Source organism: Emydura macquarii, unplaced genomic scaffold, assembly GCF_026122565.2.
Source record: "Emydura macquarii macquarii isolate MOO-44397 ecotype Brisbane River unplaced genomic scaffold, CSIRO-AGI_Emac_v2 contig_2676, whole genome shotgun sequence".
In the NCBI taxonomy this organism is placed as follows: Eukaryota; Metazoa; Chordata; order Testudines; family Chelidae; genus Emydura; species Emydura macquarii.
Window position 1 is genome coordinate 35474657 of NW_027132813.1, and position 144179 is coordinate 35618835.

Below are 144179 nucleotides of genomic sequence, written 5' to 3' on the forward strand. Positions count from 1 at the left end.
CATGAATATTTTTTGGGGAAAAAATCAAATCACAACTAAACTAGAAAGCTATGTAGACTCATCAAAAGGAAAGTTCTGGCACAACCAGCACCATTGTGCTGCTAGAGTATCACCATAGCGTGCATGAACACGTGCATGCACACACACACACACAAACACACATACACTCTCACACCTTTAAAAATCACTGCTTCATTCAGTGTGCACCATAGAAAATGCATGCATGCACTGTACACCTCATTTAGACATGCAGATATGTGCAGAGCATGCCTCATTTTGAAGGCTGGCAAAAAGGACTAACAATCAGAAGTTATGATCATTAAAAAACGTGATCCACACTATCATGTATTCTATATATGCCACATATATTATAGAAACTTACAACAATTTAACATTTAAATTTTACATCTTTAGAACATGAGTTTGCTATATAAAATTATTCTATGAATGTTTTGTGCAAACAAATATCAATTTTTGGATTGCTCAGAAAACTGTTCACTGTGAATATTCATTTGAATACTTGCTATTTACAATTTGATATGTTAGGTGTGTGACTGGTTATATAAATCACATGACATCACTTCAGTTTCCTGATTAAATTAGATGAACTTTATAAACCTTGTCTGCTTCCACATGAATGTTTTTTGTTTAGACGTGACACATTTTTCACAATTAAACAGATATCAACAACATTTGCAAAATGATAATAATATGGGCTGTGAACACAAAAAGAAATTCTATTTAGAACTCAACAAACACATATAGATAATATTTCTAACTCTTTACCTACATCTAATATATAGTGTCCACAATATTAATTTTTGTAACTGTCATTTCTTTCATCATACATTTGATTGGAAGGCATAGCACGTGGCTGGATGAATGTGTTCACTTGAAAGGTTTGTTTTCAAAAAGCACTTATAAATAAATGGTAAAATTGTTGAAAAGCTAATTCCGTGTACAATGCCAATGAGCATTGAAGAAAAAACACAGTGCTACTTCACGTGCTGTAAAAACATATTTTAAATAGAGTGAAAGCATGAGGAAAAAGTGAAGTTCTCTTAGTGTGAAAACCTGGTCAGTGTTTGCAGGCAAAATTTACAGCAGAAGAAGAATGGCTTTTTGGCTTTTGTAGTGTCAATTGTAGATATAAAGGGGAAATAAGTACCTCTCATTATAGGCTGAGAAATTCCTGCAGGCTGAGAATTAAAATTGTCACGATTTTTATTTCTGTACAAGTTCCATGTCACTTTTAACATTAATAGACAGGTTCAGGATATGTGTGATCCCCTTCTCAAGGATATGGATGTCTCAGTTCTCTCAGCAAGCCTGTAGTTGATCACCTGGCCCTCTCTATCCACAAACTGAACATTTAAAAGTTTTGAAACCTCTGTGCCTTACTTTATTTTTTCCTTCCACATCTTAAGCCAGTCACCCAGAGGCAAAAGAAATCCATCCCTCAAAACAATCTAACTTATTTGTTGCTATGTTCTAATCCATTATCTAGGCCCACTAATGTGTACTACATCATCAGAGGAGCAATGCTCTGATGATGTAGTACAGCTCGTATACATATACATCATCAAAGTTATATCCTTCTGATCTGCCTGTGGGTTTAATAAGCATTCCAGATGGCTTGCTATGCCTGAAGCAAGAATGGATAATCACACAGCTCTACCCTCAAAACAATAATAAAATAAGGACACAGTAGCATAGGGGCTCATGCCTGCCAAAAACATTCAATAGACTGTATAATACAATAGTCCAGTGTGATTGGTGAGGCACATTTATACCCTAGCTATTTACGGGTGAAAAGGACTCAGTTTTAAATAAAACACAGGTTACAAATACAGAGTGCTATTGTTATTATATATTACTCTGAAAAGGAATTTTCTCAGCCAGAGAAGGGATGCTGTTCAGTTACTGGCTGTTCAGTTGCTGGCTGGCCCACAACTGTGTGGTTGTTTCTCATGTATGCAAATCCCAACAATCTAAGTGGCAGAGGGGGAGGGTCTGATTTCAATATTGGCTCAGTGTTTTTTCTCAAGAGCCAAACAGTATGCACATATCTAATCTAGTATTTATCATATTGCTAGGGTATCCGTCAGCATAGTTTCTAGCCCTCAAATATAGTAATATTAAGTGTCACACACGATTTGGCCACGCTAGCAAAATTATTTGTTGGTGAGACCAATTGTAAGCGATGGATAATTTTGCTACACAAGGGCCATAGAACTGTCCATCGTGGACATCATTGTTCTTGACCACACCCTACTACGGCAGCCTGGCTTACTGGTATTAGTGTGTTGTTGCAATCCTGTATCATCCATTTGTTGCAGGAATGGCTTTTACAAATAGAAGAATGTTGCACCATGCTCTGAAATCTCTGCTCTGCCAAAAAGCTACTGGTGACCAGCCAGAGCCCCGTGATTTGCATGACAACTGTATGCCTATTAGAATTATTACAACTTGAGACCAAACTTTGTCTGTTTCCACATGAAAATTATTTTGTTTAGATATGCAACACATTAAACAAATATCAGCTGTATTTGCAAAATGCTAATACAATGGGCTGTGAAAATGGTCCTGGTTTTCCAGGGAATAGCCGTATCCCGGGCAAAAATATCTGTGTCTGAATATGGCATGGAGGAGTCACGGAGACTCCCAGTCAGATCTGTTGGTAATGGGCAGGAAGGAAAGGGACTAGCTGGAGGAGGGGACCAAAATGTGTGGCATGTAAAACAACATTCAGGGGTATTGCTTACTGGAAATAAGAGGCCTCATTAAAATGGTTGCTTGTTCTGTGCCTCTTAATATTGCTTCTGAGCCCATTGCAGACACTCCACTTGAGGCTCACTCCTGCCTCTTCTTGCTTCATGAGAGGTTTGACATCTAGAGTTTATTTAGCGGTTCATTCTTTTTGCAAAGGGAAGGCACAAAAGGAAGGAGGCTCAATGGGGTGGAGGAGAGAAGGCTGAGGGAGACAGGATGGGCAATGAAGAATGGAGGGAGAAAAAAGGGGAAGGAGAGAAGGAGCTGGCAGAACTTTCACTCATTGTGGAAGGCAGGGCCATGTCTTCCTAGACAGAATGGGAACTGAGCGGTATATGAGAGAAGGAGGATGAAGGGCAAGATGAATGAGAGGACTTGTGTAGAGGCAGTACCATGGGGTCTAATCTCTCAACACACTGACATTTACTCATGAATATAACGTGTGAGAACATTCTCTCTTGTATATACAGTCCTAGAGCCAGTCCTAAAGGCAAGGAATATTATTTTCACGGGAACTCAATGTTAGGCAGTGGATTTGATGCTACAGGGCAGGAAAAGTCCTGCAGGACAAGTGGGATTTTAAGATTCCAGGGGAATAATGTGAGCGCCATTGAACTCCATGAGAGTTTTGCCACTGACTTCAGTGGGGACAGTATTTCACCCCAGGACTCTAGAGGAAAGCATATACAAAGATACATGGACATGCCTATAGGTAAGTGGAAAAGGCTGATAATATCAACCTTTATCAGACTTCATTCGGGAAGCGAGTAGCTAACTGACATCAGTCATTTACTGTATTTTTTGCCCAGCCAAACAAGTGGGCTACACTTGTTAAATGAAATGAATACAGAATGTTTCCATAATATGTGATGCTGAAGTTGCTATGACAGCTAAGAAGCTGCTAGGCATGATGTGTCAAGAAAATGTACCGGACAAAAAGTACACAGAGCTATAGTCAAAAATGCAAAAAGAATTCCAACTCACATATCTTCTTAATATGATATTGAAATGGTTTTTTAATTGTGCCTATACACCCAGGCAGACCTTTAAGGGTTAACTGCACACAATGTAATGAATTCAATAATGATGAGTTAAAAAAGGTCTAATTAGCAAGTAACCACTTTATTATGAAAGGAAATGGTAATGAATTTAATAGCTCAAAATCATTAACAATATTTAGTTTGCTGGTACTTGTTCTCTATTATCCTCATTAATATGAACATTTAATATGTTTTAAAATGGATTTGTAATACTTGCTGTGCCATGAGGTTACGCTGACAGAAAGAGTATAATTATTCCGCTAATTGTTATCACTGTCTGTTTGTGCTCCAAATAGCAGCATATTTAGGTGTAAAAAAAAAAAAGTAATTAAAAGAGGGAAGTTTAAAACCTAATTAAACAAAAACTCTTAAATTACAGGCTAACCCACCAAAAAAAAAATTTTGGGGAGTGGGAGCACTGGGAAAAGCTTTTCTCTACTGGTATTCAGAGAAAGATAAAAGAAAATAGAAGCATATTTTTTTATAAACAGAAAAGAATCTAGGTAAACATTTCCCAAGGTAGAGGACACATATCAGAGCAGTGGGTCTCTTGACTAGAACGGCCTGCAATTAAAAGTGATTTCAGAGACTGCCTTATCAGAAGCAGAGACACAACTTTTCAACAAGTCACACCAGAGGTAGCTCCATGTCACATGGCACCTCCACTCCTCTTCTTCACTCTCCCGTGTAGTTCCCTCATCTGGAGAGTCCTAGGCCATTTCCTTCCCTTTGAAAATCCCAAAGTGCATCATTTCAATTTGCGCTGAGTCTATCCCTCCTACTAGCTAGATCCTCAGTTCCACTGAGGCCTCCCCCAAATGACTCCCTAATCCTTTCTGCTCTCTCTCCACACCAACCCTTTTCTCCCTGAGAGACACCCAGCTCCTGTGGAGGCTACCTTTCTCTTCCAAGATTCTCTCCTGATCCCTGTCCACTGAAAACATCCCTGAGAGACTCCCTGACCATTCCCCACACCAGCTGTGGCTATCTCTTCACTTCATCTTTTTCCACATCCACCTCAATCACTAAGGGATTGTCTTCACTATAACAGCTCTCTCAAGTGAGGACTCTCGAGTTACTCCATTTGAGCTAGCCTAGCTCGACTCTGAACAGCATACAGGTACGTCTACACGCCAGATGAAGGTGTGCTGGTCACATGGGTAGGCATATCCACAGTAGCTTTAATCTAGCGAGCATGGCTAAAAATGTCCGTGAAGATGCAGCAGCATGCACTTCAGCATGGCTAGCAATGCAAGTATGTGCCCAGAGCAGGCAGGGAGGCCGGCACGGCCTGCGCTGAAGCCTGTACTGCAATGTCTTCATTGCTCTTCTTAGTGTGCTAGCTAAATTAAAGCTAGCATGGGTATGCTTCCCCTATCACTCCTCTCTTTGCAGTGTAGACATACCCTCAGAGGGATTCCACTGCAAAACAGCACTAGAGCTACACCAAGGGATTGGATTAGCAGTTGCTGAATTGTTGTAACCCCAGCACTACATTAGCAGCTCCAGCTTCAGCGGTGCTTGAGCTTCAGTGCCCCCTCCCCACGGGCCGGCTAGCTGAAGTTTAAAGCCCCAGTTCACTTGAACTCAAGATTTTGTTGTGTGTGGACAGGAGTCAGTTTAGGGACAGAACTCAAGTAATACCTTGAGCTAACACTGCAGTGAAGCCAAGCCCTAGCAGATTTCCCCGCCGCGCCCATCTCCCCTAGCACCATCGCTCCTCTGAAAAGACTCTTGATCCTCCCACACTTTCCCCCTAACAGGCTCCTTAATTCTGCCCCACTCACCTCCATTTCCTCCCCCCACTTCCCATTGCCATTCCCATTGCCCTGCAGAGACTCCCCTCCCACCCCATTTCCCCCACTCCATGCCCTTTTCCTTCTTCTCTGGTGGCCATTCCTCCCACACAGAAACCTCTTCATTTCTCTCAGCCCTTGCAGCTGTCAAACTTCCAGGCTGGCTTTTAAATCAGACAGACTCCCTGACTGGCTTTCTATGCTTCTGCTGCAAGGCATGAACCTTTTGCCACCGAAGGCTGAGAGCCTCATGATGAATTGAACTGAAGCAAACCTTCAAAGGATGCTACCATTTGATGTGACTGATATGAAGACTTTTGTTCTGTTTTCTGTTTCCACATTTAGGTGTTAATAATATTGCAGCTACTTCTCTTCTATTTATTTATTATATTTCAGAGGAGGATGAACACATACTCATAAATCTGTCCTGAAGTTAATTATGGGGTATGCACTCTACATTCACCAGGTTGAGTACAATACTTAGAACCAGTGGAGCTGTGTGCTTGGTGCAGGATGTGACTGAGAAGGGCAAAATTTGGCTTTTCACCACCTTGCTGTTTCCTGATTCTGTGGCAGGCAGGAGGCTAGTTTGGATCCCCAGGGAAATTCAGAGCAACCTCGGCTGCTTCATGCTGCACTCAGATGTTCATGACCTCCTGAATCTGTTCTGATGTTTTGGAGAGCAGGAGCTCATCTATGCCAGGCATACATTGTTTGCCTCTACTCTAGTGGCTCAGAGTGGAGGTGGAATAGTCAGCATACCACAGTGATACTACAGTGATGAGCATGGTACAAGAAACTAGACAAAATGGAACAGAACATTCTTACGCTCAAGGACTCTTCAGCTGCAGGTTTCACCCACACAGAGGTCTGATCTGTATACTTTTCACTTTGGGCACTAGTGTTCCCAGATTTGAATGCCAGGAGAGTCTGCCAAATTTTCTTGTATCTTTAAAGTTGAGAAAGAAGACGTCTTCTTATTCACACACATGTTCTGTCCCCGGCTCAGCTGTCGTATAAGGTCTTGGCAAGTTACTTCCCTTCTGTGGCTCAGTTTCACCATCTGTAAAATGTAGGGCCATTAACACTTACCTATCTCACAAGGGTGTTGTGAAGCTACATTTGATAATGTTTGTAAAGTCCATTGCCATCCTTCCTAGTGAGCTTCTATCCTCCTGTGGGTTTTACCTTGCACTGATGTTGCGCCTTTGCTCACAGAACAGAGAAGAAGCTCCTGGTTCTGTTCTATGGCTATGTCTGTCCCAGCTCCAGCAAATGAACTGCCTACATGTTTATAGAACCCGTATTAGCTGAAATGCACCTGACACATTTTTCTTTGTGTTATATAGAATGTCAGTTTCTTCTAAATCCATGTGGAATTATTGCATGGAAAATGGCCTTTTTCTTGGTCCATTTCTTCTCAATCATTTCAGTTTTAAGTAGTTGATTATTACCCATTGAGAGCCACAAAGATAATCCTCCCAGAAAGAGAAACCATAGCCTGAGACCTTGTTTAATACTGGAGCTGTTTTGAACCATGTACTTAGTTTACAGAAATAGCTTTTCATTGAAAACAGCTTTTCCATTGATTTATCTGAACTGTAGTGTTCACTGGATCTTCCAATTGGTAAAGGCAGCTGTAATAATTTTTCAGGCCCCAGTCTTGCCATGGGTTCTATGTATGCTGAGTACGCACAATGTCCTGTTAGCTTCAGTGGTGACCCACAGAATCATAGAATCATAAAAGGTTAGGGTTGGAAGGGACCTCAGGAGGTCATCTAGTCAACCCTCTGCTCAAAGCAGGACCAACTCCAACTAAATCATCCCAACCAGGGCTTTGTCAAGCCGAGCCTTAAAAACCTCTAAGGATGGAGATTCCAACACCTCCCTAGGTAACCCATTCCAGTGCTTCACCACCCTCCTAGTGAAAATGTATTTCCTAATATCCACCCTAGACCTCCCCCACTGCAACTTGAGACCATTGCTCCTTGTTCTGTCATCTGCCACCACTGAGAACAGCCTAGCTCCATCATTTTTGGAACCCCTCTTCAGGTAGTTGAAGCCTGCTATCAAATCCCCCCTCACTCTTCTCTTCTGCAGACTAAATGTGAGCAAATGCGTGAATCCTGTACTGGTGCCTTATGAGTCATATAAATTGTCTTCATGGGATCATGTAACAAAATGTGACCACTGATAATTTCCATCTGAAAAATCAGTCTTTGATCTTTCCTTTTACTTTATTTTGATTGGGAAGGCAGTACGGTCTAATGGACAAGACACCAGACTCAGAACTGGGAGAGCAGGATTACACTCTCAGCAATGCTGTTATTCTGCTCTACACAACTAGGGCAATTCACTGTCATCCCCTCCAACCACCTCCTTTTGTCTATTGTCTTTTTAGGTATTTGAACAGTACCCACCACACTGGGGTCCTAGTCTCAGATGAGGCATCTAGACTGTCTTGTAAACCAATAAAATAATAATAATAATAATAATAATAATAATTAATACATGACTCTACTTCTGAAAGCAAAAGCTGAAAAGTTTATAACAAGATCTTACCTACACTGATCAACGGCACATGTTGCCTCGCTTCAGAGTGTTGCTAGCCTCCACACAAGTGCAGCGAGTAAAGCAAACCATTGCTTCATCCATGCTCTGTAATTTATTGACTCTGTGTTAACCAGAATTTTTAATAATTAATTATTATAATTTGGTACATGATTTTAAAAAAATTAGGTAATATTTCATATTTACCATCATATTGGTGCCAATAAGGTTTCATTAACAGTCCACCAAGAAGAAACCTATAATTCAAACTACAACGAACGGGCACAATATCAAACATTATTTATAATTATAGCCAGTAATTATGAGGGAGGTCACACATGCGCTTTGTACCTTGTATAGGCCAATTTATTCCACGTCAGGTGATTCTTGCATCCCTCCAATTCCCTTCCCGCCACAAGTTCCCTATGTGCCACCCTCCCATCCCCTTCCTATACAGGAATCCCCTGTAACTCCCCCAGTGTGCCCACTGCCAACTATTAAGTGTTTTACCAGGGCTGGACTCTAATATCCTCAAATGGCCAGTTGAACTAGTTTAAATAGCTGCTGCTTAGCAAGGAAGGCCTCTTCTTTCCATAATTTCTGAAAATGCTACCATTATCAATGGATATTTTCAAGAATGATGTCACATCCTTCCATAGTAAGAATTGCCTGACACTATAATGTCAGTAATGGAAGTACCATTTGGAGAGCTACATAAAGAAAATATAACATATTAAGAACAAGAAAGGATAACTGGTCTAGAGCTGGGCAAATAATGCCAGGGAGCATTTTTTTGTGCTCACTTCCTGCACATATTTCAGTGATCCAGTTTAATGGAGGAAATATTCCTTGAAAGCAAATTTCAAAGGGCACGTCAATATTTGCACTAGAAGTGCTTGTACTGTCTTGCACTCAGGATGTAGCTTTAGTGGCCAGTTGCAACAAAGTATGGCAGCTCAAATTTGCAATATTTGCCATCAATCCATGGAGTAAAAGTCTGTCCTATAAATTCAAATAATGAATATTTGAGGAGCAAAATTTAAAAAAGGATAAATTCATCCAATCTGCCATTTGTTCCTCTCTAGCCTAGTCTAATAAAGCTGCCCTTTTTGGTGTATTTTAATTGCACTTTGCATTTTCTCAGTCATACCTCTCCATTCATTTTACTGTAGGAAGGCATCTACAGTTGGTATCTCTGGAGCTCATTTATACTCTTTGCTTCAAGCATCTTCCTCAATGGCTTATTTTGTTTATGTCTTGCATTTTGCATAAAATAAGTCTGATTGTCTTTCCTGCCCACTTCTTGTTTCCTAAAATGCTAGAAGTTAATTACCCTTGTTAAGGGACAGATCCTAGATCCCTTGCTAACCTAAGGACATGTCTACACTTACAAGCTTACTGTGGCACAGCTGTACAATACAGTTGTGCCGCTGTAAGAGTGCTCATGTAACTGCTCTCCCATCAACATCATAAAACCAGCTCAGTGAGTGGCAGTAGCTATGTCAGTGGGAGAGCATCTCCCGCTGACATAGTGCTGTGCACATACTAGTGCTTATGCTGGAAAAACTTATTTGCCCTGAGTGACAAAAGTTTAGTTGACATAAGTGCTAGTACTAGTGTAGACATGGGCTCATGACTCTCAGTGGAGTAATCTTTGTCTGAGAAGCACCATCCACGAGTGGTGCTGTATAAACTGGCATTAATAAATCAGTGAGAGTTTTAGGTAAGCAAAGAGAAGGCAGGTTTAGGTCCCAAGGGATTTAAATGTGACCGTTGGACCACAAACTGCTACCGCAAAGGCAGCTGGCTAACTGGTTTGAAAGCAGTTAAAAATCCCTCCTTTTTTCTTCAGAGCCCCTCCTGTCCCCTTCCTCCCCTTCCATTGCTTTTCTCTCCTTCTTTCATTTGTTACCAGGAAAGCTGGACTGGGACCCCATAAAGTTAAACAATTGTTTACTTCCCTTTCTTATGTGAAATTTAGTTCCAGAGGTTGCTGGCCACTTCTTTAAGTCTGCTGCATGTCAGGGTGAGGGTGGGAAGGGATGCAGCGGTTTCCCTCAGAGTGTTGCTAGAGGAGAGCTAGCCACAATGTATTGAGAGGGAAACCACCACTTCCCTTCCCAGACTGGCAGCAGCACTCAGCAGTGCCAGAGAAGAAGCCACGCACATGTCAGATTATCTGTTATTTACTAAATTGAAGAAGAAGCCTTTTCAGGGGTCCCAAGACAACAACTAAGATAGCAGTAAAAACGTAAAGTTTGGGAGAAGGGAAAAGGGGAGGTAGCAACTGGAGAGGGGAAAAGATGTGGAGATCAGAGAGGACTGAGGGAAAAGAGAGAAGGGAGAGGGAAAGCATATGTAGAAAAAAGGAAAGGAAAAGGTTTACATTATATTTCCCTACAGTAACTTTTTCTTCTTGAGCTCAACCAAATTCAACCTCAGTGCAACTCCACTGAAGCCAACAGAATTGCACCAGGGATAAATTTCACCAATGAGCATAATTTGGGCTACAAGATCCCAGTTCTGCACCACAGAGGGAGTTGGTGCACAGATGTGACATTACCAAAGGGTCCAACTAACCAATCAAAGTATAGCTTTGGCTAATCAATACCTGAAAACCTATTCTAACGGCAGCCTCTTAAATGTTTGAAGTGTAGGTAGCACATTACATCCTGATGTTCCTCAGTTAAGTGAGAGCAAAAGCATGTCCCAAATTAATAACATTCTTGTTATTTTTATACTTCTGTAATTTTTCAAATAGTGAACTTTTTTATGTTTTAACAGAGCTCCTACTGAAAGAAGGTAAATGCATTACACATAAGCTCATTTGTTGGAAAATGTCAGTCAATATTTTTCAGAAGTTTTGCCCTTGATTATTGGATGGGTCTCCCATCCTCTCCAAATTCTCTCCTTTGTGCGTGCGAATGCGACTGATCACATGGCATGATTCACCAGCCATCACAAGAAATTTAAATGGTCCTTTGACCTTCAGCTCCATCTTCAAGGTGAAAGTTTTGTTTCTGCTAATAGTGGAAGCAAACAAACCTAAAAATGACTTTTATCCCTGTTTTTAAAATGTTGGTTTCTCACGACTCCGATAAGAGTCTGTAATCTCTTCTGCAAAACAAACAAGAAAGTACCTAATATTTCTTCTCTGCGTTCAACTCTGCTGGTTTTATTGACAAAGATCTAGGTATATTTTATGCCCAACATTTGCCTTGCAAGTGTGCAGTGAAACCTCTAGTTTATATGACGAGTGCAGTGTTTCTCAATGACAGTCAATGCTGGATTCCAAAGACTGCTGAGAGAACGTTTCTTTCATAGGTTGTTTATTCTGTACATTGCTTTTCTTATGCCATCATAAAAGCATGAATCATATAAAAATATTAACCCCTTTCCTTTAAGTGGCTTCTTTGGTGTGTGCACCTCTTTTCCCATGGAGAAATTATCAATATCTCCTGGAGAAATTGTAAGACAGTTCTTGTTGCACAATGGGTGACCCATTAAGAATCCCTCATCTTTGGGGATGACAGTGAAGAACTTGTTATTTATTTCAGTTTTCGTCATGAAGGATTAATTGTTTTAGGAATGGCTCTTAGAAAAATTCCTACCTTCAGGGCCATCTTCAGAGAGGAATTTTCCTTCCGGGGGGGGGCGGGGGGGGGGAGCAGTTATATTGCGATGAGTATCCTTCAGGAGAGGGTAGTTGTGAGTGCTTCCACCTTTTAATGCACCCCCAAGAACTGACATTCTGAATGTGTTTCATAAGGAAGAAAGATGGCGATGCCTCAGACATTTCTTCTGCAAGGATGCCTGGCCTTTTACAGTGCAAAAAGAGATTGGCCTAAACCTTGAAATTCAGTTTTGGATTGGGACTTTTCCAAAATTCAGAAGAGAGAGGAGAAATGGGTTTTGGTTTAGTCCACCTTTGCTTTGACATGTCTTTAAAAGCAAATGATGATCAACTTAGGTGATAATAAGGTGGCCATCATCACCATAACATCTGAGCATCTCACAGTGATGAATGGATTTACCCTCATAATAACTCGATGAGGTAGGGAAGTATTATGCCTCTTTTACTGATGGGGAATTGAAGCACATCATAGATTAAATGATTTGCCCAGGATCTGTGGCTGTATAGGTCTTTTGAGGTCCAGTCTAAAGCCCTATTCACTAGACCAACCTACCCTCCATAAATTATAATCATCTATCTCCCCATATTTTTAGACCTTTTATCTTTTCCTCTGTGGAAACACTTAGCATGTAAAACTGTTGCCAGTGAATGATTCAGTTTGCAGACTATGATTCACCATTGTCTGTTAGAGGAAACAGACTTGTGCTTTCAGAAATCCTATGTGAGCCCATTTGCTTCCTTCCTGTCCTTGAAGTCATACCAGCCTCTTCTAAAAAACAGCAAAAGACAATGAATATTGGTAGTTTCCAGAATAATGATAAGTTGTTCCAATTGTTTCTTTTAAACCAATGAGCAAAGAAAACTCTCAAGCTTTGGTTGTTTAATATTAGACAGTGTATTCTGCTCAACTAGAGCACTAATGCAAGAGCTTTGAGTGAAGGAATAACAGAACTGTGAATTTGGCAGTCCATTGCTACAATAATATCCAGGGTAAATGGATTGGGAATATCAGACATGTGGATTACATCAGTGCCAAGATGACTAAATTTGAACTGGCTTGCAAGTGACCTGAAGAAAATCACATCACGTAGACACACACAGAGAGACATGTTCCCAGCCCAATCCTTGACATATGTTAGCCTTGATACTTTGGTCTATCAAAGCTAATAATAAAACTGTAAAATGATTGCAAGACTACAGGGTTTTTAATAAAGGGGCAGTATTTTGCTGCACAGCTTTGCTTTCTAAACAATTAGCGTATGGTTTTTTAAAATAAAAAAGCTTTAAAAATGTAAATATAGTCATAAATCTTGTGCAGGTTCCTGAAACTGGCATGGCAAAAATCCAGCCAACCCCATTACTTATACCTCATATTTCCATGCATGGTGGTTTTGTGTGTTTGCATGTGTCAGTGTTTGTGACTCTACTTGCTTTTCTCGAAAGAGAAAACTTTATAGTCCTTAGGTACTTTTATTCCAACAAGTCTCCTCTATGAAAATATCTGATTTGTCTGCAGTTTTCTCCTTGCAGTAACCAAGGTCATATTTTATAGGCACCGAAACCATGCAATCACAAACTGTCCGTGTCTTGTCCCTACATCAGCATCACTATTTCCATAGGAATCTAGGTCAAGGCAATAGTGAAATGTTAAAAACCTGGCATGTGATCCAGAAAAGCAAATAGGATGGCTGACATTCAGCTACCTACACATCTCAACTAGTGGGACATCAACCCAATGACTGGTGCATCCCACAAGATTCAGCTTTCTGCAAATGGACATTGAAGATGTTAAACAGAAGGGACTTGCTGAAGATTGGGGCCTTGGAGCAGTGAACACTGGGTGTTGCTGCAGAGGGCTGGAGGGAAAAAAAGTTATAAAACTGTCATTTGTGGCTTCTCAGTCCGGGGTCCGTTTTAATCTCCGAACTCCTGGCTCACTAGCTACGGCCTGCTGGAGCAGGTGCACCAGCCAGGGACTATAGCAGTGCATTCCACTCAGGCCACACTCCCTAGGTTATCCAGCCTCCCCCAACCTGTACAACTAGGACAGAGGTGATGTATGAGCAGGCCACCCTGGCTTTACACCATGCACAGATTCTCCGACACAAGGGGATTCCCATTGGGGAAGTCTATCAGCTTTCCAGTCCCTTCCTGCATAGTCATTGTATCATAATTGTGGAGGCTACACACAAAGGAGAGCAAAGACTGCTTCCTGGGTATGTCTCTGGGGACACACACTGCTTTAGAGGGACAGGAAGGGGTCAGGAGGAGCTGAGCCCAGGTCGCCAACCCATATTCAGGCCTGTATAGTGGGACAGCGGCATCGAGAGGCTGCCCCATGCTAACGGACAGTGCAGCTTGTGCTGTCCCCCTGCACATCAGGCTGGTCAAGTGGAATTCTTTCTCCCTGAGATCCTTGGCTAAATGCCTCAATTTGGTGCTGTCAATGTAAACAATCTTTGCAAAAACAGGTGGTGCAGAGCCAGAGTGAACACAGAGGCAATGCTTCCAAGAGCTCTGGAGCACAACTGCATTGCCACATAGGAAGATACAATGCTCATGCCTCTCTATAGCCAGCTGGCTTTGCCAACTGGTGACCAGTGTGGCAAGGCATTGGGCCTACTTACTCCTATCAGAGAAAGGTCCTATAGAGTTTTATGGGCAATAAAATCATTTTACTGGTTCCTTCAACCACCCTGTAGAATCTAAGAGTGAATCATAACCTTGCTATAGAAAGGATTGCTCCAAAAACCTATTAAATTCTGTTAATTTTCATAGGTTGGTAGAGTACATTTTATATAGCCCTATAACATTTTTTTAGTGCCTCAATGGTTTCATCCCTTTCAGTTCTATAGGACTTTTCCATAAGTGTCCGAGGAAAGCCACTGAGCATTTGGAGTCTATAATTGCTACTGGCTCATGTAAAGAGGACATGTGGGTGGGTAGGAAGAGATTTCTTCCATCTTCTATTCCCTGGCACACACACACAGGGACCAGCTGTAATCTGGCCCCATATGGAATACCTCAGATTATCCCTGACTAGTAAGGGGAAAACATGTTACTTCCCAAGTCCAGGAGTGTTGTTCTGTGGTCTGTAATTGTTCCTCCTAAAGATTAGTTATCTCCTTTCCTCATGATTTTCTCCTTCTTAACTCCAGAGAAAGAGCCTGACCTCGCAAATCTTTACTCATCTATGGAGTCCATTTTAGTTCAATCAGATTCTGTATTCGAAGCTTGTTAGGGTTACCTGGATGAAGGAAGCTTTGCAGACTCAAACCCGCTAAGAAGGAGGGAGGAGGAAAACAATTGCAATGAAAAGAGAAATAACGAAGTAATAAATAATAAGTCATCCTGAGTTCAGTGGGATTACTCAAAGCCATGGCTTTGCTACAAGGCCTAAGCAAGAGCCTCTGTGTAGCTACTCCACTCCACAAACAATAGAGTGTGAATCAGACAGTCAGAAACTGATCCTTGGTCCCCCCTTGCTCCAGGGAGGAAGTTATCTGCACCAGCCCTACATACCTGGAGCAGATTGCTTCCCTCTGTGTACTGGATCAGCAGTGCCAGCCAGCCTGTTGGAGAAGGGAACCCAAGGCTCCACATACTCCCCATTCTGGCCCACCCACTCCTTGCCCACCAGCACAGGGAGGGGAATAGTGGCCCTGCTCATGCTGCTACCTATGATACAGGTAGCCTGTGGAGAGGAATAAGGGAGTGTCCTATCCCCCTTTATTCCCCTGCATGTCTGAGCAGGAGTTACGATCTGGCTGCCTATGAACAGCCGTTTGCAGGGTCAGGCCTGCAAATTGGATCTGGCTACTAGCAATATGCACTGTTTTCCCCTGAGGAGGGCCTGAGTGTGCACACCAAACTGTAGGGTTTAATCATTTTAAAATATTTTGAAAATAAATATCAGATCTGATCCAAAACTCACTGCAGTTAATAGAAAATGGCTCTTAGGTCCCAATTCTCACAGGTATTTAGGTGCCTAACTCCCATTAAAATCAATGGAAGTGAAGTGCCTAAACCCTTTTTGGGCTCTGAGTCTTAGTGCTTCTGAAAGGTGACCCTGGAATGATAACCATGAAGACTAATGCTCTCTATTTATACATAGAGCCGACACGTAGCATCAACCACTTAACAGATACGGAACAATTTTAATGACTTTTACAGTATATTGTATTTCATTTATTGCTTTATGTACATACTAGCAAACCACAACAACAGACATCACATTGTTAAGTAGTTTCTTCATTCTTGTACACAATGCAGGAATTTCAATGCTCCCTCGCCATACAATCTACAGTAGCTTATAATAAAATTTGACCATTATTATTTGTTTTATACTAACTCAGTCTGCATGGATAAAAACAAAAATGCAGCTAGAAGTCTATGTGCTCTGTGGCTTATATATAAGGAAAACTTAGATTGTAGACAGGGAACCTTTTGCCTGGAGTTTGGGTGGTCTCAGGCTAGTGGACAGATTCACACTCTATAGAAAAACACCCCTTTATGATTGTATAAGGAGTGTGTGCATGTTGCTTTTGGAATGTGTGCAGAACTTGGATATCAAACAATGGCAATTCTTCCCTCCTGTTCACTGATGGTCTGTGCTGAGAGTGCATCAGAACAGCGTGATGATGGCATTCTGGGAGGAAGCATGACCCTCTAGTAGCTAGGCTTGTCACAATAAAAGTTTTGCTCTTTTATGACAATAGTATTGATGTTTTGCTGTTTACTTTTTTGTTCAGAAGCTTGGGGCATACAGAGTTCTTCCATAAATTGAACACCTTCTGTGCTTCAGTTTTGTCTTCTTTCCCCCTGCCCTCTTCATCTCTTGGGATTTCTCTAAAGGGCATTTTTATTGGAGCTTTACTTTTTCTACCTACAGTAGCATTACCCATTGATGAGGGACTCATGTGGTTAGTTGACATTGTTGTGCTTCAACAATTCACTGTACCCTGGATGAATGGCTTAGCCCTGTGTGAGGTGTAGTTGGTAGTACTTGATGGTACTATTATTTAGTTGAATATATTGCTTATTGTGGTCATTTGGATCCTGTAAAAGGTTCCTGATATCATTCACATTAAGAATCAGAATGGACCTTGAAACTAGTGTATTGTGTCTGTGAGTGGGGAGGGAGAAGAGAGTGTTTGCTGAAGGTGGTAGCATTACAGGATACTACTGTTTGCTCCCAGTAGAGTCTTTTGGTTATGAATGATTACAAGGGGGAGTCTGGCCACAAAGGAGAGGAGACAGAGAAGGGATCATGCATGTTGTGAAGAAAAGAGTGAAACTTGCTCCCCTACACAGAAGTGCAAAAGGATACAGCATGTCTGTATTGTCCCCAGAGAGCTCCTGCTTCAGTAACTGCAGCCATTCTTTTAGTGGCATACTCTAACCCTCAGGATAACATCTGCTCTAACCAAGATTAGCGAAAGACTTTTCGATTGAGATAGTCACAACTTGTTCCTTGCATAGCTTCATGTCAGCAAGTCCTCACTGAACATGTGATAGAATAGCCCTGAAACTGGGAATCTTGGTTCAGAAATGCTTTCGCTATCTCAGAAATTGAACGTTTCACATCCACTCCTGGCATTTCTGGGCCAGTGGCAATGAGATCTGAAGCCTAGAAAAAGCCTCTTTTTGAATTCCTTAGAGCTTTATTGCCAGGAAAACTTCTTTGCTTGTATATAAGTCCCTGCAGTAAGTGGGACGTGTCCTGCTCAGCTGGACCTGCTGTATGTGTAGCTGAAGCCTCTGTTAAAAATAGGGGGACATTTTAAATGCAGAAAGTTTAATTCCATTATTCTAAACCCAGCCAGAGACAGAATCCTATGTCACCTATCTCTGAATGGTGCAGACCTTGTTCTTCCAAACTCCTGACATCATGCCACTGTGGGAAATAAATAAATAAATAAATAATAGCCTGAATCAGTTGTGAGGTGGCCTTTACGCTTATATGTTCAGCCTGGCACTAATGTGCCCCACCAAATGGAATGAGACCACCTGCTTAGCTCGAGTCTTTACTTACTAAGCTTTTGCCTGCAGCAAAATGCTCTATTTTTTAAGCACTGTTAACTCACCACTCAGCACTGCAAGGTTGGGGCAGTGGCAAATTATGCAATGATGTAACTTGTTTATTAATGCTCATAAACATTTGTAAAACCACCACATGCCCTTGGCCTTCAAGTTGAAGCACAAGATGCTTGCTAGGGTTGTGAAATGGATGATGTAAAACTTGGGATGTTTTGGTTATAACATATCTCATTTATTTTCACTGTCATCACCCGCACTGGTATATAATACCTGCTACATGCAGAGTGACATATAGCAGATGTTTTCAAAATAATATTGGGCTGTGGAGAAACCAAAAGGTCTCTTGTGCTTAGGGTCTGGTTATTTTCAATTCAGAACCACTAGTCAACAAAAGTTTCTGCATGGATGTATTTTAAAGGAGCTGGATTCCTCTCTGATGATTCAGTCTCACACTGCCCACCTAAAAACTTACCACTGAGAACTTTACAAGAGAATCTAGGAATTTTAATACCCTCAGGATCGAAGAACAAAGAGCAAAAAGATAAAACTAGTAATAACTATTCATTAGTTTTTGGTACTTCAGATAATTTGTGCAATGGCTTCAGGGGTTTAATTGAATCACTCTTCCCACCTTCTCTTAATTTTAATTACGCAGCAATCATTTTTATCAACCTGTGCAAAGGAGCTATATGAAAATGTGACATATGACAGTATACATTTACCTAAACTCTAGAACTATTCTGACCTACAGGCAATTAGCTCCTGCCTCCAGCACTCAAACAACCAATTAAAGAGTTAACAAAGTGACCTCCAAATCACCTACATGTTCAGGTTTTTGGACTGCCATGAACATTACAATTCAACTGATATAATTTTTGACTGACTGATTTAGTAAGTCTATGTCGGCTAAAATTCTAAAGCCATGCCTGTAAAACTGAAGAATCAGATTTGATGAGCTTCTTTCATTGTCATTAAAGATGATCCCACCTTAGACTTTTGCCTAACAAGACAATCATGCAGCAGTCATTGCAGGACATGATCCCAGCTTGTCATTAGGGAAAAAAATGGCTTGGTAGGTCATTGAGGATTGTACTAAATTCATCGCAAGGATGTAAGACATCCATCCAAGTGGCAACAAGCCAGGAGCTTAAAATGAAACCAAACCAAACCAAACCAACAACAAAAATCATAGGGACAATGTTTTTAAAACTCAAGTTTTACTAGTAACCCCCTTCTGAATTTCTTAGACTAAGATAACAATCAGAAACGGAAACACTTACGATGAGGCTGCTTTACAGTATACCAGCTAGCATTTGCTTTCAGAGAAGAGCTCATTAAAAATCAGAAACACACATATTAGAAATGACCCAGAAATAAATAATTTCCAATGAAAAGTATGTTTGAATATGGTTTTGTGCAGAAATAATACATACCCCAGATACCATTAACTGCATCCATAGCAAGGTGGAAGTGAGGTCTGGTAATTTGACCAGGAAATTCTGAATTCCAGTCCCACCTCTGACAATAACTTTGTGATCTTTTAATCTCTCTTCCTTTTCCTTCTCCCCTCCCCCAAATCTGGCAAATGGGGATAACAATATTCCTTTACATACATCACAGGGAGGCTGGGATGTTCAGAAAGTGCTTTGAAGATTAATAAATTGTCTGTAATCAACTGCCAATGTCTTGAGCATTGGGTATTCCACCTTAATTTACCAATGTTCTGCTAGTCGTAAATGCTACTCAACAAGGTGATTCCAATATTTTCATCTTGCAGGCTTCGGGCATTTTGCAAATCTGTCATCAGCCTCTTGCAGGAAGGGTTTGGTCAGTAAAAGAAGTTGCTGGATCAGTATCATAAGACACAGAATCAAGATTTGTAGGACCAGATCCTCAGCTACCGTCAATTTGTGTTACCTCTTTGAAGCCAATGCAGCTATGCCACTTGACATCACTAAGGATCTGGCCCACAGTTTTAGTACTTGACAAAATCTTCCATAATGTGAATTGGGGGAAAGTTGCTATTGCTTCATTGATTTTCTTGGTCACAAAGAGGAAAATTCTGCCCTGGTTTACACCTTGTGAAATCCTATTGACTTCAGTAGGATTGCAGAGTGCGTCAGTCAGGACAACATATGGCATGCTTTGTGGTGTGAGGGGTGGTAGTGCCATCACATGAGTCTGAATGTACAGCATACATACCCGCACAAAAAAAACAATAGAAAAAAGTGGTGTGTGCAATTAGAGGCACAGGGCTGCCTGGTTCTGAATGGCATCTCTTCTTTACCCTTTTGTAGTTTCATTACTAAGACAAGGCCCATAGGGCATCTTGGCCTAACAGCTTTACTATAAAAATATGGTGCAATTTGAAGTGAGTGACATCACAGAAATAAATGAATTGGACAATCCAGAGATTTAAGGCTACTTGTCTTCCCTGCTGCCATGTGGGAGACCAGTCTCTGACAGCAGCAACCTCAGTTCTCCTGCTTTCCAGGTTAGTGGATGCAGGAGCACTATGGAGGTGACACTCTTGGCCTCAAAGGTGCTGGAGAAATCAATATTTGCAGCACTAAGGGCACTTCATAGCAGAGACAAAGGAGCAGCTTTCTCAGTAGGTGAATCAGAGGGTTAGACGGGGGAAAGAGGTAGCCAGGAATGGCCAAGTGGACAAAAATAGCCCCTTAGTCTTATTGGATTGGCTTGATACCCAATCTATAAAGGGGAGGAAGAGAAATCTATTGCTTTGCTGTCTGAGCCTTCCCTGATGCGAAAAGTGAATGTGAACACTAAAATAATAATGGAGAGCAGGGATCCCATTGGGTTTATGTATTAGCGATGGTGTGACATGAATACATGTGATGATGTAAAAGTGTGCCTGTGTGTAATGTAGCATTAACTGCAACTCATAAGTTGCATGGCTTTATGAGTTGCTATATTTAAAAATAAGAAGAAAAAAAAGGATTTCTGCCCTTATATTCTTTTCAAATACGATGCAGTTTACAGATGCCTGGTCCCTTTTTAGGGAATAATTCTAAATGCATCATTCAAATATCCTTTGAGTTGAATACATGATATACATATCATGAATACATATAATCACAGCACAGTATTTTGTGGAAGTTCTGAAAATAGCATTGGAAAGAGCTGACCATGAATTTCCATCTGAGGATTTCCATTTAGTTTGTTAACATGTGGTGAACAAACTCCGTTCACTCATCTTATAATGGAAGCTATCTTGCCATCCTCAGAGTGTTGAATCATTCCTTGTCATCACATGAGTTATGGATCAATGTAATTGTATATACTTTGACTGATGCCAAGGAAAGGTGCTTAGGCCCATCGGATTAAACCATGTATTTGAGAATCCAATTCAGTTGAAAAGTGCCCACATCTGTGCAGTGTCCAAACCCGCTCTATTCATGCTGCAATCACGTGCTGGGCCAAGAGAGGGTAAGACTCAGTGAAAGAGATATATTAATCTACCCTTTGGTCTTCCTAGCCTTCTTTCATCTGTCACCTAGGACTGACATTTATGGCTTAGCTGGTGCAGGTTTGTTTCTTTTGGGTCCTTTTCCCCCATGGGTCATGAGAGTTGTTCATGAATAACCCTCCTTTATTACCTCCAGACCAATCTTGTATTTATTTACTGTGGCCCCTATGATCTGCCCCCAATATCCAGTGCACAGGAGAAATGGAGGGAAAGGAGAAATTCACAGAGGAAAGCAGGAAAAGTCAGCTAGGTGGAGAGCTGCAACATCTATGGAAACCATCTTTTCCTACACACACTCCCCTGTGCTATACATTAAGGAGATCATGTGTGACCATGGCTGCTGTGAAATGTGAGTGTGGCCAAAAGTCTGGTGGAAAGAGAGAGCAAGGAGGGGATAGATTCCAGGGAAGAACACCCTAAAAAGCATGTTCTCCTACGAAATCAGCCAATATTGCATTAATTTTGTCTTGTGGTCCAGACTACGTTATACCAAGAGGGATTTCTCAAAACTCAGCTCAGAAGGTTTGCAAAGCTTGGTGAATATTCAGTGATTCTGGCCTGACTTTCAGGTGAGAATGAAACCAGCTAGTGGCTGTGTTTTGCCTTGTTTTTGGTTGTGTTACCAGAGATCTAATCTATTCTAAACTTTTTATATGACTGTGGGTTTCATTTGTCTTCTCACTCACGGAAGTGAACCAATTGCTATGTTCATTCATGAGGCTCTTCAGTGAGCATTCTTCTCTGTTTTTGAACAATATGGTTGCTTCAAATGAGGAGTTCAGGATAGAGAAGGGAAGACCAAGAATTCCCCATGCCAAAACTTTTGGCTCACTTTGTTTGGTACTTTTTATATCTCATGTGCTGCCCCAATGATCCAGCTCACTAAATCGCAATTTCTAGGATCATGGACCTGATACAAAATCCACTGAAGTCAATTCAGTCGTTCCATTGGACTGCACTGGCCTTTGGGTCAGGCTCCATGTGCTGAGTTTCAGACTCCAAATTTTCAGGGGTCAATCATGCGCGCCCTTTCACACACACACGGAGGAGGGGGGGGGGAATATGAGGGATAAGACACCCACTGGCTCCTATGTGTGGATTACTCCCACAGCCTGTCTTTGAATGGAGGACAGTGCAGCCATACATCCCTCTCCCACTCAGGCAGACAGAGAGCAGGAAGATAGGAACAGGAAGGGGGCAGAGCCTTGATTCCCCTTCAATCAATGCACCAACCAGCTCTGCAGAGCAGACAGGGTGGGGAACGTAAGCTGCACCATGCGGCTGGCACAGACTACTCACCCTTGAACAAGGGAGAAGCTAGGACCGTAATGTGACTCTAGGCCAGAATTCTATCCCTTGTCTACTCCAGGGGCAGCACAACTATGCCTTCTTCAGGGGTTGTAATATAACTTCACAATCCACAATCCATAGGCACTTCTGGTTTTTGCACACCAATTACAATTTTTTCACTAAGTTCTTAAAAATGTACCAGACTGGAAGAGCATCACACTTCACTGCACTGGCAATAAAAACAGAAGGCCTGATTCTCCTTTCACTTACACTAGTTGTACATCAGTGACTTCATGGAGTTATTCCTGATTTACCCTGGTATAACTGAGAAGAGTATAAGGTTCAAAGATCTTCCTGTGCTAAAAGCTAATCATACTAACCTGTACTCACGGATAGAGATAAGGCTCTTTTAAATTAGAATGTATTATGTTTAAATGGTTTAAAATAGCATCATTTATTTATTTTTTAAATCACAAGCTAATGCTGGTGAAGAGATTCTTGATTTCCTTTTGTTGATACTCATCATTAGCACTTTGAACCTCTATGCACATTTTTTTCATGGAAATTAGAGCTTAAAAAAAAAAGTACAGGTCTGTTCTAGGGACCTGAGAAACCCTTGCCTGGAAAAAGGTTCATCATTTCCTTTCATCCCATTTTAGATACAGGAGGCCTGATGGATCAGCTTTTTCTTCAGGAAAGCCAGGATTAAAGAGGTCAGGTCAGTAGTGTGAGAATGCCTTTAAGAACAGTGTGGGAACACAAGGTTTCCTTATTAGCACATTAATGTACTGAACCTGAAGCTCATTTAAACAAGCTGGGGACAGTTGACTTTTCCCCCTTCCACTCCAAGACCGCTGTGTCCTTAGAGCTGTTTGATCTGCCAAGTTACAAATCTCAGCAGCCTTGTGTTACTTGAAATCTCATAAAATAGAACACATAGGACATTAGGATTTACTGACCATTGTAAAGATTTCTCTTAAGATTCAAAAGCAATGATTTTACAGCAGAAAAGCCTTAAACCAAATTTACAGAAGGTGAAGATGTGCTGGATGTGAGTCCCCTTGACCTGTAAATGTCTTAGCTTGTAAATAGCCATTAGTCACAGATATTGTACTGAACTTGTATCATCAGCCATAGTGAATTGTCCTCCCCATGTCCCATCCATAACCCTCTCAATCCCAGTTAAGATGTACAGAGTTCTCAGTGCTCACTGCACTTTTCTTAAGAAACAGAAATGTCTATGTTAGGGGAAATATTCCTTGCCAAACAACATAATTTCTCCTGATTCACCAATTCCTTGGCCCATAATTCCAGCCACTGGTTGGATTTCCTCCCTCACCCTCCTCCTCCTACGTTTCAAAGAAAAGATTGACAAGAACTGCTATGACCTCCCTACATCCCCCCTTCTCAATTCTTTTCACCCCTTCATCCAAACCCATTCTCATTCTTAGTCACTGACCCTCAAATTCCTCATTTGCTCTGTCTCTAACTCTCATACCTTTCCCCTTATCCCCACTTCCTCCTGACTACTAACTTCCCCAGTCCCATCTCTCAGCCCCTCCACTGCCATCCTCCTTAACCTTTCACTTCCTGCTGCTTTGCTCAATTCAAAATACAAGCATATTCTCTTTATTTGTCTTCAGCAGCACCCCCATTCTTGACGTACCTGATTTTCCTGCCCCATCTCTGTTCTTCCTCTCACCTCTTAAACAATTGAATACACTATTTATAGCCATTGCCTTAAACTCCTGTCCTTCATCCCAGATTACCTGAAGTCTGGCTTCCGCCTTCTCCACCCTACCAAAAACTGTTCCTATCAAAGATTTCTAATGTGTTTTTGTAGGTCAGATTCTAAGGCACAAACTCCATCCTCATCGTTCTTGCTCTCTCTTGCTTTTGTTACTTATCTTGGCATTAGTGAGTGCCTCCATTCTCCTATTTCTTGTATGCTACCTCTCTGATGGCTTCTTCAGTATTTCTTTTGCAAGGACACCCTCTGCCCCGCTCCCACTCTTTGTGCTGGTCTCACAGGGCTCCAGCACTGTCCACTTCATCTTCCCACTTTACACCTTCTCTCTAGATGACCTCACACAGATTTAGCTACCACCTTTACACCAGTAACTCATCTTTCTGCTGTTTTTCTTCCTAAGAACATAAGAACGGACATACTGGGTCAAACCATTGGTCCGTCTAACCCAGCATCCTGTCTTCTGACAGTGGACAATGCCATATGTTTCAGAAGGAATGAATAGAACAGGTAATCATCAAGTGATCCATCCCATCAGACATTCTCAGCCTCTGACAAACAACAATCCCTGCCTATTCTAGCTAATAGCGATTGATGGACCTATCCTCCATGAACTTATCTAGTTCTTTTTTGAACTCCGGTATAGTCCTGACCTTCACAGCATCCTCTGGCAAGGAGTTCCACAGATTGACTGTGCATTGGGTAAAGAAATACTTCCTTTTGTTCATTTTAAACCTGCTGCCTATTAATTTCATTTAGTGCCCCCTAGTTTTTGTGTTATGAGGAGTAAATAACACTTCCTTTTTTACTTTCTCCATTCCAGTCATGATTTTATAGACCTTTATAGTATCATGTCCCCCCTTAGTTGTCTCTTTTCCAAGCTGAAAAGTCCCAATTTTATTAATCTCTCCTCATATGGAAGTTTTTTCATACTCCTAATCATTTTAATTGCCCTTTTGTGTATCTTTTCCAATTCTAATATATCTTTTTTGAGATGGGTTGACCAGATTTGCGAGCAATATTCAAGCCGTGGGCATACTATGGATTTATAAAGAGACCATACAATATCTTCTGTCTTATTAGCTATCCTTTTCCTAATGATTCTCAACATTCTGTTAGCTTTTTTGACTGCTGCAGTACATTGAGTGGATGTTTTCAGAGAACTATCTACAATGACTCCAAGATCTCTTTCTTGAGTGGTAACAGCTAACTTAGGCCCCATCATTTTATATGTATAGTTGGGATTATGTTTTCCAATGCACATTACTTTGCATTTATCAATTGCATCTGCCATTTTGTTGCCCACTTACCCAGGTTTGTGGGATCCCTTAGAAACTCTCCGCAGTCTGCTTTGGACATAACTCTCGAGTAGTTTTGTATCATCTGCAAATTTTGCCACCTCACTATTTACCCCTTTTCCCAGATCATTTATGAATATATTGAACAACACTTGTTCCAGTACAGAACCCTGGGTGACACCACTATTTACTTCTCTCCATTCTGAAAACTGACCATTTATTCCTACTCTTTGTTTCCTATCTTTTAACCAATTCCTGATACAGGAGAGGACCTTCTCTCTTATCCCATGACCACTTACTTTGCTTAAGAACCTTTGGTGTCAAAAAGTGTCTGAAAATCTAAGTACACTATATCCACTGGATCACTCTTGCCCACATACTTGTTGACCCGCCCAAAGAATTCTAGCAGATTGGTGAGGCATGATTTCCCTTTACAAAAACCATGTTGACTCTTCCCCAACAAATCGTGTTGATCTATGTGTCTGATAATTCTGTTCTTTACTATAGTTTCAACCATTTCCCCGGCACTGAAGTTAGGCTTACCAGCCTGTAATTGCTGGGATTGTCTCTGGAGCCTTTTTAAAAAATTGATGTCACATTAGCTATCCTCCAGTCATCTGATACAAAAGCTGATTTAAATGTTAGGTTACATACCACAATTAGTAGTTCTGCAATTTCATATTTGCGTTTCTTCAGAATTCTTGGTCCTGGTGACTTATTACTGTTTAATTTGTTCCAAACCTCCTCTAATGACACATCAATCTAGGACAGTTCCTCAGATTTGTCACCTAAAAAGAATGGCCCAGGTTTTGGAATCTCCGTCAAATCATCAGCCGTGAAGACTGATACAAAGAATTAATTTAGTTTCTTCTCAATAACCTTGTCTTCCTTGAGTGCTCCTTTAGCATCTTGATCATCCAGTGAACCCACTGATTGTTTATCAGGCCTTCTGCTTCTGATGTACTTAACATTTTTTTTGCTGTTACTTTTTGAGGCTTTGGCTAGCTGTTCTTCAAATTCTTTTTTGGCCTTCCTAATTATATTTTTACACTTCATTTGCCAGAGTTTATGCTCCTTTCTATTTTCCTCAATAGGATTTAATTTTCACTTTTTAGGATTTCTTTTTGCCTCTAACTGCTTCTTTTACTTTGTAGTTTAGCCACAGTGGCACTTCTTTTGGACCTTTTATTCTGCTTTTCTAACTTGGGGAATACATTTAGATTGAGCCTCTATTATGGTGTCTTTAAAATGTTTCCATGCAGCTTGCAGGGATTTCACTTTTGGCACTGTACCTTTTAATTTCCGTTTAACTAACTTCCTCATTTTGTGTAGTTCCCCTTTCTGAAATTAAATGCTTCTGAGGTGGGCTGCTTTGGTATCTCACTTCCCCTCCCCCGCTCACTTCCCACAGGGATGTAAAATTTTGTTATGTTATGGTCACTATTACCAAATGGTTCAGCTATATTCACCTCTTGGACTGGATCCTATGCTGCACTTAAGAATAAATCAAGAATTGCCTCTCCTCTTGTAGGTTCCAGGACTAGGTGCTCCAAGAAGCAGTCATATAAGTTTTCAAAAAACTTTATTTCTGCATGCCATCCTGAGGTGACCTATACCCAGTCAATATGGGGATAGTTGAAATTCCCCATTATTATTGAGTTTTTTATTTTTATAACCTTTCTATTCTCCCTCAACATTTCACAGTCACTATCACCATCCTGGTCAGGTGATTGGCAGTATATCCCTATTGCCATATTCTTGTTATTCAAGCATGGAATTACTAGCCATAGAGATTCTATGGCACAGTTTGATGCATTTAAGATTTTTATTTTGTTTGACTCTATGCTTTCTTTCACATATAATGCCACTCGCCCACCAGTACGACTTATTCTGTCCTTCCGATATATTTTGTATCCTGGTATTACTGTGTCCAATTGATTATCCACCAAGTTTCTGTTATATCAGTATCCTCATTTAATATGAGGTACTCAAGTTCACCTGTCTTGGTATTTAGAATTTTAGCATTTGTATATAAGCACTTTAAAAAATTGTCACTTTTTAGCTATCTGCCATTATGCGATGTAATTGAATGGGGCTGTTTTTCATTTGACTGTTTCTCATCAGATCCTATTCATTTTGTATCCTCTTCCATCCTCTCCTCCTTACAGAGATATAGAGACTCTCCATTAATAGATCCTCCCCTAAGGGATGTCTCTATCTGAACCACATGCTCCTCTGCACCTGTCGGCTTTCCCCTAGCCCTTAGTTTAAAAACTGTTCTACGACCTTTTTAATTTTACATGCCAGCACTTCGGGTCAATTTTGGTTTTGGTGGAGTCTGTCCTTCCTTTATAGGTTTCCCCTTCCCCAAAAGGTTCCCCAGTTCCTGATAAATATAAACCCCTCCTCCCTACACCTTTGTCTCATCCATGCATTGAGACCCTGCAGCTCTGCCTGTCTAACTGGCCCAGTGCATGGAACTGGAAGCATTTCAGAGAATGCGTCTATGGAGGTCCTGGACTTCAATCTCTTACCTAGCAGCCTAAATTTGGCTTCCAGGACTTCTCTCCTATCCTTCCCTATCTCACTGGTACTTACATGAACCACAACTACCGGATCCTCCCCACATGTAAGTCTGTCTTGAGAGATCCACAACCTTCGCACCTAACAGGCAAGTCACCATGTGGTTCTCCCAATCATCACAAACCCAGCTATCTATGTTTCTAAAGATCGAGTCCCCCATTACTATTACCTATCTTTTCCTAGTAACTGGAGTTCCCTGTCCTGGAAAGATAACGTCAGTGTGAGAGAATACCACACTTCTGGAAGGAGACTCTCAACTATGGGATCATTTCACTCCACTCCGGTTTGATGTTCTCCTTCCCTGACTTCCATCCTCCTCGACAGTACAGAGGCTGTCAGACTGAGGGTGGGACTGTTTTACTGTGTCCAAGAAAGTCTTATCTATGTACCTCTCTGTTTCCCTTAGCTCCTCCAGTTGAGCCACCCTGGTCTCCAAAGCCTGTGTGCGGTCCCTGAGGGCCAGCGGCTCCTTGCACTGAATGCACACATACACCACCTGCCCATAGGGCAGGTGATCATACATATTGCACTTAGGGCAATAAACTGGACAGCCCCCACTCTGTTGCTGGACTTCTGCCTGCATTTTCTTTTTGTTCCTGCAACTCTTTCTTTTACTGTTTGTTTTTTTATCGGGGGTGAGGGGGGTTATTGTCTTTAGTGTACAAAATGCTAATGAAGTGTATCTACCCCCTTGCTCTCTCACTCCCCCTTTAAAACTTCTTTGCAAAACTTCCCTGTTATCTGCCCCTGGTTACTAGCTCCTCTGGTCGCTTAGGAGAGGGCTTTTTAAACTCTGGTTCTCCCGAGTAGTCCTGCTCCCTGGTTAAAGGTTGATGGGTGCTAAAGGGCTTGGGGATCAAAGCCTCATTAGGAAGCTCTCAGCTTTGCCTCACAAGCCACTAGGAGCAGCACACGGTCCCTCAAACACTTGTTCCTTCCACTCAGCCGTGGGTCTTTGCCTGTCTGTCAGACATCTTCATCTGCATGTCTCTCTGTCTATTCAAGCATTACATGGCCGTCACTGAAATCTTGATCTTTCCTCCCCACTCCCCCCATTCTCTATCACTGTTGATACCACCACCCTTTCCCCTATCACACAAGCCTGTAACCTGGAGGTATTTTTTCAGTTGTCCCTCTCTTTGCCCCGCACTTCTAAACTGTGTCTCAATCCTGTTTGTTCTTGTTCCATAATAATTTTAGGATCTCTCCTTTTCTTTCTGTCTACTCAGCTGCACCTCTTGTGTTCATCTCCCTGCCTTGATTAAAGTAACCTAAGGAAAGGAAACCTAAATACTAAAAAAAGCATAAAGGAAGCCTAAATACAATAAAAAGCTGGCTAAGATTCTCGTGGCTGGGAACCACTGAACTACATGATGTTGTTGGGTTTGGGGTTTTTTAAATCAGCTTCAGAGCATATGGTAAGAGAATGAGATGCACCCTCTGGGAGATGTGAAAAAGAGCACAAAAAATGTTACTGTAAATGGTATGGCTAAACTATATGTGTAGTCCTATCCTGTTGTGGACGCACCCAAAACAGCTGACCTATGCTTCACAGACCTTATATCTCTAAGGGCTGAAGGAGGCTCTCCTTAGGGTTGGAATGGGAGGATCTGAGTTCTAGCTCCTTGGTCATCATAGAGCTTCACGTGGCCATCACATGCATTATAATAACAAACAGGTTAGGTGGCCCTTGTATTGTTCTTATATTTTAATCATGCCCCTGAGACCTACAAGCAAATTTGGCTCAAGTATTCATGATCTGACACCTCTGTGGGTAAAAAGTCAAGGATTTTCTGAGAAACAGGTCTATATTATAGTTGTAGAAACACGCTACTGTTTCTTTTCAAATTGACAAAAAAAATCATCCTGCTTTTCCTCAATAATCTTTTAAGGCTGGACCAGACAGACTTGGTCTTCATGCACACCTCCTATGTATGTCCTATCTCTGAGACATGTAAATGGCATAATATTGAGCCAAGGGATGAAAGGATTGAACAGGACTACATGATACACCAGAAAGAGGCATAGCAGCATCTTCTAAACAGTCAAAGGGAGAAGATCCTGATGATAGCAAAATTATCAGGTAAAGTTGTTGTCTTTATGGAGGCATCTTTTTTAAAGTTAATTATATCCCAGACCAGTAAACGTATCTTGTAACACTTATAGCACTTGCAGATCGTTCATTAAGGGCCTGAACAAACTACTATTTAAACTCTGGTGATGTATAAATAGCCATATCATATTTATTTTAATTTAATAAATTCATCCTCTATCTTCTGAACTCCTTACAATAAAAATGAATTTTTCATCTGCAGATGTAAACCCTGACAATGTGTTTTAGGGTCCCTGCAAGAGCATTTTCCATCGTTAAATGACTATGACAGAAGTGTAAACAGCAGAATGTATCCAGATTACATCTCTGCACATGTATTCATCAGGAATACAATGGAGAAATTTACCCCGAGAACTGTGTTTGACAGCAAGCAAGAGTCCGGCACACATCTGTCCAACAAGAGGACTGAGCAAAATATTTTCATGTAGATGGGTTTTGGTACTCTAAGATACATATCACCATGCATATTTACACCCATTGCATTTTAAGCCTAGCTTTAGCCAATGTGAGCCATCCCCAGGAAGCTTGAGAGTGTTAGCTTTCTGCTATGTAAATTGGCATAACTCCACTGAAGTCAATGAAGCTTCAGCAATTTACACCACTTGAGAATCTAGACCTCTTGCCACAATATCAACTTTTTTAGCACCTGGGGCCACATATGGATGAGACTTCAGTATCTCCTATACCATTGCTTGCACTTCTTTTCCCATTGTTCTCCACTAGCAAGAGAAAAAAGATAAAGAGAGATTGTCTCATCAGCAAAAAGCAGAAGGAGAGGAAAAGGAAGAAATAACAGAGTGAGAAAGGAAGACAGGAGATAAAAGAAACCAGCAGGGCCAAGCCTATGTAATAAAAGAAGCAGAGTTTTTTGTATAACAGCACTGCTATCGACTGCCTAGATTCTCCAGCCCTACACAATTGTGTTCCCTTTGCGCATTGTCTTTAGTTTAGAAAAGCTTTATAAGCATTTTTTCAATTCTAAGATTACTAGCCTTGTGGCCTCGTTGCCTTGTTAACGTGCTTATGGGGACACCACCACTGTTGGTCCTGCTCTCTTCAGTATTGCTATATTACTGGAGTAGCACTAGCCTCGACCCCCTCCAATATGTATCATTGTAAATATATGAAGGTGTAAATAGCATCTCAGTATCTTATAGATAAATGATTTGGAAAGAAATATCTATTCTTATCATAAGGAAAGATCTATAACTCATTCTTAATCTTTCATCACTTGGAGGAAATATACTGTAACTTGCGCCAATCCATTATCTGTTCTTACTTTTTTCTGCATGTGTATTTATCTCTCCTTCTCACTCTTTATCAATCCACTAGTATTCACCCAAACATACAGCTCACATGCTGCCCAAGCCAGCCCTCTGATTTCAGTTGGGATGTCTTCTCTTTCCTGATCTGGAGGCTGTATATAAAAGAGGAGGAGAATTTACCTAGTTTTCAGATTTTAAACTACCTTTTAGCTGCCCACCCCTGAAATTCCATGGTGACATTGTGAGCTGTGTCACATCCTCATGCACGATATGATGCTGTGCTTTTAAAGTTGGTATTATGGTGTCCCTGCTTCCAAAGAGGGATAGGCCTCAGCCACAAAGTCCAGACCTGGAGCTGAAGTCCCGCAAAGTTTGTGAGTGTTCAGACCTGGGGTTTCATTTAGACTCATCTTGATTTCCAAGTTGTTAATGTTCACTGATTATGTAACAATCTCCCAAAGTCCCCACTGGAGGAAACTAGACACTGGTTGAAGAGACTAAAACAAGCTTAAAGTTCCAATTCAGTCATCCCCTCAACAGTTTCCAATCTAGTATCAGCTTAAAGAGTGTAAATACATTTCTCACTTCCCATTTCATGAGGTAATTAACCCTATCGTCATCCATTTCCCCAGAGCATACTTCAGTAATCTCCCAGTCACACTGACAATCCCATGACACACACCCACACAAACACGGCCAAATCAGAATCAGTAATTGCACTAGAATCAAATTCCAGTGTTGATAATCATCCATCCATTCATGAACCACAGATACATAGGCTCCTCCATGCACAATTATGAAAGCTGTTTTTTCAAGAGCTTCGCATTATGAAGCCAACATCCAGCCTCCCAATCCGGGATACATGTCCCCTTTAAAAGGTACCTAAATTTACATCCGTTCTGCATGGGGCTCAAACAGCAACTCAGGGGAAGCATCAGAGGGGGGAGCATATGCTTGTTAATTTGACATTGTGAAGAGGAAAAGAAAAAAAAATAATAAAAATTTAATATTATGGCCTGGAAAGAGTTTGCCAAAATTCAGCGTTTTATGTAAAAGTAGCTGCATGTCCACATCAATTAGTTTCTCTTGGAAACTTAAAAAAATAATAATATTTTTTGATAGCTTTACCTTGCACTGCCCAGCTACATTAAGATAACAGTAAACTACATTCTTATGGTTGTCATAACATTTAGCTCTGTGCTGCTTGCAATGTGAGTAATCTATTAAGATATATAAGGTGCAAAATGCAGCCTTTATGTCTTGGAGTTCCTGCAATCAGCTGTAACAACCAAGTGCAATTACTGCCAGCATGGTGCACGAGCTGCTTCCTGCCACTGTCTCAGACGACCAGAGGGCCCGGGCCAGTGACCCCTGGCAGCCTTGGCCACTGCCACTGGGGCTGCTGAGAGTTGCCTTCCTCCCACCGCACTTCCCCCCTCCTTCCCTTTCCCAGCCTGTCATCAATCTTACTAAAATGACAGCAGACAGATGTTAGCCTTTGCAAAGATCAAATGAAATCTATGGCTTTAGGGCTGTTCACCAAGGAGCAGGGTAGTCTATACCAGACACGGGCACCAGCAGTCACCTCCTCTGCATCAACCCTTCTAGAATCAATTTGGCAGCCATCACAGTCATCTCTCCACAGGCAACGGGAGTCCTGAAATAGATTTTGACTAACTTTAATGTGCTAGCCTCTCCGAAGAAATATTTCTGTACAGAGATTGCTCATCCTAAACTTTTAGGGCTGGTATTACTTCCCTCAGCATCACACTCCTTCTTCCCCTATTGTGCTTTTGCAGACCCTTTGAAAAACAACCAGGCAATAGGGGTTAATTTGGGATCAGACTGGATGGACCTTACCTATTCAGTAACCTGAATGCTGCTAGCAAGAAAAAGATTACTCCATGGCATAAATATGCTGTATGTGCCCTTGTCTCATGCAATTTCTTTACATTGATGTGCAGGAATATTTATCCCCAATAGAAATGTTTAACTAATCTAGTAAATGTCAAGCCATATGGTGTACATTGTAAGGATTTCATCAGTGCTTTTTAATTCCTTCTGAAAGTCTCTCTCTTTTCATTTGTCCATGTTGCTGACCAGGCAGAGACTATTAGGAAGGGTGCAAACAGTGTCATTGGTATTTGCTGTAGCTGGTATCTGATATTCCCTGATTATATAAGCAGCACTAGTCAGAAGTGCAAAGGTTGAGGCATCATTTTAGGCAGAGTTAAGGGATATTCGGAGTGTAATTTTTATAAGCAGTGACCTGCAGAACAAGATTCCTGTATATTTATTATAAAAAACTGTCCATCCCAACAATATACACAGTTCCCGGGGGTGCTCCTTATCACTTCCTTTGACTAATCAAGCCTTAACAACAAATAAACAGCAGTTCTCTAATACTTTCAACTAAAGGAAATGTTTCGGTATGGTAACAATCTACAGTATCTCTCAGAAAGATAGAGAGCAATTTACAGTAAGCGATATCAAGAAAGAATAAACCATTATGCTTGTGCCAATGCTTATTCATGGTTTTATAACAAGACATATCTGTTTTCTTCATATAAATCTTGACTCTATATTTAGAGTTTGCAAATAATGACTCCAGTATTTGGCTGTCTGCCATGTCTGATAGAAAACCAGGATAGCTGCAGCACAAGACTATATTGTTAAGAAAAGGTCTGCTTGAACTCCATGTACTCCCTACAAAGTGAGAGCAGAATCTATTTAGTTGTATTAGTAACAACTGATGTGGATGGACAAACCAGGTCAGAGAATCTAAGAACCTTCCTGAAGTTCAGTTCAACTCTTACACTGACTTCAAAATCTTTTTAGCTAAAACAAAAATGCTTACATAAGTACCCCAACCCCTTCCTGACCTCAGTGGGCCATCAGGCACTGTTATATCCAGCTATCTATAGGCCTGGCAGTCTCCGTTGGACACGGCTGCTGTCTTCTTGTCTTATGAGCTCCAGGACACATCTGGTGTCTATTGACAGAGTCTCTGAGGGCAAGATGTTCTCAGATACCTATTACCTACAAAACATTTGAATAGAAAAAACAACCAGATTCTATCACCGTTACACCTACCCCTAGGACATTTAAAGTAGGAAGCTGGTTGCGGGTCAAAAAGGACAATTTAGATCAGGGAAAGAAAAAGGATCTGGCTGGCTTGGAATGAGGAGAGAGAACAAGGAATGCAGTGAAAGGGAAATGCAAGCAAAAGCAGAGAGTTGACAGTGTTCAGATAAATTTGGCTCAGCATCCAAACTTCTGGGGGGAGAAGTTGTGTTTCCTGCATTGAACCTCTGAACTTTCTGAGACTCTCACAAGTGATTTAGCTATAAAGAGGAATGAAAAAAAAGAGAATTGAAATAAACAATTCTCTGCTATTTAAACAACTATTCCCTCCCACTCCCCTAGGGTCAAATGTTCAGCCACAAGGACACAAACTATAAGAAAGAAAGAAAGAAAGAAAGAAAGAAAGAAAGATCTTTACACACATGCATTATCCCTAGTTTTCATCAATATAGCAACAGTATATCAACTGTTATTACAAAGCCTTCCCCAGATACCTGCCAACTCCCTAATTCCAAAATATTTATTGGTACATTATACTTAACATTTCATCATTATTAAGGACATTGACAAGTAATAGTACTACAGCTACTAGTGTAGTAATCGGAGCTTTGTGTTATGTGTGAGCATTTTGGAAGAGAAAGGCAAGGCTAAGTTGTAAAGAAATTGAATGAAAAAGATGAAGAAGAGCATTAATAATTAATCAGAAGCACTAGTCCAAGGATTTGAATGTGAAAGCAATGAGATGAGCATATCCATTGTGGAGGGAGGGCAGGGCGAGGAGTATTCACACACACAATTGTGTAAATGTTTTTCTAATAACAGAATTATCTGGCTACATAGACTGCTCATATCTGAGCAACCTCTCAATATTCAGGAAGTTGTTTACAAGAAACTTTTGCAATAGCCTGTGTGATTATGTGTTATTTCCTCTAATTGAACCAATAAGACCCCCAATTGTGCACCCATAACCTTTGTATTGAAGTCTAATTTGAAATTAGGATAGTCTGAAAGTAAGAGATAGGGAGGCATTTTAGTTTAACATGCAGAAGTATTTCCATAGTAATGTGAAATTAAGAACAATTGAAATCCTAAAATCCTTTCAGCCCTCAAACCAATCTGCTGTTAAAGGGATCTTAAAAGAACAGCATAGAGACAATAAAATATTGTGATTTTCAAAAAATGCTCAGTTTTGTCTCTGTGCTGAGTGTTCTAGACTCATAAAAAAGATGAAACCTATGAGTTTATTTGAGTCCTTGATGTCTTTACAGTCACCCACTGGGACATTCAGAAGTCTCTTAGGAAAACTTATACAAGAGCATAAAATGTGTCATTTCAGATTAATGCTTCTGTGTGGATCATTTTTCTGATCTAGCACTGGAGGTTGCAGTATTTAAGCCATAAGGAATAGCTAGGGGGTGGATAAGACAAGCTGGTTAGTGGAAGAGGGAGATTTGGGCAAAAAAGGGAGAAAGGTTGTTTTATGGTGAGATAGAGATAGATGGATGGATGGATAGCCATATAATATTGTGGGTATAAAAGTAGAAGACTGGTTGGTTAAGGTGCAGATGAAAATCTGACCCATAATCTTCTCTTAATGTTTTAGTTGAACCTGTGGCTTGTCCTATTGATGCCTAATAGCCTGAAGATACAGGTGTCATCTAGTGGTTTGACCACAGTTCAGGAGCCAAGACCTTCTGAAGTGTAATCCTGTTCAGCATGTGGCTGTGGGTAAATCCTGGAGGGCTCTATATCCCTCTGACCATGGTCCACATGAGCCCATCCCAAAGGAGAAGAAAACAGGCAGCAGAATGGTTATGGAGTTTTCGCTGCATGCTCCCCTACGCCTAGTGGCCTGGAGGGAAAAATAACAAAAAGCTGTTGTGCTAGCTCTATGCCACCTGCTGTATAAGGGGCAGCTGGGGAAAGGATAAGGATCTGGCGGGCAGTTAAGCCAACTACGTGGCCCTTTTGCACTGCTGGAGCAGCATTAAGAGACATTGAGATTCTGATCTGGTACGTTATTTTTCCCTCAGCAGTAATGCTCATATAGAGCTGATCCTGTAGTTGCTGCATACATGGAACTCCCTCTAACATCAATAGTTGCTACTCACACAGCGTGGCTGCAGTAAAAGGCCCAAGAGTTGCAGACTGAAAAATAAATGTAAAGAAAAAACTTTAAACGGGGGTAAAACAGAACGGGAGGAAAAAAAACCCCAAATCCCAAATATTGTATTGTTCCCTGTATGTTACACATGCATATATTGTAAGGCTGACACACTACAGTAACATGACCAGTTGGCTGGGTTTTGGCTGATGATTTTATCATAATATGAGGATTAAGAGTGGTCACTTTTCTCTGCAAATTATGACATTGTGTATCTTGTGTTTAAATTCTAATCCTCTTCTATGTTGTTGCTTTTCTTGCTTGAATGATTAGAAAATTAGGAAATGATTCTTTTTAAAGAGATGCTCACAGCATGTGAACAGCATTTGTGTCATATTCCATGAGCTCTGAAGCCACTGAAAACATGAACAATATGTCAGCTTGTTCCTGTCTTTGCAAGAGAATTCAAGGTCAAGCTGACCAGTGAACTCTAATATTTAAACAGACTAAGTCAACGTGCTCGTGTATAGCACTGAAACTGCCTTTAGGAAATATTTAACCCTCTGCTAGGCCCCCTGACAGTACACTCAGTGTCGTGGCTTTTAAGGCAGTCCTGTTGCTGTCAATAATAGCTGGACATACTGCATATGTCCACAGTGTCTAAACAAGTGCTCCTTCTTTCGATGCATATTATCCATCTGAGGCCCTCAAGGGGTTAATACATGCCATTCCAAAGTTCAGTGAAGGGACAATAAGAACTGAACAGCGGGAATTTCAGAATGTTAATAGCCTGTTCTCTTCCGATTGGCCCAGAACGAATGCAGGGTACAGTAAATTGTCCTTGTCAGCTTAGCTCACATGATGATATGCTTTATTTCTAGACATGCCTTGAATCTGTCCTTTGAATTTATGTTCAGAAAATAAACACTTCCAGACGGCAATAAAGCATTCAGTTGTAGCACAGTCTCCAGCCAACCACAGTTCTTTCCTTCAGAGTTTCTAGAGCTTACACAGCCTCAGTTCCACACTCGTATTTCCTTCACTTGACACTTATGTTAGCAAGTACCTCGCTCTATACCAGGGAATGTTTCATCTTACCCCAACTCTGTAGAGCAAGAGAGTTTAAGTGAACTTCCATTGGGGTTTTATTCTGGCACATTACATCACACAATAGGGTCCACGCAAACCAAGGCACCTGACCCTTCTTTTCTGTACAATAAGCCATTCTGGATCCGCAAAGGAGAGAGGAAAAAAATCAGTAGTAGCAAACTGCAAGATAAAGATACCACTGATTCAGGATATGAATTTTCTATAATAAAAACTAAATTAAACAGCTGTTACCTTTTTGTCTGATGGGCTAAGGGAACAACTGGAGGCTGGCTGATTTACTGATTAGGTAGGGTGTATGCAATAATCTCCAGGTGTTACTGATACACATCCAGATAGTGCTGTAGTGTTTCTTGCATCCAGTAATTTTTATGGCCATACTCTCTCTCTCCACCTCAGTTCCACTGAATAGCACCAATATCTACAGAATCCAAGGACTTGACAAAAATCAGTGGGAATTGTGCATAAGGAGCAACAAAAGAGCAATGCAAATAGAAGAGGTTCTTTCAGGTTCAGTTTATTAGAAGTGCAAAGTGCAGATATTAAAAACCTTCTCCACCCCATAAGGACCAAAAGGAGAAATATTAAATTGTATCTACAAAGTTCAGGGCTGGGTAACCAGTCCCCAAATATAGTACCTGGAAAACTCCTGTTGAAATGTGTTTGGTGCTATTCATTTTGCTCCAGTTCAGAAAAGCATGTAAACTCACATGTAAATCCGCACCCCTTCATCAAAGCACTGAAACATGTGCTTAAGTCAAAATCAAAGGAAATTAACCATGTCCTTAGAGTTAAGCATGAGCTTTGCAGAATCATTGCTTTAGTAAGTATGTTGTTAGAATATTTACTGGTCTGCAGGGATGATACCATATTTCTTCACCAGCATTTCTGACCTGACTCAGAAATGTTACTTGAAGGTACTTGTGGGTGCATGTAAGCTAAATATCTAGATATGAATCCACTTAAAAGTGTCCCTCAAATAACTGCACCTTCAAAACAAGGTCAAATTTCTATCATATTGAGACAAAATCTTGTAAGAACAACTCATGATATTTCAGTGCCATCAGATCCAAACCCTAATCCCGTTAAGGTTTTGAATCAAATCCTAGCTTAATTTTGAACTGCTCTCATATTAAGATATCAGCCCCTCAGTTTAATTCTTACTATAAAGTACTGAACGCTTAAAGCAGGGTGCCTAAAACAAGTGCCTCCAGAAATAAATTACCTGATTGTGACTGACGGGATGCCACTATGATCTCATTCCAACCAGGGTAATGTCCTCTGGAAGGGGGAATTCTGGGAATGATGCACTGGAATTTGGCAGGTTCCTGTGGTTTGTAGTGGCTTTCCCTGTAATTAAGGTATTTATGGGATAGCTCCCTGCATCCATTGCTTCTAAAATAGAGAGAAAGAGAAAAACACACACAGGGACAAGTTATGGCCATGGCAGCCATGTGGGTACTGGGATATGGGAGAGTGCAGAGGTTCAGGGCAGAAACAGGTATAGTGTCTCCAGAGCCTTTCATGAGAGTGTGCTCAGAAGCAGCAGGTAATACACCCTTAATGAGGAGCAGCATGTGCTGCCCACAGTGACAGTTTTTGAGTGCTAGTGTCCCCTTTTATGTCCAGTCCACAGAGGCTATTTGCCTGTAACAACCACACTTGGAGAGCTCTAGCAGCTTGTATTTTTAGCTCTGGAGATCACCTGTTCAATCCCCAGTGCATCAGCGAAGATGGGCCATCACACACAGATGTGAGAGGAAAAGCAGGGGAGACACGCCATGTCCTCAGCCCTCTTGATCATGCCCCTTTTAGTGTATGTGGGAGCAGAGGGAGTGCTGGCTCCCTTCACTTGTGCTTAGAAAGCACTATCTTCAGAACTCCTGGGGCTGACTACTGCATGTTTGCAATAGGGGCAAGTGGTTTCCTATGCTCCCTGAGCCCATACAAAGAAAAACGCAGGCCCATAAGTGGTTTATTTATACTTTCCCAAGATTTTGATAATGGCCAGCCCAAAGGGCTATTAAGGAAACTTCGGGAACTACAAAGTGACAGATAACATTCTGCCATAGATTATAAACTGGTTAAGAGATAAGAAGCTGAAACAAGGAATACATGACCAATTATCAGATTGGAGTGAAGTTAATAGTAGTGTGACTCAATATATTTATGAATGAACTGAAAAGGGAGGTGAATAGCGAGGTGGCAAAATTTGCTGACAGTATTGAATTATTTATATTAGACCAGACTAGGGAAGATCACCAGAAGGACTTAATGAGTAAGACTACTGGGGAATATGATGGCAGGTGGAATTTATTGTAGAGAATTTCCAGGTAATGCACCTGGGAAAAACATGTAAACTACTTATACTTGCTGATGGGTGTCTGGAAAAAAAAGTGTAGCTTTTAAGGAAATTATCCCAGTATTAATGTGTATGTCTACACTGCAATTAAAAACCTGCAGCTGGCCCATGCCTACTAACTCGGGATTGTGGAACTGAGGATACGGGGCCATTTAACTGTAGTGTAGATGTTAGGGTTCAGGCTGGAGCCCAGGTTCTAGGACCCTGAGGAATGGGAGGGACCCAGAGCCCAGGCTGCAGCCTGAGCTGAAACATCTACACTGCAATTAAACAGCCCCACAAGCCGGAGCCACTGGCATGGGCCAGCTGTGGGTTTTTAATTGCAATGTCAACATGCCCAATGTGGGTAGCTCAGTAAAGGCATCTGATCAACGAGCATTGCCAGCCAACAACATTTTATAAAGCAAAATTTCAGTTCTATTTTGTGAAGCACCTCCATAAAATAGGCTTTGTGGGGCTACAAAGTTGTTATCTCCCCTTATCAACTGTGCTCATTTTACAGTTCAAAATGTGTTGGTTTTTTCCCAAATGCCAGCCCAGCAAAGTCAACCTGAGATCTGAAAGTCAAGCTGTGTTCTGTCCTTTTCATGCATCATCACGAAAATACTACAGCCCAAATTAGGCCCTCAGTCACACTTGTGCAACCATTTTGTTTTCAGATTGTGCCCTATGTGACATATGTTCAGTGCCAAAGTCTTCAGTAGGCTTGCATAGGTATAACTGATTAGAAGCAAACAATTCTGCTAACGGTGTACAAGAAATGGCAGTACCCTGGTCCTTTCCTCTAAGGAGTGTCAGCTTTGAGCAAAAATCAGTAAAAATAAACAAAAAAGAAAATCTCTTGTTATCAATGAAGCAGATATGACTGTGATGCACACAGGGAATGGATCTGTTGAGTAAGAAGATGCCATTTTTAAACAGGTCCCAACTGTGCAACCCTTCATTGTGGAGGACCCACTCATGCAATCAGCCCCATTAGTATCAGTGGAGCTACTCCTATGAATAAGAGTTGCCCAACAGAGCCCATGCTGTCCTTTCAGAGAGCTACTCCATTATTAGTTCCACTAGGAAGGGCATGGAAAATATTACAGTGCCCTTATATAAATCAAGGGTAACTCCTCAACTTGAATGACAATGGGTGAATAGCCCATTATTCAGACCCACAAGTTATTTGCCCTCAAGAAATAATTCAGATCTCCAAATGGGAATATTGCCCCCTCTCCCAACTCATTGGATCTAATTTATTTTCAATATCTGGCTCCTGTGTGATTCAGAAAACCAGTGAGTGCCAGGAAATGAGCTGTCTCTGGCCTTTCAATGAAACCATTGCCAGGAGAATGGAAGATAGTTGAAGAAGGAATGGGCTGCTGATCCGCATTTCTGTCTCTATCACTTTAGGTGGGGTATTCCTTATGTTGCTCCCAATTCAATTCTATGGGACTATTCATACGCTTTACTTTAGGCATGTGCTTAACAACCTGACTGACTCAAAGCATTTAAGAGATTGATTTATCAAAACAATTGTAAGTATTTAAGAATCTGATTAGATGGGTTGGAATAATATTTGATAAACAACGTATTTCCTTCATTCTCTCACTCCAGTTCTGTGTCTGATATACCACAAGCAGTGGGACTGAAGGTCATGTTCTCATTGCTAGTATGGTGTGTTTTGTAAAGTGTCTAGAATTATGCAGGAAGCAAAAGGGCATTTACGTGAAAGATACCCAACTCCCTCTCTTTTCTCTTCCTTTCTCCTACGTCACTTTTGCTCTCCTTCCCTTCCCACCTTCTTTCTTCCTGTCTCCTCTTCCCTTGTTCCCATTCAGGGACTCCAAAGGACTAATTCAGCACAACACTGGCAGAGATCATTTAAAACAATGAGTAGATTTGCAGGGGGAGGAGAGTTTTAAGGGTGGAGTGTTGTGCACACTTACAGAAGATAGGGACTTCATCTTCACTAGATACGTGCTCCATCATTAGCCACTGTTGCCCCTTCCTATCTCATCAGGTTGAACTCCATATTCTCAGCATAGTTCTACCATATTTCTAACATGTTCCATTTAAAATATATACTGTTAAAAATGTGGGTTGTACTTCAGTAAGAGTGGCTTTATAGAGTGCATGCCTTCAAGTCCTTTTGTTCATGATGTGCCTTATTACCATAATCAAACATCCCTAGAAACTTGTCACAGATAAGTAAAATTCTTTACAGTCTTCAATCTTTTAATTCTCTCTTCCCTCCTTTCCTGACTATTTAGTTCCTGAAGGTTAAGGACAAGAAGCAATGGAAATTGAAGTCCTCTGTTTACCTACACAAGCAGAAACAGTCAAAGATTCCTTACCCGGCTGCAAAAATGACCTGAACACTGACCTGAAGGGACCACCCTCTTGAGAGATGAAAAGTCATTCAGTCTCCATTCTAGATCTGCTCAGGGGATCTCCTGAGGAGAGTGAGAGAGACTGCAAATCATCCAAACTGTGCCAAATTATGTGTGAAGGTTTTATAATGCAGACTACTGTCCACTAGGGATTAAATTAAGAACATCAAACCTAACACACAGAGAATCTCATTTTATACTTAAACTCTAGTTGTAGTGTTTTATTCAGTTCATTGTAACAGCCTCTTCTCTCCAAACCATCTCCCAATAGAAAATATATAAAGAAATGGTGTAATTTTTTAAGATTACCCTATAAATCTAGTAAGAAAGACTCTTGCTTTTAATTCACTAGCACATATTATGGAATCACAAATTCATACATGAGTGATGCAGTGATTCCTATTAATTCAAGAAACAAAATATATTCACTGTATTCATACAGTATTTTTGTGATCTAAACTCGAATGAGACACTTAAGTTAAAAGTTAAAGGTCAGACATAAGCACTTCAGGCCAGGATGCTCAGGTTTAAATTTGAAACACCACCCATAAGTAATCTTGTTGTGTTCCGATATTTTAACTTACACATTACTGCATGCCATAGCATCCATTGCTGCAAGTCCTGAGAGAGGACTGTTTTGGCTACAGTAACTGGACACAATGGGATTTCTTATATTTCAGGCTTACCTTTAAAATAAAGTGTATTTTATTTCCTAGTCTTAATTTACAGTAACATAGGCCCTCAATTTTAATTTAACATCGTTTTTATCATGCATACTTCCTCTAGTGTAGATTTTGGAGTATTTTTCATGTTATTAAAAACAAAGAACAACTCAGGGGTGGGGAGGAAAAAGAATACAATCCCTCATGGGAGTGTGTGAGAACTGAACATTTTTAACACGCATGTTGTTTGCCTGGTGGTCTTTGATGGCTCTAACAGAGCCAGAACAATGTATCAGGCAAATTCTCAGGGCTCTAGTTACGCCTTGTGCAGCCAGAGGTGTCCTGTAGGGAGTGCACTTAGGAGCAGCACTTACTGCATTTTTAAAAGGGTATTGGGAGATACACAGGGATATCTGGCCTCAAGCTCAGCTTGCCTGCTCACCTTTTCTATGGAGGATTCCTAACTGGGGCTAGCATCAGCATTCTAGCTGCCTTCTGGGCAGTTATACGAGGAAGGAGAGGGACTCTCGCCCTACTGCATATGCCTACAGGGCAGTCAGTTTGCCCACTCACCGATTTTTATAATGTGAGCATCTTTGTGGCTTCTAAATATATGGACCATTTCCCTGATAAGCCACTTTTGGAGCTTCCTTTAAATCATTGTTCTCAGGCCTGTAGACACTAGGTGATGAAGAGAAGGGGTTCCTCTTAATAGCTATCACACTCTTTCATCTCTATCCACCTTCCAGTATATGGGAAAGTCATGCTGTTTAGTAGAGAAGGGAAATGGGAGTCAGGAAACTTGGGATATAGTCCTGACTCTACCAATAGCTCCTTTGAATCCTTGGATTTAACCTCTCAGTGCCTCCACTTCCTCATTTGTAACATAGGGGACTAAAAACACAGCACACAGGCACTGGGTAAAGGACTTGGTGATCCTCAGATCAGAGATGCTGTATGCGATGAACACCTGGCAGTGCAGCAGTGGCACGGTGCATCTGCAACCTCTGCTGTGACAGAGGCACCAGACATGGCCACTGATGAGCCAACAGTGGGTGAGGTTGTGCTGTCAGCAGAGCATGGAGTGTGGGAAAGTGGGGCAGAAACTTCATCACGGTCGGATGGTCTTGGTGAAGGTGCTGAGTGTCCCCGAGAGACTGGTTCCTATTCTTGGCTCTGCCAGTGATTTCTTGTGTGACCTTGGGCAAGCCACTCAATCTGTCTGTGCCTCAGTTCCCCAGCTGTCACATGGGGATAATAATAACCCATTCTGCAATAATGGGGGGCCATAAAGAAATGTTTGGAATGAGAGTGAAAGTCTGATGCTAAGAAGAGATTTAAGGCATGGGGAAGGAGACTTCTTAGTGCCCTTCTTCTCCCCCTCCCCCCTTCCACACACACACACACACACATTTGATCATCCAGGCAGGGCCCAGGTACAATCTGGCCCATAATTTTTATCAGTGAACTGCTACTGCTAGAGAAAGGTACAGAGATCACAGAACTTTGATTTTCTGTAGGCCCTGTAAAAAAGTAGTTATTTTTTAAAACGTATTCATAATTCAAAAGCATTCTCTCCACATTTAATAAGTGTATAAAAAGTTTCTAATAATTGCAGCCCAATAAAATGTAGCTGGGGTACTTTTTATTTTGTATGACACTTTGACACCAACCAAACACATGAACAGCTAAAGCAGGCTTTAATCTATTTATCTACCTACCTACCTACAAATCCACAGAACCATTTATTACACTTGGGGTATGATTTTGAGCGCCATCAACTTTACATGAAGTTAATTAGCTGAAAGGTCCTGAGTATCCTAAGCTCACACTGCAGTCGATGGCTGTTGAAAGCCCTCAGAAGCTCATAGCAGCTGCACAGCACACTGCAGTATCAGGGCTTCATTCTCTTTCCAGACATCTCCATAGATATTTATATGGCGCTCAGTAACCGAGAACTTGAGTGCTTCATAAACAATTAATTTAGCCTCGTGCAACCTTTGTGAGGTAAGCATGCATTGTTATGCACTATGATCCTCATTTTACAGATAGAAAAGTGAAGTACAGAGTGACTTGCCCAAGGTCACACCGGAAGTGATGGTAAGCCAAGAATAAAACGCTCATCTCCTGAGGACCAACCCAACACATTCACCACAAGATCATCCTTTCCCCTTATGCAGTTCATTTGATTCTACACATTTCTCTTAAGAAACAAAAGTATTTTGAAGAGTATCTGAACATAGAACACTGATGTAAGTCTCTGGGCTTATCTACACTGTGGGCTCCGCAGCGTCAATGCAGCAGGATTGAGTGGGCGGGTCGTGTAGATCCACTCAATCAATGAGAGACAGGCTCTCCGGTTGACACCATTAGTCCATCCCCAAAAAGGAATAAGGCTGTGTCCCTCCCATCAATGCAGTGCCGTGTAGACGCCATGGCACATCAACGTAACTGCGTATCTCCTGTCAACTGCCAGCGGCAGTGTAGACCAACCCTCTGGTTTGGTGCATACGGTAGTTGGAGGCATAAGATCATCTGAATGGAAACATGCAGAGCCTCATTCGCTAAGGTCAATAAAATATACTGAAAGAGCAGAATGTTATTGTTTTATATACACATGCACACCCACCACGTATAGGCCCTGAAAATCTACATGCTACTGTAGTAGGTGAAACAACATCTTCTACAACATGATATTATGCCATTAAAGCTCATACTTGTACCATCTTCTGTACTGACTTATTGTAACCTTGAAAGGCAGTAAAATCCTGTCATTTCAAATGACCATGGAGCCAATCCTGCATTTGCGCCTTGAACCAAAGACCACTAGAGTCTTTCCATTGACTTCAGTGGGTTTCGCATTCGGCCCTTTTTTGAACATTCGGAACTCCCACACGGAGACATATGGATCAGACCTGCATATAACAAGTATCCATACAAAGGTCACCATTAAAAAGTCTGCATTTGCAGTGGATACCACACAGTGATCAGTGATTTCCTATTCTAGCTACAGGGGTAATTGTATCTCAGATATTGCTGAGTGATAACTGTTGGCTAGAGGTAACTTTTTTATGGAGATGACTGTGATGTAGGTTAATTGAATCCTTTTCCTTTTCACTTAGAGAAGTGGGTGAAACCTTTCCATTTATTTAATTATTTTTACTAGCAAGTGAAGAATTTGTTTCTCCAGTTTTTAGACCTGGAGATATTTTTACAAAAATTCCAGGTAGACATAATGTTGGTGAAAGTCCCATTAAACTAAAAAAAAAATCACTCTAATTTCTTCCTTCAGTATTAAAAAAGTCTCTTAAGGTTTTAATGTGTACCGTATATACTTAGTCTTAGAAGCCTGTTTTTCCTGGCACATACACACACATCCATTCTCTGACTTTCTGAATGGCCTTCTGTTGGTCTAATGTAAAGTTTGGCCAAAGAAAAAATGCTTTCAGACAAACACTTTTGTTTTTGGGGTGTGTTCGTCACAACACAAACCCACATCACCGTCTGGCAAAGGACACCAATCTTTACAACAAGGCAAACTAAAGCCCTGGTTCTGAATATCCCTGAAACTCATGTTTGAAATCAGGATGTGTGTATGGGCACATATTTTTTTGGTTTGAGCCCCTCAGGAATCCAATTGTGGCATAGCCCTTACAACCACTCTCCCATTCCCTGTTTAGTGTTGTCACTACAGGTCCCCAGGGCTCACATAGACTGCATGAGGCTGCGTGCCTTGTTCTTCAGGATTAAGTAGCGGGAAGGCTGGAAGAGGGTGGGTCGTTTGCTTGTTTCTGTTCAAACTAAACTTTACTGGGAGACAGATCAGAACAACTCCTGCCTTGGGAGCGAAGACGGGAATGGCACACACATTTGACCACATGGCATGGCACTCTCAGTCTTTACATTTCTCTGCACAGGCCTGTGTCTTGTAGCAAAAGGGAGTCTAAGTGTTTCACAAAGTTTAAAAATAAAGCACCTTCACCATGTTGCCTTTTCTCTATATGTGCAGAATATTTTGCACAGCTCTGGGTGCTGATGTGCCGCCAGTCATGCTGCTGGAATCCTATGTAGAGGAATACACAATTCTTCAAAGAGAATCTGATCAATCCTTTTCTTTGGTGCTCCTTTTATTTCTCTCTCTTTCTTTTTCACGATAATCCTGGATGTCACAGCTTCAGAGCTGAGGACTGTCATCTGTGGTCTGCCACTCTCATAGCCATGCCATGAATGACACTTTAGTTCTGTGTTAATTGCCCTGCTGCAGCTCAGCTATCAGCCAGCCCCTGTCTCCGATTTACTGATTGCAGACGCAACCTAAGCGAGTGAGCAGGCATGCAGAGGTCAGGGCTCAGAGGGGCCTAGTTCAAGGGCACAGACTGGTACAGACATATAAACAAGGGAATGGTATGTAAGCAATAAAGACACAAAGGTTAGGATCAGGGCTAGCAGTACAATAAACAGCTGTGATAACCCAGTTTGTTGATAGATAAAGAATTTACTGTAAAACCCTCAATGTGCAAGATACATTTTTTAACACTTTAAGGTTCACATAGCTTTAGACCCTCCTTTATTTTGTCTTCCATGTGCTCTGTAACTATCTGTGACCATCTTTAAATATGTATATATATATATATATATATATATATGTATAAATCAAGCTTAGGAAATGCACAGCCATCACACTAGCTAGAAATCTTTCCCATTAATGCCAGCCCCTCCAAAAATAACATTATACCATTTATTCAGTAGGAGATTAAGATTGCTGCTGCAACAAATTCAGAAAGGCAGGTATTCTAGTCCGTAATACCTCTGTTTCCTATTAATACAGCCATGTTTCGAGCAAGGAACTAATTTTTTCCAATTTAATTTTAATAAAAGTAAGTAGAGTAAATAAAATCTCATTAGAGCTCCAGTAAATTTTGCCCAGTGTATGTTTTTGCTAGTTTTATTTTTAAAATATATTTCAGACAGTAGCCAAGCATTTTGTAAAATTACTATCATGGTTCTTAACTGTCCTATGAGGCTCCCATCAGAAGTACAATATATTGTACTGTAACTATTGATCCAAATGGCTACATTTCTAAAACAGAAAATGATTGTGTAGTGAAAGCAGTGCAGAGGTGCAGTAAAATGCCCTCAAGTATATAAAGACATAAAGATTAAAGTCACCCTACAGATTCCCTTTAACTCCTTCAAATACACTGTGTAACGTGTTCTTTTAGGATAAATCAAAAACTTTGTACAAATTAACCTGACAAGTGCCAGTGTTCATAAATAAGATTGCTTCTCAGCAACAGGCAGATCAGGCAAAGTTTACTTTCCTTTAAATACATGCAAAGTCTGTTAATTAAATTCCCAGATGCCAAAGGAACATCTGAATATCTAGAAGCCAAAATAACACCCCAATATTTGTGAGACACAACACGTCTGGATAAGCAATTAAGACTTCAGTACACCGGATGTCCTAGAATGTTCTTACCAACAATTTTCAGTTCTGTGGTTTGTCTTCAACTTCATAAAGTTTAGAGGATCTCGGGAAAAAAAACACATAAAAAGACAGGTGAAGTCTGGTACATGCATCGGAATGTGATTTCTTAATTTTTATTTTTTAAATGACCTTAGTATTGCTAGTAGCATATATCTTAAATATGATTAGGAAAATATCATTTGACAGCAGGACAACTACATCCTCCTTTGCTCCTACGGTTTGCTTTCACATTTTGGGCTACTTTTTGGTAACAAAGTCCATTCCTGTCTTGAGTTTGCTGTAGTTCTATAGCTAGTCCCTGGGTCAGGGACTATCGCTTCTCATGCACTTGTACGGCACTCAGCACAACAAGGCCCTGATTCTGATTGGGGCTTTGGAATGCTATTGGAAGATGAATAATATCAGTTATGAATGAATATCAATAACTGGGAAAAATACATCTTAAACAGCATCAATTTATGACTGATCTATTTGGGGCCTGTTTCTCTTTCCATTGTATTAGATGATTAAATTCTCTATGTAAAATACTGGCCCCACCAATAAGGACACTTTCATTGACTCCAACTGGAGCAGGATTGGATTCTAAATAGATTAATCTTCAGGTAAAGGAACCTTTCATTTTCAGGTTCTGGCCTGTTCCTGCATCTTCCGTGAATGGGAATTTTGTATGTCCGTGGCCTTCGGGATCTCATTAATGAAGCTAATAAATGTTAGCAAAACATCTTTAGGAGTCAAATTCTGTCACTTTTCATCTTGTGCCAGAAGATGGATGAAGAAGCACTGTTATTGTAAGTCCATGGTCTGGCTGGTGCCTTGTCCATTCACAATCACCCTGAGTAGCATGAGTATTGTGCATAGGAAAGGAGTACATTTGTCTGGATCAGAGCATGTATTATTAATTATTATTTGTATTGTATTTGTAGCACCTAGACGTCCCAGACAAAAATCAGGACCGCTTTGTGCTAGGTGCTGTACACGCACAAAATGACCAGGTGGTTTCTGCCCCAAATTACTTATAGTCTAAGTTTATGATTGAAAAAATAGCTAGATAGAAGAAGAGGTAGATGGGGCAGATATTACACAAGGTAACAGTGAGAGGATTACAGTTAAAGGAATAAGCAGCAGTCACAGCACGCCAGCTGCCTCTCCATAGTCAAGTGTTTTGGGGGCATCATGACAGAGGTGAGTTTTAAGGAGAAGGATGTAATGGATTTTTATGGGGAACTCTTTCCATATCCATGGGAGAAAGTGTGATAGTGCTTGTTGGAAAAGTTGATTAACAGACAATAGAAGGCGACATGGTGGGTGGACCAAAGGCAAGCATTAATGGTTCCACATTATATAAGGGATGTTGAGTAGAATGGGGGCTAAAGCTGTGACAGGCCTAAAAAAATGAAGACAAGTATTTTCTGCTGGGTGTGGTGGGGAAGGGTTAGCCAATGCAGGGAAGCAAAGAGGGTGGGTAATGTGGCTGAAGCAATGAAATAAGAAGACTATATCTATATTAAAACCCATGAATTGTGCCTCTTGGTGCTTGACCTAAGAGCACACCACTTCAGTCCCAGCTGCAGAAAACTCTTTGTGGGCTTGAGGGAATTGAATCAGGCTAGAACAGGCCCCACTGGGCATGACTTCTGTCTGTCACTTTCCAGAAAATATGAAAGCACAGGTCAAAGGCAGAATTTGACCTACTGTGTTTAAACTCCACTGTATTTCAAAATGAAAGCATACATTACCCGCACATATCAAGATACTGTAATAATGAATTAGTATACAAAGAGCCTTCAGGTACTTCCCTAGAAGAGTCCTTAGAGAACCTAGGGAAAAAAACCCTCAAACTTTCCCACAATTCATTTGCAAAGATCCCTGGGACTGTAGATGCTCTGACCAGAGGAAGGAAATGTAAAAGCTTTCCAGTGAGGTCCTGTGGCATGCTTGTGTTCTTCTCACCTCTCTCACACATTCTTCAGCATTTCAGTGACTGACCCAGAGACAAACACAGGAAGAAGAAACAGACAGACCGGGCAAGATGCATCAAGGTCCTAGCATCAGTGTACTTCATTCCACACATCTATCTGAGAAATACATTGCTGGAGGGGGACCCTCGCTGGCCGCAGGAGGAATCATTAGTGCCTAAAGCTGCCCTCTCAACTACTATTTTCTCACTTAGAAGAAATGAAGAACTGAGAGGAAAAATTAAAAAGGATAAATACCTGGTTCTCACCTCCTCAAACATGTAATGTAGAGAAGGATTGTGTGTGTTTTAGCATGGAAATATTTCCCCCTTTTGAAATAAGCTGCCCTATGCTATTGTGTGGTTATTATTTGGGAATTCAGATTTGCTGCCTGGCTGAGAAAGCCAGGAGGAAATATAGATGTGCACAAATGACATAATTTCATGCTGTGTGTGAACCCACCCTGTAAAGCACTTTTGAGTAGCTAAGCAATTTACATCTAATAGCAAAGTGTTTTTTAATCAGTCAGATCAATTTGTGAAGAATTGGTACATTAGGTGTAACCATATAGCAGAGATCCTTATAGCAAAGGTTTAGAAGTAATTGCTCCCTGACCCAATGAACAGTGTATTACTATAGAAGTTTGTATTCTATTAAGAGTTAATAAGTGACCAAGATCTAGACTAATACACTGTCAGGGTTCATTATCATTACAGGTTCTTGCTATTTTTCCAGTGCCTTTTGCTCTGCCCTTCTTGCTACGTATGGAAAACCTATATCAAGATGGTTGTCATGGCAATGAAAAGATTTGCATGTGTCTTATCTATCTATTTAAATACCTTCTTATGGTTTATAACTACCATAATACATCCCTCCAGCCCTGCTCATTGCTAATTTAGAGCTAGCCTAGTGTGTCTGAGGTCAGCGATACCATCTCAAGCATGTTGTCTAGACAACTCTGAAGCCACTGTCCATGGGGTAATTGTTTTATGCAAATAAAAAAGTACAATGGTGACATGTTCATCCACTACCAGCGCAATCTGATTGAGCCACATTGGGCTGTATGCAGAGAATTCGTAATCATGCACCCTGTGCAGATGTTTGTTCCTGCATTAGGCAACTACCTGGCTGCACTTTGGAGGGGTGAAAAAACTGATCATTTTTTGGTCATGTCTCTAATGTAGATATTGTACTACCTGTCTGGTGCATGATACAAAAATGGAACTGCAAAATCCATTACAAAATTAGTTTGCACTGAAATTATTCAATAAATTTAAGACAGCCTTCTAAAATTCTACTCGACCACTTGCCTGGGGTGATTCATTTATTCTGATGGGTGAGTAAAACAGCTTTCTTTCCCCTGCTCTTCCACTCCCCCCCAATTATCATTATCTTCATGATAAGGATATGTGAGCAGATTTTGTGCCTGGGCTGGTAAGTTTTCAAGACAATTTTGTAAGGGTGATTTCAATATGTTTGGTTAAAATTATTCAAGCTGTATATCTGTCACAATTCTTAGCTCTTCCTTTCTCTTATGTCTTTATTCATATATTTCAGCCATTCAACTCCACTGAAATATATTGGGCTAGGTGAGGTTTTTGAAGAGAGAGAGTGGAAAACATTTTGCTAATGGAATAAGAAGTGTTGCTCCTCAACAGAGAAGGTTGCATGTGTATTACTCTGTTGCTTTCTTTTTTTCTTTTACCTTCCTCTCCTTAAGGAGTTTGTGATTTGCTGCTGTATTCAAATAGCAGCCAAGGTAAATGTGGCTATTACTGCATAAATCCATCACGCACACAAAACAGTGTGCAGTCTGAGAACATGAAAAGAGATAACAACAACAACAACAAATAACGACCTCCCAAATCCTAAAAATGACTACATAGAAAAATGAGACCAGTTCACTCCTGCTTGATCTTGTTAGTTCAGGGCTTTGGCTTTGTTAGGACTTCCCTTGATAAAAGCCACTTTTAAAGGTACTTTAAGAGCTACTCAGATGCATTTTATGACAAATTGTATCTTGATGCTCACAGAGATTAAAAAAAATACTGAGGATACACAGTAGTTTGGTAATGGACTGATTTGCTATCTGCTTTTGAATTTCTTGACCATGCTTGCAAGCAAAAGATTTTATTTTTTGATAATTTATATCATTATTCATAGTCTTAGGAAAAGCTAACCTGTTCTTGTGGTAGCAAATCATGAACCATTTACCCTGACAATACAGTTAGACAGTGTTTATATGTAGGACTACAATCACTGACTAATCCGTAAAGGGTAGATTTTCTATTGAATTTCAATAGCTCATCTACTTCAGGCTGTTGTGAACTTTCTAAAGATGCGTTTTCATTTATAATAGCAGATCTTGGAGTGTGGTAATCTGGAATTGAAGTTTCAGTGACAGATTTATTCAACTAGCACTTTGCATGAGGCATTGCTGCAAACATTATTTAAAATAATACATACATAAAACTGACAAAACCTTCCAAAGATAATTTCTGCAATTTAGTAAACTAAGGATTTCAAGTCAAGCATCAGTTTCCGGGTGTTTTTCATAATGGATTTCACAGCAGATGACCTGACAGCTAATCTCATGATCTGAATCACGCTTTGCAGAATATATACAAACAAACCCCCTCAAATTCTCAAAGGATCATACTGCTTTCACATGACATGTCTGCAAGTTAGCGCTGCAAATGTCCAGAGGTCCAGACTGACCTCTTGACCTCCCGTCTGGGAAACATTCCTACTCCAGGCAGCTCATTCTTGACAACAAACAGAGCAAGACCACTGGGCACATTTTGAAAAGGAAAAAGAGAACAGCTATGAATGGAGTGTGTCTGGTACAACAATGACAGACAATGAGTGTGAATAGGATTGCAAACTGTGCTCCTGCTAAAAGAGCTGGGAGCATCTTCCTTGCTTCCCTCCCCCATTGCATCATACATCCATCCCCATGCCTTTTCAATATTTTTCCCTTTTACAAATATATTAAATACTTGAGCCATCTCAAATATCAAACCAATTTTCAAGTCACTTTAATTTAAGAATGGAAATACAAGTGCTCACACTGTCAATAATTATATGAGTTCTCAGACCTGTCTCCTCCCTCCCCCAGACCTACTTTGTGTTTAAATAATGTTACAAATGGTGACTACAACAAAAACCAGGAAATGCAAAATTGAGGCTTCATTTACGCAGCTGGAAGAGAGTGGGAGCAATGGCGCCGCGCAACAGTGTCTACTATTACTAATACATACTAAAAAGTATGATCAGTACAGTAATAAAAAACCCCAAAATGTTTGAATTTCCTGGCCCTCGTTGATAAGCGGCAGAAACTTAGCATTATTTAAAGGCAGGATTTGGGTCTGAATTTCTCATTTAAAAAAACAAAAAAAAAAGAAACCATGGGTTTACCCAATATATAGTTCTTCTTCCAAATACCTATACTAAGGCAATATTTTACTGTGTAGTGAGGATTGGATGAATACAACACATAAGAATTTTTATAGCACATACCCAAATTCTGATCACATTTATACTGTTCTAAATCCAGAGTAATCCTTCTGAAGCCAGTGGAGGAATCCCAGATTTATACTGGAGATGCTAAGATCAGTATTAGACCCACTGTATTTAAGTAGTTTGGAAGCATTTGGGGACACTTCTCATACAAATATTGCCATTCTTTCTGATCTGAGAGAGCTTAATATCTCCTTGAGAACCATTAAGGCAACATCAAGTAGAAAACATATTTTGGTACAAATACTGAACTTGAAAATGTGCCATAGTTGTCAAAAAAGGTTTGGAGCTTCACTTACAAGCTCCCCTCTAGGGCACAGTAAAGCAAAGTGGAACAAAATGGGGAAGAAATGGGGTTTTTCTCCATAGCATGCATCCTTCTGGCCTGACCATGGAGAAGTCTGTATGAGGATCTAAAGGGGCTTTTCTGGGCTTGGACAGAGGAAGATGCCTGGAGTGGCAGGCCAGTGGCATGCAACACTGGATGTAGCGAGCGTGTCTATGCAGAGTGTGGATTTCCCAGATGGTGAAACCAGCAGTAACTTCCGTTCTACACCTGACCTTTCTGAAAACGGTAGTAGGGTGCAGGTTGGCAGCTAGAGCCAATTGCAGCATGGTTGTAGTGGGGAACCTGCTGCTAATAAGTGGAAAAGACTTTCAGGGGAAGAAATCAGGGTCCATGAATTCAGAACACCTTTCACATTAGGTCAACTGATTTGATTAGCATTCTCCTATGAAGAAAAGTGTCTTTCATGACTGGCACATTATCCTCCCATGGGTTTATTTCTGAAAGAATAACATGTCAGCCATATTTTGGATCATTTGTAGATAGTGTATGTTGGACCTGACATCCAGAAGGACCTCTTCAGATCCCTTGCAGTCAAATGCACTAATCCAGCTAAAAAATTATAGGCCATGTTCATAGCAGTACATCAGGATATGCTCAGGTTCATAGTGAATCACAGTTTCAAATTAAATACGTCAGTTTGTTTATAAGAGAAAAATCCGGACAAAATACACAAATGCAGTTAGTGCATATTGTGTCTAGTTTGAAAGTGATGGGCTCGTTGGATTATTTGTTTAGTTTTATCTGTAAAAACATGTTAAGGGCCAGGTCCCTTGCTGTAGCTGCTTTGCAATATTTCAGCTGATCATAACTGCCATAAAGCCAGTTTAAGCTGCTAATTGAGGATTTCCTTGTGCAGGAGGATTCCCAGGTGGTGTGAGACTGCTTCCTGCGAGCGCGGGCACACACACACACCGGTGTAAGGGTGTGGCTAGGCAAAAGGGAGCATGGCCTGGAAGCTGTTATGTCCAGCTGAGTCTTGTTTGTCAGAAAATCCCCTTGGGATCATAAGTGTGAGATAAAGTAGGCTTAGGCTGCTTCAACTTATGCACTGGGTTGGCCCCAGTTCAGGGGTGTAAAGGTGGCTTAAAAGTTCCTTTTCTTCCCCTCACAGCTGGGTAAACCCTGTGGGTATTATGGGCAGAGCAGAGAATCTGTCCCTAAAGCTGTCACTCTCTGAGGGAAGATGGGATGTTTACGCTTGTGTGACTTTAAAATGACAAAAATATATAAGATACAAAGGTTAAAATAAAAATATCTTTTTACCCAGAGATCTGAGGGGGAGATTTTTAAAGGTCTGGTTCCCAACTGAAACTGAGTGAGATTCAGCCAAGAAGAGCACGACTCTTATTATGAGGTGTAAAGAAAACCACTAAGATAATAGAGAATTTCAAACTTATAATGTTTCCTGAATAGGAAAAAAACAGTGGGTGGAGTTATTTATGTTTTAGACACATGTTATGAATTATTAATTATTATTATTATTATTATTATTATTATTATTTATTTGATGAGAACTGATAGCACAGAACACAGAGAAAGACACAGAGCAAAGTAGTGTGCTCATAGTTAAATACCTACAGTAATCAAATACAGCCTGAGATATGCTGAGTACCCATGCACTCCAATTATCAGTCTTTTATATTAGACTCAGGGCTGTGTCCATATGCTGAATACAACATTTTAATAAAGGTGTTGCCATAACATTTTAACTGGCAATCCTTGCATATTAATAGTCTATAATTACTAATACATTCCGAAAAGCATGATCAGTTGTACCATTTTTAGCAGCAATAAAAAAATCCCAAACGACTGTTTGTTGTTATGTAGTCTTTATTTCTCCCTTCCATCCCCTCTGCCCCCCACGATTCAAAGATTAGCACATTGATCCCTTCATCTTATTTCCAAGCAGATCCTGGCAAGAGGGCAGTATGCACATTTAAATGCTCCCTGATCAGCCTGGCAGGAAAACTGCATCCAAAACAGGCACCACACAACAGTCTCAGACAAACACATCCAGCAGTCACCTCTCCTCACACCAGAATGAAAAAAACCAACAACAAAAAAGAGAAACAAACAACCACCCTACCCACCTTGTAACCATTTAAGTTTTTGTCTCATTACGCCTTTTAGTGTGACTAAGTAAATCCAAATAACTGGATAGTAATGAATTATAAATGGAACAAAAATGAGTGTACTATTAATACTACTCCCAGAAGGGGATAAAAGGGATCAGCAATTTTATCCCATGGTGCAACTGAGAACTGACAGACAGACTGGGCTGACATTCGGAGGCCACACTGTTTTCATAAGGGAAAGAAAAAAAAATCCCTTATCGACGTGAAGTGATATTTTAACCACTCTTGTAGACTTATGTTTCAGAGACTGTCTACAGCCCTGCACACCACATTTTGTTCCAGGAGAGCAGGGCGTTTTTGAATAATATAATAGCTTGTAAGAGGCACAGTCCTAAAATGGAAATGTGGGATGTTAAAACGATGGTTAACTCTGCGAACAAATGATCTCTTCTTTAAGTCATATGAAATATGCCCATATAAAATAGGGAGTAAACAAAATTCTGTACTTAACAATCTCCAGGCTCTTCAGCTTTCCCACAGAACTGACCCCTATAACTGTAACAGAGCGATATGGATGAATAACAAAGCTCTGCAGAAAAAGTACAGATTGACCCAGCCGTGACCTTCCTGAAGCCAGGTGCAGCAGGGACACACATAGTCTGGCACATTCCACTTTGGTAAAGAGCTGATAAAGTCCCATCTAGCCCAGTGCTTTCATTCTGGCAGGAATTCCAGGAGATAAGAAGAGTATTTGCTACGTTATTTACTAATAGCAATTTGAAAAAAGAAAAGCAGCCCAGTGTATTCTGCTTGGAGCTAGGGAGCCATGTTCTCCCTCACCCTATCCTCAAGGAGATCGCTGCTGATCATCCCTGATTTTTTTTAATTCCTCACACAGGGTCTGATCCTGTGAGGTGCTTTGCATCAGCCACTCCTGTTGCATTGAGCCCCAGTTCAGGAGTTCACGTCAAAACACACTGTAGTCAGTCCATCCCTGTTCAGGACAGCACCGAAGGAAGTGCTTAACTTTAAAGGCATGCTTAAATTCAAATTAACTTCAAAGCAACTTAAAACAGGGGCTTAAGCTCTTTTGTGAATGGGGATACACTCCTGAATGGGAATCTTGCCCTGCACCCGTCAGGATCAGGCCCTAAGAGCAGAAGTTAATTTCAGGAACGGACACTTGTCACATTGCAATTAAAGGAAAAAGCTTCCAAAGGTGCAGGATAGGGCCTTGATCATACGAAGGACATCGTCAACTTGAAGTCTAGTAAATTACTGAACGGGATTACAATTAGTTTCAGGTACTCTTCCTAGCCCTGAGTCTCTTTGCCAATCTGTATTGCTTTACAATTAGATTTTTCAAAGGCTTTTCTCCACACACACCCCTGCTTGCTGTGTGAAAAACCCACATAAACCACAGGTAAAACTGACTAACTCACTGACTGCAAAGGGGAACTGTGCTGGAAACTGCACAAAGTAAATGAGCTGAAGAAAGAGAGAGAAATATTTGTTTTCCTCTAACATCCTAGTAATATTCAGTGTCACCGTAACAACAGGTAAAAAGAATTTCAGAGAAAAACTGTGTCGTAAAACATTATGTCTAAGGGTTTGATCCTGCTCCATTTAGGTCAAATGGGAGTTTTCCATTGTTTTGAATGGGAGCGAGATCAAGCCCTAAGAGTGTTAAATTGAAAGCATCTTTTTAAAGTCATGAAAGCTGCAGGCCAAGATTTCCAAAAGTGACTAGCGATTTGGGAGGCCTCAATTTTTGTCATGAGATATCTGGAAGGGGCCTGCTTTTCAGAGGCTGGTCCTTAGCCTTTTCTGAAAACCAGGCCCTTTTAACAGTGTCTCTACTTGGGCACCAAAAATCACTAGTCTTTTTTGAAAATCTTGGCTCTGGGATTTGGGGAAGGGAACAAGTGGCGATCCATAACAAAAAGAACTAATGACTCTGCTTTGATTAAGGTAACGCTCATAAATTTACATATCTTTCCCCGTTTGTATTTCACTCTGTGGTGAACATACTACAAATAAATCTGTTCTCGGATTAAATAAACCCCAAACCATCCAAGGAACAAACATATTCCAATTGCCATCTCCAAAGGAAACAGGGAGTCAAATAAACATCCCCAGAAATCTGGTGAATGGAGTTTGATTCTTATTAGTGTTTTATGCAAAAAGGAAGAAAAACTGAGATGGAGAAGGCCCTCTGCCTCCAACTCCCTCAGTGACACTCAATACTGTGTTTACTTTTGTGATTAAGTAATTATTCACTCTTACCACAGTTTATTCACATAAAACAAGGAAGCACTATTTCTTCTACCTGAGCCACAAATAAAACTGCACCAGTTTGTGAGAAGTACTAATCCACAGTTTTGCACTTCACAACTCACATCCCACAGTTCATCTGAATATTAACAAGTCACTTCACTCAAAACAACATGCTGGCCAATGAGAATCAGACAGACATGGATGCTGCATGATTTTAGTTTCATCTGCGTTGAAACTGGATGGCAGCACAGTCTTCCAGCAGGGTGAAATGCTGATGAGGAGAGCAGCCAAAAACCCTCACCCAAGAGATGGAACACTGCAGCAGCATGCAAGGGCACCAGGGTTGTATAATTTTTGGTGGTGCTGGGAGCAGCTCCTGGCCAGGGCGCTGGGCCCACATGGGAAATGGGGGAAGGGGCAGAGCCGGGAGGGGGGAGCGGCCGCTGCTGTGTTGCACTGCTTGGGGGCAGGGCTGGAGTGGCTCCTGGTTAACCACTGAGTATGTCAAGGGAGGGAGGCAGAATGGCCGGCTTGCCCTGAGGGCTGCTGCATTCTGCACCTGCACGGCCAAACGCCACTGGAGGCTCTGCGTCCGGCCCCCCAGCACTTGCTAGCAGCACAGAAATAGTGGTGGAGCCGGGCCCACCATCCTCAATATTGGTGGAGCCCAGACACCACGGGCCTATATAACTCGCTACCTATGGCAACATGTCCTCCTTTTACTGGCCCAATGACCAAGAAGTACAAAGCTTGTCTCAAACTCACAACTCCTGGGTTCACCGCACAGACCTCTTTATCAGGAGCCAGCTTGCTGGTCTCCTGTAACATTTTCATCTGTGACCTTTCCAGGCCCCCGCCCCAGCTTTTTATGATAAGATGAATCTTCCTTAACTGTCAGGAGCTGCTCTCTTTAGCATGTTATGCTTCGTGTTTAAGGCATGAGTACATGTTCAGTTGTGAACATGCTGAATTTTAAGCAGCTGTAGTTAGTTGCAGGGGAAGGAAAGGGTGAAGAGATTTAATAGGGCATGTTTAGTCTATGGAAGGCTACCTTTAATGGTCTGAGATCAGTTATGTGCCTGAATTGTACCCTTCTGTGCATTTTGACTCCAGGACCCCATTGACTTTCCTGGGAGTCCCTTGCATGAATGACGGTGGGACATGGCTCTGAGAGATCGGCAGCTACAGGAGGAGACGGACAACGTACAAGGAAACACACAGGGAAATATTTGCAGCCTGATTAGCAGTGGGGCCAATCTCTATTCCCAGGCAAAGCCTGCATAATTGAGCTGAGTGCCAGGGAGAGCTGAGGGGGCTGATGAGGAAATTATCCTCACCCTTAGGCTGTGATCAGCAGTAGAGCTGTTCCACAGCTGCCATGCTCCCACTCCTCCAGGCTGCTTATTTACAGCCTTTGACTCCCTCCTAAAGATCTCTGCCTACAGTGCCCCTTCTTCCCACTCTGCACAGGGTTTGCTGACAAGGTCCACCATGACCTATTTTCTCTTCACTCCCTCTCGGTCTTCTCCTCTTTCCTTCCAACAACCTCTTCTGTTTCTGTCCTGTCACTGACAAGTGTTCTCCATATCTCAAACCCCTTCACCTGTCCTTGTTCGCCTCCCTTCTGAGTTCCTAAGCTCCCTCAGGTCCACCTTCACCCCCCTCCCTTACCCTCTCACTCTCCTCTGGTTCTTCCTTATCACAATACAAGCATGCTTTGATCTTCCCCATCTCCAGAAAGATTCCTTTTTAAGCCTCTTTGTCTGTCCATTTAGTGCCTCATTTTCCTTCTTCCTTTCAATTTCCAATTCACTAAACCTCGAATTCCTCTTCTCTTGCTCCATCCTCAACTCCTTCCTTATGTCCTCTCTGCTCCACTGAAATTGCTCTCACTAAGATCTTTAATGACTTCTTCCCAGCAAAATGCCAGAGACTCTATTCTGGCTTCAGTCCCTTCAACTTCTCTGTTGTTTCTGTCGATCTATATTTCCTTCTCCCCATCTTATCCTTTCCATGACTCTCCATGACTCAACCGTGTCTTCATCCTCCTCCCATCTCTTTGATCATTCCTTCAGCAGCAATTTCAGTGTGTCCTCCTCCTCTTCTAGCCACGGTTAGACACTAGCTGTCCTTCCTGTGTCAGTTATTTTCAAAACTTGCCAAATACACATGTTCATATCTTTAAAAGCGATGAACTGATTTTCTTCAATCTTGACCTTTTTTGAAGCTCTCATTGAGATCTAAAAGTAAAGCCACATTAGAAAAAAATCAGTTCAGTAATTATAAAGTTATGGTGATTTAAACTTGACAAGCCCTAGGGCCACGTTAACTTATGTGTGCTAAAGGCTTAGTTCAACTCCCATTGACCAAGATTTTGTAATGGTACATGTAGGGGCATGGCAGTACTGACAGATATAAGTCATCTTTTGGTCAGCTAGTGCATGATAAACATCCTTAGGCAGTACTAGTTGGCCTTGGTTAATGGTTCCTTTCCACGCCGTCTTGCCTCTGTTCGTCTTCTCTTCTAGTCCAAAACAGGGGTTTTACTTACAGTGGAAGTGAGCATAAGGTGTGTCTATTATATGTAATTATGTTTAGCCTCTGTATTACTGTAACACATGAGACCTAAGTTCTGCTTTATTTCAGGATTCTTCTCCACCCTCCTGACCAGGCCAATGAGGATAGGGATTTGGTTCTGTTGTAGGAGGAAGTGCACAGTGATTGACACTCTGTTGCTAAAGAAGTAGCTACTTGATTATCTAGGTCCATATGTGAAGCCCTAGATAGAGTCCCAGTGACTACAATTGACTTTCTTTAGATCAATAGTATTGCTGGTAGCATTGGAGAAAGTTACTTGTGTGAATTGGAAGGGTGATGTGGCAACCACCTTATGAAAGAGGAGAAAGCAATGGCAGGACTCTTCAGGATAAATCCGTAGGCATTATCCATGATTGAGGTCTCAGAGAGCCCAGTAAAAATAAATACCAGAAGACTGGTGAGTATGCAGAGATTCAGGAGTGCCCTCGCTTCCCTACCTTTGTACTGAATTTATTTTGTCAAGACTGATGGAATTCCCCCAAAGAAATGCCAACATGGCAACATGTATTTTGATATATATTTTGAGAAGTCTTGATGATATTGAATAGTGCCATAAAACTCAATACAGTATTTAACATGTTTTGTGCCCTGCCAGCAGATCTGAGTGAGTAATTAATTCAGGATCATGTATCCAAGGTATCCAATCCTTTTTCCTGTGTGTCAGTTGTCTGCAAGCAGTTTACAGGTTTCTAACATTTATTTGTTCTTTAAAATTATTCTGTGAATAGTGTGCACAAAATGTTTGTAAGTCTATAGAGCAGATTCTTCATAAGCAGTTTGTTGTGAGATGTTGATATCTGAGCTGTGCCAGTTTGTTTTGATTGGACATATACGTTTCTGTTGCTGCTTCCCAACGGAATGGGCTAAAATCTAGTAAGCACATTCATGTTAATGAATTTAAAATTTGCTTTCTGCAAAGAGTGTTAATATTTGCTTAAAGTTTTCTATTTCTGCCAATATGCCTGCCACTGAACTTGTGTGTGAAAAGGAAAAAGGGGTCCAAACTGAACTGAAGCAGATTTATTTATTTATGCTGGTGCATATTTGCAGATTTTTTAAAAGATATTTGCCCAACCCTAATTGTCAGGTTATGTCTGCTCAGGTCATGGAAGAGTGGGTCAAAAATTACTAGAAAAAAATTGTTTTAGGATGATATTTCAATTACAATTTAAAGAGGCCCACCATATCTTGGGATCTGTCTGCAATATATAATATAATATTGCATTCCCCATTGCCTCGAGCATGGGTAGCAAGGGAGTATTCCAGTAATTATATCAAATCCCTAGTGCATTTTGAAGTAAACTATGTAAAATAACAAATTTTAATAGCATGTCATTCTTCCATCTCCTAAATATAAATGAATACATTGTGGAGATGCTACAGGGATGCTTGCTCAACCCAGTGCACTGGGAGTTACATGCCCAGTGTCTACTTTATTTAACAGGAGTTATACATGTAACTTCCTGCCCACTGTATGAATGTGTGGCCTTTTATTCCTGCCACTCACATTAAGGTCAAGTTCCTGAATCAGTCCAAATAGCTCTTATTTATTACTCCGCCCTGCACTCAAACAAAATAGCATTTTTAACATAAATTGAATATAAAATGCCAAGCATGAACTTAAGCCCCCAAATTGTAGCTTTAAATTTGTTTGGTGAAAATGTTGCCTTTGAGAAAAAAATTTGAAAGAGAGAAAATAAATGTGGACTCAAATGTCTTCTACTGGCTGTGAAAGTTGTAAGAAGTATTCTTATAAAATACAGATTCTCATAGAGGACTTCAAAGCAATTAAAATAACATTAGAATTTTTCATAACTTTACAATGTTTATCTGTCTTATAAAATCATACAAATTATTGAAAAGTTATTTGTATTAAGATTACAAACTACGCAGATAATTTGCATGATTTAGAGGCTGTAGCCACAAACGGTGAGTAAGCTAACTGAACCATGGTTTACTATATTGGCATCTAGAGCTGTGACAACTAGCCTATAGCCATATACTTTGCTGACAAATGTTAGCTTAAAGTGATACAGAAGTAGCATTTTTTTTAACTACATCAAGTGTGCAGTGACACTAAAAATTAGTTTCCACAAACTGACAAATAGCTACTATATAAGTTGGGATAAAGGCAAATGAGTTTAAGTGGAAAAAACCAGAACCTTAGGTATATGTGGGTTAGGCAGTTTATGTGCCAAAGCCTCTGCCTATTGTGCTGACCAATATGCTGACCAGTATTGTCTCATTGTTTACTTGTACGCCCCTGCTTGTCTGTGTATATATATACACAAACACACATTGTCTTTTGTCTTATACTTTGATTGTAAGGCAGGAACCATCTTTTTGTACAGCACCTAGCACAATGGGGTCCTGGTCCAGGATTAAGACTTCTAGGTGTGATGATGATGATGATAACAACACACATACAATACTTAGACATGGATATAGAATCCAAACATGACTGGAATGTACACATTTCTGGGTTTCAATTTGGAAAAAAATAATAGCTGCAGCTATGACGCTGTAGCATCACAGTTCACTGTAAGAACTCCACCAACCCGAGCGATGGTAGCTATGTCAACAGAAGCATTCTTCCATCGACCTAGTTGTGTCTACACTGAGGGTTATGTCAACATAGCTACAGTGCTCAGGCATGTGAATTTTTCATTACATTTACTATATTCACATAAAGGTAACTTACATGCACTTTAAAGCTACTTCCCACTGGCAGGGCGAATTCCTGGCCTCGTTGAAGTCAATGGCAAAATTCCAACTGTCAGGATTTCACCCCCAGAGTGGTATAAAGGGGACTTAGTATGGGAATAAGGGAAGCACATGCAAAAACTGCTTAACTCCTGTGTCTTGTGTACCGCACCAAGGGAATATTTCAGATCTCTTGCTTACTGCCTTACTCTGTGAGAGATATTTGAAACAAAGCCTTGAACACAAGCTACCGGCATTATCTGTACCTTATTCTTTCTTTTGGGGCCTGATCCTAAAGACTTTAGTCATGCAGAACTCCCATTTCAAATGATACATTGGAGTTCTTTGATAAGGACATGTGAAATTACCATGGAGAAGCATCTGAAGCTGTAGGGCAGTACCATGAAAACTCAGGTAGATGTAGTGCCTAACTCCTAAGGAAAACTAAGGGCAGGGAATAGGTAAATGGAAGTCTATTTTCAAGCCTCCTATAGGTCTCTTTGAGTCTGTTCAGCATAATAAGTAGAACTCCAGTAGAAGTAGGAGGAGACTTTCTCTCAGAGAAGACCTTCAAGGTTACTACTTCTTTGCTGTATTTCAAAGATAGTAAAAGGCACAGTTGGTGGGAAAGTGTTTGATTGCATCCACCTAGAAATCTTAGGTGATGTTAAAAAAAACCAAAACCTTTCTCAATGCTTCTAATGGGCTTCAGGTTGTTTGCAGATTGCAGACAACTGCCAATTTGAAGGGAGTATAAATCTGCCATGCTGTAGCTTGCAGCCAGTCATGGGCATCATTCATTAACCTCAAATCACAACTCTGAAAAAGAAAGTAGGCCCAATTCATCCACATCCAGCAGAGGTGCACCAGGAATGAATCCAGCCCAACTGGATTTTCTTTCACCAATGTCTTATTCTGCAAAGTAATTGCAAGACAGATGTCATGTTTAATGGAGGGAAGAGAAAGAGAAATGTTCAGAAGCAAAATGGTCAGGAAGAAAGAGGAAAGGGGCCGTGGGTACAGGGAAGGATATTTCTTTTAAAGCACCTCAGGAAGTTATGTTGCTTTAAATCCCTCAGCTTTGGCTCGCTGAAGAAGCACACATTTCACTTTATCATGTAAAGGAAAGAATAAATTGAGTACCATAAATCGGAGTTGTGCTTATAGTTAAGGTGCTGTTTATCTGGCTGATATTTAGACTGACCTTTGCTGGGTTATGGAGTTTGTCTGTCTGCAAATCCTCAGATCTCAAACAGAGAACACTCTGCTGAGAACCAACTGACCCGGAGGGAGATGAAATATTATCTTCTTCACTGTATACAACTTCTTCTCTGGGAGCCTCACTGCTACTGCAGCTTTGTTTTTAGACTTTCACAAGGTGACGTACTTATCTGCCTTCAACACATTCCTGACAGGTTTCACCCCGGGGTGCCCACTGTCCTAAGTTCGAAAGGTTTGTCCCTTTACTTTGAGCCAGTTTCACATTTCATGTTCTGACAGTTCAAGGGACTCCTGCGTGTTTGATCAGCAAATACAAAAAACAGCCAATCCTAACCACATACAAAGTTATATCCTAATTTATCCTTAAATTCACTCCTTCCTATTCTCTTCTCATTCACATGTTATGCCATGATACAGGTTGCAGAATCTGGACAGTTCTCCACCTAAGGAAATGTCAAGCCATCTTGCTTTGATCTCACATCTTATTTACATTGTAGTTTGCTGACATGGATGTTTTTCAAGCATTATTTTTTTTAATTTGTTTTTAATATACTATTTATTGAAGTGTGAGAGCAGCACTGAGTAGGACAAACTCAGATGGCAAAGCTGGGCATTAAAAGACAACTTTCTTGCCCTACAGAAAGTATGACTAGACTCTCTGGCATTGCCAGCCCATTTCCATGGCCTGTATCTAAGATTTATCATAGGGGCTGGTCCGTTTCACTTATTTCTCACCTCAAAGCCTTTTACAAATATTTAACAGCCTAGCTATAAGGTAAGTATTAATATACCCATTTTGCAGAAGTGCACAGTGAGGCAGAGAACTTGTCAAGTCCACTGAGTGGGAGTTATGTACCTATGAATTAGTGGCAGAATCAGAAACAGAACCCATGAGTCATGAAACTCCAAGTCCCACTAGACAACCGCTAATTTGATTCTCTTCTCTTTTATCTTAAAAAAAAAATAATAAAAAAAGGGACTTGGCTCTGGGATTAATTTCCCTGACAAACATTTTGGATCAGGTCCTGAGCTGCTGTAAATTATCATACGTCCAGGTGAAGATCTGGCCCTTGATTCTTAAATATTTAGGGAAACTGTATGGCCTAGGGGATTTGTTATGCAATACAGAGCTGGTCTGAATCTGGCCTTGATTTGTACTGATTACAATTTTTAATCACCTGGTGTGCTGCCTAAATGTGAAATGAGTTGGAGAGTACTGTTTAGTTTCTAGTGGCCAGACATCCAAATCATAATCGATTCCCTTGCTGAGTTTCAGCAAGAAGTCCAAGGATGGAATGAGAATAAAGACTGAATTACCTTCTAATCTACAGCTGGTCCCTGAGATTGAATAGCCTTATAACCATTAGAAGAGTCTCTCCAGAACGCAGTACAGCATTGTGGGAACCCCTTGCATTGCTGCTGTACAGTGGTCACTCTTAAAAACATGTCTCTTTTACCCTAAACAAACAGGTAAAGTAACCTCAGTATCAGAGGTTTTCCCTACACCGCCTCTGTTTACTGTAGGAAATACCTCAAACATTACAACTATTGAGTTTATGTTATCTAAGGCGATGGGCTAGGTTTGTGGATAAACAGAGGATTTCAGTCTACAGGGCTGTCAGTCCAGCACTTGCACAAGCACAAATACAGGAAGATGCTTGTTCACAGAAACAAAGATTCAAACAAACTATTTAGTAATATGAATACTTTGTCTAGATGGCAATGGAAAAAGTGAAATATGCTGCAATTAACAGGGTTCTTCCTACTGTTTTCAGACCTCAGCTAAATGGCTAGAGAAACCTCCTTCCACCTGAAGTGAAAAAAGGGCAAAGGTCTCTATTTTTGTACTTTCTTGTGAAGAGATGTGGATATAAAGGGCCAGATTCTGACTTGCACTCTTGCCCCTTTACTCTGCCATAAAGCAGGCAGAGCCATCCCTATGGGCATATCCCAACCAGAAGAAGGTTCTCTGGGCAGAGTAGAGTTCCCTGCCGACCATCCTAGCAACCTGTATATTGGGGATGCGCTGGGTGCATGCTAGGTTAGAAGAACCCAGAAGCTGCTCTAAGTTACCCAGGGGTCTCACATGCAAGGCCTAGAATATGGGGGGAACAATAGCATCTTATACACACCTTTAACCACCCCACCCCCACCCACTGCTTCCCGCACCAAACACAGCTCAGGAGGAATGCAGAATCTGGCTCTAGAGCTAAATGATGGACTAAACGATGTCTCCGTAACAACATATCGCCACATATAATTGCTAGGCACAACACCAATCAGAAAGGGAAGCAGGGATGTGGGGAAGAGAGAGATCTTGAAGTTTATGCTTTAATAAAATAATCATAGAGTTGAGTAAGTCTCCTTTCTCAGCACCTTTCCTTATGCTAGCCTCCGTTGGTACCTTCTCTTTTGCCCAGCCACTGACTGATAAACATCACTTCACTGAATGCTTGGGGTAGGCGGTGGTGAGAGAATGAGGGGGGTGGCGAAGTGAAGATCTATTTTCTCTCTCTGGTATAAATTACAAGGACACCCTCTAAAATTAACTGTAAGAGTTAATTCTCCAATCTTTAAGCACAGAACTAGCTGTGGTCCCTTTTCTTCTTTAAAAGCACAATTGTTGTTCAGTTTCTCTCAGGTACAGATTCATTAGCTCTTGACTGGCTCGCCTTGTTTGCTGACTACTTGTGGAAAAAGCCATTTACCCTGGTGAATGTCAAGGTTAGTGCAAACCGTCCTTGTCATCAGTCTCTTTGGCAGAAGGTCAGGGATAAGCTTTCCTCAAATGGGCAGCGTCAAACAAAGCAGAGGCTGACTTAACTCACCGAAAGAAAGGAGACTGTCCCTGTGAGTCGATAAACATTCCAGTAGGCAAGGAGGACAAAAGATTAACCCCTCCCTTGCCATTTTGTGTACTGTAGCCACAAAAACAACTACAGCCCCTGGTGTTTTTATAGTATATTCATCTGTATTTGTCTGGTTTGAGAGAGCAGAGAAGACCACACATGCACAGCTACTGTTACAATGAAGATACCCCTTTGAAAGATGTTATTAGTAGAATTGCTAAGTTTACATCCATTCTTCTTGAGTTCTTATCCTAATGTTACACTTCCAGCATTGTGAGCTCCATGACTGCACCATATGGGAAACAGTATGGCTCATAAGCAAACAATAAGCACCCCTTTTTATACTTATTAACTTTGGTTCCTACAGTACATGCTGTAATGTCTTCAAGGTGCTGGTAGTCTCTCTCTCTATATGTGTGGAAAGAGAAGCATATGTGCTGCTCAATGAGAACCCCTCCTCCCTCCAAAATAGTCTTTATGCCTTTTTGTATGCTGCGGGTGAGTTGACTCAAAGGATAATTAATGTTAAAAGGAAATAGTTCCAGAGGTAACACTTTGGATAAGAATACCAAGGATAAATTACAGGAAAAGTTCTCACACCTGGAATGGAGTTTGGCAAGAGGGTTTTAGTATGAAAACATTAATGGGAAAAAAAAGGATAGATTTTTGTGTGTTTCTTTCATGCGCTCCTTTCACATGGGAAGAATTAGACAAATTTTCTAACATGTATTTCTTTCAGGAGGAAGTGAGGGTAAATTACAAGCCACTCCGTCACATAAAACACCAATGTTTTGGCCATTCAGGCTTTCTCTCAGGATTACTTGCTTCCTTTTAAAGTTTCACTGTCATCTTGCTTCAATTAATATCACATTTATTGGGTCCAACCCACACTCACCCCAACTTCCCCAATCAGACATCTATGTGTAGGTGCTCAGATTCCACTCTGAGAAGCATGGTATAAATAGAGAAATAGGAAGGATGGATGTCTCTTCGTTTAAAAAATAAAGCATGCTGATCGTTTGACTTTTACACAGCATATACATTATTTCAACCAAGTGGCTGCATCTCAGGAGGAAACAAAACAGATTTGGGCATACATGCCTTAAGCTATTTTACAGCGGCTAAATCTAAGGTCGACACTGAGGGCTTTTGCCTTAAAACAGGCCTGTGGGAAGCATTGTTGTGGAAACTCTAAAGTGGAGGCAGTGTTAAGAAATTAAAGTTGCCAAAATCTATCATCCTGTGGTAAGTTCACACTAAGAATATTGGCAATCTCATTTAAAAAATGTACTAGAAATGTTAACATAGATGAAGAGAATCTCACAATAATGCAGGCTTCATCTTAAAAGCATTTCATAGTTACATTAGTTTTACATTCTCAACTCATAAAAAACCCAACTCTTGGACAGGTTTGATATGTACAGTTTTTGGCATGGAACTCATGGTTATGTTACAGTTAACAACTAACTTACAGTCAAATTAGACATCAGCCCATGTGGCAAAGTTTGGATCTGAGATTTCCTCAAAGTAGAAAGCCTTTTTGGATCCAAGTTTTAAGTAGAAATAGGGGGCAAGTACAAAATCTAGATCCAGATTCAGACTTCATGTGGTTCATGTGGAGACTCATCACCTCTACAACTAACATGATTTTTGTATTTCTTACTACTGAGAGACATGCAGAGCAAAAAAGCAAATGATGTTAGCTAGTTGAGGTAGTTCATATTTACTTGTTAGGAAAACTAGAATGACAGTTCACAAAATGCTTCTTCCAGAAATAAGAACTTATTTCCTAATAAGTTGATAATAGGCTTTAAAGGGGTACTATGAATCCTGTTATAGCACGCTATCGTCTAACTTAGTGGCAGCTATAAGGTAGACCCAGAAACTATACAGTTGAAATTGTTATCCAGGAGAATAATCTGGTTCTTTGGGGACCTCGAGTAGCAATTGTCTTGGTGGCCTTGGACTTGCCTTTGGGTGTAGCATGTTTCAACATCTGTCTGAATTACCTTCTGCTCTAGCATGCCAATTTCTCTGGGTTACATTCAAAAGAGCTAGTGCATTTTATCCACGTGTAAATGAGATCCTGCAAATTTCCTTCTCCTGATTTATGGTCTGCAAATCTCATTCTACAAGAATGCTACACTCATAACAAACTTGTACAAAATGAAGCTAGAGATGTACAAGATTTGTGCTGTCTTTTTTTTTTCGCTAGAGATGGGGGCCTACATATATCAGTTTGAGAGTAGGTCAAGTCTTTTTTAAATTCATTCAATTTTCTAATTACATTTTACACATAAACACACACATGCACATTATAGACAGGGCTGGCAGCACCACCTATTATTAACATTGCCTGATCTTTTTCATTTGCTTATAACTTTGCCAAACTTTAGCCATTTGAACTGAAATGTTCCGTATCGATTGCCTGCATCAGGCTACCTTTTTAAAAAAAAAATTCAGACAAAATGGTTCAGTTACTACCACAACACTAGACAAAAATATATAATTTTGCAATGTTAAATTAAATTCAGGTTATCTGTCCTTTGGGAAGGTCTAGCACACTCATGTTTTGGAGCAGGGACTTGAAATTTGGCAGGGGAGCAGCTTTTGTATCATGGAAGTGCTGTTTGCCATCCCTGTAAAAATCCACCCTAATCTGGCAAATTATAAGACTTTTGAAAACTCTCAGTTCACACATTGCATGTGATGGACCTGCTCTGGGGCTGAAGCAGAGGTGTGTAGTGAAGGAGATTGCTGTCTGTAGGATTCCTGGTTTATTTGTTGCAGAAGTTGAAAGGTGTGTGTTGGATGATATACAGGATTGCAGGAAGACAAAGTATGCTCTCATGGCTAAGGCAGTTCATACCATCCCAGAGAGCTGGATTATACTCCTATCTCTGCCACAGAGTTCCTTTGTGATGCTAGCCAAGTCACTTTTTCAAACTTTTCACAGGTGATCACTAATTGCGTGTTCCTCATTTTCTGGGTGCCCAATTTAAGAACCTGGATCTGAACTGCAAGCTGCTGAGTACTCACATTTGTAACTAAAATCACTGGAGCTGTGCTTTGAACATATATGATGCTAAGTACTCTTAAAAATCAGGTCTAGGCACCTCAAACAGAACATCCAAAATTAGTGGAAATGTTCACCTTATTTTCTCTGTGTCGCAGCCCCCATCTGTAAAATGGCGATAATAGCACCCCCTCACCTCACACGGGTGCTGCGAACATAAATTCCTTAATATTTGCTAATCACTGAGATACTACAATGATGAGCTCCATAGAAAATCCCATGAAAAAATTAATAGTTCTGTGTTCAGAAAGTGTGTGACCAGTGACAATAAATAAGGCCTAGGGACACACATTGAACAACAAGGATTAAACTAAATATTAACTGAAAACTGTCCATCCTTTGCACTATATAAGGTGAGGTTCTGTGGGGAAAAAAACTATTGAACCACTGGTACAGAAGGTCATTAAACATACCAATTGCTCTGTGTCACTGGGGAAATGCCAAAGAGCCCCACAAAAATAGTCATAGGTTTGGAATAAATGTCAGTCTTCCCTACATATCCTGGCACAATGAAACTGGGCTAGAATGGAACTCAATCAGAGACTGGAATTTCCTATCATTGGACTCAGGTTTAAAAAAATTCTGGTGTACCCTATGGTAACACACACCTCATAAACACTGGGTGACAAAACTTGATATAGTGAGCTATTTCTATTCTAGACTGCTTGAAAAAACATACAGATGTAGGACTCCTGCTTCTCAGAGAACACATCTCACATAAAGCCTCATTATTGTCCTTAAACTAAAAGATACAAAAGCCATGACTGGGGATTAGAACTGGTAGAAATTATTTCATTGACACTAAATAGCAACTAAAAAAATAGTGTTTCAAAGAAATTGAAATATTTCAGGAAAACATGTCAATTTCTTAAGTTTTTTGATTTTTGGACAAAAAAAAATTGAAATAAAAACTTTCCACATGCCCATCTTAAGACACCTTAAAGAGGTCCAATTGCTACAAAGTGATAAGTACCAACCCTATGGAAATCAGCTCCATGATGGCCCATCTGGCAAGCCAAAAGCTGAGGAACTTAAAACCATCGGACACTTCTGAATATGTAAACCAAGTTTGATAACCGAGAAGTATTACTAAAAATAAGAGTGAGCAAACATTTACATAGTCAGGGAGTTGTAAGCAGAGTTAGATTTTCATATAATTAAACTGAATAAAATAGGAAAGAGCTAAAACTAGATCCTTGACTTCAGGTCACACACTTGGAAGATGTTTCAGCACAGCAGTGAATCAATGCTCAGCATGGGGCATGGAATATGGTGGTTTGCATGCCAGCCCCAATGAGGAGAACAGGCACCCAGGGTCCAAGATACCCTTTTCAACTCCTCAAGTGGGGTCATAATATGAGCTGATGGAAGCCAAAGCAACAGCTGGGAGTTACATTTCTAAAGTGGTTAGTGCACATAACCACTGAGAAAGCAAATTTTTGATGGATCCAAGCTCAAGATATAAGTTCAAATAATAATTATTAATAAGTGATCCTTGACTACAGAGGTGTATGCAATTATGCATAAAAATACAGGAGACTGGGAGATCTTCATGTAGTTTTAATGCCCAGGTATCAGCAAACTCAAAAATGTTTGCATGCTTCTAGATGAATTAAGGAGAGGACATAGGTGATATGAATTCTTTAAATATGAGTGTGAAAGGTAAAATATGTTGTGACATAAAGCAAAATTCTGCAATTCTCTCACTCTTTAGAGTAGTCTCTGGGCTACATTACCCTGTGTCTCCGCTGTGCAGGTCCTACTGGGTTTGTACACCAGCGGTGCATGTCTGTGACGAGTGGCGAATACAGAGACCAGACACCTTTCTTAAACCAAAATATTGTTTAACCTGTACAATAGGAACAAATCATTTACAGAAAAGGATTTCCAAACAACAGTTTACATAATGGCTATCTTACTTAAAGCCTACTACCTTGTGATGTTGACCTAGGGGGGTCCAGCTTCTCCAAACTCCCCCAGAAGGTCCTAGGTGTCAGCCTGACCAGATCCCCAACAGCTGCCTGACCTCTGGGCAGAAAGAGTCTTTTTAATCCTTTTTAGTCCTTTTGATCTTTTGCCTCCCATCATGTGGCAAAACAATTTTTGTAATTTGGCTGGAGCCTAGAGGCTGAATCTAAATCTTCCCAGCTAATAGCTGTGGCATTGACTTTTTACAGCCCTGAAGTATTTACCAGGAGGTGGCTTATCTTGAACCATTATTCACTCTTCCTGCTTGTTGTCCTAATAGCCTACTACTAAACTAAGCCATGAAATGAATACACTTAATACATAGGAATACAGTAAACATCCCAATAACCAGGTCACATACAGGATTCATAGATCACTACAGGTCAGCTCCATGCCCCTCACAAAGTCACTTGCCCAGGATCACTCAGCGGGTGAATGCCAGAGTTGGGAATAGAAGAACCCAGATTTCCCAATTCCCACTCCTGTATTTTAACCACTCAATCATGGGTCTGATTTAGTCCTGGGCTTAGTCAGAGGATAGAGGCAACCCCTTGATTCCAGAGCTTCTGGGTACCATTGTAGGGCTGCCGAATGGATGGGATGTAAAAATTACAGTTGGGCAAGAAATGGTTTTCCTGTCTCATGAGAATTTTTGAGATTTCAAAAATATTTCCCATCCTGAATCAGGAAGAAAAGACAAAATCTCAAACATTTTCACAAACTGAAACTCCCACCCAGCCCACAATAGTTCAGATGGGATTCATGGAAATCTTTTGTTTCAATCATTTTGAAATGTTTTGGTTCGATTTTAACCTTTTAATTTTTTCCCCTTACTTTCTGATTATAAAGTAACTTACATTTCTAAACAAAAAGCCTGTCACTTTGAAAATCATGAACTGGAACATTTCAACAATTTAGAAACGTTAAAAAAAATTATATGGGAAATTTGTCAAAACTGACCCTTTCTCTGCAAACAGTTTTGGTTTTGATGATATGGTTTGTGGAAAATTTCCCATTAAGATTTAGTAAGAACCCTCAAGACACCTTTCCTCTCCTCTCTAAAGTAGCTGCTTACCTGCTCCAGGCCCTCCTATTCGAGAACACTTCCTGCACCAAGATGTCCTGTACAGATGGCAGAGAGCTGAGTCTCCTAAGGCCCAGCTATTCTCCTGGGGCGGTTATGCCTTCCCTACCACCTCTTTATGTCAGCTCTAGATGTCCTTCCTGCCCTAGTTGGTTCAAAGGGTCCAACCTCCTACATGCCTAGCTGGCACAAAGGGGCAATAAGGCAAGTATGAATCTGTTCCATGTCTCCACTCCATACACGGCACCATAGATGTGTTTTTATAAAAACAATAAATGAAACAAGAAGAGGAATCAAATACTCTTCTTGGTTAGATCTTCTCTTGGTGTAAATTGGTGTAACTCCTTTGACTTCAGTGGAACTAGTAATTTACACCAGCTGAGGATCTGGTTCTAAATTTCACAGGTAAATAAAGTCCAGCTTTGAAAACACAGTCTATTTATTTTTCCCCCTTTAGGCTAGCCCTTGCCAAGTGCTTCAGACCTCAGCATCCACCTCTGAAATTTCAGAGCAGAAGATATTGTCCTTTTGCCCAGGTGTAGCAGATACCAAAGCACTGCAGGTAGTTTCTCTTTGGAGGAAAAACAAATTACTCAGAATTCGGTTATTTTTGGTGCAACTTTGTTTATTTTATACAATATACATTAGTCCTGGAACAGAGGTGGTCATGAATAGCACTCAGGAAATCCCCTTCCAAGAATCTCAGCCAAAACACCTACCCAGGTCCCAACTCTGTCTCAACAATTTATCCCAGTTAAAGAGAGCAAACTATCTTGATGCCTGCAACAGCTCCTTACAAAAGAAAATTACATCACACAACTGACAACAACATAACGTTTTTTCAGACTGTGAACTAGTTTCATGATAAGAAAAGACTTGTAAGAATATGTATACCAGTGCCACCTAGTGACACCTGCCATAACAATATAAATGGTTCTGGTATTGGGGAAACTGTTGGCTGCTGTAATAAGGTCCAATGGAGGAGCTTACTGGGTCCTGCTGCCCCTGGAGTACAGAAGACAGGCACTGGCTTCTCCCTGAAAATAACCTGCTACCCTGGTGGGAAATAAGAAGGCCAGCTGTTTTGCTTTCTTCAAAGTGAACCTGTAGGCAGTGTGTGGGAAAGAGCCATCGACCCCAAAGAAAACCTGCAAGATAAAGTAAGTGAAGTGGAAAAAGGGCATGGGGGAGGAGAGATCAAATCTTTCCTGAACCTGAGGTGTAAAGGTTTGGTGGTAGGAATGCAGCAGTGGTACAAAGAAAAAGCAGCTGAGCTGTGAGAGTTGTGAAGGCTGAGTTTGCAATTAAAGCATTCAAGTGGCAGGTGAGAGGAGGAATAAAGCAACACTCCAGTGGCATCGTAAAACTGGAGACTAGCTTTAGAATGGAAGACAACAAGCTAGCCGGAGTAAACTGTCTGGGTATTGAAGGAGCACTCAAGTGGTAAGGGAAAACTAAGAAAAGAAGAGAGCAGCTTAAGAACAGAGGACAGCTTTCTGCTTTTCCAGCTACAACAGCCCTGATGAAACCTCACTGCTCCAGTTTTGAAATGTTTATAAAACATCAAAAGCTTTCATAGTTTACTCCTCTGATGTGTCAAGGGAATGTTAATGGAGAATCCCTAAATTCTAGAGCTCTGTTTCCAACATGTTGTTTTGGAGAATTAAGGGATGCCAATCTACTCAGGTGACTGGATGGCAGAGAAGTGGATTCATGTACAGAACAGAGATTTACAAATGAGAAGCACAGGAGCAGACATCAGCAGTCTGAGAAAGTTAGCCTTGTTTAACTGGGCTGATACGTGGTGGCAAAGTGGTTCTGTAGCCAGTGTTTAATACCAGAAAAAGATTTTTCATTTATTTTATTTCCAACTGAAACACAACTCTTTTCCTTGCGAGTATTTTGTGGATACTCATATACTGTGTCTTCCTGCTGCATTTATTTATATTGTGTGACAAGTCAATTGCATTTGAAACAGCACAAGGTCATAAAAATCTCTGATGATTTTCTTGTCTGCTTTTTGTTTTGTCACTGTTTGGATTCCCTTGAATCTGCTGGAGCAATCAAAAGGGGGGGAACTCAGATTCAAAGGACTCTGGCTCACCCTTAGTCAACTTCATTTCCCCAGTTCTGCTGTTTGGGCTATCCTGTACTAGAGCTGATTGAATGATTCGGGTGGTGGGCAGTGGCAAGAGGATTCACCCCAGTGGGCCAGGAGTTGATGCAAACCTGAACTTCAGTGTGTTCATGTCTGATACTCGTAGGTTCTGTTCCCAAACCAGTCCAAGTCAGTGGGACAATTCCCCTTTGTGGGAGCAAGATGAAGCTCTGAGTAGATGCTGTGATTGCACTGCGATGCTATGACATCGACATCTGCACAACACTGATGCCATGTGTGACATGTCACTATATCTGGAGGGTGGGAAAACCCTTGAGCTCATATTGGGGTTTGGGATCCTTGAACTTTGTGGTAAGAACTCAGATTTGTTGAGTTTCTTCCACCATAACCTTGAACATAAATAAAGAGCATGTCCTATTCTAAGCACTTTTCCAGCATTAATTAATTTATCTTCCCAGCCACCACCACCACCTACCTCCCCAAGAGGTATGTAAATAAGTAGTATTATTTCCCATTTTGTGGCTGAGAAACTGAGGCATGGAGAGGCTAAGGGCCAGACTCTGATACCCTTACTCACACTGGGAATAGCCCCACTGATTTCAGTGGCACTGCACACAGAGGGTTTGATCCTGAACCATTCACGTCAATGGGAGTTTTTCCATTGACTTGAATGGGAGCAGGTCAAGCCCAGAGTACAGTACTACTCAGCATAAATAAGGGCATCAGAATCTGGCCCTTAGTAATTCCCAGAGCCACAGGGGAAATCACTATTAAGACTGTATTAGGGAAGTCTCTGGCTCCTGGGACTGCAGTCAGGCCACAGGATATTCTTCCTCTTTGTTGTGATGGACAGATGTGATTGTGGCTCCTGCGGTTATCAGCACTCTGTGTACAAACTAACTAATTTTATAATCACAAAGACCTGGTAAAACCTCCGATTTCTCTGGTTCTCCCATCCCTACGGCTGCTGGGAACATAATATAATATTTCGTGGTGCCAGAATGTTTCTTTTTACATCCCTGCATTATAAAACATGCAAAAATGCCATCTGCAGTTAGTGTGACTAACTCCAAGCATGCAGTCCTACTACAGAGCCACTTGCAGCTTTCTTCATTTCATTGCTAAACACTTTTCAAGAAAGAAAGAAAATCCATTTTTAGTGCTAATGCCACCTGCAGGTTGAAGAAAAACAATTGCAAGATCTCTGAAAACTGAACAAACACATGCCTTTTTTTTTTTAATCTAAACAAAAGGCATTTTCACCTTTCACGGTCAGAAGTGTCTTTGTCTTTATGAAAAATACCTTTTCTAATTGTAGAATCAATGTTAGCAAATTCCATAATATTGGTAACTAATACCATTGTTTATGTGGAGGATAACATAATATATACATTGGCAATCTTGATTACTGTTGATCCCAGGGAAATAATTTGCTTCTGGTTACCATGTCTCAGCATGACATGGGGATCCACTCACCAAATGTGGGCACCTGAAAGGAATGTCCAGTTCCTAAATTTGAATGCAAAAGTCAGGATGTAAGCACATAAGTATCAGTTTTACTCGCCTAAGAACTGATCTGAGCCTTCAGATTTGAGATTTGTATACTAGTGACCAAAAACAGGACTCTCCATCTAGCTGCATGTTCTAATGGTTTGAATATGAGATTGGAAGCCAGGAACTCCTGCATTTTAATCCTGGTTCTGACAAGAAATTACCAAGTGATCCAAAGCAAATCACTGAAATTTTCTGCCTCAATTTCTGCATCTGTAAAATGTAGTTATTGATACCTATCTCCTGCATAGGAGTGTTGTGAGGATTAGCCAAAGTGCGTTGAAGATTAAATGCTGATTATTAGTACACACTAATTATTTATTTAGTATTATTATTTAGTATTATGCTTGTAAAAATTTGAATCACTACTGTGATCATCACTGTGAATGCATTATCTCCTACATGGGACAATTAAACTGTTCATATCTGCACAAGTTCATTGTACCATGCTTGTGTTTTCCTCTCAAATAGGGAAGAAATCTTAAAAAAACACAAGAGTTTTCCCCTTCAGAATAATTCTGTTATCGACACTGCTGTTACGATTAGTTTACAATTTGTTACTAATCCATTTTCAATTACGCTTTAGTTCCCAGCCTCGTTTATCCTGTAGTTTTTGTAGATGCATGGATTAAATCTAAGAAGTAGTGAGCAAAGCTTTGACAGTCAAGTATATTTGGCTCCCTTCACCCACACTTCAAAAAAGAACATCTTGGATCTACATTTTGTAACTATTGGATTTAAATACATGAGATTGCACAACCTCTGACATGATGTAACAGTGAATATGATGACATAATATTATAAGAACAGACAGAAATAATGTGGAAAAGCCCTTTCTGGCTCTAATAGGCAGCTGGTGACATAGGTGAAACACCTACTGTACCACTTAATAAAATTATTTTAATTTAGAAGAGGAATGAAGAAATGGAGCCAATTACCTTAGTGGATCTGACAGGCAACCCTAAATGGATCCTCAGTTTGGGCCATTTTTGTCCCTCTGAATAATAAAATGACTTAGAAGAGATGCCTGAGGAAATTCTGCACATTCTCAGCCCAGATAATATTAATAGGGAAGTCTTCGAGCAGCAGAGAAGGAAACCTGAACAAATTCTCATGTTTTCACTTTTGTCCCATTTTCTTTGACTGAATTACAGGAGGCTTGTGCCCTTCATTCCTGGCAAAGTAAGAGGAAATGAGCAGGGACCTTTGGGAGGGCTCGATCGTTCTTATTCACCGGGAACATGTTCCTGTGGCCAGAGTAAAATGTCACCCATGAGGATATAGCCTGTGTATATGAATGGACATTGACACTCCAAAAAAGGTTAAGAATGTTACTATGAATAGGAATATAATTTGCAGTTACACTAGCTTGGTTAAGAAAAGTTTCAGGGATATAAATCTTCATGCTTTAAGGCATAAGCTGATTGACAGCTGGAGTCAAGAAGGAATTTTCTCCCCAAGTACTCCTGAAGTACAGGACTGCACAATTGGCCAGGTGGTTTTAATGTTCATCTGAAGTATCAGATACAGGCCATTGTCAGTCCACTGCATTGGACTAGATGGACAAATGCTTTTTTCCAGTATGGCAACTTCTGTTTTCCTGTGAACATATAGATTTCAAGGTGCATGATCAGTTCTATCAGATTAAATCAAAATGCAATAATCACTGAGCCATTGCCATCTGATATCTAAATCAGCCTGATCCTAGTCCTAATTTTAAAACAGACACCTCTAAAAAGCAAATTTCTTTTGTGGGGAAAGGAATAAAATCCTCTGAAGTGATGAAAATTAATCTAAATTCATGTTAGTTTCAGTGACAGCAATGTTAATAGTCATTCAGGCTGTTCAGTGGTATTTGAGGGATGAATTCTGCATCTTAAAATAAGGTAGAGGAGCGGGAGAAATGTTATATTGTGTGAAGATTTTTTTTCAATAGCACGTTCCACTGTAACTTCTGGGGGAAACTGAACACAGGAGCTGCTGTTTCTTTAAGACCAGATGTAGCTTGCAGATCAAAAGGGCACAGCATTCACCCATGTCATTGTCCCCTGAAAGATCAAAACCTCATTATATACTTGGTGCAATATCTGTTCTTCTAAGGTAGTTTGCATATTTCTTTTTCTTTTCTTTTTTTTTTAAGTCCCTACTTCTTCTTTTCTCCATCTATTCTTATCACTTTTGAATTACAGAGATCTATTTTCAGATGAACACACTGAACAAAACCTTCATCTGTTTTTTTCCCCCCAACATGGCGGTACGTGCTTATGCCCGCTATCTGCATAAGTCTTTTGTGTATTGCTAATGGAGTGCTGGAATTGTGGCAGCTCTGAGCAGGGAATACATGTGAGCAACAATATGCTGACAGACCTCTCCGTGGAATCTAATCTGTTCCAGCTCATGCACTCCTCAGAAACTATTTAACTTTCATTAAACTGTGTTTGATATCAGCTAAATAGAATGCATACGGCACCAATATAGCTCATATGGTCTCATTCATTCGATCACAGCAGTGCTTTTTCCTTATATTTTCCCCCCACTTGTGTCAGTACCCAGTATAGCTGGGTAAACAGGAGACCTTTGAAGATATAGTTAGTACTCAGATTTCTTTATTCTTTTGTGCTGGTTTCTTAGTGTTGAAACAGTGATTCATGTATGTCTCAGACAGCCTCCATTAATTTCATGTAATGTAGCTTTTATCTCGTAGCTGGGACAACTATCTCCAGTACAGTCTCCCTATAGCATTTCTCTTACAGCCTACCAGCTTCCCAGCCTGTCCCCAGTTCTTTTGGAAGTGCCTCATTTGTGGTCAGTTTATTTGTTTGTTTTCTTTTAAAACATGAATAAATAAAAAGGCTGAGTAGGAAGAAGTAAGGAAAAGACCTTTCTGTCTGCGTGGATGTCTTTATATCTCATGTGGGGGGAAAAAAAAGGACAGGGGGAGGGAGGCACTGGGGGAGCAGGCTAACATATCTTTGGTGGCAGCAGCCGGATAACAGTTTTTTTAACCTATTCACAGTGCACTAATTTGATTATGAATGCAGCACAGTAGGAGTGTGCAGTTTCTGGTGAATATGGGGGGAGTGGATTTACAAGCCAGGGCTGTTCAAAAGTTTGAACGGTCAAACGCTCCTTATAAAAAGAAATATATATATATAATAAAAAACCCACAAGTGGGAATATTAATACTATAAATAAACATCACTGCTTTGTTTGCAAAGAAAAAAACTCTCTTTCCTTGAACACGCTGACTGTACTAAGGGTTTCACTTTAAGAAAGAGGATGGGGAGGAGGAGGGAAAGGAACATAAACCTGATTGGGAAAAGTGAAAGCGATTACCCTATGTTGTCCTTAAAGGGTTTTTTTTTCCCAATTATGTTTTATTAAGTCCAAAGGAATAATCACCATTTTTTATATTGCTTAAGAGAAACAACATGGGGTCCTTTGGTAGAGGGAACCCAATTATTTGGGATATTATTTTGTGAAACCTTTTCATTTTATTAGTATACCAGAGGGTTTTCACATTTGCAAGGCTAAATCCTGACTATTATTGCTTTTTTGGAAGAAATGTCTCACTGGGGCAATTAATTTTAATACATTAACACCAGTCGCTGTTCTGTTGTATGTTTCAAAAAAAAAGTGTGGGGGAGCAAGCTTCTTACACTATGTATCATTCAGTTCATAAAGGGGTCACTTACATCAGCTCATGTAATAAGCAATGGGCTTCTGAGTGAGAAGGTTTTAATGTGTAGGAACTTTGAAAAGTCCTAGACTGAGCTGAGAGAATGTAAGCACCTACGCTATAGAAACAGTACAGCAGACAGGCTGTGAGAGCTGAATGTAGACACACACTCTGTGTGTCTGTTCTTCAGAAATAAAACTGAACCAGAGTAACTTTACTTCTGAGCACATTGAAATTGCACATAGAAATGCCTGATATTGTGACTTGAAAGGGCGATATAAAAATTATTTAGATAAGCTTATTGACATTTTTACTATATATTATTAATCTTATTAATAGCATTAACAAAGGCTAATTGAAAATGCCTCATCTATAATTATGTTAGTCTTCATTTTAGTGCATTTTTGTCAGAGTAAACTAGAAAGGAGTAATTAACACTCTAGTGTTATTTATCCCTGTTTTTATTAAAGCTGGTGTTAACACAATGTTAGAGATGAATATAGCCTGATTTCACTGAATACCACAGAGCACAGAATTCAGAGGCAGTAAAATTAACAGCTGCGGTTTCCTGTATCATGAGCCTAAAAATAAAACCAGCTTTAATATTGCAAAATAAGTTTACCCAAGGCTGGAATAGTATAGTGACTATTCCTCTCTGATTTCTGTGACATAAAGGCAGAATTATCAACCCCATTATTTTTTACCTGCCGCAGGTACCCAAGCAACAACCCAGTTCTATTCTGATACTTCTCTTATCTGTTTTTAAAACGTATCTTGAAAAATATTCCTGTGAATTGATCCAAGGGTCTATAGGTTAGTGTGCACACTGGAAAGGTAATGACCGATGAGCAGACACTTTTAAATTGCAGCAGACTAAGGGGAGGGATCCTCAACCGTAAACCAATCCACACTACGGGAGGTATGGAGGTGCTTCTTTACATTACTTCACATCATGCACTGTGGGCAGCTAACAATGCCACTGAGACATCTCTCTGTAGAGAAAGCCTGTCACCATGACATTTAACCCACCACAATCCAAGTGGATAACGCTGGCATTTAAAATGTGCGATATGAATTAGAGATGGGATCAAGCTGCAAAATTCAAATCCAGAGCTCGGCTTGGTACACCTGAGGGGCAGATGGCAGAGATTGTGTTACACCTGTTGTGGAGTCAGCTGGGAGTAGGCTTTCCTTCCTCCGCCTCTAGCTAGAGCAGCCACAAGATTCCCTATCTAGGACCTGTTATGTTGGCCCAGGATCACTACACTGAGATGTGCTCTGCCTAAACTTGCCCCTGCTCATGAGTCTGGCCCTAAAATGCCCACTGTTTGCGCATGTGTGTGTACGTGTAAGAGAGAGTTAAACATGGCTTAGAGCTAGAGGATTCCAAAGCCATCCATTCTGGGCAGCTTTAAGTCCCTTTTGACCCCCTGGCACAAGGAGACTTATCCTGGGCTGAGGATCTGGCCCCTTGATTTCAAACAACCCAAACTTTGGGTGCATTTAGAGCCAGGGTTTAGGTTAATAATTATATAAATTAGGGATATTTGCAATATTTAGAACTGGCTAATCCGCTTCAGGTTCCAAACAACTCCACAATTTTGAGGATCAGGTATTTGGATGCAGGGTTTTGGTTTGAGCTCATCTCTACTCAGAAAGAGTTACACAGTAAAGACTGCTGGAGAAAGATTGACAAGATGTGGGATTAATTTCTTTAAAGTTTTCTGCTTTCATGACTGACTATTTATGATGTCAGTAATTTACAATGACAAATGGAAACAGCTCGTGCCAGGTTTGTTTGGAGAAGAGGCAAATTTGGGTCTAAAATGAACAACATACTGTGCCTCGCAATCAGGACCAGTTTACAGGTATGGCTCTGATTCATAATCTCTGCTCAGTGCTTCTCTCTTGCTCTAATGAAAATCATGGCATATTGGTCGTTCTTGCTGCCAAGTGATATGGACATGCCCTCTCCACAGTATCCAACTACAAACATGCTTGATAGGGACTCTCTGGGGGAACTGCTTTGCTGTTTTGACACTGTTAACATATGTAGGTACACCTGAAAGCTGCAGCCTGCCACTTCTTGTGGACCTCACTCGGGTACCTTTGCTCTTTTGCCACCAAGGGTTAATTTTCTAATGGCTGCTTTGCTGCTGAAGCTGGCCAAGTTTTTCATCGCCTGCAGAGCACCACAAGCTGTGATTTGGAGCCAGGAAACACCATTAATTTTCTAAATAGGAAGGATCACATATGTAAACTGTCTGGTTCTATAACCAGTTGGGCAGGTAGAAGGCAAAGAAGAGGAAAATAGATTCTTTTTCTGAATCTGCCAACTGCACTTCAGGAAATTCTTCAGAAAATTTCAGCCTCCCTTCATCCTTAGCATTGCCAATACCAGTATTCAATTTTACTGGGAAAGGTCATGTTGATGATTTATTGAACAGTTATTGAAGTTGTTAATAAGACTATATAGAAAAGTTTCTGGAGAATTAAAGGAAGAACTAAACTAAATTAATGGATCCACATCATATCTCAGCTTGGTGTGTAATTATGTCTTAGATCTGTCAATATTGTTTAATTCGATCCTGTATATAAATAGAGAAATGGCCCATTTGTGTCAATAGATGTATTCATCTGCCTTATCCTGGGAGGTCACTGAAAAAGTATGACTTGGATGCTCAGTAAGCACATTGTACACCCTCAAAATACTTATGCTGGCGGGGGGACAGGAAAATATAGAGCGAGCTTCCCAATTATTCGAAAAGACATACAAATGACAGTGTAAAAGAAAAAGACTGGGAATCCGGAGATCTGTGTTCTATTTTCTGACTTTGGCACACACGCTATTTGTGAGCTGGCACAAGTCATGTCAGTCTGTGCCTCAATTTCCCTATTCGTAACAAATACCTATCACACAAGACTGATCTGAAGAACAATTAATTAATTAATTAATTAATTAATGTTCGTAAATCACTTTGTAACCCTCTGATGGAAGGTGCATTAGACATTCCAAAGCATTATGCTTATTATAAAAATAAATCAATTTTCTTTCAGGGCATTCCATGCAACATTCACCACCTTGACCTCCAGGTGAAGATTAGGCTTTCCTGCCTCTTCTTTGCCATGCCATGAATTGTATTTTTAATTGTACTTTTCCCCTTTTGTTATCTTAAAGGGGAAAAGCTGCTCATGTGATTAAGTGCTTCAGTGGGACTTTACACACCTGAAACACTGCAAGCCAAACCTCCCGTCCTGCTTCATGTACCAGGTATAGTATCTTTGAAGCACCAGCATTCCTCTGGAACACCAATGTGTCCCATAACAGCTCAGAAGCTCGAGCAAGGACCAGCACCCGAGACTCAGTCTCACAAATGTTACTAACAGAGCAAACACACAAGAGCATAACAAATACTTTTAGGCATCATGCAGATACATCACAGCATGGCATGCTGGCAACTCATGTGGTCTCATGTGTCCACATAGAGCCCGATCTTCCAAATGCTTACTATCGGCCACAGTGCTTACTCTTGAAAGTAATCCTAATGACAAGCACTATGCATTTGCAGGATCGGGCCCTTTATTAGTTCATTTTTTCCCTTTTACCTACTTTCCTTCCTAAGGAAGAGTATAATTCATTAAGGACTCTGCAGATCCCACCAGAGCTCATTTTAGCTGCGATCCCTGTATCATCTTCCGAAGCCTTTAAAAGGCTTGGCCTCTCTTTTATGGGCTGCATTGTGACCTGGCTTCAAAGTGTGAAAAGAGGTTCCAAGATTCCCTTTGTGCAGCACAGTCTCTTAATTGCACTTTTAAACACAGTGTAATTTTTGTAATTAACATTATGGTTTCAGAGGGCAGAGAAGCCTGCACTATGCTAATTACAAATCGGAGTAGTAGTAGTGGAAATTCAAGGCTCCAGACATTGGGGCGGAATGCAGTTTTTATGAAGGATTTCAAAGATTCTCCATGGGCTCTGTGTTCTGAGTTATCATTAGCATTTGATAACATAAAGAATTTTTATAACATGTGACAGATTTCTATGTGAAGATTTTACCTGATAACCGGAAAATTTACATAAAGACCTTCATTAACTCTCTGCTCACATTACTGAAGTGTAAGAACTACAGCACACAGGCTCCCTGTAAGAATGTGCTTAGGAGCCAAAGAATTTGTGCTTTATAATAAAATTTACAGTATATTATGAAGGAAGGTTATTATAATCTTCAGTGATGTTAGAAATCAGAGCAATTCAAAGAGTGTGAGAGAGAGAGGTGAAGGGAAAGGATGTTTCAGAATTGCTATGTAACAGAAAACCTCATACTGTAATAAAAGTGCTATGGACAGATATATATATAATATCAGGGGCTAGATCCTCAGCTGCTGTAAACTGACATAGCTTCACTGACATCAGTGACTGATTCACATCAACTGAGCATCTGGCCCCTGGTCTATAGAATTCTATGGACTCAGAGGAAGACTTTCTAGCATACAACACCAAAACACAATGAAATATACCTCCCTTTCTCCTCCCTCCCTGCTGAAAAGCTTGTTTGATGCACAAGATTATCTTATTACACATCAATAAATATATTTTATCTTTCTATTTAAATCTGAGCTTGCAGAAAGAAGAGCAGCAGCCAGCGTAGCCTAACAACAGTATGCCAGCAAACCACTGCTCTCTGTTACGCTGATGAAAACTGGAAAAAACACCACTGGAGTTAATAAAGCAGAATTTGGCCCTATTTGTGGATGAAATGGATTGTGCTGCCTGTGTTAGAGAAGGGAGCAGTGCAATAGGGAGTTTGTTGAGGGCAATTGCAACATCAAGCTTATGTCACTAAACATTTTCTGCACTGTCTCTGTCAAGAGACAGGACATAGTGACAAAGGCTGTAAGGCTGAGAGCCTTTCGGTGTGTGTGGATCAATTAAGCAGCAATAGTGACAATTTTTGGAAGCTTTCTTTAAATTAGAATTGACCATTATTCCTTATTATTTGGTACTGTACATATGCTGCTGGATGTATGGAAGCCGTACGCAGCATTATCTCAGTGGGACACATTTTCCTTCATGAGATATTCTTTTTCTTTGAGATTACGGAGATAATGCATAGCCTTGTAATGACATAACAGAATTCAAAGTCCCAAGAAACAATTCGGGAACGTGCATCAATATCTCTTTTACAATCATAACATCATCTGGCTTCCATTGGAATGTCAGGCTAGCACGCAGAGTTCTGTAATATTTTAAGCACTTTATTATCTGTTTAAGGATACATGACTGCATCTTGTGGAAATTTAATTTTTAGGTATTTCATATTTATTTCCATCCCCAGTAAATAACCAATATTGCTCAGTAGCATAAAACTGGCTTGATCACCAACTTACATAAGCAGGAAAACAAAATAATAACTGAATGCTGACACTCTATATAACATACCACAACCTCACTCTGAACCAACCAGGCCATCCCACCAAGTGAAGAACCAGTCAGGCCCCCATCACACTGGTTACACTAACCTCATTTAAAAATACTTTTTCAGAGTTTTCTGATATTGATCATAGTAGTTTCGGAATCCCAAATTTACACACACACACACACACACACACTTTAAATAAAAGCTTCGTTTGGGAGAACATGACCACTCTGTCTAATTGAATTGATGCACCGCAGCTACCTTTGCCTGTAACTCTCCAATTGGATTGTTAAAACCATATGGTATATTTTACAAGCCCCGTGTATCCTCGCTACATGGAGAAGAACCAGATTGGATTTTCAGAGTTCCCTCCACTCCTGTGGAGCAAGTATCCCCTTTCCCCATATTAGCAAACACAGTGCTTAGAGAAACCGAAAAGAAACCTTAGATAAATGATCAAACTTACATAGTATATGGCTTTTATTTTTACAAAATATTTGCTTCCAGCAGAGTGTATCTTAATTTACAAATGCAGAAATCTGTCATTAAGATTTGACCCAGCTGCATGGCATTGTCAAATGCAATAACGTATCTTTTAATAGTTTTATATCAAGTAAGGATATAACATATCATTAGTTTAAATGTATTTGCAAGCAATTACCCCCACCAGGATATTTGTGAATGCTCATGCAAAATTGATGAAATTCTGACATGCTTAAACATTGTTCATTTAGCTCTATTCCTTATGTATAGAAAAATAGAATAAATAATTCCGCTGCCACTTGCAAACTACTGTTAGGCATTTTCATTCTGTTCGTGGTTTCAGTCCTGCTTTTAAACTATAGCCTTTGGTGATCATTTGGAAAAAACAGTTTCATATATGTTTAATTTTAAATAGATGTACTAGATTATTCATTTGCCTTATTATTGTTCAATGCAGTCATTTAAACATGGACTAGATTTACTGCACGTCAGCTGCCTTTCTTTTACAAAATGGGATAAATTATTAAATGAGTAGAGCTTGTTTGACAACGGGTTTTCCAGTACTTCACAAAAGAAAGACCTTTGACATTCTGCTGTCTTTTGAAAAGGATAAAGAGTAAATCATTTAAGCCACTATGCTGTGGTTCATAAACATGCTGTTATGACACATTCTTGCTTACCTCTAAATTGACTTGGGAAGACTCAACCATTGCAGCAGCATCACAAGGTAGTAACTGGTTTAATTGTCAAGTTGTCGTGTAGGCACAACTCTCTGGCTGAAATATCTCGGAGGTGGCTTTTCCATACTCATCTGCTTGCTTTCTTGAGCTACAGAAAATAATCAAAATCAACCTCTCATAAACTATGCCATGTAATATAGAATTCTTCACCAGTTTAAGGTTATATTGTCTAATGATTGTATAAGATTTTTTTGTCTGCTTTTTATCTGCAACTAGCAACAGTTCAGCATCCCAGACTGGAGAAGTCACCTTCCCAGTAGCTGAACCCTTATGTTTGCGAGCTCTTATGTGAGAAGACTTTACAGAAAGTGGTAGACATTCCACTGCACATTTAAAACTTGGGTAAAACACTAGAATTTACACTGTTGAGAACAAACCTGCACTGGCAGGGAACTGGACAAGATGGCCCAGTAACTACTGTACTCAATCTCAACTATTCAATCTCTAACTTCTGTGATCATCGCTAATTTCAATTTTTAGCCCACCACTTGAAAGTGCTTGGAATACTTTGGAATGATTGAAAGGCACTATAAGATATTATTTGAGTGAAATGACCCTTTAATCCCTGAAAGAACCCCAACTACTAATTAGATAAAGCATGAGTGAGTAGCAAAAAAATAAAAATAAAAAATGCACATTTTCCTTCCCTGACTTGTGTAATGGATGAGCTCTTCAATGCAAAGGTCCTGATTCTCCTTCTAATTACAGCAGGGTAAATCAGAACTAATACCTTTGAAGTCAGTGGAATTATACTGGTGTCTAATCAGTATAAATGAGAAGGAATCAGATCCAGTGCAATTGACTGTGCAAGCCTGTCTTAAAACGGCGGGGGAGGGGGAGGAACTTACACAAGAAGCACCATTATTTTTGCTGTTCTCTCCCAAATTAACTGTCAGACAAACTGTCAGAATTAAGGAGCTTTAGTTAATTTCACTCAAATAATGCTATTGATGCTATCTATAATCTATATATAAAGCCTTTCATTCCAAGGTGTCTCAAACACTTTGCAAACTAAGAGCTAACTCCTGCTGTTAAGGGAGAGCATACAAATGACGCATGGAAGAGACCTACAGAACTGGAGCATCCGAACCATTTCCCCACCAATGCAAGATTGTTTCCTAGAGGCTTTATTCATGGAAGTTGTAAATGTCCCATGTGATGGTGTTTTCCCCACCTCCCTCTGGATCCTATTCCACAGCCTAACATTCTGACTGTCAGGAAATTTCCCTCAATATTCAGCCTTACTTTTCCTTTTCTAAAGGTTAGAACAGTAGAACCATTTGCAGACTGTTTCAGCAGAGTATCAGCCAGTGAGACACGTAGCCTAGAACCAACAGATGCAACTGACGGCTCCAAAATGGAGCTGTTGATCAAGAAGGATGAGCTCTCTGGGGTTTAAGAACACCCTCCCAGATGATTGGATAGCGGGGAGATGGCATAGTCTGCCATGATCACCCTAAGCCATATTTCCCCCCCTCTCCTAGAAATCCCCTCTAATTGCTCCAGAAGGGTTGATACAACCCCAGCAGTTCCGTAAATACCATGGAGCCTTTTCAGCAGAGGGAGAGGGGCAGGATACAGAGAGGCCAGTTGCCTGGGTCCTATCAGAGGACTGGCTGCAGAACCAGTGTGCCTTCTTCTGCACTGGCCTGACCCTCAAGATCAGTCAGCTCAGAATAGAGAGGCGTATGTGGAAGTGTACAGATTATATTGCCATTCCTCCCACAGAGAAAAGAATCAGGATTATTGTTTCTTCTGTAGTGCTTACTTTGTCAGGATTTGGTGCACACAGTAAGTAATGATTCTGTGTACACAAGGCAATTGTTTCTGTTTTTTTTCTGCTGGGCCCACACGAAGTTATGCTGTTAGGAGAGGACTTAGAAACTGGTATTTGGGCACAGCATATCATCTTTCACCTCTTTAAATCAGCCCAGCTGCATTGCAGGTGAACAGAGAGGGCAGACGTCTCAGTCCAGTTCTCAATGGACAGATGTTCACATTAAAAAAAAAAATCATAAATGAAACAGTGAGAACTTCTGGCTAGGGCTCTGGAAAGGGAGACAGGAGACCTGGGCTGGATTCAATTCCCAGCTCTGCCCCTGACCTGCTGCATGACCTTGAGCAAGTCACTTCCCCTCCCTTTGCGCCTATTTCCTTTCCAACATCTTGCCTTGTCTGTTTAGACTGTAAGCTCCTTGGGGAAGGTACGTTCTCTTACCAGTTGTTTGTACAGTGCCTAACACAATAATAAAGTAATAGATAATAACTATTGGCAGCCACATCGTATGCCACTAGGACTGAATTGCTATGGATATGTACGAAATATATTCTACCCTCTCTTCAGTACAGGTGTGAGGCACTTGGGCCTGAGAACGCCAATTTTGTGTATAAATGGTGGTTTGCATCTCCCCTTGTGTCAATCCAGCACCTTTCAGATTGCTTGCCATGCTCAAGGGACTTCTCATTCTTGAACAGGAGATCCTTCTTAAAATAAACCTTCTAGAATTACTCCCCCCAAAGTGAAGAGGAGCTCCAGGAACATGCTGTCCCACTGCTAAATTTTCACCGGGCCACATATGTTGCTGGATGGCAAAAAAAATCAATGCAGCCAGCGACAGGGATAGAAGTGCGGGGAAGATAGTGAACACAGAGAACTCAAGAAGGGATTTGCCTGCTAGTCAGGATTTTGCAAACTCTCACAATTCTAGTTTAAAGTATTGCTTCCAGAGAAAAGGTTAAACGAGGTTTAAGTGCAATGTAATAAACCTTCACTGTTCATAAAGTTGGGTGATAAATGTATGTATGGTTACTGCATATAAAAATACTAAGGTCAAAAGCCAAAGATCAGGAATTAAGGTTTGCATTCGTGCAGAGGTGAGGCCCACAAACTGTAAAATTCCATGAAAATGGCAGCTTGTCAGTCAACAACTTGATCAGCTCCAGCTCACCAGAGAAGCACATTCCAAAGTTCTGCTCAGCCCCACATTATAAACATGCTCTATGTGATATACAGTGTGCTATGACATGTAATTTGTTTGGTTCCAAGAGACTAGGACAAGGTTTTGGAAGGTTCACTGCATTGTAAAAGAGATGTGCCTGGCTGCAGGTTTCCACATTTGTAAGTCGTGGGCTGAGAGCAGAAATACTCTCTTCCTGCAGAGGATTAGCATGGTGCATAGAATATAGCATTTTGCTGATATCCAGACATCTACTCCAGGCACCTAATCCAGGAATAAGAGGGCCCGGCCCCAATGAAGGTTTTTCATTCACAAAGGTATCCATCCTCCTGCAGCGGTTTTTACTTTTGAAGTAAAACACACTGGACTACAGAGTTTTTGGGTGGGTGGGTCAGTGGGTTTTTCACTCAAACTTTTCTAGCTACAGGCAAAAGGAAAGCCCTTTAAAATAAATAGAAGGTCATCACAATTCATAATTTCCCCTCTCATCAGTGGTTCCCATCAATTTTAAACCACCCTATTTTCATTTGCTATCAGGGATGAATGAACTGGTTCATGAAAAGTAAGAAGCCTCCACCCTCAGCAAACCTTCACCCAAGACTCAGACTAAACTGATCCACACCAGAATCATTTTCCCCCCTTCAGCTGTCAGTTTTTTTCATGTCTGCTCTTATCAGTTTTGGATCCAACTGGGACTGGTAATACCAAAACACCCCAGGGGTATTTCAGCCTAAGTGGAAGCCCTGGAACTAAAGAGAAAGGTTGTGGTGACAAGGTTTTTTTTTTTTTCCAATTTAAAGGCCAGATTTTGATACCTTTATTCAGATCGAATAGGACCTCAATCCATACATGGTCCCACAGAAGTAAAAGGAGTTTTGTGTTACTGTGTACAATGCATATGAACAGAACACAGTTTTAATTATTCTTATTCTAAAGTGGAACTCTACTTGCTGGGAACATCCCAATTTTATCAACCACTGTCACAGGGTCTCCTGATTCAGTGGGGCATCCTGCAAAGTGAGCTCACTTTTAAAAAAATAAACCGATATTTAACTCAAAATGGTCACCTGAGCTTTAAATGCCATAACACAAACAACAGTCCCTTGCTGGTCCAATCAAAAGAGTGCAGTCAGAATTAGGCTGCTGAGCAGACTGGGTGGCTTAGGTTCAGACAGGAAAGATCCTTCCTTCCCTGTCTAAGCTTCATCCAGAACTGACCTCTGGAAGAAGCAGCCAGTCCTTTTTATCTGGACCACTGTGCCCCAATAGGTTTCTGCCTGTTCCCAGCCCTTTAAAACACTGGAGGACCAACACTTGCTGGTTCCAGCAGTAACTAATCCAGGATGGCCTCTCTAGGCAACTATTGGAGGTCTGAACTCGCTGCTCTTTTTGTCCAAAAGTATACCTTCATCAAGCCAGATGTGCCCAGGTGTCAGGGTCTCCAGCAGGGGGCAGCAAATGCCTGGTATACACTGTCACAGAAATATTTTTCTTTCGCAACAGTTATTTGAATAACAGCCCTTTGTTGCGGGAGAGAGAGGGGAAAGCCATGCACCTCAACAACACAAGTAGAATATTGTATAAATAATAATAGCATTGTTCTGATGAGTTTAGGGATGAACCCTTTGTAGAATTTTCAAAATGTATATGAATTTATTATTTAGAAAACTGTCCACAGAGAAGTGTCTTGCACAGCAAGGAGCTATTATGTACGCTGCTCCAGTTAATAAGGTTAAGGAAGTAGTCACAGTATGGTGATATTTAAAAACATAAAGCGTTGTTCTCCTAAGTGCATCCACTGAGACAAATCCCATCTTCTCACTCATGGCCACTGAAGGCCTTTGATGCAATTAAACCACTGTGGTTTTGTGATACGGGGTATGATGGAGAAAGGCAGCATTCTGGGATTCCATAAAAAGGGAGTGGGACCAGGGGGAGGGAGCACCTTGGATGCACAATTAAGAGGATCCACCAATCATTCTCCACAGTGTAGGGATTGCCAATGCTGGAGAGGCTAGTTAGTACAGGCTTAAAGCTGCAGCAGCACCTGACAGGCAGTAGCATGGAAAGGAGAAGAATTCCATCTCCCAGCACCTCGGGACCCCCTTTGCCAAGCCCAGCCTCTGAGGCCTGGCAAGAGAACAAAGGATTTGCCCCAGTAGGCACATTAACAGAAAGGACCTTACATCAGCACAGCAAAGGAGAATATTACCCTAAATGCTTAAAAAAGAAAGAAACTCAATTATTTTTAAACTGCTATTAGGTAGGATGTTTCCTCAAAAGCCAAAATATACAAAGACTATGCACCTCCCTATATTAACCATGAAATGTCATGGTGTGAAATATCAACAGTCTTGGAGAAATGTATTTCTCTCCCCATAATGCTGCGTATTGTACTCATGGTAGGCAAACCATGAAACTAACAGAGGGAACCTTGCTGTGTAGCGCATGACTGGCAGACATTCAGTTGTGAATGCAGGCGTTCCCCAGGCTAGACACCACTATTTACTAGCACAGAGGCCCATCCATATATTATGTTTGTCGTGACAATCGTTTCCTTGAAAATGAGTTATCAGGATTAAAGAGCTGTTTACTGGAAGTGAGCACTAACCACACCCAACCTGTCTTCCACTGGGGAATTTATGAGGGGAGAGGGGGAAGAACAATTGTGCTGTTTAATTTCTCCTTAATTCTTTCTTGCAGACATTTTCCCACAGGGCCAGATCCTGAGGTTTTTCCTCACGCAGCTTCAGTGAGAGTATTGACTTAACATGGGTTTGTGAGATTCGGCTGAATATGTTTCAGTCAATTAAAAAAATAAAACATGAAAACAAATAATCCCTGAATCATTCTAAGAACCCATTAAGTCACCTTTGTCCAGTCTGCTGGCAACTGAAGTATTTTCCCTCTAGTATATTTGTGAGTATTTTGGCCAGCCTGCTTTAACTGACTGAAGGGATGTGACGTTCTCCATATCCTTTGTGAGACTATTCCACAGACTAACAGACTTAATTCAACATTTTCTAAGTATTCACCTTAAGCTTACCTCTGTTCAGTTTCATCCCATTATTCCTACCTTTTGAAGCACCATAAATAATTCCTCTTCCGCCTTGATGTTGAAGCTCATCATATACATATGGGCAGTTTCCATATCTGTCCATAGTCCTCATCTGGATACATATTTAATTCTTCTGATCCTAAGAGAGTTAACAAACTGGATTCTCATTTACACTAAGGCTCCTTTGCACCATTCTGGCAGCTTAAAGAGTCCTTAATGTGGTTCATTTGTGTCCACTTTAAGGTCCTTTACATTTACAATCACTTTAAGGCCTCTTTATGCTGCCAGAGGGATGTAGAGGGGCCTTAGTGTAAATGAGAATCAGGCCCAAAGTGCTTGTTTCATAACGATCCGGAACTTCCTTTTCAAAGAACTTCCTGAGCACACTCTGTGTGCTGCCAGCAGTCTTGCAACATTCACATCAGATTAGTTTGTGGATTCCGGTTCCTCCTCTCCTTAGTTAGATAAGATCCTGCTGCTCTACCAACTGTAAAAGCAACTTCTTTTAATTACCCATGGCTAGCGTAGCATTCAGTAAGTAATTCAGCAATTTAAAAAATATCCTGAAAACTAAAGCAAACCCAGCTCAGCATTGTAGTGTGGAAGGTATGCAAGGCAATAAAATTCTTCCATTTTATATTTCTCTGTATATATACTTTTACAGGTAACATTTATTTTATGTATTTAAAAAATTCCTTACTCCATCTTGCTATGCACTAGCATCCCTGAGTGATCATGTCAATCTCCTGAGGTTACCCCTCCTCTACCCTTCTATATTGTCTCACTACCCCATCATTGTGTCTTGTCAAACTAATTTGTAAGCTCCTTGGGGTAAAGATCATGTCTCTCTATCTGGGAGGACCCTAATATGGGCTTTGGCACTGTAAAATATAACAACAATCTTTTCCCTCATCTAGCATCACTGGAGAAAAGCAAAAAAAGGAACACACTGACAGACACCATACTGAGCTCTCATTCATAGCAAGAGACATATAGATAGATCACTAGGTTTATTTTACTAGCAGCATTAGTTCATGATTCCTTCCCCCCCCCCCCCCCTTTTCTTTTTAAACATACCTCTTTTGAAACAAAAGTGGCCCCCCCCCCCCCCCCACAGAAATGATACTACTGTCCCCTACTTACTTTAATTTATGTAGAAGGAAAAAAAAATCAGTCAATTGTAGATTTGAAAATGAATGAAAGGCTTCATATCACCAGCAGCTGTAATGGTCTGCTTCTCCATTTCTGTGAGGTGAAGGATTGAGCAGGCAGAGGCCAAAATGAGTACGAATATGGAAAATGCAGTCAGGTATGAGTCAATTATGTTGAGAGCTTCTCCCAGGGTAAGACAAGGAGCCCTGTTTTCAAAAGTGGTTTCAAAAACTCTGCAAGTGCAAATCCAACATTAGTGCATGCAAATGGACACTTAAGGAAATTGCGTGCCTAAGTGCCCATTTACACAGAATTGGTGAAAGCAACACATTTTCAAAGGCTTTAACTGATGGGCATCTTTTTCTATTCCCCCAAATGGCATGTTGCCTCTCTTCAAACAAGATATGATCACTCTGTATTTTTTCCCTACTTGCCACTAAAGGTGGGTCAGTTTTATATCCAGAATTCCCTGGGATAATAGTAGCCTTGAGGTGCCATTTCTATAGCAGATTTCCCAAGGCATTAACTTGCCATCTATTAACTATTTGAAAACTCTAGATGAATGTGCTGAACATGAGGGTTCCAGTCTGAAGGACAAGGACTGAGAAAACTGCCTGTACAGAGTGATGGATTTGGCAGCTGGCATAGCCTACAGCCATAGGCCCCCGCTGATCTGGGGAACCCTAAAAACACTGAGGCTAGAAATGTCCAGATTAGTCTCAATTTCTTTTATTTTTTTAAAAAACTGGCTTCTGAACAAATGTAAACTAATTTCTAGTGATGAAAGCTTGCCTTTGAGTGTTCCTGAAGATCATGGCTTACTTCAGTGCCCTCCCTTCAACTATCTGTACCTAAATGGCCCCCCATTATCATGTGATCTTAGCCCCACACAATCTTTAGTGTACAACGCCTCTGTGAGACACGGTAGTGCTATTACCCCCATCTTGCACACAGGGAAACGAAGCACAGAAAGACAAAGGCCCAGAGCCTCAAAGGTATTTAGATGCCTAATTGCCATTGAATCAGTGGGAGTTAGGAGACTAAATACCTTTGAGAATCTGGGTTTAAGTGATCAGTCCAACATCACACAGGAACTCTGTGGTGGAGCAGGGACTTCCAGGTCTCCCAAGACCTAGGTTAGTGCCCCAACCACTGGGTTATCCTTCCTCTCTAGGTGTCTTTGAGGTCTATGGCCAAAGGTCTCTCAATTTTGAAGAGTTTTCATACCGGTTTGCAGCTGTGGGGGACACCTGCGCTGTCTAGGATACCTAGGACACTAATGCCTCTGACCTCTAGCCACAAGGAGCTGCAGCTCAAGAACTGTGTTATGGTTTAAGGGTATGATGATACCCTGAATGGGTTGCCCTGCTTGGTAGTCCATGAGGATAGAAGTGAAGGTGATGAGGAACTTGTTCTTGCCTGGACAGATGCAGCACACACACATCCCTCTTTATCTAGTCTGCTTTTTGAGCATCCTTATATAGAGAGAGAAGGTCCCTACAGTCTCATTCGCCCTCCAAATTCAGTGGCAGGAAGTAATCCCACAAGAGAAAGAATTCTGAATTCAGTTCAGCCCAGGGATTCCCGGTTACAGGATCTCCATCACCCAAAAGTGCACTAAGGGGGAGATTACAATAGCACAAAGCACTCCCCCTCTACTGGGAAGCCAGCAGGCAGCCAGCACTGCCCAGCAGTATTCACTTAAGAGGAGGCATGGCTATGGAATGCATTGAATTAGTGCATCCCTACTACAGCCATTTCCGGCAGGGTTCCCACAGAGCCAGTGGTGCATATTAAAGTTGCCTTTCCCAATGAGAAGCAATACGGGAGGGCAGGTGGTGGTATAAATGCCTGCCCTCCTTCGCATGAACCCCATTGGACACAATGGGCTAAGCTAGAGCAGGTATTGTAAGTTAAATCTCCTTTTGCCAGCAAGAGTCAATCTGGCCCATAGTGAGAAAAACTGCCATCCAAAAGGAACTCCCTACTCAGGCAACCAGCTTCAGGCCAGGCCTTATATATACTGTTCCTTTGGTATGTTTTTGTCCAGTGATCTCAGGCCAAGTTAGGGACAGAGCTCCGCTTGCTGCCATAGCCAGGCACCAGCTTCAGTTGGCTACAAGTTGCTGAGCTGTGCTACTTCTAAGCTTTGCCTCACTGGGGGTAAAGGCGGGATTAGCAATTTTCCTTATCCCTAACTTTACCTCCGCCCAGTCAGCCTTGGTAAGAAACTCAAAGAGCCAACATGTTCAGCGTGCCATCTTTCTCCTCTCCCTGTCTCATCCATACATCCATGCATGCATTAAGCCCAGCAGCTTGGCAGCTGTCAGAGTCAAGTGTTTTTTGAATAGTTGCCTGCATCTCAGTGCAAGTGCACAGTTTATGTACTGGGTCCATCACTTTGACTCCTTTGGACTATGTGGTCTCTTGATAAATTTATTCTGATTTCAATGGAGTTATTCCACTGGATAGAAATATGGTCCAGACAATCCACATGATAGAATATCAGGGATCATACTTCCTGTTTTGTTACACAGGGTGCTTGCATTGGGATTCCCAGGCACCTGGCAGCCTCTCTCCTTACCAGCCACAAGTACCTGTTTTCTCCAGATCTTTCCAGCATTCACACATTCTTACTGTTCATGTGCACTATTTCTGGCACACATTTTTTAATTAAGGAGTTGAGTAGGGAGGGAAAAGGAATATTTCAACAAAAGTCGACATTTCAGTAGCGGACTAGGGAGTGGTCAAAAAATGACATTAAAAGAGAGTCTTCCACCGATATTTATAATCTTAGATTTGTTTTTATTTTTACAGGCAAGAAAAAATAATGGCCAGAAAAAAACCTTTTTCTCTCTCATCACTGACAGGTTATATCTAGAAGAAAACAACATTTAGTAAAATATATAAATAAAAGGAAAGTCTCTTTTTTCTTTACAAACACAAAATAATAAAACCTCTGTTATAACTAAAGCAATATGCTTCAGAGTGTGCAGCAGCTCTGTGATAAAATGATTTATTCATTTGCCTTGCTTTCACATGGTGCAGTCTCAAGTAACCTGAGTGGATGCTTATAAAAACAGTGGGTCAGATTCATCCCTGGAGTAACTCCATTGAAGCTAATGGATGAGTTTGAGCCAACAACTATAGTTCTGTTGTGTTTTATTTCTTAGGACCTGTCTACAGTATACTGTCTTAGGACAAAATACTGTATTTTGTACATTGCAATATTATTCCTGTTCAGCTGCACAAAATGCTTGACATAGACATGAAATATTGACGGTAGAACAGGGAAAGGGTAAAGTAGCGATGTTGTTTGAGTTAGAAAGTTTTGGGCTTTTCTTAGAGCTGCTTGAAAAATTTCTGATTGAACATTTTTCCATGAGAAAATCCTGTTTCTTGGAAATTTAAACTTTCTAAGGGCCATGTTGATTTTGATAAAATTTCATTTAAAAAGAAATCTAAATGAAGCATTGTGTTAAGTTTACAATGTTCTCTTTTGACCTTATTGAAATGCACTGTTTTGATGTTTCCTTTCAAAATGAAAACTAATTTCAAAAATTATTTTGTGTTATACTGTAAATTATATCTTATAAAATAAAAAGAGAGTCAAACCTAGAACAGACTATTTTGATTTTACTGAAAAGGAATATTTTGATTCACTTGAAACAAATTTCTTTTAGAAAATTTTGATTCAGGGGAAATTTCCTGATTTTTTGTTTGTGTTCCAATCTGGAATGAGAACAAATTTCAAAATCATGGATTTTCCTGCAAAATGGAAATTCCTGTTCCTGCACAGATCTAGATTTGGTATCAGTAAGAAATTTCCTGGGTCAGTTTGAGAGTTGGGCACCTAACCCCCATCTGTGCCTTTGAAAATCTCCCCATGAATCCAGGAAAAGCAGAAAGGGATGGATAAAATGTGGAAGGATTCTCTAAAGATTAAACCAAAATCCAGGAGGATTGAGACTAAACACCCTGTTGCCTGAAAAAAAATTGGGCAGTTGGTCTTTGTAAGAGACCAGGACAGATGAGCTTTACCACTTACGTTTACATCAAGGCTGGCACTGACAGAAAAGCATGCAACAAAGAGCATAGGGAAAAGTTCAGTAACAAAAGGAAGAGAGAAAATGTTTCATAAGTAGCAAAAGAAAAAAAATAGTTTTGATTTGGGGATTTTTTTCCCATGAAAAACTAACATCTGCTCCATCTCCTCCTTCATCTGCTGCAACTCCAAATATTTGGGTCAGCCTAACGGAGGAGAAGACCTCCCCTCCATGTGCTTTTATGGGGAGGGTACCCATAACTGGAACACTTCACCCAGTAGTGGTGAAACCATGGCAAACTAAAGATAGTTACTTTCCAATCACATCCTCAGCCTTGAGAGGGTGGAGAAATCCTATATTTGTCATCTTTTCATTTCAAACTTTCAACCCCATCTGACCTATCGCTGTTATTCCAAGGTCTGTGAAGGGACAATGCCTCTCTATTTCCCCCATCCATTCATCTGCTGTTATTCATGAAAGCAGGAGCTGCAAAGTGACTGGGAGGATATGCAGAGCAGCGCTGTCCAGCAAAAAGCAGCCCTGGGAGGAATGGAGCAGCAGGTGGCAGGAAACTGTGGTTTTGCCACATGATATACACGAGACTTCTGACTCACTTGATGATATCATCCAGGACACTTCCCAGGCCTGGAAGTCCCTCTTGACTAAAACCTGTGACAAGGCTTCTTAATATCTCCTCCATGAACAGTATGGGTCAGGAATTCCTGTCCTAATATACCCCTGGATTTCCCCCACTAACCCAGGAAGCCATCAGAGAAGATATGGCAACATTCTCCTGCAGCTAGAGCAGGATTAAACTTTATAGCAAAATGTTACAGCAAAATTAGGCTGGTTGATTAGTTTTCATGTTCACAGAAGGTTTGCAATATCAGAGCAAACTTTTTGGAGGAGATTTTGCATGGGCGTCTCGTTGGTATTAGAAAGATGGGGTATTTGTGGCAATGCTCCTTTGACTTTTGAGCTGGGTGGCTCGTTATGACTGATCAAATGCTGCTGGTACTGGCTGAACTGTGCTCAGAAGGTTAGGAGATTCCAACCTGACTCATTGTCTCAGAGGAACTGGCTACCTTCTAAGCTAGTCATAACCCCCACCTCCACTTTCTCCACCCCTCTCCTCACATGACTGGAGGAGGAGCATGGCTCTGTGCTGCTGGGTAGCACACTGCGGTGGGGAGGCTTCTCATGGCTCCCCCCACACACACACACACATAGAGACCAATGACTCTCCGGGATGGAGAGGAGGGTGGCTGAACACCTCTTGAAGATCCTGGCGGGGAGAGAAAACAAAGAGATGCAGGATGTAGCTAGCAGGCATGCTACCCTTCCCTGAAAAGAGACAGTACTGAGTAGGAACGCATGGGACTGTCCACAAAGGATCGGGTTCAGGAGAATAGTGTGGGGACTCAGGGCGACGTAGGCTGGTGGGGTTTCCCATAGGTTCAGATAAACGGCCTAACCCTGAACGTCCTGAAATGCTCTGTCATTAGTCTAAGTAGCTGTGTCAAAGCAGGGCTGGTTCACAAGCTGCTTTTGCACATGGCTGGTTTACTCTCCTTGCTATGTGCTGGAGCGGGTTGCATGTTTCTTGTTTGTTCCTCCCTCTGACACAGTGTGCAGGTCAGACTCCTGTAGGCTATTACAGGTTTGGGGGGGCAGGACTGTAGCATTTAGCACTGGAGGGCATAGAGCTGTACTACCTCTTCTGGCACCTGCACAGGGATTGCAGCTTGCAGAAACACAATACCCCCCTCACTGGAAACATGCCCACTGCGCCATTTCTTAGAATGATGTCACCTGTTCCACTCTCCCCACCTGGCCAGTGCAGAGAGAGAATGGAGGTATGGTTTTGTATTTTTCTGTGATATCAGGGGAAGACTGCGTCCTCAGGAGGGCATGAAGGAAGCAGTGAGTGCACTCATGCAGGGAAGGCAGAGGAACCAACAACAGTTCCATGAGTCCTCTCCCCTGCCCACCCATGAACGGGACAGGGAAAATCTAGCACGTTGGGTACTACAGGTTAAAATACATAAATATGCATTAATGTGAGAATAATTTTACAAATTTTGGTGCTCAAAATCCATGAAATGGAAAAGCTGTGGTTCTCATTAGCTCAGCCACACAATCTATCCTGTCAGTTCTATGTAAGCAGCAAGCAACACAAATATTAAACTATCCATTTAAAAAGGAAAACACAATTAGAAAATGTAGCATATGTGCAATGAGGTCCAGCAAGTGCTGCCCTAAGAATCAGAACTTGTTACACTCCTGATAGCTGGGCAAAACAAGTGTAAAAAACTGCCAGATCAGAATGGCAGCATTTCATAGCCACGACACACTGGTGTACAGGACTACACAAGCTGCAAGGCAATGGAGAACCAGGACCTACAGACACACACACAAATTACGTGGTGGGAATATGGCAGGAAAAAACTCAATGTCAAATCTGCTAGACACCAAATGAGCCCGGTTTCTGAGTGAAGCGGGGAGAAAAATACAAAGGAGCCCCGAAGGGGCCATCTGTAGAAAGGGTAGACAGACGCACACTAGTGGGGCTTGAGCTATTGTGCTAAAAAATAGTAGTGTGGCTATTGCGGCCAGGCAGAGACTCAAGCTAGCCACCCAAGCTCAGACCGAGGGTTGGGATTGCGAGCCTGAGCTGCAGGCTGACTATAGCGTCCATACTGCTATTTTTATCACACAAAACTCAAGCTCCACTAGGGTAAGTCTGTCTACTCATGCTGGGAGGCTCGTTCCCAGCTGTGACGTGGACATACTCTTCAGGACCCAATCCAACGCCAAAAGAAGTCAGTGGGAAAACTCCCATTAACTTCAGTAAGCACAGGATCAGCTCCCCACCATGGAGGCCACATACATAGCCACGTACGGTGTTCTTTCTTCTGTGAAAAAGGAAAACAAAATATTCTAAATGTCTTAAAGTTTCTTAGGTCTGCTTATCACCTATGAGGTTCAGTGCCTTGATAATTTCATCAGGCTGTTTTATAAAGGTTAGGTCCACCAATCAGGGAACAAGGATCATGAAATGTGACTTAGGTGACCAATCACACACTCTGAATATTGAATTATAAATGTCAAATATTGGAGGCTTCATTTGCCATGAACATTCTGTGAAAACCCACAGGGCCAAATATGTTAAAAAATGACATGAACAATTATGAACAAAAGACAAATTTGTAATATCACAGACAATTCTGAACAGAAAAAAAAAGCCAAATCTGATGAATTATTTGATCAGCGTTTGGTGCGACATTTTGCAAATACCTCACCCCTTTCTAGCCTGCACCCCACAAGTCTAATTAATGAGAATATAACTGCGAGCTGCTTTTCACCAGCTGTTATTTATAGGGGATTTTCAATGAGGAATTATTCTAGATATAAACTCCAGTTTTGCTTTTCCTGCTTGAATTTTTTACACATGGGCACATTGCAAGTCAAAATTTGGGCCTCGGTAACTGTTATAGAAACAAAGGTCCAAGCCTTCAGAAGGCATTTCCTAGTTTCTAAAATGCCCTCTATGGTTTTAGACCACATTTCACACCAGACAGAATTGAGAATACTGCCAATGTAACAATTCATTTAAATCTCCATCATTGTTTGCAGTGTAAAAGAAAAGAAATGACCAGGCTATTGAGTAGTTAACTACACAACTGCTACCTAATGATCCTAATTTCCATGATTTTAATAATAATGAGTAAAACCAAACAGTTAAGTTGCACTTTCTACCTCAGCAAAACTGAGCTATAATTGTGTAGAGAATAATTTTATGGGTGAAGTGTGCTCTGTATTGTAAAAGATTAGAATAAAGTGCTCTAATATACAATGTCTTAGCAGGTGCAGGCACTTACCTGGGCAATTAAAATCTTTTTAATATACAAATCACAGCCAATGAGACTGTTGGCATGACAAACTGGATCTTTCAGGACACAATGTGTTTGTCTAAAATAGATTTTCGTTTGCTAGCAATAATTTTTCTAACTTTTGTTTAAAAGAGAAATGACTAAACAAAGACTAATTTGCAGTAGTCTTAAAATGTTTGTATTATATATATATTTAAACCATTAAATGTTCCCTATTCTTGTACAACACATACATTAATGCCCTTCATTTAACATCTCTTTCTTAAAATGTACATCTTCTAACTGGTATGTGTGCACTATATTTGGGTATGTGTGTACGATTGGGTTGGCTTAAGTAGAATTTGGCCTTGAAATAGCAGACGGATCATGGAAGATGTGTGAAATATTCTTAGTTAATTTGTTTCATTAACTTCATTAAATGTCATTCTTTGTACTGCATATATTCCATAACTACCACTAGTTAAAGTAGGTGGAATGTTTTTCATCAAAGTTTTCAGGAAAAATTGTCCAACTCTTCTTGTGCTTTTTTTTTCATTTATCAAAATGTTTGTTTCCTGTGTAATTTTGAGGCCCTTTACACACACACACACACACACACACACACACACACACACACACACACAAAACCCCAAAACAAAAAATTACCCCACAGTTTTCCTCACAATTTCTTACAAATAAGCCATAAAATACACACATACATGCCCACTTTTACAATTTCCAGTTCACAAAATCCATTATCTTCCATTGTCATGCCACAAATTAATCTAATTATTAGGAGTCATTCAGGCCCTGATTCAATGAGATACTAAAGCATGTGCCTAATTTTAAGCATATCAGTAGCCCCCTTGATTTCGATAAGGCTACCTCTTAAACACGTACTCACCTGCTTTGCTGAATTTGGGCTCAGTTGTAATGTTCTGCACTAGCAATTCACTGGTTCCATTAAGAAGTACAGAATTCTCTTTCTAAGGTTTTTTTATTTTATTTTGTTTAAAGGAGAAAATTGGGGAGTGGTGAAAAGGGAAGGTCTTCATTACATTCCACAAAACTCCATGAGGGAGAGAAGATAATTTAACTAAAATACTCAACATATCATGGCTGACATATAAGGAATAATTAAAAGAGTGAAACAATAAATGAGAAGTATTTTTGAAATGCATCATATGGCAAATTTGACAAGTTTGGTGAGGTGGATATCATCAATTTTAGTGTTTTTTTATGAAAAGAATGGAGGATGATAAGGCAACCTAATAAGGTGCTTACTACATTATAGCTTCTTCTTCTTCAAGGGGTCTGAAGCATACTAGATTACAGGCATACAGTGACCTAATTGTTTGTCTGGCATGGGGCAAATGGGACCAGGCAAATAGCATGTCAGGTGTGCACTACAATAAGTAGTTAAATGATATTCTTACTGTCTGTTTTGTTTTTGTTTCATGTCTCCAAGTGTAAATCAGGCATTTATATGCTACACTGAAAATTGTTTAAAGGAACTAAATTGTGCAGAGCCATTACCCTGATGTTCATATTCTGCATGTGACTCTGCAAAGGAGGGCTGACATAAATCCAATGCACTTCATGAGGGTGAGTCCAGTTGCGGTCAGTGCAGTGATTGCATAAACCCTGGGTTTTCAGCCTAGGGGTCACTAACAGGTGTCAGAGGGTTATGATCACCCCACCCGTCCCCTATTGCTAAAAAGGGAGGTCGGTCCCAGGGTCATGGTGTAGAAAAGGTTGAGAACCACTGCTGAGATAAATCATTAAATCCTTCTAAGGCTTAGTTCCTTGGAGGCAGGATATCTGTAGTCTGCGCTGTTCTGCTGTCTTGATTTAGACCTTGATCCTCCAAGGTGTTTAAGCATGTGAATTACTTTAAACATCTGAGTTAGCTGCTCACAAGTTTAATATTCAGTATGTGCTTAAGTACCTTGCTGATTGAGACCTTCATGTTGTCCTACTATTACTTATCATTATCTACAGCACAGCTCAAGAGCAAACCATCCAAAATGTTCTGCAAGTCCCACAACCTCCAGCTGACAAGTCCACACATCCAAATTCTTCTGACCACAAATATACGTACTGTAATGAAGAGGATAGAACGTTGCTTCCTTTCGGTGTCATAAGAGTTGGCTTTCCGATTTACCTGAGCTGCATTTTCTCCAACAACTGCATCCCTGCCCATTGTTCAGAACTTAACTGAGATTCTCTCACTTTTAGATATGGCTCCTGCAAAGCTTCCTATGCGAGAGGGGGGGAGTGAGGAAGAGAGGATGGGGAATCCTGTATCATTCAGCTGTGGGATCCAGTCTCCACCACCCACTGCCGTGTGACCTCGCCAGCACTCATGATACATTGTCCCATCACCCTTACGGTTTACAGCAAAAAAGCTATTTAGCCACTGCCTGCAACCCTTCAGCCCGCAATGCCTTGACAGCAGAGGTTATAGAAAAAAAGAGAGAGAAAGAAAGAACAATGTGCAATCGGCACTGCATTAGAGATGGAAAAAGTACTTAAAGCCTGCAACATTCATCAAGGCTGAATACATAAATGCCACATTTTGAATAAGCCAAGCAAAAGACAATGACAAAGGAAAGGCGCATTGCTTCAGGAATCTCTATCATTTTCATTTGCTGCTGTCAGGAACCTGTTTTTTGCCTCTCACTCTATCAGCCATTATAGCATTAATGAAGTAACCTCACATAGTTATTGACTGGCTTGTCAGAGTCCCTGCCTGATCCCTTAATAGAAACCATTGGTCTTCAGTTAAAAATGGGGTGAGCTGGGAGGTGCTGTGGGCATGTGTTGAATTTCAAGTGCACTCTTGAGGTTATCAAAAGCCATGAAATGCAAATTATTATATTTTTTAAACACACAGATTTCATGCAACTGAGCATATAAAATTGACTAATACTGTACTTTATGCATTCCAAATAATGTTTCCAAATATGCTCTGCATATGCTCTTTCCCCAGAAAGTTGTGGGTGGTATTTGAATAAGCAGAAATGGGCCTAGTTTTATTTTGTGCATAAAGTAGTTCCTGGATGTGGAAGTCTCCCTTCTTTCTAATATAAAGTAGTGTTTATGCACTGTCTGCTCAAACAACACTGAGAATCCTTCATCTGAATTTCTGTTTTAGATCAAAATCATTTTTCCATCATCATTTTTTTCCTTTTCATAAAGCATCCCATGTCCCAGAATTAGTATATTCTCATTTACTAGAAATTGAGGGTTGACAGGGGGTCCAGAAATAACTTCTCCTCCATAAGGTAATAAATCCAGGGAGTAATCTAAAATAGAGCTGTTAATTCTGATACGCCCACGCCACAGACTGTATATGGAAAATGAGCTTGGTACGTTATGGAATTAGGCATGGTTGACAATCAATCAGTACCTGTACAATCTCTATGCAGAGTGGAACCTAAGGGCATGTTTATGTGTTTGCTTCTGCAGGACAAGACATCCACAAAGAGAGTGCTAGCTCGGTATTTGGTGTGGTACACGACTGGATCATCATCTGGTAAAAGGTGACTGTATGACCTTCCATAAACTCCACAAGGGGGTCCATGGTCTGATGATTTCTAGTATGGCTCTTAACATTACGTCCAAAGGATGTGCACTTTTCACATTTGTGATCAGCCGTGTCATGGCATGAGGTTCACACAATCTTCCCTATACAGAGAGCTACAAATACCACATCTCTGTTCGTTGTTAGAACTATTTCAGTAAATCAGTCAACTTACCAGAATCGTGCCTTCATTGTATAGAGGTATGATTTTAATTTCTACCCTTCCCCTACATAGGTCTCTTATATACTCAGAGACATTACAGTCTCTTTTTTATTCAGGATTAAAGATCCAGCATTATGCTGATTTTTGAAATAATGATGAGATATCTCAAGTTTTGTTCAGTGCAGTTAACAATGAAAAGTACAGATGACTGTCCCAACTAGAGCTGGTCGAAACATTTCTGACAAGACTTTTTTCCAATCCCAAAATAAATTGTTTTTAAAGTGCCTTTTTCATCAAAACTGAAATGTTTTGCAGTTTCCAGTTTTGGCAAAAATATTTCTCAGGGCCAGTCACCCCAAACTAGCCAAAAGCTTCATGTTTATGACACTCTGGAGCATGACTTTAACTTGGGTGTCCCACACTCCAAATAATTGCCCTAACCACCAGAATATAGAGTCAGGGTCTCCCAAGATCTCCTGTTGAAGGTATTCCATTTTGTATAAATAATGAAGTATTCATTAGGTCAGAGAAAGATGGCCTCTCTAACATGGTGGTTCAAGCACTTACCTCACATGTAGGAAACCCAGGTTCAAATCCATAATCCCAATCCAGCAGATCAGTGATGTGAACTTGGGTCTCCCACATCCAAGGTAGGTGCCAACCAGATTATTGTTTGTTCTGTGGTGTGGAGGGTATGTCTTGTGTTCTTTCCTGAAAAAAATTTGAAAGGTGTCATTTTTGTTCCACCTTGTAATGAAAACAAACTTTGACATTTTTTTGCAAAATGGGATTGTTGTTTTCCAGCCAGCCTCTAATCCCAGCCTCATTCAAGAATGTCTAGACTAGTGTTTCTAAATGACCAATCCATGGATTGGTGCCTGTCACAGAGATCTCCCTGACACTGTTTAGGAAGGCAGCAAGTTGGTCCCTGGTATCAAAAAGGTTGAGAATTATTGGTCTAGACCCCTAAGAGCTGCAAAACTGGGCTAAGTATTCTCACAAGAACAAGCTCTCTCATGCTGTGTTTAGTCCTCTCCTACTTCTAGTTGGGTTAAAAATTCTATAACAGTCTCTCTCATGACACTTTGACAACTGAGCCAATCTTTCTTAATGAATAATGTATTTGTTGATTTTGGGGCACTTTTTCTGCTACCAAACAGGTTGTGAAATTCTCATATTTGTTCGTTAACCCAAATTAGTTATTTGTGGGATTTCCTTCCAAAAAATCTCCCCTACATGAACAGCTTGTGGGCACTTCACTGGGAATAATTGTAATTTAAACTGTGTTGCAAATGTTCACAAGGAAAGAAATTCAGCTCTGTGTAGAGAGCCAGCATCACTTTAAAGATCTCAAAAAAGACAAAATCCTGGCCTCATTGAAGTCAATGGGAGTTTTGCCATTGATTTCAGTGAGGCCTGGATTTAACTCCCTACCTTCAAAATAGGCCTTAAATGGGACTTAAATAATTCATGGGCCTGGCATTTGTCAAATTAAATTTATGCTGGGCCTGATCCAAAGCCTGCTGCAGCCAATAGACAGACTCTCATTGACTTCAGTGGGCTGTGCATCTGGCCCACTATGACCACAAACCATGGTTTCTCTTCCCTGGTTGGAAGCCTTCTGTAACTAAACAGCACTGCTGGATCTGACCGTGGCAAATATTCTGTTCGAAAGCATAATTCGACGTTTGCTTAGGGTGAATATTGGAATAATCAAGTTGAAAATTTGTTTTTGGCAAGTATCTGGATTAGAGAAGTTCAAACACACAAATGTTCACGGAAAAGGTCATGGACAAAGTTGAATCAAACCCTGCATTTTAGTCTGTACAAGCACTGCACCCCCATAGTCAGAAAACAATCCAATGCCTCCTCTGCCATCCCCCACCAAAAAGAAAGATCCATGTCTGCGGATCTCAAAGGCCAATCTTAGATCACCATAAAGGGGAAACCAGGAATAAACTCCATGCTCTATGCTAGTACATTAGCTTACATTTTCAAGGATATCTTTGTCAGGAAAAGCATTAGACACTCAATTTAAAGAAAACAGTTGAGATCCCTCAGACAGGGCTGGAGGTGTTGTAGCCAAGGTCTCTGCAGGATCTTGTCCATTTTACAATATGACTGTTGCAGCCGTGCCTAGTTGGCAATTTTATTAGCAATCTCAGTTGAAAGGTCCAGGGCAGAATGGGCACAGAGACTGAGCTGTTCTCTCAGCTCTAGTGACAGTTTCTTCTGCATTCTGTACCTCAGGCACAATAAGGCTCACTTGTGTGTGTGTGAGAGAGAGAGAGTTTTGCACTGCAGCCTTGATCCTGTAGATTAATTACTGGCTTCGATTCACATTTTTAAAAGTTATTTTAATATTTTTGAACTTCAAAAGAGACTCAACATGAGAGAACTAGTTTTGGATGAAGTGAGAACCAAGTCAGACCTTCATCTAAACTTGAATTGAACATTTATAAGGGATGGACTGACTGTATTTTCCTATTGTGGAGCAGGGTGTACTTATCTGAGATTTAAAAAAAAAATTGAGGCCCTTCAATAGGCTCCAGTTATTCCTTTTCATGTTAACCTGCTGCACAATGTGTATTGAAGGCCCTTCAAAACACAGGCACTTCGGTAGACTCCAGTTATTACGCTTCATGTTAACCTGCTGCATACTGTGTATATAACTTGTATATATAACTTGTATATAACTTATGACTATTTTCCTGCACCTTAAAATATAGAGACTCCTCCTTGCAGACTGACCATGTTGTATTCAGATACAGCCTGTTTTAGAATCAACACATACTCTCTATGGAACCAGTTCTTGTTCTGATGCATTCTCAAGTATGCATGCTAGTACACCGAGTATCCAAGGATGAGAAAGATGTAAATCTAGAGGTGGCCAGAGCTCTGGGTAAGGGAACTAAGTTTGTTCTGGTTCTTGTTTTCCTACTGTGGTTTGTCCATCCCTGCTTATAAGCTATTGTGTTTCTCACAAACTTGGTTCATCTGCTGGCAGAGGGATAAGATGATATTGTGTTGCATGAGCTCTGTGAAAAGTCACTACTGCCCACAGCTCTTTGTTCTACAAGAGCGGCATAATGAGTAGCCCATATAGAGTTGTACCTCCAGGAGCCCGTAATTTCTGACTTTCTAATTGTATTTCATGATTGCTGAAAGGAACAAAACAATCACATGTGAATGTAGACTTCTACAGTAATTAATATCGTTATTAAAAACTATTAATAATTATTGGGCTTTGGCTATCTAAAAAGCATCTGTACTTCCAATACAATCATCAAAGATTTTGAGATTCTACAATTAAATATACAGCCTTTTTGACTGTTATTTTATCATTTACAGCCTTGCTCTTGCTTTAACTGTAAATAATACAAAAGTCTACACTGAAATAGGTAAAGTGGAAAGCCTCTTAATTTATTGTAAGCAGCTCAGTTCATTTCAGATATACTTAGCGTCACAATCTCGAGACAATCTTTGGTTTCAGTGACATTTTATCCAGTGCTAAGAGACATACACAAGATTTTGTACATTGCCGCTATCCTGGCATGCTATAATAAAGTGAGCATTTCTTGGAGATGCCAGGAATTTTCACACAAGCAATGTAAAACTAAAATAAAAAGTCTATTAAATCAAATGAGAATTACATTAATACTACGCACACAAAAAATGCCTAGTATTGTGGTTGTTTGGTTGAGTGCAATACATTTGGCATGCAAAAGCAGTGTCTTCAGGCTTTTTTGCTTTGTCTTGTTTTTTTAATAAGTAGCCTGGACATATTGTAAGAGGCAAAATAATTAGCATTCACTCAACCCAGCAGGGCAGCAATTTAAACTTTTACAAGGAGTCAGAGTGCAGGATGTTGCCCCGCCATCAACTTTCTACATACAGAGTGAATACAGTCTGAAATATCCAAATGTTTCAGGCTACTCGGGGTTATTTGAAACTCCGATAGACAGACTACTATGGGGAAACTGCTTAATCTGCTCCAGGATTTATTGCTATTGTGCACTCTGTACCAGGTTAAAACAGCATGCCTTGGAGAGGTCCTAGAAGGTCAGAAAAAGCTGCACTCAGTGCATGTATTTCATACCATATTTAAAAGTTTCTGACCACACCTTTCATTCTCAAAATCATTAAAACCCATTAAGAACATAAGAACGGCCATACAGGGTCAGACCAATGGGCCATCTAACTCAGTATCCTGTCTTCCAACAGTGGCCAATGCCAGGTGGTTCAGAGGGAATGAACAGAACAGGTAATCATCAAGTGATCCATCCCCTGTCGCCCATTCCCGGCTTCTGGCAAACAGTATTTTCGTACACATATGCATATAAAAACATTCCACAAAATGAATCTGCTTTACATCACCCTCAAAATATTGCCTTAATGCAGAGAAAGGTAGGCAAGTGAAGAATTCTACAGCTCACTGGGGTACAGTTAATCAAAAGGTGAAAGCAAGTTTGTATAAAGCAGAAAAAAAAAACTATTCTGTTGGATTGATTTAAGACTAAGTGCAGGCGGTCAGAAATATAGGTTTTTCAATTGTTAGGAAGTTATTTTTACAAATGTATGATATGGATACTGATTAGCAAAAATGCTCTTTTCTCAGTTAATTCTAATTATGCCCATTCTTTGTTGCTGCACATCATATAATTCCTCTTTATGAGGCTCACTACTTCTCTGCTTTGGTTTACAGGTAAAGAGGTTGAGATATTTATTATATAGAAAAGACAGTCACTGTAAACTATGGCATGAGTTTTCAGTTAGGGGAAACAATTCAAGTAATTCAGATTTTGTACATTTATATATTGAAACTGCAAAATACTTGATAATCCCACCCATAATCCAAAGTGACTAAGTGATTTTGGAACAAGAGCACCACTGATTTCCAATCACTTATGCTCCCATGTCACTGAGGCCAGATCCTCAAAGGTGTTCAGGTGCCTAACTACCCATGAAATCAAATGGGAGCTAGGCACATAAACATCTTTGAGGATCTGGGCCTTAGCTTCTTTTAAAAATCCTACATGCTGTGCCTAAATTTAAGTATGTGAGTAGTCACATTCCAGTCAATGAAGCTCAGATTGTATTACCTTTTTATCCAGAGCTTCTCTGCACTAGGGATCCCTCCTTTAGGGATCAAATTCAACAAAATACTTAAGCGTGTGCGTAACTTTAAGCACCTGCTTTAGACCAATTCACTTTGAAGTGAATTGAGAACATGCTTAAGATTAGCTTTGTGTTTCAATGCTTTGCTGGTTTAAGTACTTAGCTTAATCAGGGCTTTAAGGAGTGTATTGGCCACTGGTAGCAGGGTTTCAATGGAACCAGTGAATTAAGGCTGTTGACGAGGCCCAGACCTAGCACAGAGGTGGTCCTTGTGTCTCTGTCAGTTCTCTTGGGATCCACACAGCTTGGGGGTGGAACTGTAGGCACCTACCAGCACCTGACAAAATTATCTGGGAGAATTCTGTGAGGAGATATTGATGGGTTTTTTCTTGTCCTAGGCTCTGTCCTGTGGGAGCAGGTAATGTTGGTTAGTAAGAGCAGACCAGGAGATTTGCACGATAACAAATCAGTGTGGATACCCAATGATAAACACAGATTTAATCAGGACAGAAATTCTGGTGACTCACTTCCAACATAAACAAGCCTGATTAAAAATTATTAAAAAAAATCTTACTCAATTACTTTGAAAAGTGTCTTGACAGCATTCTGATGGGTTTGCTGGGTGAACGGTGCCAGGAAAATGTACATTTTGCTATTAATTTGAGGGTACCTTTCTCACCTTGAAGAATTTTTTTCAAAAAAGAAACAGCAGAAATTGTCATTTTGAAACTGAAAAGCAGGAGCTGGTATCATTTTAGAAAATTTACTTCCCTCACTTTAATATAGATTAAAGATAAAAATGAATGTGTCAGTTGTAAAATGGAAGTATGATCACTAAAATGTGTGTTATGGATTATTGACAAATAAAATAAACTTTCATAAAAGCCCTACAATTTGTATTAAAGTAGTGCCCGCAGGCCTCTATTAAGCATAGTGCCCCCATTGTGCTAGGTGTTGTATATACACATGATAAAAGTCCCTGCCCAGAGAATTTACAATAGAAGTAGACAAAGAAAGTGTTATTATGACCATTTTACAGTTGGGGAACTGAGACACAGAGATATTAAGTGACTTGCCCAAGATCACACAGACCATCCTGCCCCTCTTAACAAGGTGTTGTTTCCCAAGAATTCACTAGGAATTGTGGTTGCAAAAGGACAGCAAAATCAGGACCTTAACCTTTGCTTATTTTTATTAACACACTGAGATATTGTAAGGAACAAGCAGAACAGTTCAGTTAAAATGAGAACCAACTTGTTCCTTTGCTCAAATCAGAGTGAAGACCAATCTTCTATGAGGTCCAGGAGAGTTTGGCAAATTTCAAATAAAAAAAAAAAGTCATACTTCTTGGTTTGGCCAAATACTGAAAGTGGAAGTCTAGAAATACCTCAAGAAAGGTCAACATTTACAGCCTAGACAGCATTAGGCCAGAAAATCCAGGGAGAAAGTCTGACTGTACAATATTTCCATGTGGTTTAGAACAGTTTAGATAAGTATCTGAGCTTTTGGATGCTTAACTCAACTTCTTTTGATAGGTACTTTAGGCTCTAGTACCATATCTTTTGGTGACAGTAAGAGATCAGCAAAGCTCCTCTACAGTATACTTGTCCAGTGTCTGCTTAGTTGTCTAAGGGTATGTTTACACTGTAATTAAAAACTCAAGGCAGGCCCAGGCTCTGGTTTAAGCAGTTTATTTAACTGCAGTGTAGATGTTCCAAGCTCGGACTGGAGCCCAGGTTCTAGGACCTTGCAAGTGGGAGGGTCCCAGTACTCAGGCTGCAGCCTGGGCCTGAATGTCTGCACCACAATTAAACAGCCCCCTAGCCCATGCCTCAAGAGCCCAAGTGACGGGTATCTAATTGCAGTGGAGACAGAGAGTAATCTATTGATAGAAAAGTGTAATATTTCCTGTGCTGGAAAGAGAAAATAGGACAAAGCTCATAATGACCATGGTGGCTCCTATTTTGTAGGGGCTATTGCCCAAATCACAGCCTTCTTTTGATCCTTTGAAATTTCAGCAGGTGGTTGGCAGTACTAGAGCCACACAGCTACCTCCAGCACCATGCAGCCCCCGACGTGCTACACTTTGCAAATATCTATGAAACACCCCAGTGGCCCTCCCCCATAAATTCAGCCATAAGGGCAGAGAATGCCTGCAGAAGACTTTTGGGGTGAAAAGGCAGGATATGGCATTTCAGCACTGATGTGAAATTGAGCTGAGTTCCATTAGACCATGCCCTGTTCTTCAAGCCCGACTTCTGAATATGCAAGCGTATCTGAGAGTATTTACCACTCCCTGACATACACACCCTTCCCAGCACACAGGAGAAGGAAAGGGTGCAATTGCTCCCCTTTACACAGGACATGTGAGGGGAACAAGAGGGATCGAATGGGTGGGAAGGAAAAGATATTCCTACCCTTAGAGCCCGTTGATTTCAATGCATGCAAAATAAGGCCCACTGATTCCATACCAAGAGAAACTATTGTGAGTAAAGCCAAAAATCATGGAATCAACTAATTTTCTTATGCCTGCGATTTTCTACTGACTCTCTTGAGAAGTCTGTCCCTCTAGTGTCAAAACACATTCTTTACCCTGTACCTTTTTAATACCACATACGTGATTTTTGTAAAAAGTTGTGTATTTCATTCCCATAGATTTTTTATTGAGGCAAATAGCTCAGTAAATTAAAAAAATAGACAGATATATGGATAAGATCACCTATAGTTACACTTGCTATGATAAAATTACATGGGCTATCAATCTTTATGCTTCAGTGCATAGACTGATTACCAACTGGGGTCAGGAAGAAATTTCCTTCATTGATATAGGATTGCACAGTTTTGAGTATTTTGGCAGTTTTAAGTCTTCCCCTGAAGCAGTGGCTGTCACTGGCCACTGTTGGGGACAAAGTACTGGTTTAGATGGACCATTGGTTTGTTCCAATGTGAAAATTCCTCATTGCTAACTCAGAGTGATTTAGCAATATCACATTTATGTCTAATATTTGACACTAGGGAGAATTACTTTTCAGAGGTAACAGTATTTAGTCGTGGTGATAGGTACCATATAGATGGACAGATAGGCAGACAGACAAATATCAGCTGACATCAGATCTAACACATCTTTCCTCCATCCTGCAAGCAGAAAGTTCCTTTACAAATTATTATGATAACCCCCATGTAGCATGAATTATACACAGGAGACAGTGTTTCCCAGTGGACAGGGCACTGGCCTGAGGGACAGGATGTCTGGCTTCTCTTCCCCACTTGGCCACTGACCTTCTGTGTGACCTCGAACTGGTCACTTTCCCTCCATTTCCCCTCCTATCCTTTGTTTGTCTTGTCTGTTTAGATTGTTTTGGGGCAGGGGTTGTCTCTTGCTATGTGTTTGTTCAGTACCTAGCACAATGAAGCTCCAACCCTATTTGGGTTTTTTTAAGTATTACTGTATAAAAAATTAATAACAGTAACCGTTCCAAATCTCAGGTGGATGCATTTGGGCAGGGAGATGGGGAAGAATTTCTTTCAATCCATCCACCTCCTGCAAATACATAAAGAAAGACCAGTGAGAATGAATGCTGAACCTCTCAGCAGTATTACCCTAACATAGTCCTGTGTAAAAGTCTCCTCAGCTGACGAGACATTAGCTACAAGATTCCAAATGCAGAGAACCTGAGAGCTGGTGGGAATGACTTGCAAATCTTGAGACATCCATGGTTTAGGAGGGTCAAGCTCCATGTCTACTAGACACATTTCAAAACCATATTGCCTGGACTATTATAGGCAGGGCTGATAGCACCTCCTATTTTAAAGGATGCCTGGTGTTTCCCATTATAAGACCCGCTTTCAGTTCCAATGTTATTTGGATTTATGCAAACACTAAAAAATAGGTCATCTACCCATGTGTTCTGGACATCCATTACAACCATACGACAAAATTATCACCGATACATAACTAAAATACAGCAATACAATACAGGATACAGAATACATGATGCAGAAGAATCGTTGCAGTTTCAGGACCACATAACTTTCTGCCTCACTTGGGCTCTCCAGCAGGCTTTTTCTGTGACCGATGAAGATAGCCTTGGATAGCATGCTGTGTGGCTCAGAGAGTGATACATAGAGATACATATACTGTGCATCCATGTGTGTGTATGGGGTGGGGAGAGAGAAAGAGAAATAGATATATGCATATGCACATGTTGTTTTTCTAGAGTTACACACACAAACATGCACTGGTGTGATACGTGTGTGTGAGTGTTGTATATGTGTATTGAGCATGTAATCTTGGGTATATGCTCTATATGTCAGAAATCAATTCCTGCTGCAGAGAGAGAGAGAAGTTCCAAGCAAGTAGTGGATTATTAAACAGCAGTTTGAGGCCAGGGGCCTATAAAGCCAATGAGGGGCCTATAAAGCCATTCTAAGTCATATTTTTGCTTTTTGTAATTAAAAAAGCTCTAACTCTCCCCTCAACACTTCTGGACTGAATTGGTTTGATCCAGAGAGGTAGTTATGCATAAGAGCAACCACTCTATATTGTATTAGGGGATGTCTCATGCAACACATCTCACCAATTACAAGGCAGAGATGCAATTCTACGATTTATAATACATTATACTGTTAAGTAATATAACATTATAGATACAATTTGTACCTATCTCTCTGCAGATTAAAGAGGTGGCACATGAAGAGTGGATCATTAAACAGCAGTGCAAGGCCAAGGGCCAAGCACTTCTGTTTAACAAGCTGCTCCAAGTACCACCTCTCTAATCCACAGAGAGACAGAATAAATTGTTCCTGTAACTTATTATAAATCATGTTCTTTTGGGGGTTTTATTTAAAAAAAATAATAATACAATTTCTGTGTGGGCCACATCTTCCCTGAGCTGAGATCGTTTGAGCTGGAGGCACGCACGTTCCAGAAACAACTGTGAACCACGTTGCATCCTTTACAATATGGCCCATGTCGGGGGATGGCACAGGCACGATGAGCAGGCTGCACTGTCCCTTTGGAAGGTGCAACCCGCTTGCTTGTCCATGCCAGGCTGCTCCAGAGGCCACCTTCTCCCAGACACTTTCGAAGTGCCTCGCATTCCTGGGGATGGTAGGAGGGCTCAGCTCCCCCCAAAAACAGAGATCTGGCCTCAGCCTGGAGTGTGCAACATGTGGGAGGTGGAGGAACTGGCTCCTTGTACCCTAACCTCCCAGCTCACTCATGTTGGGGAAAGGCACAGGTTGATGTTCTGTGTGTAGCACAGCCTACCAACCAGGAGGTGCCATGAAAGTCTGAGTTGCAAAATGGTGTCCTAGCCCCGTTATCCCAGATGCTATATACACACCATAAGGTAGATGGCCCCCTTTAACAACAAATCTCTTTGTAATATCAGAGGTTCAAAACTCCCTTTTGGATGATGCCACATGAGTAATAGTTGAAATACGTACCCTGGTGTTATTCCTATTGTAAAGTAATGCAGTCACAGTTAAAAAGCAATCATGGCCAAATAAGCAGAGGTCTTTGTGAGGACAGAGTTGATACAATAGTATGTCAATGCAGTATGTACAGACTTGCTCAGTTCCATTGAGATCTGCAGCAGCTGAAAAGGTGAGCTTTTTGACCTCCATCTCTTCTGTTTATATTACTTCTCTAAGATCAATGAATGTGGATACAAATATCAGCCTCTGCAGACAACCCATAGTTTTATAACACTCCAATATTAGGGTTCTGTGCCTCATCTTCCAGGTTTATTAAACTCCATTATAATCCCCTTAACTATGACAATACTTTTTTATAACACTACAATCGTTTGGCTCCTAAAGATGGTAGTATAATAAGGTGAACTGGAGATATAAGAACATTGTTAGGCCGCCTCATAAACCCTAACTTGTCATGAGACAAGGCATTGATTGCTATTGAAAATATCATTGTAATGTCAGAATGTAACCTGAATTCATCCTTCACCCATACGAGAACTAAACAATGGCCTTTGCAATAGAAATAGGATGGAGCTTAAAAACCATCATAGCAATAAAAAGTTACTTTAAAAAACAATTGGGTAACTGCACCTATCTGATACTTGGATATTGCTGAGCAAACTATCAATAGCAAACAAATTATTTGACAAATTTCACCTTTTTTTTCTGTTTGCAAATTATTCTTGAATTGACTTCCTTTATACGAATGTGCATATTACATGAAATTAGTTGATCAGTGTTCCACTAAAACACATTTCAGACTATGGATTGTTTGTGAATTGTGTTTGCTGTGTATATTCACCATGTGTTATTACCACTGTGAGACTGATCACATTATGTCACAAGTTATCATTTCTGTCCACTGACTCGGTGAGCGTCACTGACATAACAAGGGGAAGGGTGTGATCAAGCCACCACACCTTTGATTCACTAAATTTGAGGACTTAGGAAGGAAGGAGCTGGCAGGATCTGGGAAATTTTTGGACATTTTAACTTTTAGTTCTGGTCCACTTGAATCTGGTTTCGCCTGAGACATTGCTGTCAGAAAAATGAGGCCCTTATAAAATACACTTGTGTCAGATCTAAAATTATATTTTACCTTTCACATTCACAGGAAGTGAGTGTGTGTAGCATGTGCTCACACCATCTCAGCTGCACATGATGTGACCGTGTCTTTGCCTGTCTTGTTTAATTGCCAGGGCTCTGGCCTGGGGTTTTAAACATTCTCAGTTGTGAAATGTACAGCCATCTTGTGCAAAGGCATTAGTGTCAATGAAATCCTTCTCCATGGGGCTGTTTTGTTGCTAAGAACTGCACAGCAATACTTCATATGTCTACCAAGCGGATATTTTAATTTACTGGTCCCTAGTTTTCATTCGCTTATCGTCATTCACTATCCCATTCCTACAAATGTGAGTTGTGTCTGTAGTCAGTAGGAGTTTCACTTGAATAAAGAATAAGGCTAAGATTTTTGGATGTCTGCTGCACAATGTTCTGATGGATGTGGACTATGGGTCAGAGACTCAGATACCATGAAGGGGAAAGAGACACATTAAAAATATAGCGGGAAATATATTTTTCATTCTAGGTCCCATAGGAATAAAAATATTTTAAGCTGTAATTCCCAGAGCAACTTTTGTAACAATAGAGTCCCAGCTGAAGTGAAAGCCTCAGAGTTAGAACAAATGTTAGTCTGGGCTGAACAAAATCTTTCCGTGTTGGTGGACACCTCTGACAGACATCCAAGTTAAAATCAGTCTTTCAAGGTTTTAACAGGCCTCGGCCTAAGCTAGACTTTCAGGCTAAATTCAGTCCCAGGATGACTAGTCTTCCAAAGCTGAAGCAGGTCTCAGCCTAGATCAAGTCCCCAACTAGACATTTTTTTTTCCTATTCTGGAACAAGCTTTGCAGCTCTTGAATCCCATTTTAGCTGAAATCCAGCTAGTCAATCACTCTCAGTGATGGACCACTCCATCACAGTGCCTTAATTTTTAGGTGCCAGCCTTGAGACATGTTAAAAGAGACTGATTTTCAAAGGGTGGAATCTCAACATTTTCAGAAAAATGATGTCTCTTAAGGCTGTCTCAAATTGGGCCCCTAAAAATGGAGGCATCCAAGATCACTTCTCACTTAGTAAAATTTTGGCTTACCTAGCGCAGGCTATTGGCCTATGTAATTTAGGTTAATCAGCAATGCAATCAGAGCCCTCGAAAGTCCTTCGTCCCTGGACACAGACAGACAACATAATAAATCTTAAGACAAAAAGGCCAACTTGAAAACCAAAACCTAGTTGGGTTTTTTAACTGAGATGTTATTTGTTTATAAATTTTACCTCACATGTTGACTTTATCTTTCATTTACGTGACATCCCTATCTCAGAATATAATCCATCTATCTAGATGCTGTGAATAGACAGAAAAAAACATAGATATTCAACTGTATATATCTCACACAGTCACAGGAAACCTGAAATGGCTGCTGACAGTGCCTGGAATGTGCTGGCAAGAACAACAAACAAAAAGGGTGGCAATTTCAGAGACATGAAGATGCATATGTGTCCAAATTCCCCCCTTATTTCTCTTTCATCCTCCAGGTCCAGCTGGACTAAAAGTTCTAACTACTATATCTCACCATTAGGAATGGGTAGGTGGTGAATGGATGGTTGGCAAGATACCCAATCTACTCGAAGGGATCTGAGCACACCCTTAGGTTCAGCAGTACCCAAAGTTTGCCAAATCATTTCAGCTCATCTCTAATTGTCAGAGATCACTATTAGTGCAGTTGTGCGGTTTGACATAAGGATGAACAGAAGGGTTGTTACTGGCTAGTGATAGGAGAGGAGCTTCTGATCCAAGGAGGAAAAGCATCTCCTGTGGCAGAAGGAGTGTCTGTTATTTCCCCTTCCCCCCCCAAGGGATGTACTGTACTGTATGTAAAGCTAAACAGAGAAGACAAAAGACAAACCAGTCTCCTCATAATGAATGTCCACAAGCTTAAGCTTATCTTAATGTCAAATTTAAAAAGAATCTGACATTGTTGTACTGTTTTAAACGCTAGCAACTTGATCCTGTCAACATTCTCTTAATAAAGTGGGGAGGGAAGCATCTATGATAGTAAAAAAACGACTCCATTTTAATCTTTGGAACTCTCACTTAGGCACCTGGGAGACAACCTCGCTTTCCTCAAACAAGATCTTCCACAACAGCAAACATTTTGAAACAGGGTGTTTTTTGGGTTTTAGTTCCGGTTGACGTTCCAACTCAATGGTACAGCTTTAGGCAAGCCATGTTCTGCAGACACGTGGAACAAAAAACCATGACTTCACTGAAAGTCAATGCCTAAGCTGAACTAGGACGTAGACTTCTAGAGAAATCAGTTACACCAAAATTATTACCTTTATATTTTCACATTAATTATTATTGTTTGGTTTCATTCATTAAAATAATAGGGCTAGTTTCTTGCAATCCTAAAATAATAAAGTTTTAGGTATAGTAAAGGCTTTTTCATGCATATCATGATTTAACTGATGTCTTTCTGTTGATGTGTCATTACAGTCACAATGGGACAGCATGCTGAACCTGGTACCTAGGAGACTAGGGGAGGCAAATTTTGCACAATGTACCTAGCATGTTAAAGGGGGACTGACAGAGTTAAAGAGGATTTAGAGATAGGTTAATACAGGCTCAAAGAAGGGTTGGGTACTTTTCTTTATACAGATAAAGTATCTTTAAGTGTTTAAAGTGTATAAAGTATAAAGTATAAAGATGTATATATACTTTATAAAGATGGGTACTTGGGGTACCTGAATGAGGTAGAGTTAGTGACTAGCCGCATTTAGAAGTATATTATTCTCCAAAGATGGCAAGCAGCAATGCCAGTTCTAGAAATAATGTTGACCCTTCAAACAGTGATTCCAGGGGCAATCAGAAAATACATTTGCTATACCATGTATTAAGTAAGGTATTTGGGTGGCAACTAACCAATTATGTAGATGAACATCACAGCAGCTGCCTGTTTCTAACAGAAATGGGCAAAAAACCCTAAAGTCCTGCTAATATAATGTAATTATATTATGTAGTGTGTTTACATATCTCATATACATTGAAAAAAGGCAAATGACTACTAAAAACCATAACCTACTATTAAGCAGCTATAAAATGCTTTGCTATCTACCCATTTCAAAAGCTTCCCTGGTATAAACAGTGGTCAAAAGTTCAGTGAACTGTCATGTAGTCTGGTGCTCCATTCAAACTGTGCTATTTCCAGAGAGTCTCCTGACACCATATCTAATTTTCAAAATGAATATGCTTTAATTTTCCTTCTTCATGCATTGTGCTTTTTCCTCATTTAAAACAGCAACAGCCTCTGGCAGTAAAGGACATCACATTTCTGTGTGAGATGAAGCTTTTTTCCCTATGTGCAGGAGAATGGCATGGGTCAAGGGAGAAAAAATATATGCAAAAAACATCACACCCCACTGACCCCAGTATATTTTACATTACAATTTTGCCATTTCCAATATAGGTTCATTTTGCAGTGGACCATATCAGCCATATTTCAGGATTAAAAAAAATCAGTACCTGGAGCATTGTCTGCATAGAGTTATGTCCTAACACATTGTATGGATTGTCTTATTAATGTGTAGTGTAACCTGCACAGAACACACACACACACACACACACACACGCTCTACTTATTGTATATTCTGTATATGCAGTATAGATGTACATAATATGTGCTAGTATATACATTAGAATATATCTGTAGATAATAGGTAAATAAATATTTATTCTGGAAAAAATATAGCTATACAGTATGGGTGGTATCCTGGCCTCATTGATATCAACAGGAGTTTCTATGGGGGTGGGAAAACTGCATCCACCTACATGAATCACAGGATCCATCAAGCTTCTCCTCTCTCAGTATAGGCTCAGCCATTTATATTCAGGCCATCATGCTTTGGTTTACTATGAAAATATGCTGCCTACTTGCATACAGTAAGAGGCCTCCTTCCCACTTTTCTTAGCCCCAATACAGAAGGCAAGATTCAGAGCCTGATCCAAAGTCTATTGAAACCAGTGGGTGTCCTTCCATTGACTTCTTAGTCTTTAGCCCTCTGTGTCTTAATTAAGATCATTTGGAGTCTAATACTGCAAACACATACGCTTAACTCTAAGCACGAGAACTCCCAGTGACTTCAGTAGGAGAACTCATGTAAGTAATGTTAAGTGCATGAATAAATGTTTGCAGGATAGAATCCTTATGACGACAAAACTCCCACTACAGTAAATGGGAGTTTTGCCAGAGTAAGGACTATAGCTCTGACTCCATCTACTACAAATACCATAAAGCTTCTGCAACTGACGGGTCTGATGATTATAAACAAAGCCATCACCCACTATTGTGACAGAAAATCAATGAAGTATGACGTTCTTCAAAAATACGGTCTCTTATAAAATCTTTGCTACTATCTCTGTATGATCAGCTGAATAACTACTAAACAGAGGGCAAGCCTACACTAGCCATGGATTTCGGTGGCAGTCGACAGGAGATACACAAGCTCCGTACAGTAACTTGCGTATCTCCCATCGACTTTCTTAACATCTACTTACCGTGGAGTCTCCACTGTGCTGTGCCAATGAGAAATGCCCTCCCATCGATACAGTGCTACGCTTCTTGCCGGGGTGGATTAACAGAGTTGACTTCCAAGTTTGACTGAGCAAGTCTTCACTGCCACTCAATCGAACCCGCAAAATTGATAGTGCACTACCAGCGGTACCACCGGCAGTGTAGACACAGCCAGAGATATGATAAACATCTACAAGTGTTGAAAGCTATAAATGCCATTGAGGAGGCCTTATAAACACATTTCCCTTGGTCTTTGTTGCCTTCTAAAACCAAACTGTTGCTTTAATGAAATTCCTCTTTTGTTTTCTTTTAGTTTTTCTATTGCTTTTATCACTATCCCTTTTAAAAACAATTAGTTTTCTTTTCATATCAAATCAATCCTGTATTAAAAAGGGGAGGTCGGCTGTCTACTGTGAGTCCATCCCACCATAACCCCTTTTCACCACTACAAAATAGTGGCTGAAGATGATTATTAAGGCCATTATCAGACCTAGGCCCCAATCCTGAAAAGCCTTAATCATGTGAATCATCAGTCCCATTGACCTCAAATGATTACTTTCCCTTTTACCCCAACTTTACAGTCAGTCTAGAAAAAGCTACAGTGACACTGGGGGCAAACATCCTGTAAGCAGAAGTGTTCTTATTACCCTTACCCAAGGGATTGTGAGTAGGACAGTCTAGGCCCTGGAGAATGATGAAAAGTCTTACCTGGAACTCAGGGATGGTCCTGCTAGGGAGGTGAGACCCAGTGAAGGCTGGATGGAAATCTATTTGTTCACATGGAAGTTGTGGCCAATGGAGGACTGAGTTGTCTGAGAGTTATATGCAGAAAAGGCAGAAGGGCAAGAGTGTGGCCAGGAAAGAGCTAATATGGAAATGATCAAACAGAGATTGAAGGGCACTTGGGTGTCTCCAGTGATGGAATCAAAATGCTGCGTCTTGCTATTCTGATACATTACTATCAGCATTACCAACTGTACTTGCCCTTTATGAGTATCCACACAGCAATGACTAAATTTCCAAAGCTATGTCACAGCATACTCTAAATAATGGAATGGATTATTTGGTAGGGTTTGAGCATGTGGTCTTTGGCTGTTCCACAGACCTGGTCAGAAATATGGAGTGGAGATTTGCAGGGCATTATGGAAAAATGGTCCTTCTAAACAATGAACTTCAGGGACACTGGAACTTCAGGGCAAGGTGTCTTAAGGGAATAGGATTAGTGAGGTGGAGACATAAAATGCTTTAAAATGTAACTTACCTCCATAGCAGGAGCACCTTTTTGTTTTGTATTTGTTTTAAGTAGAAAAGCCAAAAATTCCATATTTTCTCCAGCAATTTGCACTCTTAAACATCACTGAGAAGTATCCTGTTACCTAGGAAGGTATGGATTTGTGGCTCAACAGGTTTGATTGCTTACTTGACTGTCAGCGCTTGCCTGAATTACTTTTTAATAAAGGCCTCGAAAAAAAGAAGAATCTTGTCTGAGACTACTTGTTTAGAATCCCAGCAAGGACTCATGAGAACTGTTCAGCTATTTAGTGGCAGTATTTTCTATGCCCAATAAATTCTGTTTCTTCATAATTGCAACTTTGTGTATGTTGAATTCCCTCTCCTATGTGCTACTGTTTGTCTGCATATCCTGGCTTATACAGTTATATGATGGGTACCCAATCATAATGTTTACTTCTAGGAACTCAACTATTTTGAATGTCTTTATGGCAAATTCCGTGGTGTTATAAGTAGGCTTGGCAAAAGTTGATTTTTTTATACTTTCCACAGAAAATATCAGTTTATTTTTGAGCTTTTTCTAGATTTTTATCAATTTAAATTTTCAGAGTTACGCAAAAGTGTGTGTGGGAGCGGGGAGATAATAATTATTTAATGACAGTCTAAAAGTTAAAGTTACCTAAAAGGTATCCCTGCTCTAGCTCCACTAATTTGGGATTACAACACATTTTATACACTCTGAGGTGGGACTCTAATAAAGCCTCAAGCAGTATTTTTCTCACATTGCCTACCAATAAATGTAGATTATTATCAACAAAAATATTTTTATCAGTTTGTGTATGCACAGTGAAATTGATATTTACCAACATTTACCACTAGAAATCTAATCTTTCCAAGTTTAGTTATAAGTGAGTGAGCCCATTAAATTAGGTGTGATTGAGGCCAGAATTTGGCTTTTTGTGTATTCAGCTGGAATTTGAAAATAAACTTTTGAACTCATTAACAACTATTTTAAAAATATTCCCTTTATAATCAGCTGCCCAGTTCCATCAAATCATTAAGAACTGGAAATTTCAGCACTTAGTGACTAGCCATTTTGGAAAGGGAAGAAGTCCAGAGGCAGATAATCGAGAAAAAAATACCCATTAATCCCCCTTAAAGTCAGAACAGTATAATGCATTATTTAAAAAAGAATAGTTTGGTTTTGGTTACTCGTGGTGAATGTTTGCATATCAACAAGCAATTTCATAGCTCCTGACCCAGCCAAACACATCCACAGCCCTCTGAACAATGCAGGCTGCATGAGGGGGTGGATTCTGGAGAAAATCAATAGAACATAAGAATAGAAGATTTAAAATAATAAAACTAAACAAAACCAGAATGCAATTTCAAAGGGGAAGAGCTTCCCCTTTAGATCATGCCCATTTCTGATCCTCAGTCCATTCCTTCCCCATCCCTTCCTCGTGGGATTCACATAATATGGGAGTTACAGCAGTTCTGCACTATTCTAAGCAACTATTACTGGGCGATTTCGACATTCTTATCCTGAAAGCCTGTTTCTAGAGGGGTAAGTCCTCCATTATCAGAAAGTCTCTAGGTGAAGAATCTCTCTTTCCTTTCCCACTATGGTACTTGACTAGGTTACTTCCAAAACAGACCCCAAAGGAGTTCAGTATTATCAGGCAGCAACCCCTATAAAAACACTTCCCTTTCTTACTGAATATCAGTTAGAATTGGACCCAGAGGGTGTAGCAGCACACACCCTAACGAGAAACATAGAGACATGATAAGACATTTTCTTGAGAGAAGATTTTGCCATTCTGGAAATGGAGTAGGGACCTTCAAGATTACTGTAGGTAGGCTTGTGAAAGATCAATATCATAGATTGTCAACATGCATCTTACTTGTCCTTGCCAGAGAGCAAATCAGGGGGAAATTTCTGTCCCAAAAGTAAAAGAAATGACAATTCCTGAGCACATTTACTTTCTCTCTTCTGGTTGAATCTTAACATCAGTTACTAGAAGGTATGTCCCCTTTGTGTATACTGCTCAAGAAAAAATGGAATTCAGAATTCCTTCTGCTTGAAAAAACAGATTACTTTGGTGGTACATCTGTATTAGTAACTCTGTTCCTCATAAAACAGGGTGTATAATGGAATTTCTCTAGGAACCTTAAAGATAGCAGGCAACTCTGGGCGCCCAGAGTAATAAATGTAACATTATATATATTCATTTGGACATGCATACAGGCATGCACCTGCAGAACATGCTGTTAATAATTAATGTAATTGTATAAACCTGCAGGTATGTAAATACATAGACAGATCCTTAAATTGTGCCTGATGCTCTGTAACAAATACTCAAACTGAAACCAATTTAACAAGGTACATTACACAAATCTTCAGACAGAAATTGTAACAAAATTTTAAGTATCTTCAGCAAGAAAGTGCTTCTATTTCAAGTAATGCTGACAGCATATACTGTAGCTAGGCAGCCGCATTTATTTTCAATTATCATTTTTACCTTTTTTATATAGAATAATGAAATGCCTGGTAAATTATACATTTTTGGAAAACATGAACTTGTCTCTTCATTTGCAGCTCAAGCCATGCTGTATCATTTTGTCTGCATTAGTTCTAGTTCTGTATGAGAGGCCGATTACTTTGCTTAGCTGTAGGGTGTGACATCTCACTTTCCAATCCTCAGCAAAATATGGCATAATGCAAAATGACCCCATTGAAAGCACAGGCCATCAAAGAAGATGGGAAAAGGCCCCAGAACTCTAGCTGTTAGGCGGTCACCCTGGTTTATCTTCTCCATATTCGATATCAAAGATTTTCATTTCACCATCTTGGTAAACAAAAACAGATTTCTGAAAAAATTCTAATATAACAACTTCTCCCTGCCCCCCACTCTCCCCTAGGAAGATGCTTTCCTGGCAGATGGAATTCAATATGCCATCTTCCAAATCTTAAGCAACCCTGAAAATATGAAGTTCACTTATACCAAGGGGGCCATATATATCTTTCTAGTTCCTGTCTCTTTAACTGACACTTTGAACTAGTGAACACTTCTTTAATCTAGCCCTATTATCATCCTAATAGTACCTCCTGATATTCATAAATGTCTAGCAAGACTTTCAGCTATTTTGTATGAAGAAGAAATATCTAGCTAAATTGAAAAGATTACCACATCACCACATAAATCAGTGACAGGCTGTGTGCTCTTACAGTTGATTTTTGTTGACAGTTGGCTGTAGGCAGTTGTGTTTCAAATGCCTTTTTTCACTGGGAAATTAAACAAAATTCCATGCAAAATGCAGCCTTCCAGTTCAAAAACTGTGTATCCAAAATTAGCATTTCATACTTTAAAAGGTAGCACACCACAATTTTCCATTGAAAGGTCTGCACAGTTGTCACAAATGGGTGCTTCACACATGACACTAATGCTACTGATGCCTTTTAAGAAAGCCACCTTTCTCTGATATTATTTTCTTCTCCTAATAATCTGCATACACTATAGTTCATCCCTATGGAAAAGAAAGAAATCTCACTTACTTATCTCTTCTATGTGAGCTTTATGCTTTCAGCAATTCAGACAGATAGGTTGGACTGGAGGGTGGGGGAGGTTATGGACTCCTCCATGACAACAAGAAATGTTAACCTTCACTTGTATAGTTAGTTCTTCTATTTTACCATAACCTGAAATAGCAAAGAAAATGTAAGAATGTAAAATCTAAATGTAAAGAAAAAATGGTGACTTAATAAGGTGAAAGGAGACACATGCACAAAATAATCTTCATACTGTGTCAGATTACACTTTATATGCAATGGTCACATGACCCAATTAATGAAAATATGTTGCTAAAAGTCAAAAAAGCAGCTTGGATGACACAAAAGAGGACTTCGGGTTGCAAAGGGATTTCTGGTTCCAGAAGCACCTGATCAGCCGGTTCCTAGGGTCTTGGTGGGTCAATTGTCAAGTCACATTTCTATAATGATTCTTGTATTAGCAAATTTTCCAAATAGATGATGTCCCTTCCTAATCTGAAGAGAGGTCAGTAATGTTGACTATCTCTTGGCTACTAGACTGAAAAGAAAAGTTTATGATTTTGGCTATGCATAGTGCAGTGTATTGAGCCAAAGAAATGTAATATTAATTTCTGGGTAGAGGGTCAGACACATAACATAGTTTGCCAGCCAGAAGATGTTGCACCAATCTCCATGCAAATACCTGACTGGCAGCGAAGTGGCTTTTGGCCACATGTAATCAAATTTCTAATAGTCAGCACTGCTAGCCTGAAAAACAAAATGTTGATTAATTGCCTCACACTTGCCTTTTACGGCATTAAAAGATAGAAGCTGAATGATGTAGGAATGGTTCCCTGTTCAAATATTTTCAGGGCCTTGTCTTGCAGCCCTGCCTCACATGAGTTGAGCCATTGACATCAATGAAACATTCATAAAGGAAGGGCTGCAGTTTTGAGTCCTCAAGTTTATATCTGTGTGGAGTAATAAGGATTGAAAGGAATTGGCTCTGAGGCACTTCCTTCTTCCTCTGTGAATACTGACCATGTAAAGTCAAAATCTGCCTCTAGGTACTTCTGCAAAGCTTCCAAAGCTGTGTGCATATCTGAGAGCAGAATATGGCCCTCAGAATTAAGAAATCAATGATCGGTGAGTTGTTAGCCTGATGATGTATGGATAGTGTTCTCAACTCGAAGTTCAGATAAGGTAAGAAACATAGGCCAGTTATATCAGTGTAAAATTGGAGTAACATAGATGTTGATGAAGTTACTCTAGGTTTACTCCTGAGAGCAACATTTGATCCATGTAGATTGTGTTAACAAAATATTTCAGTCAATATTCATTCAATATATTGGTTGCTACACCTTTCAAACCTAACAGTTGCCTCTATTGTTTGCTCTCTTCCGGGTCAAGATTTAAATTATGTAGTGTTGCATATAAAAGTTATACTCTTCTGAAAGGAAATTTTCCATTGGAAGTGTTCATGTGTCCTTATTTAGAAAACATGATTCAAAGTCAGTTCTTTCCTTCATTCCTAGAAGTTGTGAGTAATATAGAGAATTGCTCACATGATAAACTATAGTGGTGACAGAGGTCTTGAAATAACTTTAGTTAGCCATTATTCAAGAGACTTTTAAGTACTTTAGTCCCCTTTGATTCCAATCTTGCCATTATGGGCTATTTAAACTGAATTGAAATGTTGGAAAATATAAAGTTATTTATATTTATATACACAAAATTGCTTATCCTGGCCTTGAGGTGCTTTGACAATTAGTAAAATGACACAACAGACATAACAGTTTAATTTGACTGGATACTTAAAGATGGACTTTATAAATTTAAAAACTATTTTCCTCTATCCTTTCAAGACTTGATTAAACTTTAATAATTTTTATCATCCACAAATTTTGTCTTCTCATCATTCTCCTCCTCTTCCAGATCATTAATAAATATATTGAAACAACACTGCTACTAATGTGGATCTCTGGAGCCAAGCATCCCACTATTAACAGTCTTCTATACCTTAAAGCTGATATTTTATTTCTACTCATAACTGGGTTTTAATCCTATAAAAAAACTTCAACCCATAGCTCAAAGATCTACGGGCTGTTTCCAGTGTTACTTTGTTATTTTCTAAAGGAATTTGAAATATTTAGAGAAACATCTTCTAAAAAATTCTTACCCAGCTTGGAGCCCTCTTCTCCTTCTGGGTTTGCAATAATGTGCAGAGTTCTCCTATGGGCTCTTTTCTGCCTCATCCACATTTTCTTCCTTACAATGCAGTCTGCTTTCCAGGTGCTGAACTAATTTCTGTGGCTGTTCATGAACCTCTTTGTGATGCTGCAGTTTGATGCTCAGCTGTTTCATCTCTGCTATCCACTTTGTCCAGGAGAGCAGCAATAATTTCCTGGGTGCTCTTTGTTTCAACAAATTCTATGTTCATCACAAAGGTCATATTTTCTGTTCCCTCTTCTGTAACAATTTGTTAGGCTGCAGTTTATGTTTGCAGGGTGAGGGCATGATTCCCACTGGTCCTTCCTCTTGCTACTTTTCAGTTGTGGCTAGCGTGGGTATCTGTCCTTTGCTTCTTTTTTCCTAGCTGGGGTACTTCTCCCCTTCATTTTAATACAATGATTTTGCTTTGTTCTCTGTGGCAGAGTACAGCAGGTACTGGATGAGCATGCAGGAGTCTCTGGGATATGTGTTTGCTCTGAGCCCTGCATCATGTGGTCTGACCAAAATACTCATATATGTTTTCATACAGATTGAGAAATGTGTAAGGAGGGCTTTTTCCAACAGATTTTAGTATCCAATTTAATTCCAAATCAGAAGCATAGATGTTAATATGTCTGCTACTCATTCCTACCTCTGCATGGCTACCCAAGCTTCTAATAGTCTTTTAAAAATATTTAAGCTACTGGGGAGAAAAAACTTAAAGGAGAGCAAAATACAACAGAAACCATCCTACAAATGCTAAATATGAAGGTAACTACAGACATGCAGTACTTCTTGATAACAGAGTCCAAGGGCCTGATTTTCTATCACTTGGACCATTGTCGGTCAAGAATAACTCCATAGAAATAAATGGAATTACACTGCTGGAAAATTGATATAAGTGAAAGGAGAAATCAGCCTGAAACACTTTAGGAAATTCACAGAATTACCTGAATACCATGGGGGACTTTAAATAAATTTGGATGACTTACAGAATTTTCAGCATAACTACTTGGGTGCCAGGAAATGACCCTGTTTTGGGTAACAGAGAATTTTGGGTTGTTGAGGCGTGGGTCATAAAGCTTGTACTGTAAGTGGCAAAAATTGAGTAGAACCTACTTTTCCAGAAGAAGGTCTTTAGAGTTGTTGAAAGATCCTCAAAAAGCACTGTCAATGTGATTGTAGGCAGCTGTGGCCAATTTCAAAGTCACAAATGATGGTGAGGGTCCTAATTCCCTTTTACTTTCAATGGGATTTAGGCATCCAATTGCCATTTGTCTTTGAAAATCTACCTCTAAATGTAAACCAATACATCTTGCCCTGCACAGATGGTGTAGGGTTCACCCAACGACACTATCTGTATAGAAAAGCAATGGGAAGTCTTTATCTTTTCAATTTGTATCAACATAAGGCAGCTAAATTTCTCACCTAAGCACAGTAGTCTGTTGTAAAGTAACAGTCTGCATGTGCAGCTTTGAAAAATCCCTCACTGTGGGTACTGAATGGTAGGAAGTGTCAGCCTGTTGTCTTCCACTGTGTTTATGGGCCAAATTCACAGCTAGAGCACCATGGAGGGAAGCAGTGTGGTCTAGTAAATAGGGCATTGAACTGATAGTCAGGAGACCTGAGTTCTATTTCCAGCTCTACCCCTGGCCCTTAGCATGTCACTTCACCTCTGTTTTCCCTCACACCTTTTATCCATTGAGATTGGAATCTCTCTGGGGCTGTGATGGTCTCTTACAAACTGTATGTACAGTGCCTGCCACATGCAGCCTTCATCTCAGCTGGAACCCCTACTGCTTCTGCAATACATATAATACAAATAAATAACATTTCTACAACCACACATCACCTATAGCTTCTACTGACCTCAGTGGAAATCATTTGTATCCTGCGATAGGATAATAGATCCCCATGAGTGAATTTGGTGTGATCTATCTGGAGTTAAACTTCTCTCTCTCTCTCCCTGTTTCTTAAAATAAGGACAAAATTATGTGCATACTATCATAGGGGACCATTTGGGTTTTGCAAATTACCTTATTTTGACCTCTCATGATTTCTTAATGCAGCAAGAGGACATGTTGTAGCCACCATTTCGTGAAAGGTCTGTGAGCAAGCCAGCTGTTTCTCACTTCTCATTTTATCATTTCTTTTTTAAAACTACAGACTGACTAACTCTGCGTCACCTTAGTAAGTGGTATTACCGTAGTCCGAGGGGACTCTAACCACTGAATGTTTGGGTGATGCGCAACCATTGATGAGTCTGAAGAGCTGTAAAGGGGCGCTGTGGGAGCATTCTGGTTCAGACTGTGCCTCTGTGGAGCCTTTGTGGAAAGCCCCTGTAACAACTTGAGAATGTTACTGGAATTGAGCAGCAATAAAATAACAACAATTAGTTCACTTTCATATTGTATCACTACATATTCCAAGCACTAAAGAAATAGTAAGGGCCAGTTGTGAGATACTCATGCACAAAGTGCACAGACCACAAAAGACACCCTCTGTCCCCCTGCATGGCCCATGCAAGGGTGACTCACCATAGCAGTCCTTGTGGTACAATGTATGCACCCACCATGAGCACTGAGCAGCCCCAGGGGAGACAGTAAGTCTCTCCTGGTGCTCCCTTAGGGGCAGTGTGGCTTCCCATCACACCCTCTGCAGGGCTCAGTTGAGCTCAGTTCACAACTGCACCCAAACTCATTCCTGACAGTGTAGGCCTCAGTCATATCATGCTTTTTTTAAAGAAATTTTTACACAGGCAAGTTGACTTGGAACTGATGGATTCAGTCAACTGGGCATGATACACCAAGTGCATTATTATGGTAGCACACAGCTATATGCTAGTCATAATGAAAAAGGATCAGCATCCCATCTACACACGGAGATCCCGGATTCAGACTCCCCCCGCTGTCTTTTCTCTCACTGAGGAGAGGCCAACCTAAAGCCCTAGAGATTCTCTCCAGCAATGTTGTCAACAGCACACTGGAGATTCTTCGTGAGAAAAAAGCCCTGAGTACAGTGTGAGGGTGCAACAAAAGCAAATATAGACCAGTCCACAACTTGAAATGGACCAGTCCTCAGTACTATCACTGAAGCTGCCCACCACATCTCTGAGTGCCCAGCAAACAGCCACTCTCCTGCTGCCCCCATTAACAACACCCCATAGCCCATCAATCAGCTATTATTTTTCAAAAGGGGGAGGTAAGTCCCAGTGGAAACCAGATGTCTTCAGCCAGGCGCATCATACCAGAGATCTTCACAGAGCTGCTGCTGCTTCCGCTTCTGTTCAAGCAGCCTCTGCAGCTCCCACCCATTGTTAGCAACTCCCAGCAAAAAGTGGAGTGCAGGAAAGGTGGATGGACCCTTGGTGGCTCCAAAAAAGTTAAATTACAGGTAAAAGAGTTACAAAATGCTCAGGTTTGCCTGCGATACACTAAAAATGTGGGGCTCAGTGCTTAGTTGTGCTGAGCTCACCTTCAGCTTAGCTGTGAGGAAGGGGATGCAAAAGTGGCTCTAAACCACTTTCCCAATCCTGGAACTGTCTCCTTGGGCAAGTTAAAGTAGTCCAAGAGCTGCTTTCTCCTGCACCAGCTGTTAACTGTCCCCTACAGATTGTTACCCTGCTGAGAATCACCTGAGTGCAGTCTGCTCCTACCCCAGATTTTCTCCCACACTGATTCTGGCGTAGTGGCAGCTACACCAGCTTTAAACCAGCTCCAGATGCCCCATGGACCTGGCCCATGGTTCCCTATGCTTTCTGTGCTACTCAGTGAAGGGATTGTAAATATGCCTCCAAATCTAGTGTGTGACATACTGCATACAAGCAAGAAAGACAAATAGGAAGAGGATGACAAGGAGCACAAGGATGAAATTTTAAAAAGTTAATTAGGATGTATTACCTTGGGCTTATTTTGTTACTAACAATGCTAAAGCCTTCCAACATTTTGGATAAATAGGGTAATGATGACCATGGCTGAGGAACAGAGTCATCAGAGTCATACAGAGTCCAGCCTGCAGGAGCTACTGTGGAAGCCACTCTGTAGCCACTATTACATGTTTTGAGGGAGAGAGAAGGTCATGTGGCCTGTTGCTTCCCCTGGGCTGAGTCCTTCACCACACCTAGACATCCCCTCACCCACTCAGTTTTTCTAGCTATGCTCCTCCTTAGAAATCAACCGCAAAGCCCATTGCTGTATCTTGCAGGGGGTTGCAGAGGGTCCCCCTGCCTGGGCCATTCTTCACCCTATGCTTCAATTTATGTTTCAGTCCCTGCATTTCCATGGAAGGGATGAAGAATTTGGTCACTAGTTTTCTTGTTTGTTTCAGGCCATTGTGTATTTGTCACTTTACTCTGTCTACCATAAGAGTTACAGCACATATGTATTAAAGTGAAAACCCAGATCCCACCTCCTCTCCCATTCTCTATCCCAGATGTGTTTTGGAAGCCTCATCGCTGCATTTCAGAACTCAGCAATCCCCACAGTGTTGATCTTCCTAGTTTACTTTACTAGAGTGGGCGTGAGGAAGACCCATTTGGTCCCTGATATATTTATTATTACTTTATAGCTGCATTTCTAGCTTAAAAATATGCAGGCACTGACTGCTGTGGCTGTCCTTGCCCCTGTGAGAAGGATGTGTTTTTAACTTCTCATCTGAAATATTTGCATCAGTGGTTGGTTTCCTCTTTGCCCCTGCTTGAGAGAGGAGGATTTTTCTTTCAGTTCTCTATTTTGTCATGATCTATAGAAATAGGTTCAAGAGAGCAGAAACATGGGTCTGCCATCCCTGATGCTTTGACTCACCCTCATAAAAAGTTATTGGTGTCAGTGCCACTAAAGCTGCTGACTTTCCCCTGACTTCTTTAATTTCTGTTCCCCTGCTACATGGTACAATAGACAATAATGAGATCTCACGTTCCCTTGCCACCTGCTTTATATCCAACAGTCAAGAGGAAAATATGTATATATTTCTTTGCAACCAGTTGAGCTGTAAGTTAATTTTTGCAGAATGTGATACATTTACTTAAAATAAATGTGTATATTGCATTTTTCTGGAAAAGCATTTCAGCCATATTGCTCTTCAAGAAAAGGAAGAAAAGATAGATAATTAAATAACTTTTATTAGATCAACAGATAGTTTAATACACAGCATTTGGGGCTGACGAGGCTTTTTATGCACTTCATTTTGACTCAAGGCTGTGGCTTGTGCATTATATTCTTTAGTCCAATAAAAGTTATGACTATTTCCACAGTACCTTAACTTTGGTTTCATTAGACTAGGGCTACCTATCTATTTATATCACATTCATCACCATGATGTCTAAGTGCTTAAAAGATATTGCACATGCAAAATGTAGTCAATGTTTGTCACCGTTCTCACAGTGCTACAACTCTTGTGAAAGGATGCAAACGTTTAGTAAACATTGGCTTTGCTTTACCAGTGTTGCAGATCAAAAATTGTTTCCTTCTCACTCAGCTATTTTGTAGCGTAATGAAGGCAGACAAAGAAAGAGACCCTTGAAACCAAATTCAACCATTCTCCCCCATCCCCAAGTGTCTGGAAACAAAAAATATTGACTTCTCAAGGTTTTGTTTTTCTCCCTTTCTTATCACTGAATACCACAACTCAAAATGTCCTGTCTCATAATCAGCAGCTCTAAAGTCACTGATATAGTAAGAGTAGATTTCCAAGTAAGTTAGGAGGGTGAGAGACTTTTGTGTGCTTTTCTTCATCAGTGCTAACGGAGAAGAATTTTTAATCAGTAGATTGACTTGTTTGTCTCGTTTTCGTTTGCATTTTTCTCCTAAATGACAGGGGAAAGGAGTGGAAGAACAAATCTCGCTGCTGTGAAAAATGGCCAAAGAGCATGGTCCAATTTCTGTACTGACTTCACAGGCAGGGCCTAGAGTTGCAGTCAGGACAGAATTTGGTTCAGTGTTTTTATAGGCTCAGTTGAAAAACAAAACATGCTTCTGAATTTTTCTTAAAATGAAATCGTTTTCATAGGCATAAGAGTGCCATTTTTTGCATTCAAATATGTACAAATGCCATGTGTATTGCCCAATAAGAGGCTAATATATGCCTTCTGAGAAAGTTGGATATCCCAGATTTGAAGTGCTACACAATATCCTGAGCTGGGCAATTTGAATTCCATTCTACTTAAAAATTGTTCTTCTGAACAAACATTTACCTAATTTACTATGTCTAATAGCTAATCTGATACACCTTTAAATCCCAGTAACACTGTTTTTGTTTCTGTTTTTCACTAGACTCACATACATTAAGTCCAGAAGTGACCACCATGATCATCTAGTCTGACCTCCTGCACATTGCAGGTCATCGAACCTCCCGCTTCCCCATCAGAGATCCTTATCCTAGATGAGTTACTGAAATCCTAAAATCTTCCTTTAAAGACTTCCACCATTTACTCTAGTTAAAACCAGCCAATGATCCCGTGCAGCAGAGGAAGGCAAAAAAAAAAACCCAACAACCCTAGGGTGTCTGCCAATCTGACTGGGGGAAAATTCCTTCCCAACTCCAGATATGATGATTAGTTAGACCCAGAGCATATGAGCAAGACCCACCAGCCAGAAAGCTGGGAAAGAATTCTCAATACTAACTCAGAGCCCACCCACTCTGGTGCCCCATCTTCAGCCATTGGAGATATTTGCTAATAGCAGTAGTGGATGGGCCATATGCCATCGTAGGCAATCTCATCACATCATCCCCTCCATAAACATATCAAACTCAGTCTTAAAACAAGTTAGTATTTTTGCCCTCGCTATTCCTCTTGGAAGGCTGTTCCAGAACTTCACTCCTCTGATGGTTAAAAACCTTTGTCTAATTTCAAGCCTAAATGTTTTGATGGCCAGTTTATATCAATTTGTTCTGGTGCCAACTTTGGCCCTTGATTTAAATAACTTCTCACCCTACCCAGTATTTATCCCTCTTTTATAATGATGGAGGGTAGGAGGGTCAATAATTTGGCAGGCAGCTTATGAATGGTGGTGCCTACCAAAGGTGGCAGTATCTAGTGTGTGTGGGCATCTGGGACTGTCCATTCACAGGCAGAGCTATTCATTCTGAAACCTGTCAGGCAGGGCCCAAAGGATAGGTTAGCTAGACTGTGGTTCCATGGCCCAGTTAAATCAGTCACAGTAGAGACCACCGGTAGAAGGAAGGTGTTTCTTTGGTTTCTACATCTACAGTTCACTCATCTTGTCATTTGAGCCCATTTGTACTCAAACACCTAGTCTTTAAAATAAGAAATGTTGCTCATATGATCTACACATACAATGCATTACAGGTTAGGGTGGGGATTGGAAGGAGAAGAGACCTTTCACTGATCACTGCTGTATCAGTAGGGTACGGCCTCATTATTTTTAATGGATGAGAGGTGTCTTTGCATGATGGCCTACTTTTGAGCAAGGTTTTATCATACTGAGGACGTGATCAACCAGTCATCTATTGACTCGAAGGGTTGACAGCAAACAGTCATGCAGCACCTGGGATGTGGTACTCCATGGTTCAGAGCTCCTTACTGGAGCCAAAATAGGCAGTGGGGTGGGGGGACAAAGATCTGATTTGGGCAGAAATCCTCTTAGGCCGTGTGATGATATCTTGTGAAAGTGACATGGCACCCCAGCAGATTACTGAGTAACAGAGGGGATAGAGTGAGCGAGAACTGCTTACCTCCTGTCACACTGAATGGTCAATAAAAGCTGTGGTCAAGATTTTACCACCAAACTGATATCTGCCCTTCATTTGGCAGGCTTGCAGCAATACCATATGAAATCACTGATGTATTAAAATGTATGTTAACAAATTAGTTTTTTAATTATCCTAGCATTAGTAACTCTCTTTTGCACTCTAGCAGGTACTTAAGTGGCAGAAAGGAAGGCTGGTCATCAGTGTAACAGCAGCTACTGCAGTGAGTGTCATTTGACAGGCAACCAAAGCCAGGAAATAAAAGTAGGCTTCACCTGAGACATTAGTATACCCATGGAGCCAGTTCTTGTCATCATCCAGGCATTATGGGGAGATTTTCACAGGTGCAATTGGGAGTTGGGCACTTACCTGTCATTTGTGCCTTTGAAACCCACCCTCAAAGAAAATCCAAAGCAGATGACGTCTTTTGATTTAAGGTCCGCCACCATCAAACGAACAGCCCAGCAAACTGCAGCAGAGTTTCAGAATGTAGAGTCTTGAGGCAATTCTCTTTCTGTTTCTACATTTGTTTTGTAACGGCAGTGTGTCTCTCTCTGTTCCATTGCCATTAGGAGTCCAATTCTTGTATTTTTATTTCTCTCCCTCCCTGCTTCTTAAAACATCATGTTTATGCAAGTGGACAGGAGGCCCTCGGATCTGGGTCACACGTTTGCTGGAGGTCATTGAAAGGCTACAAAATAGAGCATGCCTAATTCGGCTCTCCAGAACTTTTCTCACATGTACACAAGACAATTACGACTATTTAAATGAGTTCATTACATTTCACAAATCCTTTGAAAATTCTGACATATCCAAAATATCCTGAACTCCTGTTATTTCCCCTAATGCCTTTTAGAAATGCTGGAGTCCAAGGAGTTCTTGGACACTTGAGCTTGCCAGCTTAGGGTGTGGCAAAACATGTATCCAGTTGCCATTGCAGACATAGTTAGTAACACTCGGGGGTGGCGGGGAGAGAGGAGGAAGAAACAGAGCAGTGAAGTCAGTGAAGTAACAGTTAGGAGTGTGGCTGTCATTGACCCAAACACTACTACGCTGGGGATAATGCAGAGTGATGCTAAAAATCCCACAGGAAACCTTACCTGTTTTGGTGGGGGTTGTATTTGGAGTGCTTGTCTGACCATCTCTTCTTTGAAGAGGAGGTTTTGGGGATCAAGGAGAGGGTAGGTGCCAACCTGCAAAGCTCAAGGATAGATGGGGAATGCGAAAGTTGATTGTGTATGTGTCAAGCCAGCAGCTCAAAGATTTAAACCCTCTGCAGAGCTCTTATAGCATCCCACTTGCTGGCTAATCCCTTTTCCTGCCAGTTCACCATCCAAATGCCTGTGCCCTTCCCCTCACTCTGCTCCTGAAGGAGGATAGGAAGCATAAACAGGGAGTTACTGCTGGGGTGAGCGAGTGATGACAGGATTTGGTAGTAAGTTCCCATTAGCTCTTGGAGTAGATTACTGGCTCTCTCCCCTGGCTGATGGAGGGGAGAGGGTCATGTCAGGAAATAGGTCTGGTAGGTAGGGAATAAAAGGCAAGAGTGAGGCTCCAGGTTCCTTTCCAGTTTTGGCTCTTCAAAGTCTGGTTGGGATGGGTAGATGAGAGGAAGGATGGCCCAGTGGGGCTCAGGAGACATGGGTTTAGTTTCCTGTTCTGCCACAGACTTCTTGAATAACTTTGTTGAGTCACTTAGACTCTCTGTGCCTCAGTTCTCCATCTGTAAAATGAAGATTCATAGCATCACTCTACCTCTCTGGGATGTTGTGAGAAGAAATAAAGATTGTGAGGTGTTCAGATACTACAGCAGTGGGGCTATACAAGTACCTAAGATAGAGATGCAGGCACCAGCCCAGGAAGAGAGAGCTATGCAGGACTCCCACACAGTGCCAGCAGCAGCTTGGCTCTTCTTCTTCTCCTTTGCCTTGAGCACTTGTGAGGAGGTGTAACTGTCCATGGTGCATCCCTCTGAACAGTAGTGATAGGAGGTACTGGAGAAAATGCTCGCCTTGTAGCAGCTCCAGAGCCATGGCTTGACAGCTGCTTGAGTGGGACTGGATAGGACTTCGAAACAATCACTTCTTCCCAAAGAAGCTATCAATTCCAGTCTCTCCAACTGAATTGAATGCACCGGGCCTAAGGATTTGAGGGAGGTCCTGTGACTCTGTCACCCCCCAAACTTAATTCATTTACATTAAAAGTGAGGGTAGGAGCAGGAGTAGGGTATATATAGGAGAAGGGTATATTTAGGTTCCAGACACAGATCTGAGTCCAGCAGTTTATTCCTTCAACACTTGGAAATACATTACCTTGGTTTCAATGGCTGCTGTACTCAAGGAATAAGAACTTCGTAACAACTTAGTACAAAGAAACTTAGTGTTAAATGAAAACTGTGATGCTTCTTCAAAGGGCTGCTAGCAAGGGGCTCACATGAGCTCCTGAAAATCCCCTTTGGGACATCAGTTGTCTGAATGCCAGCCACTGTGAGCTGAACTGTTATCAATCAGCTCTCCACCCAAAGGAGCATGGTGTTCAAAGCAAGTGCCCCCTGCCTCCTTCACTGTCTATGTCCTGCTACCCAATATGCTGCTGAGCCTCTGCCTCTGACTTTAAACACTAAAGTTTGAAGACTTTGGCCTTCATTAACATTATAATGAGTGTTAAAGAAAGTTAGAAATCCCGCAAATTTACTGTTGTGATTTCAGTGCCATACAAAGGCCACGTTGTGGGACTGGTTTGATGTCACAAAATACTACATAGAGGATCAGCTCAGTGTGCAGTATTGTCAGTTCTAGGGAACTCTGTCTGTACCTCTACCATAGCAATCTGAAAATTGAAAAGTATAGAAGATGATAGCTCATTAAGGAGTGTTTCTTTTCAATGGGTAAGAAAACCTTTATCAAAGTAGGACTGCATCAACAATCAACTTTGGACAGAAGCCATCTTTATTAATAAAGGGGAGGGAACATTTTTTAATCTGCCCAAGATCTCTTATCAATTGATTTTGTATGATTTACTGTAGGTTTTATTCTCTAAGAATTACGATACACTTCAAGTGCAAGCAGAGACCCAGTATTTTTATTGTACAGCTTTGTCACTTGACACTACGTCATTTCATCTTGACACTGTAACATTACCCCTGCAGACACTCACTGATATTGTTTCATATTATTCTTGTCTCTATAGATATGCAGGTCATGACATCACTATGATGATAAGTCAGATTTAAGTAAATAGGAAAAAAGTATCAACCAATACTTTTGATTAATTTGCATAACAAAATGTTAAATATGAGTTTTAACTCGTCAGCATTCACTGATGTTGCTAGAATTATTTCATCTAGACCAATCTATGTTTATTCTACCCTGACTCATATGTGATAATATCCAAAGGACCCTGAATGTTACTTACCAGGTATGGCTCTTGAAAAGGAGAACATTTTATTGGCATTGGATGCTGGGAAAGCCTTTGATAACATCCTCTGGAAATGCTTCTTCACTGTTCTGGAAGTATAGCTTTGGACAAGGCTATGCCAAGGCCATTAAGCTATTGTATGTGTCTCCTCGAGCTCACTTGTGAATAAGTTGAAGCCTACTCTATTTTAAGCCTATTCCTTTACAAAGTGGCACATGTCAAGGATCCCCACTGCCACTTTTATTATTCACTTTATTTATAGAGTTCCGTGTAGTAACCAAGGATATCAGTGGGACCCATACTGATGAAGAAAAGCATAGTTTGCAGACAACATTCCTTTATACGTATCCAAGGCAAACAACTCAATGAAGTACATTAATGACTCACCTGAAGACCATGGACAGTTCTTTCAAGCCATTGGCCCAGATCCTTGGCTATTCTGAGGAGTGTGCATGGCTGCTTAGGAAAAGTCTACAGTGAACCGGTCCCTGATGTAACTTAGGGTAACCTTGGGGACCGGGGACAGGGGGAAGGAAGTGTAAAAGAGCAGTAAGCGTCACTGAATCTACCACTATTTTGAATACAGGGTCCCAACGTAAAGCTGACAAAATCTCATGCTATGCTCTGCTTGCGTGCTTTTGTTTAACATTACCTGGCTGATTTAAAGCAGTTGTAGCAGTTCTTCCAGGTTCCCCCAAAATAGCTGACATACATCCTGACACAGGGCTCACTCCAACTCCTACTGAAGTCCATTGAAAGATTGCAATGCATTTCAAGAAGTATTGGGTGGAGCCCATAGGCAACATTAAATCTAGTAACAAGAATTGACTTTAGCAGACCAGTTGCTTAAGGAGAAGTTTCAATCATTCATATAAACAATAAGGTCCAGATTCCTATATCCTTACTTTCACTGAGTAGCACCTTATTCCATGAGATCCCTATTAACTCTAATGGGAGTAAGGAGATCAGTAGTGGAGGGATGGGTGGGGAGAAGACAACATGTTAACTTTTCTTTCCGTCAATTACTATGGATAATAGGATCTAAGCCTCCTACAGGAGTAAAGGAATTGGCAACAACAATCTTCTCAAAAGCATATTTACTAGCACATGAATGGAATGTAGTGTCTGCTGTGACGTGGGTTTCTATGTTCTCTAGTTAAGATTGGCTGCAGTGGAATAATGTCATATAAGATGTCAAAAATAAGAAGCAACATGTTGGAAAAGTGCTGCCTGGAAATAAAGCCTTGCTTTTATTGGATAGCTGATCCGCTAAAAGCAGTTATCTGAAATATCTGCAGATCATTTGGATCCGTGAATAATTGCTATCTGCACATCTCAAATTCTTTACAGTTTTTCAGTTAGACATATCTGTGCAAGCCTATAAATAGATGAGCAATGTCGCTCACTGCGTAATACAGTCTCTGTGCTTTTACAACTCATCATGAACTTCTATGTAATTTATTTTTTATTGAAGAATTCCAATTAATGGCTTCCTGGTGATTTTAAAGCCTCAAATTATCAGTCTCTGAAAACAAAGCAGAGAACATAATTATCATAAACCGAGAATTTTTCATTTTGAAGCTTATCTGTTTGTGCTAAGTATCTTGTCTGTAAGTAATTAGTGCCTTTATTTTTTTCAGTAAAAATAATGACCATTCTATGCTACACATCCAAATTTTGTTAACTGCTAGATGTGCTGTATATATTATATTTGAAAATGTACCACCTAGGACCAGTTTTAAAGTATTTCATCAAATGATAATGGCAACAACAAAATACATCTGTTTTTCAGAATAAATTATGTGACATGTATTTTTTAAACCTTCTCTTTTATTTCTAAGAATAAAAGCCTTACAAAATATGTACTTATTATTTATTACTATAACTGCACAACAAGAAAAAATTGTCTTATCAGCTATTTGGCTATTTATAATTCCTAACTGCTAATCAGAACCAATCAGGCCACCATTTATACTTACACAGCACCTTTCATGCGAAAATCGTAGAATGTTTTACCAGAGATAAAAACAAATACAATTACATGAAAGAAGGTTAAAACAATAGGGAAAAATTAGCTAAATATAAGCTAAATTCTGCACTGACTTAACATACCCAATTCAAAATTTGGATTCTTTGCACAGATTTCAATGTGCTTTGGATCAGTCATTACACCTCACGTAACCCCCGTGAAATCAATGAAGCTGCTCAGCATGTCAGACAGCACAGTACACTTGGTCCAATACCTTTAGAGATGATTCGGAATTAGTCAATTAACTCAGTTCCATATGGTAAAGAAACTATCTGGCCCAAAATGTTGTATTATTAGGATCATAATCTACCATTGACGTGTGTGAGAAACTCCCATTGCTGTCAATAGCTGCTGTACTGCACTGGTGTTTCATGTTTACTATCCTACCTCCAGCCCTGGAAGATACCTTACCCTGGGGAAGATGAAGAGGATCCCCACCCACCCCAATGAACTAAACAATTCTGCATCTGGAGACTGGAGGGAAATTTCTTGCTTAAGTGCTGTTTTGATCAGCTCATACAATGAAGCATGGG

At 40.6% G+C, this 144179-nt stretch overlaps 1 long non-coding RNA gene across 2 annotated transcripts; it reads left to right on the forward strand.

The window, feature by feature from the left end:
- The first annotated feature begins 51913 nt into the window (after positions 1-51913).
- Positions 51914-89129, forward strand: LOC137164566 (uncharacterized). Of its 2 annotated transcripts, none has more exons than XR_010923118.1 (3): positions 51914-52093; positions 85004-85096; positions 86444-89129. It is a non-coding gene; the product is annotated as an uncharacterized lncRNA (long non-coding RNA). The 2 variants fall into 2 exon arrangements; XR_010923119.1 differs by having other exon boundaries at positions 86451-89129.
- Positions 89130-144179: the final 55050 nt, after the last annotated feature.